General features: G+C 42.7%; 5 protein-coding genes and 4 long non-coding RNA genes across 16 annotated transcripts in view; 4 read left to right on the forward strand and 5 right to left on the reverse strand.

Moving 5' to 3' along the window:
- Window positions 1-17,625: 17,625 nt before the first annotated feature.
- On the reverse strand, window positions 17,626-21,032 carry LOC147653096 (uncharacterized). 2 transcript variants are annotated; one of them, XR_015286697.1, is made up of 3 exons: window positions 20,954-21,032; window positions 20,489-20,783; window positions 17,626-20,365 (listed from the first exon to the last, which is right to left on the reverse strand). It is a non-coding gene; the product is annotated as an uncharacterized LOC147653096 (long non-coding RNA). The 2 variants fall into 2 exon arrangements; XR_015286696.1 differs by having other exon boundaries at window positions 20,918-20,986.
- On the forward strand, window positions 21,003-74,639 carry EMCN (endomucin). The gene is made up of 12 exons (XM_023924647.2): window positions 21,003-21,648; window positions 37,350-37,409; window positions 39,699-39,797; window positions 40,194-40,301; window positions 47,220-47,342; window positions 53,230-53,262; window positions 55,965-56,036; window positions 57,571-57,666; window positions 59,287-59,311; window positions 60,310-60,371; window positions 71,595-71,657; window positions 72,912-74,639. Exons 1-11 carry the CDS (start codon window positions 21,588-21,590, stop codon window positions 71,651-71,653), a joined length of 798 nt encoding a protein of 265 aa, XP_023780415.1. The 5' UTR covers window positions 21,003-21,587; the 3' UTR covers window positions 71,654-71,657; window positions 72,912-74,639.
- A 3,350-nt stretch (window positions 74,640-77,989) lies between these two features.
- LOC111927731 (uncharacterized) lies at window positions 77,990-79,427 on the reverse strand. The gene is made up of 4 exons (XR_015286695.1): window positions 79,241-79,427; window positions 79,044-79,152; window positions 78,856-78,930; window positions 77,990-78,726 (listed from the first exon to the last, which is right to left on the reverse strand). It is a non-coding gene; the product is annotated as an uncharacterized LOC111927731 (long non-coding RNA).
- Window positions 79,428-83,506: 4,079 nt separating this feature from the next.
- LOC111927729 (uncharacterized) lies at window positions 83,507-93,995 on the reverse strand. Of its 4 annotated transcripts, none has more exons than XM_086888392.1 (12): window positions 93,308-93,995; window positions 92,939-93,090; window positions 92,324-92,465; window positions 91,510-91,580; window positions 90,572-90,666; window positions 89,974-90,138; window positions 89,504-89,573; window positions 88,906-89,009; window positions 88,432-88,486; window positions 85,686-85,830; window positions 84,117-84,171; window positions 83,507-83,800 (listed from the first exon to the last, which is right to left on the reverse strand). In XM_086888392.1, the coding sequence occupies exons 2-10, from the start codon at window positions 92,945-92,947 to the stop codon at window positions 85,801-85,803; spliced, it is 741 nt and encodes a 246-aa protein (XP_086744518.1). In that variant the 5' UTR covers window positions 92,948-93,090; window positions 93,308-93,995; the 3' UTR covers window positions 83,507-83,800; window positions 84,117-84,171; window positions 85,686-85,800. The 4 variants fall into 4 exon arrangements, with proteins under 4 accessions (XP_086744518.1, XP_086744516.1, XP_086744517.1 ...); XM_086888390.1 differs by having other exon boundaries at window positions 87,730-88,486; window positions 93,308-93,975; XM_086888391.1 differs by having other exon boundaries at window positions 91,510-91,586; window positions 93,308-93,975.
- Window positions 93,996-97,502: 3,507 nt separating this feature from the next.
- Window positions 97,503-117,593, forward strand: LOC111927728 (uncharacterized). 2 transcript variants are annotated; one of them, XR_015286698.1, is made up of 8 exons: window positions 97,503-97,699; window positions 105,768-105,900; window positions 108,835-108,904; window positions 109,163-109,285; window positions 109,921-109,979; window positions 112,006-112,068; window positions 114,448-114,652; window positions 116,479-117,593. It is a non-coding gene; the product is annotated as an uncharacterized LOC111927728 (long non-coding RNA). The 2 variants fall into 2 exon arrangements; XR_002863723.2 differs by lacking the exons at window positions 108,835-108,904; window positions 109,163-109,285; window positions 109,921-109,979; ... (1 more) ...; window positions 114,448-114,652; window positions 116,479-117,593 and adding an exon at window positions 107,743-108,506.
- LOC111929420 (uncharacterized) lies at window positions 107,240-115,767 on the reverse strand. Of its 2 annotated transcripts, none has more exons than XM_086888398.1 (5): window positions 111,555-112,255; window positions 110,948-111,089; window positions 110,746-110,791; window positions 109,116-109,202; window positions 107,240-108,050 (listed from the first exon to the last, which is right to left on the reverse strand). In XM_086888398.1, exons 1-5 carry the CDS (start codon window positions 111,597-111,599, stop codon window positions 107,957-107,959), a joined length of 414 nt encoding a protein of 137 aa, XP_086744524.1. In that variant the 5' UTR covers window positions 111,600-112,255; the 3' UTR covers window positions 107,240-107,956. The 2 variants fall into 2 exon arrangements, with proteins under 2 accessions (XP_086744524.1, XP_086744523.1); XM_086888397.1 differs by lacking the exon at window positions 111,555-112,255 and adding an exon at window positions 115,566-115,767 and having other exon boundaries at window positions 107,957-108,050.
- A 7,909-nt stretch (window positions 117,594-125,502) lies between the features above and the next one.
- Window positions 125,503-126,129, reverse strand: LOC147653097 (uncharacterized). Its single transcript, XR_015286699.1, has 2 exons — window positions 126,055-126,129; window positions 125,503-125,907 (listed from the first exon to the last, which is right to left on the reverse strand). It is a non-coding gene; the product is annotated as an uncharacterized LOC147653097 (long non-coding RNA).
- Window positions 125,899-128,436, forward strand: H2AZ1 (H2A.Z variant histone 1). Its single transcript, XM_086888395.1, has 5 exons — window positions 125,899-126,377; window positions 126,731-126,808; window positions 127,203-127,316; window positions 127,768-127,897; window positions 128,039-128,436. The coding sequence occupies exons 1-5, from the start codon at window positions 126,036-126,038 to the stop codon at window positions 128,098-128,100; spliced, it is 726 nt and encodes a 241-aa protein (XP_086744521.1). The 5' UTR covers window positions 125,899-126,035; the 3' UTR covers window positions 128,101-128,436.
- Window positions 128,437-129,566: 1,130 nt separating this feature from the next.
- Window positions 129,567-141,123, forward strand: part of DNAJB14 (DnaJ heat shock protein family (Hsp40) member B14) — a 27,503-nt gene continuing 15,946 nt past the window's right edge. The window contains exons 1-2 of one of the 2 annotated variants that reach the window (XM_086888393.1): window positions 129,567-129,927; window positions 135,604-135,778. In XM_086888393.1, coding sequence (XP_086744519.1) covers window positions 129,795-129,927; window positions 135,604-135,778 — 308 coding nt within the window. In that variant the 5' untranslated portion in view covers window positions 129,567-129,794. Of the gene's footprint in view, window positions 129,928-131,648; window positions 131,780-135,603; window positions 135,779-141,123 lie in introns of those variants that run through there. The other variant, XM_086888394.1, reaches the window with a different exon arrangement.

A 141,123-nucleotide genomic window follows, 5' to 3' on the forward strand; every position in this document is an offset into this window, starting at 1 on the left:
TCAAATGTAATTCTGGAAGTTCTTTGACAACTGAGGAAAGATATTCAAAACCTTAGCAAATCTTTAATTCTTACTGGGACATAACTGTGATGGCACTGTTGTGGTCTCATTCCAAATGGAGCATTATAACTAATTACAAAGTAATGAAGGTTGTAACATTTACTATTATTAGACTATATTTTTATTATTATTATGAGATTATGAACTTCCTTTTTGCCTTGCATTTGTGCCCTGTTGATGTGGTTGTTCTTCTGTACAACTGCTGTTTAAATCATAAAATATACAGGATAAAGTCTTGTTTGGATCCAAGTGTGGCATGCAGAGCAATCTAGCCGTGGTGCCTTTAATTAGACTACAGCTATTTTGCATATCAAATATACCTGTTTGAATTTCAGCAGGAGGTGATGTAATTTAGGTACAAAGACTGTAGACTGTGGAGGCCTTTGTGTGTAAAGACACTGCTTAAATGTAAACCACTGTGCTTTGCTACCAAGTGCACGAGGTTTGATCAGCGAAGGGGGCTGGGGGGCACCAGCAGCTCTCAGTGGAGATGGAGCCACTTGGATCCTCAGTGAGGGGCAAGCATCTCCTCTCCTTTCCTCCCCAGGACTTTGCTCAGGGCGCTGGGCTCAGGATCCTCAGATCTGTGAGCAGTCTGGCAGAAGGACCTAAGGGACAATCAAGTGATTTTTTGAAATTAATTTTCTACCTCTGTTCCTCTCTTTACTTTGCATGCAGATTTGCTGTAATAGAAAGAAAACTGGCTTTCTAGCACAATTCCCAGTCCATCCTCAGACATGTCACTTAGTGACATGTCTGAGGATGCACAAAGCCCCAGCTGCTGCAGCTCTATGGCAAACACTTGCTGTTTACTTAAGTATTAGCCATAAGAAGTTTTATTTCTCATTTGCTATTTCCTTGCCAGGATTTCAAGTGCAAGGACAAAAGATCTGGGGACTACACTGTTTTTAAACCTGCAAAAATTCAGAGGAGGAAAACATACCCACAATTCCAGGTGCACACTTCAGTAGAGCAACATTAAAGGCAAAGGTTTTTCTTTCTCACTTGCTTTTCAATTTCTTTAATTTTTCCAAATAGTTTAATTAGTTCAGGTGATTTAATTAGCAATTACGCTGCTTGGGTTTACTCTGGAAAGGTTGGACTGAGTCAAGTCTTGCCCTTCCTTTTGCCTCAAACTAACAATATAAGAATGGTTAAGCAACAGGGAACTAAGAGCAGTAGGTTCACAGAGAACGAAGCCTGGAATCAGAATTTGGTCACCAGAGCTGCTGGCTTTGGCTCCCTTCGCATTGCAAGGCAGAAGGCAACTTACAGTTTAAAAAAAACAAAGAGGATTTTCAGGTATAGGCAAGGAACGCTTGGCAGGTTTATTTTAGTTTGTTGTTTTTTTTTAATGTTACATTCACTTCAGAAGGCTTCATCGTGGGGCTTAGTGCCCAGCGCCGGCTGCCCACCGGGTCGAGCAGAAGCAGCCCGGCTGGAATCCTGGCTGGAATCCTGGCTGGAATCCTGGCTGGAATCCTGGCTGGAACCCTGGCTGAATGAATGCTGGTGCCACCTGGTGAGGGCCGGGGAAGCGGCAGGGCCCTCGCAGCCCTCAGCCGCAGCCGTCGTGTGTCACCCCCGGGCGGGCACTGCCCCTTCCCCCCTGCCCTGGCAGCCACAGCGGGAGCGGCCCCAGACCTCCCGGCATGGCTGGACAGGCGGCGAGGCCTGGCCACTTGTGGCTGTTCATAGCTCCCACCGCCGTCAAGGAGAGCTTCAGCACTCTCGGTGTTTGTTAACAAGCGCCATGCTCGACAGTGTGGGCATTTGGTGGTTTTGTTTCCCGAGGAGAGGCTGAAGGCACTGGCCGATGGAATCGGGGCTCCCCCGAGCCCTCTTCACCCGCAGTGCCTGGGGTAAAGTCACCCGGCAGCGAGAGCACAGGCCTCAGAGACGTGAAGCCCTGAAGAATTAAATGAAATTGTGGAGAGAGGAGGGAGATCCCCAAGTCGTGGCTCTGGTAAAGGAAATTGACACTGCTGCCCTGTGCTTTGCCTGGCCAGGGCGTGTGTTTGGGCTGAGGGGAGGTGCCCAGGCAGAAGGCAGTGCTGGTGCAGGGATATGTGTTGGGAGCACGTGGGAATAGGGAAAACGAGGGAATTTTAAGAGCAGGGAAAACTCTTAAATAAGAGAGAGGAGCTGCTCAAGCTCCTGGAAGACTGGGCTTCACTAACACATCTCACAGTGTGGTGTGTTGGCTTCGCAGACCTACACTGTCCTCCCCTCTTGCCTAAATCGAGCGTGGCTAAATTCCTGCAGTTGCAAACATGTGGTTATTACTTAAGCTCCTTTTCCTCTTGACCTCTGTTTATCTCTTCTCTGAAAGTTTACTGGTATAGCCACACATTACAGATTTTTGTTTGTTTGTTCTTAGGAATTATCTTTATCATCCAGGCAAATTGGGATGTACCAGGAAGGCAGGGAGCGGCATTGCTTTTATTTTGCTGGCAGCTGTCATGATGGGTGGTGACAGCAGAGTTTCCATCCACTGTGTGGACAGGTTAGTTATTTGAATGTGACATGACCTTCAGATTCAGTAATCATGGGCTGCTGCTTTTATCAGATCCACCAAGGAAAAGGATTACTTCCTTCAAAACCAAATCAGAATTCATGACTTTTCCCAAGGAAATGTCATGCTTTTGGGGTATAATAGGGAGGGTGGGTTTTTTTTTGGTTTTTTGTTGGTTTTTGTTTGTTTGTTTGTTTTTTGTTTTGTTTTGTTGGGTTTTTTTTTTTGGTGACCAAAATCCTTCTCTTGTATGTATGAAGGAAGCAGAGTAAAATATGACCTTGACATTTCTTAATGATGCTCTGCACATGTGATGCTGTGCAAGACAGTGGTTCCTGGAATCTTGGAGCTTTAGATAATATAGGCATGGGCTTATACCTAATTTTATTTTTAATCCATTGCGCAGTATTAAACAAGGAAAATATTTATTCCACATAATAACCAAAGACCCTGTTATTCAGGGATTATTACAGTTCATTCATATGCATAGAAAATATTGCAATAGTTGCTGTTCAGTGTTTTTTGGAACAATTGTCTGATGTCTGTTTAGGTTGTTTGCCTAAGCCATCTCTCTTCTGTATTGAACATTGTGGTATAAGATTTGTTAAAAAATAAGAGCTTAGCCAGTTTGTCTGAACACTGAAGTCCCTTGCACATTGGGTTCAAACTGTGGCAGGGTTTTCTTTAGGGAGGATATGTTAACTGCTGCCAAATATTATATTTACATCAGGAAGTGAGATTTCCGCCACTGGAAACATGCACTGCCAAGTACAGCATTCCTAAATAAATATGGAAGCACAAATCATTGTTTGTGGTCCACCTATTCATCCATCTGAACCTCTGTACCCTGATGTCCAAAAGCAAAAGGGAGTTTCAAAAGTACACAAGATCACTTTTCTCCTCATTTGACTTAGGGCCTCACCAGATTTCTTGTCAGAAATCAGTCAGTGAAGATGCTACCCCTCCGTGGCAGGAACCCTTTCCAGAAACTTCACTTCTTATGTGGAAGTGGGATGCAGTTTAGCACCAGTCTCAGGGTGACTGACCTGAATGAGAGGCAATTTTCACTTTATCCTAACTAATTCCACCAATCTGAGGCAGGCCAGGGCTGGTCAGCTGAAAATTCTCACTGCTGTAGTTTTTTGGTCTGAATTTTTATGGAAGTGATCTGTGACTTTTACACACATCTGTGTGTGTATGCAGTGTAAAAACCTCATTAATGTAAGAATATTAATTTGATATAACCTGAAACATGGAGTGCTTAACTGACTTAGCACTCATCTCAGTTTTCACCCTGGGAGAAACTCCCACTAGCTTTGCTTCAGGAAAGAATGGGAAAGAAAAAAAAGAAAAAGGCTGTGAAAGGTAACACACCTCAAGTTAAACAAACAACAGCTTCACTGACCCCATGTCCAACCTGAGTCTACCTATTATAGATTTACTCTGACAGTCATCCATCTGCCTCTATTGCCATAAACACTTCCATTTAAATATGGAAGGAGCTTAGCATAAAGAAGCCTATTTATTATATGCAGAGTAATGATTACACCCATGTGGGTGCTGTGAGATTCATTTGCTTTTTCAATTCAGATGGACTGGTTAGGATGAACCAGGAGGCTGTATCTGCCAAGGAGTCATATGTTAAAATCTGTTGAAAAGAAAGAGGCTTTTTAATATCCAGATGATTTCTCCTTGCTGTTCTGGCCCATGAGGTCAGTGGGCATTAGGCATGGTGCAGGGTAATATCAGACTCACTCCTGCTACTACCAGCCAGCTCTGAAAGAAGGAAGCTGTGTTACTGCCAGATTTGCTTGCTTTTCCCACTGTGATATGCGCCCAGAACAGCTCAACTGCTCTAAAAGGTCTGGGACATTATTTCAGTTTCTATCAGTCTCTCACAATTGCTAGCTAACGTCATTTGTTTGTTTGAGGAGATAGAGCATTGTGGCTGCTAAGTTGTTTATATCCTATTCGGGGATGTTGCAGAATATCTTTAAACAAAAAGTGTTGACGCTTTGTTTTTAAATTCTTCAGGCAAATTAGTCTGTTGTATGTTTAAACCTTGCACTCACCAATGCTGCTCTTGCATCCATGTACTCATATGTTTCTGTAAAAAGTGGTTTTCATTCTGTGCTTATTTTAACATGTTTAAATAGCAGTGTTTCTATTGTATATTTATTGTACCTAAATACATATATACATAAATATGTAACTCTATTAAGGCCTTTCTCCTTTGGGGGCAGTTACAGTCTGCTTTTCAGTAGACACATAATACATTTTAATGGTCCAATTAACCAGCTTTAGCAGTCCTGGAACTCCACAATGCAGTTTTTCCACACTTTCTGTGCAAAGGTTTGTGAGGGTAGCTATTGCTGTATTGTGTGACTTGTTAAGTGTAGTTGAATGTGGTGGGAGCCAGGGAGGCTGCATTTTCATCACTACATTTAATAGTGTCTGCTTTTTTTTTTTATTTTTCCTTGGTGCAACTCAGATATATGCAGTCCCTTCTACTATACATCATATGCCACTGTAGTCTGGGCTTTGGCTAAACATGCTAAATCTCCAGTCTGTGCTTAATGACAGGATGAAGAATGGTGTTTTTCTGTCTCTCCTAGGAGGAAAGCATATCAAAGTACTACTCGTGGTGGCAGTATGCTTACTACAGACACTATCTTAGAAATGACTTGAGATAATTATTAACTGTGATTTATATTTGTATGACTGGAAAGAAGGAAAATCAATTAATGCTGGCCATTACATAGCCCTGAGCTAGTAATATATAGGCAACAGATCCTATCTGTTCTTTGGGGATTGCCAATTGTCTGGTTTAGACAATACTAATACTATTAGTATTTGGAACACAATTCTGTTAAGAAAATTCCTTCAGGACAGCTTGGCACCTCTGACTTTGGAATTGGAAGGGTTGCAACAGGAAAAGTGAATGAAAAAGAATGAAGCTTAACCAGCATTTTAACTAAAAAAAAAAAAAAAAACAAACATTTGAAACTGAAAATAAATTACAATATTTTGTATTTAAACATTAGTTTAATTTAAAATAAATTACTATCCTCTCTACATGTGTTACAACATCCTGAACCACTTGCAATGGCAGAAGACAGCTAGATTTGAACATGAGTGAGAACTGGAGTGTGCCTCATGACTTGCACCAGTAGGGATAGACAGTGTTGCTACTGGTTCATTGAACAAGTTTTCAGAGGCTGGTTGTGTCAGTCTGAAATAAGGGCAGAGCAAGGCATTCCTTCCCAGAGGTAAGGAGCAGCAAACACATGAAGTTATGCAGTGCAGTTTACTCCATGTGCCCCCTCCAACAGCTCCAATAGTGCTGTCTTAAACCCTGCTGCTCTGCTGGATCTTTGATGGGCAGCAACTCAGTTGTGAATCTTAGCAGTGGCTCCAATGTCCTGTGGCTGTTGTGTAAAATCCAAGGGTAAATGGTTCTTCCTTCTGTCCTACCCTCCTGTTCAGGCTAGGGCTATAGCAGCTCTTTAACTTTCACAGCCATTAAAACACCCTCTCATGTATAGCTAATTCAGTATCCAGGATATTCATTTGGAGGAAAATATAAGGAAATAATGCTTGGCAGATTTGTGATCTGAAATCCAGAGAATTACAGAGTACCAGAGACACCACTCATGTATCCTGGCTTAGCAGTTCCCATCTTACAGCATCATTCCTGAGACCTCTGTTTGCAGAACATTATGCCAAATATTTTTTTTCTCATTCACACTTTGGTTGCTCTGTCTAAAGAACCTTGAACAGGCACAGAGAGAAAAATCATTTTATCAGTTTTGTTTTGAAAGCTTTGGAAGGAAAAGCAGAGCGAATTCCTGAGAGCCTGCAGGAATTCAAGGCTAAAGAACAGAGGAGCTGTGGAGGAAACCTCAGAGTTACGAACCTGTGTCTGATTCAGCTTGCAGGGATCTCAATGGAAATGATTTTAATGATTTTGCTGGGAACTGAGCCAAGTACTTTTACAAGATAGGGTGGCATTATGCCACTGCAAACTGGGCGATAGGACTCTGAAACTGAATATACAGAGTTTTGATATAGGGAAAAGACTGGACAAGACCAGGTGATAAAATCCTGTTGAAGAGAGGGAAAATAAAGCAGTTGTATCATTCTTGCAATGCAGATAGAGAATGTAGGAACCTAATGGCAGCTCTAGCTTCCATTAAAAACCATAGCTGTTTTGCCATGGCTCATAATAGGGCAGGTGTTACAGCCATTAGAGATCAGATTTTGCCCTTTTCCACACTACTGAGAAAACTCCAGTTGACTTTCTAGAGTGGGGAATTAAGCCTCTCAGTTTGTAGCATGTAAATTATGCTTACTCTATTTGTTTTGTGCAAAAGTTGCTACAAGAAAAGAGTCAAGATATATGAGGAATGACAAGTTGAAACATCAATTCACTGGAACTGTGGAGCTGCTTTTGGCATTTTTATGTTAAAACTTCCTTTTGAAATAGTCCCACTGCTATTACATGGGTTGTTTGAAGATAAAAAGACGACTAAGGGTGGACTTTTCAACAGGGATTTCCTTCTCAAGTCAATTGGATTTTCACACTGGCAGGTCAGGGAAATGCTTTATAGAGAGAACATAACCTAAATCAAAGCCCACTTACAACCCCTAGTCCAGTTAAGTCCTTGTCCAATGTCAATGCCTAATGAAAAAAAAATAAAGTTACTATTTCTATAAATTTTCTATGGTTGACTGCAGTGATTCATCTAATTACTGCTATTAGTCTGACCAGTAATAAAAACACACTGCTAGTTAAAGCTTAGTGTACAAGAAGCTTGATAAAAGTTATTCCAGCCACCTTGAAAGGCACTTGTTATTCTTTGTTGAAGTTATCCTCTAAGTAATCAAGGAATTCCAAAAATGCAGGTCAAAACACACTTTAATTCCCTGCACACAGCTGGACTACCCAGCAGCCATTCAGATGGGACATGAGGATCCTGGTGTGTTTCATGGTCATGAAATAGGCAAACATAACCTTGTCGGGTTTTTTGGGGTGTTTTTTAACAAGCATTGGGGTACAGTTGGAGAAATCATTTTATTGCAGAACCTTTCCAGGACACTTTGGAACACCTTTTACTTTATACCCCTGCAGACATAAGCTCATCTAAACCATTTGAGATCCCCTGGAGTAAACTATTTATATTTATTTTCAGTATGAAGAAAAAAATCAAGACTTGAGAGCTAATACTTGTACATAGTAACACCCTACCAGGTATCTCTGATCTCACTGAAATAGCCAGGTCTCTGTGGGAGGGTTTTTCTGTGTTCATGTGAATTAGTGCAGCAAGGAGATACCTTGGAGAAATCCTGTATGACAGCTGAGGGAAGAAAACACCTTCACATTTATTTAAAATTTATGTTTCCTTATTTACAACTTGGTTTTGTGGGAGATAGTCTGAGCTGGTAATCAATCCCCTTGCAGAATGGAGAGGTCTGTCAGGCCTCAAAAGCAAGACAAGGCTGTTGGCAACAGGCATGCTTGCCTGCTGCAGAGTTCACTGAAGGGGACTGCAGAGCACCTCTGGAAGTGAGAGTTGCTTCTCAGAGAGCCCAGTGGTTCATCTGGAGGCACTGGGGGTGTTCGTGGGACAGTGCTGGTGCTGCCACAGCTCTCCCATGGAAGGCGAGTGAGGAGCTGGTGAGTCTCTCTTGCACTGGGCATTACTTATTGTAGCATCACACTTATTACTGTGCAGACTTGTCCAGTAAAACAGTAGCTGAGGATGGAAGGAAGGAAGTCAGTGAATCACCAGGAATCTGTGCACAGCCCTTCCTGCTTTCTTTTGAGAGATTTTGGAAAGCTTTTGACTAATGATAGAGCTGAAAATGCATAAGGCCCTGTTAATTACGGTGGGGCTACGCTTTAAGCAATTCATAGGTGGGATATTTTCATAATTGTAATAATGTTTGCCCTTATAGCTTCCTTTGCTGCAATATTGAACCACACTTCAATCACAACCAAATCAGACAGATTAGGAAAGAACAAATCCTATTCTGCATTTTGGGTACTGCAGATATCTACTGCTAAATAGTTCTTACCAGTTTAGTAACTTCATTTTAGCAGCAAGAATGGTGAAAATAAAGCTAGGATTTGGCCATTCCTGAATTAATGATCTGAGTCTTGCACCCGTGGCAATGCTGCACGTGGAAGCCCTTGAAAATTGGTCTGCAAAGTTTCTTGACATTGTACTTGAGCACAAGTGTGCACTAAAATCCTTGAAGCAACAGTGCCTGGGTGAGCTCTTGAAAGTACAGCTTCAACAGGGCACTGCAATTGTTTTCTTACTGTTATCTCCCACTGCCAGAGAGTCATAGAATGGTTTGGGTTAGAAGTGATCTCAAAGATCATCCAGTTCCAGCACCCCATCCCCATGGGCAGGGACACCTTCCAATAGACCAGGTTGTTCAAAACTCCATCCAGTGTGGCCTTAAACTCCTTCCAGGGATGGGTCATCCACAACTTTTTTGGGCAATCTGTGTCTCACCACCCTCACAGTAAAGAATGTCTTCCCAGTATAAAATCTAAACCTACCCTCTTCACTTTAAAGCCATCCCACCTTCTCCTATCCAGCCATATTTAGTTTTTAATCCTGCTTTCTGCCCTTTTTCAGAGGGTAAGCAGTTCTAGAAGATAAACCTAAAATCATTCTACAAAGTTGGAGATCCTGTAAAAAGATCTCCTGCAAAAATGTTTTCTCCTTTTATCCAGGGAATATTTAAAGGTTTAAACTCATCAAATTCACATGACTTGCCTTTTAGATCTTTGTTTTCTCAGACCTGTCAGTAAAAATATTTGCCACCTTGCTCTACTCACTAATTAGGGTGGCTACAATTTTAAGAAAGCTTCTTCTTCATGCTATTTTTAGTGCCTCTTTGGATTAATTCCCTACTTGTATATGACCAGGCAACACTATAATCTTACAGTCTGCGTTGCAGTCCTGCAGAGGATGACTTTTGTGAATTCATCTTACACTAAATTCAATTAAGGAATTCAGAAAGATTTTTAATCTGTGTAAAATTATTCAAATGTACTCGCTAAAAAAATTCCAGACAGAAAACTTGTAGTATGTGCACTCTGAGGACGTCAGAGACAAAAGCTGTCCTGGTCTGTAAGGAATAAATTAAGACAAATCAGTGCAAGGTGTTCTGAGGATAACCAAAAGAATATAAAAGGGCTGTACTAATTAAAATAAAAATCAGTTTCTAAAAGGGGTTAGTAAAATGGTTACAGTTTTGTGTATAGACGAGGCATGACAAAATAAGAGTATAATTACATTTTTATTTGAAAAGTGGACTTTCTAGGAATAGAACAACACATTTGGTTTTGATTTGTGCTTCTGCTTTGGCTTTGGCTTCTTATTAAGTTTAACTTTGGTTTTGATTTCAAGCATACTTTGTTTTTTGTATTCTGGAGGGTCTTGACAAGGAATGCAGAACCTCTTTAAAAGTAGCCAATCAAAATAGCTTATTTTTGGGTTTTTCTTCCAATTCTTTGTACAGCATCCTGTTACCAGTTGCATAGCAGAGGCAAATCCACTTCTCCAGCAGAAAAAGGCAAGTCATTTCAGCTGATGGAGTGTAGGAAGTCCCTGGGACCTCAGGGGTCCCTTGTCTTGCAGAAGGTGGGAATGGTACCACTGCAAAGGCTGAAAGCTACGTGAGAGCCTGTGTAGCCCTGCTGGAGCCCTGGCAGACAGATAAGCCATGAGTGCCTTTTGTACAGATAATGAGAGGAAAGGAAGGAAGCAACTGGGGCAAATGCAGCAAGACCTGAGACCACTTCACAAGAAGCCAGAAGGAGGAAAGGAAGCGAGGCTGCAGCGCCAAAGTTGTTCTGGTGCTCATTGTTCCTGCCATCATTCCTCTCATCCACCTACAGAGTATTATGGCAGTGGTGACATTCGGGGTTGTATCTAAAGTGGAAGTAGAAAATTAGAGCCCTTCTGATTTTGTATCTGACCTGAAAGTAAAACTCTAATAGTAACTGAAAATCTTGGTGCTCTTACTTTAGAAGCTGAAATTAGGTTCCTAAACCTGGCATTTAGGTGCTTAAATGAGCAACTTTCTCAGAACCTGCTTGGCAATTACCAGTAGCAAAGATCAAGCTACTAATCCTGGTGGCTAAGAAGGATTTAGGAGCCTAACATTAGACACTCATTTTTGGAGCATGCTGACACTGAGTTTTAGCTCATTCCTGATTTATGTATTTTTATTTCTGTGAAGTTTTTTATTCCAAATACAAGAAACTTCCCTTAATGTCTTGTATTAATAGATAGTGTTGGCAATACCTTTGCCCAAACCCATCCCAAAGACCATTGCTGAATATTACAGGAGTTCAGATTTACTGACTAAAGTCTGCCAGCAGTTCTCCCTGTTTTACAGGCCAAGGAATTGCATTTGGCAAAAAGTGAAAGCTGCATTAAACTGAAGGAGGATGTTAGCAGTAAAGTAGCCCCAGCTCTTCCACATCTGATACAATTCCCCATAGTAACTTAGGTAGGAGCATCAGCCAGCTGCAGAAGTGTGAGTTCTATCTTAATTTTTCTCTCCTGGCCAATTATATATCATATTTTCATGATCTCCAAGAGGATAATTTGGCTAGAAAGACCTTAGTTGTGTTGGTCTGCCACGCAGTCCTATGGCCAGAACCCACTCCAGCTGAGTATGAACTGTATATACTGTTGTATAAACATGGAAAAATATTGCTTATTTTCAATGTAGGTAAAAAGGGGAGAAGAATTTATGGAGGTGCAACAGAGGGGAAAAAACCCAACAGAAGTAATATTTGTTTCAGGGAAATGGAAAGCATGTCAAAACTGTTGAAAACCGTGAAACAAAATGTTAGAAGTCTTGCAAAAGTCAAAGCAAGAAGAAAGAGGTGTTTGGCCAAACTTTTAGCTCTATATTGTTATGGGAGGCATAGAAACCAGGAGAACTGGCCACCTTAGAGTGCTTTCTTTATTACCATAACATGTCTGTATGCAAGGGGGTCTATTTGGTAACAGCTGGACACTCAGATATCTGCAGGTCACATGTGGTTATGAGAGGGAGCTGATTCCTGCACAAGGAGCAGCTGAGCTGCAAAGGGCAATATCAGATGCTTTATTGATGTATAGATCATATCTACCTCACCTTTCAAAGTGAATGGGATGTTTGCTTCTTGTTCCATGCCCTGATACTTAGAATTGCATGTGCTTGCTTGTTTTCATGCCCAGTGAATGTCACAGGCTAATGGTTCATCAAGTTCACAGCTAACTCAGTCCTAGATCTGATGTGATAGAAAATTCCTGTTGTTATAGAAAAGTCCTGTTGTTGTTGGTATTGTTTCTAACTAGCAGGTTCCGTTCTGTCACATAAACTGGGCTAATGCCCAATGGAAATAAAGATTATCCCTATTCCATATAGTCCCCACCCTGAGTGAGGCCAACATAGTAATGTATAAGGGAAAGCAATGTGAGACCAGAGTAGGATTCCGGAGATTTGCAGAAAATAGAAATATAGGACTGCTATTTGCATGCCACTATTCCTTCTCCAGGGTCTGTTTCTATGAACACTTGAATGTACAACTTCCAGTATTAAGATGTCCAGCTGAATTTAATAGGAATAATGATTACACACTCAAAATATGGATTTGTTAACCTGTCATTAAAGTGAATATTGAATAGGTATGAGCAGAATTTTCCAAAGTAATCAGACCTATTGCTGCTCACTGAAATTGTTGAAAGGTTGGTTCCAGATTTTTTTCATTGACTTCAGTGGGGGTACAGTTAGACTAGTCTGGAAGGATCTGATGAATCTTCCCAGTAACTTTATGTAGGGAGCAGATCTGGCCTGGCTCGAGGGCAGATTTAGTCTGGCTGGACACCTGGAAACATTATTTTGAGTTAAATTCCTCAGCAAATACTATTATTTACTCCCCAAAACATGCCTTGAAAGCATATATATCACCAGTTGTGAAGATGATCACATATTTAAACAATTCTTTATCAAACAGATCTTTTAACAAAATGTGTAAAAACTCACTAAATTTTAAGCTTGATAAATAGTATTCTATCAGCTCTACTGTTTGAAAACAGTGAGAAAATCCATTTCAGAAGAGGGAATAAAATAAAAATATGTCCTGAAAGAAGCATATTTCTAATGCAGTTCCCAGAGTTGTCGGTGACCATTAATCTAGCCTGGATGAAGACACCTCCCAGATATTGTTGATTTTGAAGAATTTTGTGGCTCTTCCTGTTGTTTTGCAGTGAGTGGCTCAGTGACTCACCCCAGGGCCTCCCAGCCAGGATCCCAGGGAAATGAAAGTACTTCTAACACCAATAGCTACCAAGAAACTGAAGTGCAGGAGCTCTCCTTTCCTCTTCCCCCTCCAAAAAACCCCACCAATCAAAAGAAAGGTATGATTGCTGTGAAGATGTACTTAATCAAAGTAGGGAAACCACAGAGGGGGCCTGGCTGTGGCTGCAGTGCTGTTGCTCCTCTTGTCCCTTGCTCATTGGTGTTCTGCTGGAGGAGCTCTGATGTCTAGATATTACTTCCATAACACATGTACTTTCCAATGCTCTTTTTGCTTTCAAGTACTGAGCTGATCCAGTCCTAGTTGCAAGCTGATCCAAGTATCAGGTTATGTAGTGATTTCCAGCAGCTATAAGCTAGGTTGAAACAGTCTCTTCTCATAAAGTTCCATCGTGCAGTGAGGATGACAGAAAATTGTAATACCAATTAAATGAAATAAAAATCTTAGATTTCCTCAAGGAGCACTGAACAAGTGCCAATACTTTACAGTTCTCCTACTGCAGCTGAAGGTACCCTGCAAAAATGAACTTTCTGTCAGTACAGTAATACTCTTGTAGAAGAGGAATTTTGTGCAGTTATTATATCCACTTCAGTAAATGTGACAATACAGGATGTCATGTCACAGGTCTGGGCTGTTTCTACCTATCTTTCACTAACACATGGATTTGACAGGCCACATTGAGGAATTGACACCTAGGGCAGCCAAAGGTAGACTTTTCACTTCATCTTGTTACTTTGATGGACAAACCCCTGGGATCCCCAGCTATGGTCTGCACATGCAGGCTGAAAATGGCTCTGCATATCTGTGGGTGATGACAGAAGTTAGATAAATCGTGGATTAATAAATGGATAAATTATACATTTCCCAAATTGAAATTCTACTTCAGGACTCTCAGAATAGCGAGGGCTCTACAGAAATACAAGTCAGATTTCTGCTTCAAGCCGTGGTGCTTTATCTCCGATAGACACTTTACCTGTTTTTATGTGTTCCCGTGTTCCCGGTGATGGCAATTGTCCATCTTCAGCCAAACCATTCAGACAGTAGAAAGTCAGATGAGAACAATATGCTGTCCTTTTGTTGAGTGCTTACTTCCTTCATTAACGTGATGAGGGTACTCAGCCTGAAATGATGGTTGTGTGAATAGCACTCTCACAGCCTTGACATTGTTCCTCCTTTCTTTGCCCATCCCTCAAGGAACAAAAATAACTGCTCTGCAGAAGTAATTGTTGTCCACCTGCTACTCCCAGCACTGAACAAAGATGAAAGCTAAGTATTAACTTCAGTGTCTAAAGTGCTGAACTTCTGAGTGTAACTTCTGTTGATTTACCAGAATTCACTGGGGCTTTGCATTCTAGATGAGCCATGGGATATTCTAATCCAGCTGTAAAGGAAAAAAGATGATCTTAACCTGCTGGAGCATAACACATAGGTTGTATGTGGTCCTGTTCTTCATGGAGAGATAAAGGAGAGAAGCAATTTCTAAAAGCTGTTCTTTGCCTAACCATCTTCTCATGGTACCCCAAACTAATTCGTATAGGTCTTGACAATAAATCAGCACTTTTTAAGTTGAGATAGGGTGTTGTTGCTGCAAAGACTCATGGTGTTAATGTCCCTGAGCATAGTTTTATAACTCAAAATATTTGACATTTTATAGCATAAAGTTCATTTTAAAAGGCAATTGGCCTAGTATGCAGTGGTTTATTAACAGCTTTTTGTTACTACAGGCAGTTTTCATTGCTACTGGACAGGCTGAAGTACAGTATGTGGAAACAGAATGCTGGTAGCTCATTTTATGCTGTTGTTTGATGTGGGGTTTTTTCCCTTAAAAAAGTTGTAGTCTTATCCCAGCTGTCTGGAGCAAAAGTTTAGATGCGTGTAAGCACAGATGAATGTCAGTCGTGCATTCCTGATGACAAAGCAGTATAAGAGATTGACAAAAGCATAGATATGTAAAATATTTTTTCTGTGTTTTCCAGCTCTTTGGGGATGATCTAAAAGACCTGCTTCTAGCAGGTGCCCAAGATGCTTTTATTTTCAGTTGGCTACTTACTGCCTAACTCTTACATGCTGTGGAGAGCATTTATTCCCATCTGGATTGCTGAATAAATTGGAAACTAGAAATGCAGAGAACAGGAAAGTGTTTGGTATCTGTGAAGGGGCAGATACGCAGTCTTCTAGGAAGCAGGAATGCTGGGGGTATATTTTGGCACCGGGATTTTACCTACTTTTCTTGGCAACGTTGTTTCCTTATCAGACCAGACATGCATTGTATTTTGCATGTGTCAAAAAGTGCTTGCCAGCAGGACTCATTCTGATAGCGACAACAGGAAGTCTGAAATACACCAAAGGAATGAAGGCTTGGGAAGCCAGACACAGAGGAGCAGCAGTAATAGCTGTTCTGGATAAGGAGGTTAAGCCACAAAGAGTTCAAGCCTATCAATGCTGGAAGTTGGATTGTGGGAGACTAGGTAGCTGCAAACTAATAAAAAAAAAAAAATGCATAAGGAAAAATGCCAAGCAGAGAAGAGCTGTCTTAAATTTGAGAGACTCTGATCAAAAAAACAGGATCTGATAGATATTGTCTTGGAGCGTAACTTAGTCTCAGATATATATGTGACTTCTGGCTTTTTGCTCTAAGTTCCAGAAGAAGCTGCTCATTATGAAACATCTCTTTACCTCACTTTTCTGACGGAATAAGATGCAGGAAATGAGCCTGCTGGCCCGGCTGTTCCTTCGTACTCTCTATCTGCCCAACATTAAATTCTGTGCAGCTGCCAAATCTCCTGTAACTCTCCTTTTTCCAGCCCCATGACCTGCAGCTCAGAAGCTCCCGGGGTCTTCAAAATAGCCCAAGTCCTCCAAATCTCATAGCATTTATGAACAGAAACAAAACTGAGCAATGAGGAATCTGGAGACGTTTTTATCAGTGGCTCCTTCAATGAGTGGATGAAAATTTAGGTTTATAATACATGCTGGGATACTAGCACAGTAATAGTGTTGGCTGGTAGGAAAGCCGTTAATGCTTGTCTTTAAGTAAAATAGGCTTTATAAAATCAGATATTTTGTAACATTCTAAGATGTTTCTGATGTTAGTGGCCTTAAAACAAAGCTGACATTGTTAGAAACTATAGCTTAGACAGACCAAGGCACAGAGTACCTCCTCATAAGACTGATGAGAAATCTGATACATTTTTCCATTGCTTGTGCAGAGGAAACCAAATGGAAAAGAGAAACCAGAGAAACTCAGCTCAGCAGCTTAATGTCTAACAACGTTTTGCACAGTAAAAATGACAAGTACAATTGGAACAGAAAACACATCCTGCTTTTCAGTTCTGGGGTCCACTGCAGTCTCATACCACTGCTCAATAAGAATGAGTTCACTTCAGTTTACCACAATAAAGATGAGCTATATCTCTGGATAGATAGCAGTTGGATTTATCCATCCTTTTGGAAAATTAAGGCATTGTTCAAACACATATTTGTGTTTTGTTTCTTCCGAGACAACCAACCGTATAATCATTCCGTGCGCTTCGAATAACATGAGAAACTGACTGACTCACAGTTTCCCATTTCATTAGCTCAGGACAGGATGCAGATCCTATAAACACATTCCGTGTGAGTCTTTACATGACATGAAGTTCCTTGCTCTAAGTTTGCAAACCCACTGTTTTTTATATCCCTAGAACAACGGTTTATGGTCTCTCTCTTCCAGCTCTTCTGACTGCCCGTATCTAAGCATGAAATATGACTTAGGACTGCAGTATTTTTCCCTTCATAACTTTCTTCTTTCAGTTACTGTAGTTCTGCTTAAGCTTCTCTCTGACTAACAAAATCAAAATATCTGCCCATCAGTAGCTCACTAATAGTGAAAGAATGGACCTAGGATGCTGCCCTTGGAAGCACCTTGGCTGTTAAGCTGCACATTGCAACTCCATTTCTACAAACAAAGGCCCGATTTATACCTATTGCAAGTGAATAACCTTTGATCTAGATCCTTCAAACAGGTTTTGAGTCCCTGTGGTGTATCAGTAGGGTTCCAGGTATGTAAGAGTGGGAAAGACATGTAGTAGGAAAGAGCAGGAAGAACATGCTCTGTGGTAACAGATATTGTTACAGTCTGTTGGTAGAGCAAATAAACAATCCTCTGATAGCCAGAGATGCAGTAATTCTATTGCCTTGGAAAAATATTTTGTAAAAAAACCTCCATGGACTAAATGTGTTCTGGTCTTTAGTTGCCTTCATAAAGGTACTTTTAGAGATTTAGTGGAATTTTTCACATTAGCAGCTGTCTCTAAAACAAGTCACTGAGATTGAAGTAGTTCCATCCTATGAAGAAAAGGTGGCTATCTTGGGTTTTTGAGCACTTAAATACATTCATGAGCCTGGTCTTTCATATTTTTAATATTATTTTGTGCAGAAGAATTTGGATACTGACATTTCTAGTCCATGAAATATTCCAGTGTTTCAATAAAAAAATTCAGAACAAAATATCTACATTTTAATATGCCCAGCATGAATTTTTAGAGAAACTTCTACACATAGCCATTAAAATATCTTGGTTTTCTACTGCTAGATTCAAGTTCTTTGAAGCTCTAATTTATATAAAAATTTTAATATATGTAATAGGCTAAAACCCAAATACTTTTAAAAACAATTTTTAAAAGGACAGAAGGCATAACTAAAACCAAAATATTCCTGCACTGTTACAACTGCATTTTTCAATGCAAATTTACCCTGTTTATGGACGTAAGTATAATGAAATATACAGATAAGTCATAGGTAATTTCTGGTGCAATATTGCTTTAGGTGTGTTTGCTAAAACACAGATGGAGCAAAACAATAGAGTTTCAGTTTAGTTTGCTCTTTTTTATCATTTTGCTATAAGAATTAAAATAAACATCAATGGAAAGGATAGCAAGCATCAGTGGGAAAGGCTGAAAAATTTAGTCAGTGTGTTTGTTTCTTCACTTTAGTAAAGTACCAAAGACTGTATTTTTTGTACCTTTTTATTTTTGCTTTTGTAAAGACTTTGACAAATTGACTCTTCACACCCACACTGGAAATTGTCAGCAGCCCACAGCAAGGTAGCCCTTTGCTGTCCATGTTATTACCTGTTTTATGTGGTGCTTCAAGGATATTGAACAATATGTAAAATTTTTACATTCTCTAAATCTGAAGGGGACTGTTTGAACCTCATAGGAAAACTGTGCGTGAAAAGGCAATGTTATGCTCCAAGCAATGTGAACTAAGAAAGAATATATATATACAGCCAGAGACCAATAAAGCTGTAACTACAAATCCACTGTGGCTGTAAGTGGTTTCCCTTTAATAATGAAATACCACACAGGCAAAAATGAATATATAACTCATGCTACCCCAACCCTTATTGGACTACAAAATAATGGTATTTTAAAACAGAGAGTCCTTTCATTCTCTAGAGTGCTCTTTGGTCATGTTTCAAGTCTTCTTCTGCAACTAGGAGGGCTAAAATCTTACTTGAAAAGATGTGAAAACTGAGTCACGCAGTCACTTGTTCTGGGGCTTGAAGTGAAACTCCAGATATCCCAACACTGGGAATAACACCACAGTTGGCAGGAGTACTGATGACCAAATTTCTCAGTAAAACAAAGCACACGTTGGCACTGAAGCTAAGTTTCTCAGTTTGAGGAAAGAAAGAAAAACATTTATTCAATAAAGCAAAACTTATTTGCTGGTAAGAAGGAAAAAACAAGAATTCTTTTCAGTGAACACATAGAAGAATAATCATTTGCTGCAAAGATCTCTAAAAGCTTTTGAAACCTTAAATTATTTCTTGTTAAAGAAAAAAACCCCTATTTCCATTGACAAGAGTTGTGAGAATCTCTTCTGCAGCTCAGATAATCCAAGCCAGAAGCTACAACTCAGCTTTAGCCAGATTTTTTCTTTCAGTGAGATATTTGAGCTGTCCCTCTTCTGTTCCTATTGTTTCTTACATACATGCTGCTGGTGCTGCCCAAGTTTGATCTAGCAGCAGTTAGCTGCTTTTAAAATTGACGTGAGTATCTGAGAGGGATGTTGTTCTCTTGATGTTTCAGGGAGCAGAAAGTTGCATTAGGGCTCTGTGACATAGAACCTGAGTTGGATGACGTAGTGTGAGGCAAAGACACTTGGTTCTTTCTCTTTATTTCCCTCCCAGCCCCTTGTGAGGGGCTGGGGAGGCTTTTCCACACTTGTAGCTACAATATGGGTGACTATTGCAGGACTGCAACACTTTGTGCCCTTTCTGCCTTCAGTGAGTTGCGGGGAACCACCACACTTACCATCTTCAGCTGCAGCAAACTACTTGGAGTGCTGCTGTTCAGATGAGCAGCAAACCATTACTCATTTGGGCATTCAGATAGTTTCTCTGGGTCTCAAAACCCAAGGAAAGGATTCTTGCCTCATACCTTCATGCCTCTTAGGTCTTGAAGAGATTTCATTTCACTCAATAAAATAATATCCCTCTCCATATCTTTCTTCAGCATTAACATTTCAGGTGCTGGCAATAAAAGGTTAGAGTCCCTCTTATTGCATTAGGAGCAGTAGTAACCTGGGATGAACTCACTGTCACAATAAAGATTTGTCATCTTTATTGAAGGCTTTCTGCTCCAGTAGTTATTGCTTTCCTAGCCCATTCTAACTTTAGGTCCTACGTCAGCAGAAAATGAGCATAAATACAGAGCACTGGAGCAACTCCCTGCCATATGCTCCGATGAACTTGGCAAAAGTGTCATTGTGTGGCCCACCTCTTTCTGAGTCAGGTTTTTATTTCTGTGGATCCTTTTCAATAATGCTGGAAACACAGTCTAGCTATGGAGGACTTACATGTTTGTGTATCTCATGGATGCAAATACCTATGTTTGTCCAAATGAAGTGCGAGAAATTCATTCTCTGCCATCAGATTTCTCTTGGGCTTCTGTCACCTGCAGAGGACCTGTCACAGTCTTAAGATGTAGCAATGTAATTTCTTTAAACAAAAGTTGTGTCACTCTTCTTCCAATTAACAAGCAGCAGGACAAGAGGAAGTTGTCTCAACTTGTATCAGGGGAGGTTCAGGCTGGATATAAGATTTCGTCTTTCTACAACCTCTTTCTACAGAGAGGCTTGTCAAGCATTGGAACAGGCTGCCCAGGGAAGCCCAGGGATTCATCATCTCTGGAGATATTTAGAAGATATGTAGATGTGGCACTTTGGGACAGAGTTTGTGGTAGACTTGGCAGTGTTGGGTTAGCAGTTGGGTGCAATGATCTTAAAGGTCTTTTCCAACCTAAACAGTTCTGTGATTCCACACAATTCTGTGATTCCACACACAATGCCAAGCTACCAATTTCCTCATCCCGTGGATAAAACAACACTGTGGCCGGAAGCACTGTGGGTTAGCTCTAAGGAGTTCCTGCATGTGAAGCCATTCCAAAATTTCCCCTTATAGCTAGAACCTGTCATGGAGAAAAAAAATTGTTCATTACTGAAATAAGCAGAGTTGGCTATTTAATTAGTCAGGCTGTTTATGAGGTCAGTTTTTCCTGAGAGCTGACAAAGAGGGAGAAGAGCAAACATACTGCGCTTCATTCTCATTGTGGTTGAAGGTTTGTGATTAATTGCCATCAGCTGCCTTGAATCATTTCGGTGCAGAGCACAGAACTATTACAAGATCATGTTTTGATAGCCTTTAACTCTAGAGCTCTGCTTAGGTTTCTTCCACAGAAGCTGGAAAAATTGTTGTGAGAAGGGATACAAAATTTCTTGGTGTATCCTGGGGAGGAGAAGAGAGAGAGTCTCTGCTGGCTGATTAGATAGCTCAGGTGAGAGGCTTGCTTTGGGGTCTGTACTCCCATCCCATGGCACAGCAAGTTCCTAAAAAGAAGAATAAAAAAAACCTTTCTATTACTAATGGAGCAGATACAAACAAGGCTAGTTGCAACTTTTCAAATTAAAAATTTAAAAAAAAAAAACAAAGGCCCATTTTCATGTAAAGGAAAAACCCCCACCCCAACTCTAACTCTGCACAGCCCAGAGCCTCTCACTGCTGGAGACTTGTTGAAGCCACTTCCTCTCCCTATTCTGGTGGCCCTTGCATCCTGTTGGTTGAGGGTGGCAGCTCTCTCAGGGAGACTCCCTACCTTTAACATGAAACAGCTGTGATTTTCTCCAAGGCCACCTTACACAGCCCAGAAAAGAGCCAGACATGAGCTCTTGCTGTTTGTTTTGCTCCTCTGTTCCTGGCTGTGTTATCCCCAACTACTTGGGCTCACTCACTGCTCACAAACACGTGCTTTAAAAGTATCCCAAGCTCCAGTATGAAAGCTGGTGATGCATAGCATCTCCTAAGGAAAGATTTGCCTCTGTTCAAAAACCTTCCTGACCTCATGACTGAAGAAGAACAAAATAATGTGTTAACAAAAACATGGTTCACTGCCAAAGAAAAGGAGTTCCTGTAAGGACTGAAACAATAAATCTCCTCTGTACTGAACTCCCAGTGGGAGTATGTTGTGTTTCCTCCTGTTCTTTATCAAAGTCCCCAAAATAAGCAGGAATGGGCAGTGACCAAGCACAGTCACCACACACCTTTTTCCATGGAGTAATTAAGGCCTGCCTCAGAGTGAAAGAGCACTCCCTGCCCAGCTGCCTAAGGGAGAGCTGACAGAACTACCACCAAGCATGAAGCTCCTGGGGACTGCCTTCTTTTTCCTTGCTGTACTCTGTGTTTGCACTGTAGGAGGTAAGTTCTTTGGCTTTTTTGGATAGACTTGTCACATCTCTCGAGTGGTTTGTGAACAAAAGCTTAGCTGTCAGTCACTGGGTGCTTTTTTTTTCCATTTCTACTACAGTGATTGAAAGACTGTGTGTTGGAGGAGAAGGTACTAACTGGCAGTTGAGTTATATATGTTCTGTGAAAAACTTTCCTGCCATTGTATTTTTGTGACAGCTTTCTTTCTAGGTGTCGTGAAGTTCCTAAATCTGAGAGGAGTCAAAAGCAGAGGTGTATTTACAAAAGTTATCAATTCTGTTTTTCTTCTACATGTTAAAGCATTTTTTGCAAAGATGGCTTTAAGGGGGGAATTTAAATGTCTGGAAGATTCTGCAATTTTTTTCTCTTGCATATTAGATCCATCCTGACAGATTTCCCTGGCACTATGCCAGCAATAAGTTTGGCCAAGAATGTCTCCCAAAAATTATCTTAATTTTGGCCCCAAAGATATAGGGGCTTACAACATTTCTATCAAGTGTCAGCTAATGAGGGGTGCAAGCCTAGGGGTCATATTGGTTACTGGGTGCAATATCTTTTAGGTATGGTTTTTAAATGCACAGATTTAATACAACTTTTGGTTTATAGGTGGTCACTGAACTGATGTTTTTGTTATTCTTCATCTTGAGGGATCATGCTTTTAAAAATGGAGTTAACTACTAAAATCTGAAAGGGTGAAAGGAACTGCAACAAGGGCCAGAGTCTATCATCACCTTTGTCAAAAAATACGTTTGCAGTAAAATCTGCCTTTTATCTGTACCTTCATTTCCTGTCTCTCTGGGATAAAACTTCCACAAATGCCTATAGATTGCCTGAAAAGGATCTATTAGCCAGAACTTAAAAACTTGATAATACTAGATTAACTGATCTAAATGAAGTTAATCAACTTTTGCTCATGTTATGTGTTGAAATGTAGTCTTTTGTGGTGTATCTTTTGCTATTGCTTGGGCTCATTGTTAGGAAAACAGATCAATAAAGGAGATTAAAAATAAGCCTGTGCCACAGAAAGAACTGCTTTTAAAATTATGTTAAGTAAGTACAATCCCCAAAAGTCTGTGTTGAAATACTATTTATTCTCTGTCTGCTACTCCTAGTAAAAATAGTCTTCCTGTCATTGTCAAAGCTTTAATTTCACAATTTCTAAAAAGCGAAGTGAAGTTGCATCAAAAAGAGCATATTTAACACAACAGTCCATAAAGCTTACCAGAAAGCAACATGCAAAGGTGGGAGGAATCCTGCTAATTTTGTACAATCCTTTCTTTAAAAAGGTTTTTACCTCCTCTGCATGATATGAACGTGGCAGAACTGATGACAGTGAATAAGCAGATTTTATATATGGTACATTTGTTTTGAACAATTTTAGTTCTGTAAAAACAGAAAAAAAAAGTATTTTTTAACACCTAATTGCAAGGTAGATGTGGTAGTGAAATTCTGTTGGTAAATTCACATTATAAAATTAAGAACATTTATGAGAAAATTTTGTGTATGTCTTTAACTTGTGAAAGTAAAGTTACATGCTCTGGTCAAGCTTGCTTCAGGCAGCCCCATGCATCAACCTGTTAAGACAGAAGTAGTTTTATTGTCTGTTGTGCAAAGATGGACCAAAGTATTTGGATTTCCACTTTTTGTGATTTCTAAAGTTCTCTGGTCATCTGGGCTGCAACAGCAGAATATTGTAATTTGAAGCTGGGAAGTGATGGTGGGGAGACTCACACCAGTCTCTCTTGTGCTCAGTCTCCCTTTTTTGAGCATTGGAGACAGCAACAAGGCTTTTCTCCTGCTGTTTTTAGTACTTTAAAATTATGACCAGTAATTTTTAGAGAAGGTCAAATCACACCCTGGTGTTTTAATACTCCCCCAGGTTTTGGAGAAGTTTGCCTTCAAAGCTCACAAAGACAAACGTGTGGGCTTCCAACTTTTTCATGTGCTATGTACCAGGTGCTTGTCTGTGTATCTTTTGTATATCATACAGAAGTGGTCTAGAACATTTCCACTGTGGTTAGTAAAGAACACACCTCATCTCCTGTGGGGCTTCCAAATTTCGTGCTTTGTCTTCAGCTATATGCTCATACTGCTTTTCTATGCAATTTTCTAACTTATCTTGAGATCTTTCATCCTCAAAAGCCCCTAATGTTTTGGTGGCATCTTCCCTCTGTCAGCACATCACTAGAGGCTCACCTATGTATAAATGTGGAGCCTGATAGCCCCCTGATGACTTGTTCCTCCTGCCTAGACTTTTCTCATCCCTCTGGGGATAATGAAATGATGTGCTTAGAACAGGAGTTCCTTCATGCTTATCTCAAGGTGTTCAGTTCTCCTAGCATATTGCCCTTTATTCTTGTTCCAAAATGTAGCTCAAATAAAAATGCTTTCTAGGTTGGTTCATAGTATTTTCAGCTTTAAACAGGCAGCACTGGAATGTGTCAAAAAATACAATGTCAAATTATAGTAATCAAATACGAATGCTCTTGAGTCTGCCTCAGGATGTAATTACTTTAAAAATGTGTAAAGGTGAACTTTTTTTCTCCTAAAAGATGAGAGGAGAAGCCTTGGCATGTGCTTATAATGTTAAGTGATTAGATGTTGCATCTTCTCGTGCCTTGGTCTAGGAATACAGCGTGGCTGTGGCTGCACAGCAAACATCCTCCACAAAGTGCTGGTAGCACAGCACCACATCCTTCTCACACAGGCTCCAGGCTGGTTTCTTGCAGAAATGATGGCAGAGGACAGTGGGCTCTGCTCCTGAGCATCTGAGCTGGAATGAATCACTTTGCATTGGACACGTCCAGGCGTGGGATATTAACGCCAGATTGCTGACCCCTGTTGACAGCCAGAAGTAGCTTTATCCAAGTGCTCTGTCAAGGTTGATGGCACTACAAAGAAACAAGGGTGTTTTTCTTTTTTGAAAGGTAGGAGCAAATCTTTGCATTGAGACTTTGGTCCAGATGCCCCTGAAGTAATTTGAAGCTGTTCATTTCACTGTGCATCGGCCCTAAAATATGGCCCTAAAAATTCCCAGCCCCCTTCCTCATTAAGGGATGCTGTGTAGCTTCCCAAGCCTACAGCACAGCTGATTAATCCCAACTCCCAGGCTGATAGCTCAAGAAAAGTTCCACTAAGCCAGGGCTCCTGTAGTGATTGCACACATTTGCAGCTGTCTGAATGCTGCTCTTGTTGATGTAAATTAGAGGAGATGGATAGCCCTTTCCTTTTCCATCATCTGTGCTCTCTGTTCAAAGCGTTCAAGTACTTTAAAAATTAAGTTTTAAAATTAAATACTAACTAAACTGTTTTGAGCAGTGAAAGCTTTTGAGAATGGTCTCCCCTCAGTCTGGGTTATTATTCAAGTTTATTCTCTGGACAACCAGCAAGGCACAGACTGTCAAAGTTGAATCATTGTCTCATTTCTGAAAATTTGAGAAATGTGAATAGGCTTTAGATATGACTTTCTTATACCTTTAACTTGCTTGAGCCAAAACTCTGCATGTCTTGAGAATTTGCCTGTTGTGGAAAAAAATAATTGTATTTGCCACTTTCACTGTTTCTAGAGGTTTGCCTAGACTAGCTTTGTCAAAAATCAAATTATTGTGCTGGAGCTTATGATAGCCTTTAATGGAATATTGAACTTTTATTCCTTTGTTGATTTTTTCCTTTTTTTTTTTTCCTTTTTCCCTGCTGCCACATTCATTCATTAAATCCTTTGCATATTGGGGCAGTTTACTGCATTTGCTGAGGATAGAAGCAGATGGCTTGATACCTGCTTGGTTATGATTTACAGCCAAAATAAATGGAAACTGAATATGAAGGGCAAGTTGCCTACAGCATTCAGCTCCAAAACTGGGAATACATAATGCTGTGAAACATGCCCAAAAATTGGTTGTCTCTTCTGAGAATTTACAAGAATGTTTTCTCCTTTCTTTAGCTGACTCTTTGTATTCAATCCTAGAGTTCTTATTAATCTTTACTAGTTTATAAATTAGTAAAAAAGATCTGCTGAGGTTTGGTTTGGTTTTGTGGGGTTTTTTCCTAAATAGGAAAGTACCTCGAATTTGGACTCAGATTGTTTATACATTGTTTATACTGAAAAAGTACAAATTAAAAATAATCTTTAAGAAACTCTTAACCTTGGGATGGGAGTACTTTTAACTGGTACTATTTGATAGCCAGACTAAGTTCAACATGTAAAATCTCATGGAAAATTATCATTTTTATTTATGGCCCTTATGAAGGGGGAGAAAGGGTGGTGTTGTTTGTAATTTTTGCTGCAGCTGCTCAAGAATGTCTCCTTAATGGGATTATTTTGCAATTCTGTAAACAGAGAGACAAAGTTGGATTTGTGTGTAGCAAGTGTTATTTCCAAATACAAGTCAAGAATTAAAGACCTAGCTTCTTTAGAAGACAAACATCTACTTTTGGTTTCAACTTGCACTCTAAAAATGGGTTTCTCTATTAAAATAAGTTTCCCTTTAAAACAGAAGGGTCAAAACCCTGATTTGCACCATGTCCTGCCCTGCAAGTTGCTGTCATTGTTCCAGCTGTTGACATATCAGGTAGCAATACCTTGGCATTCCTCTTGTGAAGATGGATCCCTGGACGCCCTAACAGTGGCATGTGGTATCAACCAGACCTACCTGTGCTAGGAGAAGGGGTTTGACACAATTGAATATGATGTTATCTCCACACTGTGCCTTCTGGCCCTACCTCCCCATGCATGAAGACTGAGCTGATGCTCACTTGCTGATATGATGGCTTGAATAAAATTCAGCAAGTGTGGTCTGCTGGGGTCTTGCACGAAGGTGTAGGAAGCCCTCTGCTGCCACCCACACATGTACTAGAGGCTGGTCTGGAAGGGTACAAATTAATTTCAAAATACATTTTTATCAGCAGTCAGAGTAGCCAACAACACTTTTCAGGCTATACTAACTAGCTGATGCTCCAAAGGTGATGCTTCAAACTAGGAACAGGGCAAGGATTTTCTGACCTTTATGTGGAAAGTGGACTTGTCTTTGGTACAAGTGCAAATTCTATCCTCTTCATCAGTAGATCAGTAGAGTAGTTTAACAACAATTTTGAATCCCTGGGTTTTTTTCAGTGACAGGAATGTGCTTCTCAGTTTTAGCTGCATGTTGTAGATAGCAACACATCTTAGGTTTCTGAAACCACAAGGCAAGCGACACTTAATTTTGCATCACATTTATCTGCTGTAACCATTCTGCCTTGTCCTATCACTGACAAAATTATGTGTTTTGCTGGCATGAGAGCACTACACCAGCCTTGCTGTCTGAAGATTTCTACAAGATAAGCAATCATTCTAAAATGCACATTCAGTTTGTCTTAATGGTGTGATTTCTCAGTGTGGTAGTTGGTTTGAGGAGTGTCAGTGTAACTTTAGGGTTAAATCAATTAACATGATATTATTGAGATGTTTATACTTCCTGCAGATTTCTTCTTTCATAATCTTTAGCAGGAGATTAATGTTGGTTTTGGGCTTGAGAAATTCTGCTATTGAAGCAACAACTGATAAGAATGGCAAAAGCTTTGGATTTTAGTTGGTCTGAGAAAAACAGTGCCAGGAGATCTACTAACCTTCCTGGCCAATTTGCTTTATTTTCCTCTGTAAAATACTAACTTCTTGAGATTGCATATTAATTACTTTAAGTGATCAGAACCCCATATATTCCTTGATTTTTTAGTGCTCTTCCTACTTTTTCTCATGCTCAACATTGAGTCTAAGGTTTTATTTGAAATACAGTGTTGATAACCTTCTAAACATCATTATATGGGTGCTCTCTATCCCACTGTGAGGCTAGCCTGAAATCATCTTTCCTAGACAGAGGAATTACTCCATCTCAGCTTGGGTTATAGATCACAACAATATAGATGATGTAAATATAGGTGTTTGCAAACTTATTCAAAGGTTATAGAAGCAAAAATATCACCAAATATTTCTAGTCAAAATGGCAAAAATAGGTGATGATTATTCTGCAAAGAAATGTGAAATTTAAATCTTTTCCACCCAAATTCCTGGTATCGTGTCCAGTAGAGAGGTGCAGCTTTTGACATGATACATGGCTAATACTTCCATGGCCATTCAAAGTCCACAAAAGCAAAAAATTGGGGTTTTTCTTTACCCAGGAATTCTAGACACACTGAAACTCCTGACAACTTGTCAAACCTCCTCTACCCCTAACTCCCACAGATGTTCATAAAGTCAGAAATCTGAAGTGTTTGGGACCAGTGTGCAATTCCATTGTTGTTACTCATTCTTTCATGGGACTGTTAAAATCTCTTTCTGAAAACTACTGAATTCTTTGAATTATGGAGTTTTCTGGACATCCTGCAGAGTCCAGACGGAGTTTGGACATCCTCTGTTTTGACTCAGATCACGTAACCCTTGGAATTTGTAGCTACACCAAAGGCTGGCTGCCCAGAAAGGCTCTTCCAGCAAAGCAATTTTAGGTTCTCTTTAGGAAGGTTTTTTCTTACTTATCACTGGTTTCCAACATGCAACAACAACAAAAAAAAGAACTTACTCGAAATCTATGCCAAATAACCCCAGTCCCTGAGATGTGCAAGGAAAGGATACAGCACACATACTAGAGGCAAAAGAATCCTCCCAGTGCACAGCAGTTTTTTGGTTCTGTGCACATTTTATCCTGTCTAGTTCAAGTGGCTCCAGAGGGTTCCACTACTTCTGCAAGCCATTCCCTATGCTGATGGAGTCATGCAGCTGGCATGTCTTAATGCTCTTGAATTTAGGTGAACTAGTGAAAAATTCATCATACTGTCTTAGAGATGCTTTTTTGTAGTGCACTGTCTGCTTCTTCCCTAATTGTTTTCACCTTGCATTTCCAAGAGCTGGCAGAAACTGCTGTTTCCAGATGCAAAATGGGAAGTGGGGATTGATCATTCATGGGAGGAAAGAGAAGAGCAGCAGAGAGGTTTGTGTAGGAATGGAACAACTTATTCACAATTATAATTGTAATAGTTGTAATTGTCATGGGGAATACAATTGCTCTTATTGCCAATAAAAGTACAAGTGATGTCTATAGCTGTTCACCAGCATGATGGGATCAACTCCCAGTTCACCATGGCTTCCCAGTGCACTGACTGGGAGCTGGGATTTTGACAAGCCTGAGCATCCTGAATGTGGGTCACTCTGTTCCACTAGGAAGCTGTTTTTCAGAGTGGGAGCCAGCATGGCTAATGCAGCAGTTCCCACTGCTCTTTGATAGGATAAGTCCTCACTGTTGACACTCTGTTTCAAATGCTCTTTGTAGTAACAACTTTGTTTTTTAAATAGGAATGCTTTATTACATAAAGCTTGTGAGAAAAGACTTTCACTTTTGCATCAAATCCTAGCAGTTGTATCGGATTGGTAGGAATTCAGGATAACATGAGTATTCAATCAGTTTGGCAAGATAGAAACAACAAGGTCTTCATCAGCGTTATGTGGCAGTTGGAGAAATGAGGTATTTTCAAAGTCTACCCTTCATCATTGCATATAAAGTAATTCCAGTGAGACTGTAGTGCACTCAGGGCTTGCAAAGCCCATTTGGGCCCTTCCCTTTGGGATATTCTGTACCATTTAACCTTTGTTCTAGACAGTGTGGAAAAGATGAAGAGAGTCTCAATGGACCCTTGAGCATGGAATTACATTAATTATAGAAGCAATTTACAGTGTTTCCACAGCATTTTCTGACAGGAACTGCTTTTTGATGTTCCAGAGGCTTTCAGAACTTTGTCAGGAACAGAGTGGCATGGGCGGGTGTGGCTAAAATGGGTGGCTAGGCTGATCCCGGATGTTCTAAAAATAAAAACATCATAGCAGACGCTGCAGTGACCCTTTCCTGAATTATAAAATTAGTCATGCTGCTGGAGATGCACTTGGGTCACAAACACAGCACAGAGCTATATGACTTTCCTAACTTCTGCAGCACATTGAAAAGGAGGGCTACTGACTGACCCTGGCTCAGCTTCCGCTCTGGATGTTTTGTATCTGCCCTACCCAAACGTGCTCTTTGATGGGAAACAAAAATAGGCCTGCAAGTAGCATGTTAAGGAAAAAGCATTGTAAGCATTACAGTTTTCTCTCTGCCTTCTGGGTGGGGGTGGCATGCACCAACACTCTTATTCCTTTGTGTTGCAAGGAAACAGGCTCTCTTTTATTTCTTTTTCTTCTGCTGCTCAGCAATGCACAATATGTATAAAGCTTTCTATATGAAATTGCACCCACTTAAGGACATTTTTCAAATTTATTTAGCTTGACTAACACAAGGGTGAGGGGGGTGGCAGTTCATTTTCTGTACTATAATATAGTCCTCAGAAACTCCTTCCTTTTATTTTACACATGGACAAACAAACATATCACAATCAAAGGGTGGCAATCTGGTGGTTTAAATAGCTTTAAAGGGTTTAATTAAAACCTATTAAATACTTTTAACAGGTTTAAATGAAGAGGAGTGTGGAGCTTAGAGCCTTCATTCAAGGCAGGCTGGAGTGCCGATGAGCATGCTGAGCACATTTATTGTTCTGTGGAGTGCAAACAATGTACTCATCCCTCTGTAGTACAGAGTAATAGAGATATCCACCAAGCTTCACATGACCAGAAGGCGCACTGAGAAAGCTTGTGATTAAAAGCCTTTGATAGGGAGTTTGCATTTCTTCTAAGGCAATAAAAAACCCCTTAAAACTGGCTATTTAGGTTCCCAGATTTCTACATCCACACATGCAGAGAGGCAAATCATGCTGCGCTTGGGTTGCTTCAAATGCTCAGTAACACGGGGCACTCATCCAACATTTCTCGTTAATGTTTTGAGGAGGGGAGCCCCTGACAACCTATAGCCATGTTGGCTGAGGCTGTTCCTTGGGAGCTGCCTTGTCAATATTTCTCTGTGCAGCATGTCCCTAAGCAGGAGCAGTTTGCTGGGCGCTGTGGGAAGGTTTTGTGGGAGCCTTTTGCCTGGGGACTGGTAATTCCCAGCAGCTCTCTGCTAGTGTTAAGTGTTGTCCCATAGCGTTTAATGTTAGCCCCATGCCTGGGTGAGCAGGAGGAGCTCTGGGGCAGTGCTGGCACCAAAGCTGCATTTCCTGCTTTCTCTCTGTTCCCTGCAGGAAAAATTGTGGCAGCTACCTCCCTTTCCTTCCTCCCCTCAGCTCTTGCTGCTGGCTGCCTCCAGCCCACCCAGTTTACGTTTCCTCTGCAGAAACCAAATCCCACATTGCCCCAATTGCTGCTGCTCGTTCCCATGCCATGCTGAAGGAGCCCTGTCCCTGTCTCCTTTTCCAGCTACAAGACTTTACATTTATGCTCCCCCTTCCCTAATGTCCATCTCTTTCACATGTTTTCAGGTGCTTTTTCCTTTTGCAGGGAGAGTGTTATGTGTTTCTGGCCCAGGAGCTTCTCCCTGCCTTTGTGTCTTCCCCTATTCTCATGCCTGTAAGTTTTCCCCACTCTTCTGCAGCAGGCTGTCTCTGCTGTGGGACACCAGCCTGCAAACCAGGACCAGCAGCTACAGAGAAGTAGAAAGTTGACCTGAAATGTGAGACCTGCACATGTAGGATTTGTATAGTATGTTTTTGGTTTGTTGCTGAAGAGAGACGTGACTGAAAGGAAGGTAACAGCTTGGCAAACCGGAGGTGGTTTCCCACCTCCCTAGGCAGCGGGAATCACAGGCTTCCAGCTGGTTGGCATCAGGTAGCAAAGGATGTGGCCTTTCTCCCTGCCTTATGGTTTTAATATTGCCTGTAGTATCTAAATGCACCTCACAGGTGTTCACCTTAAGCATGGCCAGTGTAACTTTGTCCAGGGTCCACCTTGTCCTTCCACCTGCCAATGTAAGAATTTCACAGCGGAGAAAATCCTGAGGTGGAAAATGGCTTATGTTGCAGGAGGCTGTATTAAGAGCTTTTGCAGCAGTGCAAAACTATTGTGAGACCAGGCTGGAAAAACACTTTGCAATTCTGACTTCTGATGATAGTGAAGTGGCTGTGACCCAGCATGGGGCTGTTACCAGGGACACAGCTTTCCTTTCACCAGGGACTGTGACAGCGCGAGTGTTGCTTGCAGGTCCTGTTACAGGCACATCTGAATGCGTGTGAAAGGCATATCACGCTTTGAGTGTTGCTTTGCATACTAAAGAAGTATGAAAACACGAAGGTTGTGGAGATTTTTTGAGTTTGCTTCAAATTCATGAAGTTTGCAAATGGCTTTGTTTAATTTAATATTGTTCACTAAATGCTTATCAGCTGTGTCAGCTGTTATCAGCTTCGGCCAGTCACAGGATTACATCAGAACCTTGGTTCCCATTTAAAATCTAGTTTATGTGACTATAGAAAGAAAATCTTAAGTATGAGTCCTGAAGGATTAAATGCTAGAAACTATTAAGTACTAAAAACAGTATTATTTCTATAAGATTAGTTCTTTCACAAAAAAAAAAAAATCTAGGGAGGGTTTATTCCTTTTTTTTCTAAATATTTATTTCTGGAGTGTTTCATTAATAGATTTTTTTAATTTTTGATCTTCAAATAGCAAGAAAGGATGATTTCAAACAACACTGTTAAAATTGCACTTAAACCTCTTCTAAAAGTACGTCTGTATTTTTGTTGTTTGGATAACATATGAGCCTTTACACAAAATGCACTACAGAAGAAAAAATAAATTTATCTCAAGGTTTAGGGTAAATGGTCATGCACTGGAAAGAAAGACAAATGAGCAGTGAAAACAGAAATAGGAGAAGTGCAAGGACTGTACTGGGCCTGGGGAAAGATCATATAAGAGAATGTAGAGATGAAGCAGCATTAAATGAAAGAGAAAATGTAACAGATGACAGAGCTCCAGGTAAGAGTAAACAAGTTGTATACATTGTCAGGCAGCAGCTATTTCTTGGGAACTCTGAGTTCCCAGATCAGTACCAGATTTGCTTACAAGGACAGCTATCCATTTCTCAAAAAAGGACAGTTTTATTTTTTTTTTTACAAACTATACAGTCTTTATATGGGTATTGCTGTACAGTGGTTACAGGAGGCTCTTTCATGGTCACGAGGGCTGGCAGAATTATCATGGGCTAGAAAGAGATAACTATTTATTCCTGATGCTGTGGAGAAACAGAAATCAAAAAAATAACTTTGACTTGTCCATCACTTGTCTGCAGTCGCAAAGGTCTAGGGTCACACAAAAACCTATAATTTAACATCCTGAAAGAGAGTAGGTTTAGATTAGATATTAGGAAGAAACTTTTTACTAGAATTTGAATAGAATTAGTTAGGGTGGTGAGGTACTGGAACAGGTTGCCCAGGAAAGCTGTGGCTGCTTTTGCCCTGGAAGTGTTCAAGACCAGACTGGATGGGCTCTGAGCAAACTGGTTTAGTGGAAGAGGTCCCTGCCAACAGCAGAGAGGCTGGACCTAGATTATATTTAGGATCCCTTTCAACCCAAAACATTCTGTGATTCAATGATAATATATAGTAGACAAACATAAACACCTGTAGATTCTGCTTTATAACCTTGAAATAAGGAATTTTCATGTGCAGGTTTCCTCAGGACACCTCTTGGGTAACTGTTCCCAGGTACAGCCTATAGAGCACTGGTCAGGTTTTGAGTGGGAATATATTACATCCTCATCAGCTTCTGGCTGTTATGCCAACAATTTGACACAGGCACTGAAATACCTGCAGAGTTTATAGTCCAAATTTCTCTTGTCCATTCCTCTCATTCAAACTTCAGTGGACAAAAGTTTATTCCTTTGTCCTGGCTGCAGCTCCTCACTTACTGGCTGCTGCTGTTGTGCCTTCCATTAATCCTTCCCTCTCTAGGCTGAACAAATGCAATTTTTGCAGTCCTTCCTGAGAGGTCATTTTTCTCTAGACTCCTGATGATTTTTATGGTTCTCTGCTAACTGCCCACCTCCAGGAATCCACATCCTTCTTAGAATACTTCTGAAGAGGAACCAAGTACTTTATCTGAATTAAAGGATTTTAGCCATATGATTTTGTCTATGTAGTACAATGTCAAGTGAAATGCCAAAGAGGCCATTCCACATGTTATCTGTAGCAATAATGACTTTTCCATAAAAATAATTTCTTTTCAAAGTTAGATACTGATGCCGAACCAGACAATGCTTAAATTCAGTAATTCATCTAATGAATATAATCCATATATACTTTGAACAATCTATTAATTTTTTTTAAATGTTTTGCTTCAGCATTCAGTTTTGTATTATCTGTTTCATGTGGTGTTTGAAACTTTATGGTTTGTAACCTGTGGTATCCTGTAAGGTATAAACAGAAGTACTGCTATAATAACATGCAATTGTTCCTTTTTTTATTGCTGTCCTGATTATAGCAATAACAGGCACCTAATTAACATGAGGTCAGAATCTGTTTATCTTTCCAGTGTAAAGGTAAAAATAGAGAGAGAGAGAGAAAAGGTTATGAGAACTCCAAGCTCAGATCTTAGAGACTGAAGCCTACATCAAAAGCTGCAGTTTGAGGACAGCTGTGGCCATCGGTCAGTCCTGTCTAAATTCAAGGACTCCTTCTGAATTTAAAAGAAAGTTCAGTGTTTCAGTTCATCCATTTTGAAATCTGAAGACTAATGTGCTTTCATTTTAGAACAAATATACCATTTAAATCCAACTTAGAAAAGACAATAAATGGAAATTCTGTGAACCTGAGGTAAAAAAAAGCCACAACAGCGACTCTCTTTTCAGTTTGGTCTTGTGGCTATGTGGCCATTGTTCTTGGATCTCTCAGTGCCTTCATATTTTTCCCTGTGACGCTGCTTTACTGTCTCTAGATCTTTCTGTCCATCTCTTCCCCCTCTCTTGTTACATTTCTCCCAGTCTGGATTTCCTCTTGCCTTACTATCTGCTTTAAAACATGTTTTGGTTTTTTGTTGGGGTTTTTTTTTTTTGATCTTACCACCACCAGCATTCCCCCTTTACTCAGTGCAGTGTTGTGTTGAGAGGCTTTTAGTTTCACGTGTTCTCCAGACACAAGGGTGCTGCATCCTGGGTCTCTTATGCTCTTTTAGCTGGGTTTATTGCCAGCAAACACAGTGAATGGCAGTGATTTCTGTGTGAGAACAATTGCTGAGTGGATTTTGGTACTCCTACATCAGAGTACATCCATGTGCTCTCATATCAAAGAGATCACTGCATTCAAATTTGCTAAAAAACAGGCAATTGTAACTTACTTGTCCATCATCTGGGGCTGCAGCCAACCTGACATGAGCAGATAAATAAAGGTTTCTGCCCCTCTCTTTGTCTATCAATAGTCTCTAACGGTGAAAATTATTTTTTTCTCTATCATTTTTTGATCTCTTGCTTTTATCCCTCATAGGATTCTCCTTAGTTACAATTTAACATTGCAAATAAGAGCATAATAAGCCACCACTATTATATCTTTTAATCAAACAGTTTTCCCCCCGCAATGCTGTCAAGTTTTAAACATTTTTGCATTATATTTTCCACTTATTTTTAAAGTATACTTAATTATTCACCATTTTAAGAAAACAATTAATTCATAAAACTCTATTGTACTCTGTTAATTGAATTTAGCTTAGTTTATCTCTAACCTGTGATAAAATCAACAAATAGTGAGTCATAATAAAAATATTCACACTTTTTATTTAGTTTTGAGGAAACCTTGGCCTATCAACATGGTTATTAAATGGAACACCTTTAAAGGATGAATAAGTATTGCAGTGAGTTTCCTACAAAGTCATGCTGAGTTAGAGGAAGAGTTTTGGGAGGAGTGAGTTTGGGAATGAGGTGATTGGCCAGCTAGTGCGCTTAGCTAGCGTTACAGACACGGCAGCTACTGAGATATGTTAAAACAAAACCATATGAAATGTAGGCACTGTTGAAAAAACATTCTGTTCTAGTGCTGTGGCCTTGTGGTGTGGGGGATTACAGGAGCTTTGTCAGCAGCACATAATGAGAATGAAGAGATGGGAAAATGCTCACTGTTTAGGGAAACAAGATTGCCTTTAGGTCTCTCCGGATAAAATTTGTTTTCTAAGTATTTCAAGAGTGGGCTATGAAGCATTACTCTGACTGTAATAGGTAACAAAATGGCAAGAAAACCTGTGTTTTAAATGCAGTGTACATGAGTCTGTGTGTGGTGTGACTGTGTCCATGTGTTCTGGGGAGTAGAGCTGGGGCAGCAGCAGGCCCAGGGGCGACTCATTTAATTTTATACAGGATATTCCCATGTCAAACTGGGCCAGCATGTGCTATGACAAGGCATTATGGAGGCAACAGCATACCTAGAAAAGATGCCCAAGAAAGTGGGGCTCACTGGGAAGAGACTGAGACCCCTTAGAGACATTCAGGTGCCAAGAGGGCTGATAGACTGCTTGGAGGGGAGTAGTAAGGGCTCACCTGGCTAGACCTTAATACATTTCTGCAGAGCCCTTGCAATTGTATTATGTATTATTTTTTTTCCAGGTTAGATCTGTGGCTCTTGCAGGCTTCGGGTGATGCTCATGAAATGTTAATCGGAGCGCAGTACACTGAGCAAAGGGAACAAAACTGACTGTTCTTCCCTGTAGCCAAAAAAAGAGAGAATGCCAGCTGATATTACCATGAATGGAGTCACACAAGAATACTGACATGCTGTCCTGACTCAGTTTAGCATGTCTGTATTACAGCATGCTAATGCAGCCTGACAGGATGTCACGCTTCAAACCTGACAGCACATGGGGATTAGCCTGTGCCATTTTGCTCTTCCATTCAGTTACAGAGTTGATCTGTTCCTCCACAAATGTACCCATATTTGTCTCACAGCAGCTTAAAATGCTTGAGAAATGCCTGTTTCTGACTCAGTGCAGCTTTTTCTCCCCCTTTAACATCCCCTAACTTCTTCTAGTAGAAAAATATGAACACCGCAGCAATCTTTTTTGAAGCCAGAACACTTTTTGAGTTACGATGTTATAACCTTGAAGAGCAGTAAGAAGAGACAGGAATGATTTTGCTTTTTGTTTGTTGAAGTTTCCTTTTTGGGTGATTTGTTTTGTAATATTGAAGAGCCATCTGCTAATGACCTTTTAGAACTGGCATCATTTGCAGCAGTAAAACCCGAATAGCTGGAGCACTGCATTGAGGGCAGTGGGGAAAGTCAGTCTTTCAGTGTGGTGCTTCTTGAGCCATGTTTCACTCTTCCTTTCACATTTAGGGATCAAGGTGATGCCCTTGAGGGTGAAAAGCCCTCCTGAAGTGCTTGTACTAGCTAAGGAGCTAGTACAACTTTGTTACTTCAAGGCAGGAGAAGGGCTGCTTACTCCAGTGGCCAGTTACTTTAGTTAATCCTCCACCCTGGAGACTCAGTGCAGCTATGGTTATATTCAAGGAGAGGAAGAGCTAGCAGAAACCACTTTAATTGTTTCCTTTTCCCCCTTCCCAACTAGTCTGGGAGACACCAGTGAGAAAAGAGCATGCAGTCCAAGATGGGAGGCAGCAGCAGATGCAGCTGTCAGGGCAAAATGAAGATATTTAGGCTGTAGCTTGAAAATGTTGGTAGCAGAGTTATATGATTTGGTTGTTTCTGCTAATAAGCTTCTGAACTTGATTTTTCAGGAGGGTCCATGCTGCTCTCTGCTAATATGACTATATAGTGCTAAATAGATCTGGATGGTGCAGAAGTGATGTGATTCTTTCTGTGTTTTCTTTCAGAAGATGGCAATGAAACAACTACTGCCAAGCCAGCCGCTTCTACGGCAACATTAAAAGCTGGTAAGTCTTCTAATTTGCTGTACCTGGTGTTCTGAAGATCCTGTTGTCTTTCTAGCTTTCATCTTTTCCAACTTCAGGGAGAAATCAGCTGAATTATTTCATACAGGGTGATCACAGAGAAATGTATTTACCCCAATCTCTTATGAAACTCTGTTGCAAAGAAAGGATTGAAGTATCTTAGTATGGAGACAGTTAATTTGAGCAGGCTACACATTTTTTTGGGGGGGGTGAAAAAGGTTCTCCAAGTTCCTATGCTCTCAAGGAGTAGTTCAAGTGAGATCAGAGATTAATAAATTGCCAAAGACTCCCAGTTCAAGAGGATTTAGCAGAGAAAAGATGTTAAAAGTCAGCAATTCTGGTCTACATCTTCGACTGTCACATTCAGTTCTCTTTATTGTGCAGCTTTGTTATGAAAATGTGTGAAAAATCAATATTGACCATATGTAAATCATGTGAACTACTTCAACAGTCTTAATATTGAAGACTGCTGCATATAATAAGTTATACATGAGAGAGAAGAAAACATGGGCACAGTATTCTATTTTTTGATAACTGGGGATACTAATGAGTCTGCTGTGGAGCTGAAAGCACTGACATTATGAAGTATACACTTGAAGTGCTAGTAATAGAGGTAGATGAGATGCAACCAGGTGAAATATGCATATATTATGTTTGTTACAGCAGAAGATTTTGACCTATTTAAATGGTGTTGCAGTTCTTCTGTGCAGTTCTCAAAAACCCTGATGTTTATGTCTGTTTGAAAGACACTTGATAAACACCCAACGCCTCACAGTGAATTCACTCTTTGAATGTTCCACTGAAATTTTTCTTGCAGCTTTTTGTCATGGAAGGGAAAGCAGTGTTGGTATTTATGCCACTGTGAGAAAAGCATTAGAAACCCAGTATGAGATTCAAGCAATTTGTGAGTGTAGAACAAGGAGGCCCATTCCTTGAGGCGTTGCTATTCTAGGTGAACAGCTAGAAAACTGAGAGCAGAGAAAGAAAGTACAAATTATATTTCAAAAGTTCCAGTGTGGATATTGCATTTAGAAGTACTTAAGTCATGTGAGAGAAAATTATATGGGATGTAATGATTTGTTCCTATTCTTTCACATATGCCATCCATTAAAAATGCTAGAAGAGGTAGTATGTAGGTAGAGGTAGTAGTTGTCAGGTATTTAGTTGAGCCTCTATAGCTGACAGTAGCACTTCCTGTTTGCATTAGATCATGGAATTGAAAGCTGGACTCTTAAATTGATCAGTTATGGGGGTTTTTAGTCCAGATTCCCTGGCTGTACTTTGGTAAGTCCATTCCTTGGAGCAAGTTCCAGGGGTACACGCAGCACGCCACCTATGCACAGCAAGACAAGGTTATTTAAACCTTGCTAGTGCCTTAGTGATGTTTGGACACCTTGGCTCCCATCTCTCCATACTGGCAATGACTGGGAAGGGATCCCTGCTGCCTGCAGGAGCCCTTTCCCCTCCCTCCTCTTAGCTTTCAAGTCTCACTCCTCTTGAGGACAGGACTAGGAGTCACCTTACAAAGGGCACTGAGTTCACCCCAAGGAATATAATTTACTAGAGAATACTGTTCATATCGCCCACAATGTCCTAAGCTTTACTGTACTCCAAAGAGGAGGGCCTGCTGGATGCTCCTTTTTCTCCAGAAATCTGGGTGCAGAGGAAGAAGGTCTGGGAAAGTTAGTCAATGAAAGAGACTCAAATGTGTCTCAAGGTAGTCAAGCACAGGGAAAAATTGTCCCAAGACTAGTTGAATCTGTTCCCCTTCAGCTCTTTGCCTGTGATCTATTAAGTTGTGTTCCCATGTATCACTCACAGTTCTTTATGGAGATTTTACATCTCTCCTCCTGCTAAACAGGTATGCAGCAAAGTGCTGCTCAGAGGGGTGATCCAGCAGCACAGTCAACCCATCCATCCACACCAGGCTCTGTTCCCTTCACTTATTCCCTTGGAAGTCAAACCAAGCACCTCTGTGTAACCCCCAAAGATCATGTGCCTCTCCTTTAGGGGCTGGCTGAGAGGTACAATTGCTGATAATTGTACCTTTCAGTAGGAAATTGCAGATTGTTCACAGGCCAGACCTCCCCTCTGAAACCAACCATATGTACTTCAAATCCTCTTTCAAAATGTGTGGATAATAAAACTCTGTGATGGCCAGCCTTTAAACAGAAATTCACTGCCTTGGAAAGAGAGCACAGCTAGAGAAATGTGATGTTTATTTAGGCATAATAAAATAAATCCATAATTATGTGAATGCCTTTCTTGCAGCAGTGGAATCTGTGAATACAACAACTTCGCAAACAATAACACTGTCAATGCCCACGCTGACAAATGCAGTCAAAGCTGCAGATGAAAACATCACAAGCAGTAAGTGAAAATCACAGAGTCAATCAGTGATGTTCTAGTGGTCATTAAGGAAATTAGGCACCAGTGCCTCTTGCTTTGGGAATTTGTTTTACAGAGAATGTATTTGATGAAACCTTACAGGTGTGTGCAGGAGCTTCCTTCTGGTGAGGCTTAAAAGAAGCTCCAAGGTACACTTTCCAACTGCACTGTCATGGGCTTGTCTGCAGTGGGATGACCCACCTATGGGACAGGGAGTGACTTTCCCTGCAGTCAATGGGGCCTTTGTCCCTGTTGATCTTGAATTTCAATTAAATATCCTCTTGGTAATTTAAAATTAGTCTGAAAGCAGGGCAGTAGGTGTATTTTATGTGTGTTTGCAAAACCAAGGAAATAAATGGAATGTCTTTCCTGTGTTAGGCCCCATGTCGTCTTCACCTAATGCTACATCACAAACAACACAAGGTACAACAAAAGAACCTCCAGCAGGGACTTCAGTAGCAAGTACAAGTCTCAGCACAACAAACAGTAAGTGACGATTTCATTGAGCCATTTCTGAGTCATTTCTATGCTACATTTCTGTAAAACTCCGCAAAACAGTAAAAGGAGGTCAAAAAGGGTAGCTTGGGAAAGCACAGCTATTCATCCTACCATAATATATATCTTTATTGAAGCTTGCCCTGGGATCCACAAAGAATATTATACCTTTAATTTATAATGGAGGTGATCTGAAGCCATTACACAGGATGTTCATCTCCCTGTAACTGGGAAAGATGCATTTGGAAGGGTTCTAATTTTTTCCTTTCTTCTTTGTTGTTTTTTTTTCCAGTAAGTATGAAGTAAAAAATATATTATTTTATGTGATCAGAATGGTGTCAGAACAACACCCCTTTGTTTCTTATTTTTATGTGTCTTACACTATTGGTATTATGTTTCATATTATTGCAAGTCATAGTACTGAAAGAGAGGTGGTACTAATTACTCTGCATCAGTCTAAGGAGATATTTTTATTTCCTATAAATCTTCAGAATAAAATGTGTGTTGGCCTGGAATATCAGATTGGATTTTAGAAAAAAACCCAAAAAAAACCCCACAAAAACAAACAAAAAACCCCAAACAAAGAAATAAAACCCACAAAACCCCCTAACAAAAACCCAACCAAACAAAAAATCAAACCCACATACCCAGCAAGAAGTTAGGTTAATTTTAAAAAGTATGATAACATCCCAAAGGAAGTCAGTAAACTTAAGATGAAATTCAGTCTCCTTTGTATATGATATGCACTGTAAATATTTGCTTCAGTCTTCTGATGAACCAGAGTTTTGGAACACTCATTTGTTTTATTTTTAATTGACTAAAAAATTAAAATAAATACTCCAGATATTTAGCTCAGCAGTCAGTGGTTCACCAATGCAATCAGAATTGATATTTACAGCATAATGAACTGTTACAAATTATTAGAATGTGACTTCTCTTCCCTTGTCTTATTTCTCTGAAAAGGTACTCTTGTGAAGTAGTCTGCATGCTTTTTTTGTGCAAATTTTCCTTTAAAGCCACTCCTTGTGGACCCAAGCCTGTGAAGCTTCCTGGAGAACTATTCCGCTTTCACTTCATGGTTTCATTTTCCACTGATGCAGCTTTCCCGCTGTGTGTTGTGTAAGGAGTGGCCTGATTGTCAGCCCAAAATCTCTGGGGTTTTGGCTTGGCTTTTAAATGCCACTGTCAATGAGTCACAGAACACACACAGCCTGGTCAATGCATGAGCTGCTCGAAGTGATACCAAAGGCCCAAAAAAATCCCTTTAAACTTGTAATTGTGGCACTGCAGGCCTGTCAGAAGCCCGCAGCATGGCATGTTGAATTACGGATGTAATTCCTGCTGCTTTCATTTTGGCAGAAGTTCCTGGCTTGTGGCTACTGGAGCAGCACAGCCACCTGGAACTAAACCTTGGTGACAGGTAGAGCTCCCGGCAGGGGAAGGAAAGCTAATGAGGAAAGGCGTGCCTGCCAGTGCAGCTTAGCTCCAGCCGCTGCTCTGAGCTCAAACACTGGTGCTGGAGGTGCAATGGGCCTGGGCAAGAAGCTTCCAGCAACGTGCTTCCTTTCCATTCCTCTTGCATTCTCTTCCCACCAGCTAGAGTTCAGCCCCTAGATGCTTGTGTTGTGATTTTCTTTTAAAATTCCTCATTTAAGCTGAGCTTTCCTCCCCTCACCCCCAAACTTGCGGTAAAAAAATGTTTGGTAAATTAACCTAAAAACAGGGCTTTCCTGCCTCTCAATCCCCTTCATAAGAAGGGAAAATGGGACAGCATGTCCAGGACATTGGGAATGCCCTAAATTATAGAAAAAAATTGTCTCTTTTTTGCAAAAGTGGTACTTGGAAAAATCTGCATGTGAAAACAAATTTTAGAGGGTTTTTTTAAGACAAAATTCTGGTCTACATTTCAAGAAAATCATAGCCTTGGCTAGAAAGCAGTGGGATGGGGCACAAGGTGTTTGTGCTGGGACAGGGCGTGGCACCGGGGCTCTGTGTGTGTGACCAGCCTTGCAGAAAAGCCTCAGACCCCTTGGCCATCATCCGGCTGCTGGCTACAGCCATCCATCCCTGCGTTTCCCCCCCAGCAGGGTGTCCCCAGCTTTATTCACTGCATCCTCCCAGCCCCTGCCGGCACCCCCGGCAGCAGCGCCGGGCTGCGAGAGAGAGCTGCACTCCCTGGAGCCAGCGCGGGCACAGCAGCACTCCTGCTCTCAGAATGGACAGGGGAGCAAAGCTGGCTGCTGTCTCTTTGTCTTTTTCACTAGCACTCGCTTCTCCCCATTACTGCACTGGCTGTGTGAAACTGAGGCAGGAATTGGCGGTGCCTTTGTGACACTTCAAAATTTGCTTTTGCTACGCCTGATTTTTAATAAAAAGCAGGCACCTCTGTCGTTTTGTAATGGAAGTCATCCCTTTCTTTGCTTCAATCCCTGCTAAAAGCTTCAGCAAATGACTGCATTCACCCAACTGATTTGACAGGGCTTCCTGTCTCTGCTGCAGTTTCTGTGGCTGCTGTCACCTTTTATTATAGATTCAGGAAAAGCCCCCAGTGCTCCATACACTGAAATCATGCAAACATCTTTGTCCTTTGGTTTTCTCCAAGACTTCAGTGTTCTTTCCCTCTGCAGGCCACAAGTACAATCTCTCCTGCTTGCCTTCCTGCCCTCTTTATTGTATTAGAAGCCAACATTAGAGTGGTCTCCTTAGTCTTCTTATTTATGATTATAAGGCGTCAAATCCAAGAGCTCACATTAATCAGTGACCTCACTTCTGCAGTTCAGGCCCTTAAAACAAGAATTTCTATAGTGTCACACCACAGAAAATTGCAGTTGCAATCAGGATTTCGTGTCCTGGGACAGCTGAAATTATCAAAGAGAATAAGAAATTAAATGCAACAAAAAATTCTGTTATTCCTCCCTTGGATATGGAGCAAGCATCTTATGTAAGATCAGTATTCAAGGTGTTATGTGACAAACAGGAGCGGATTTTTGACTGTTGTGTTTGAATTATCTCATACCGCTCTCCTGGATGCTGATACATTATGGTGCAGTCTTGTACTATATATTAAAAAGTGACAAAGGGAAACAGTTGAGGATTTTTTTTTTATTTTTTTTTTTAAATCAAACTACTGGTAATTCAAAAGTTTTACTTCAGGAACACTACCACAGAAGCATTCTTGTAACAGGTATTGCTCAATTTTCCTCAGTTTGTTAGCACATGCTATAGGTAAAAACTGGATATAGTTGGCTGCTGAGACATTTTATGCAGCGAGAAGTTTTAAAATAAGTATTTTAAAATACTTTGGGGTTTTGCTTACCAGAAAACATAAAAGCTGCAGAGAGCACATGCAATCAACTATGGATGTAAACATTAAAACTGAGACCTGTTTGGTTACTTCCCTAGCCAATTTTCATTCTTTTGAATGGGCAAAAATGTCATTGGGATTGCTAAAATTGGAATTTTCAAACCCTTTGTGCACTCATTAATGCAAATGGCTTTTCAGGCTAGTGATTATGGGGGCAAGGCCTGTATATGTGTTAATGCTAAAAATACAAGCTCAAGAGAAAAGCTTTAGTCTTCCGTTTTAAAAAGCTTTTGTGCTGGTATTTTAATGTGGTTTGGGTGAAGTTCATTTTGCCCCTTAAAAGTGTTTCCTCAATTGATTTATTGGTCAAGAAAGGTTTCAGCACACATAGAGATGTCTATATTCTTTGCAAAGCGGAGAGTATATGCAGGGTATTTTGGGTTACTTGAAGCATCTTACAATGTCAAAACTAATTAGGTAGAAGGTTACTGTAAAGAAAGTTTAAAGTACTGTCGGGAAATGCCAAAATGTATGTGGATTATATGTAGGTTAAGTAGAAAATCATGCTAAGATCGAGTGAGGATATATGTTGAATTTCAGCTGGTTAGAGAAAATGAAGGGTTTTAAAAGCATAGAGAGTAAGGAAATTCCTGAAGCTCAGACAGCAGCTTTGCAGGGCAGCTTCAAGTTCCCTGTTGTTGATTATCCCTTTGCCAAATGCGCGTTAACACACTGCCATTTATCTTATCAAAATATCAGCAGGGAGAGCTGCATCACCACCGGAGAGTTCTGCTGCTGCAGCAATCATCCCCATTTGGACAGCTATTTTACACTCCGTACTGCTTTACCCATTTTTATTCCTAATCAGCTGCTGACAACACACCCATGAGCCGACGATGCGAGCGCTTCTGCAGCAGCAAGAGCAGCAGCCGCCGCCTTTCTGCGTTGTGCTGCTTTCCTGCAAGGCCGGGCCTCCCTCTTCCCCCTGGCAGCAGGCAGGACTGTGCGCTGCAGCTGGCCGAGGCGAGGCGTGATGAATGACTGCAGCGATGTGTCAGCGGGGATGGCGGCACTGAGTCACCGCGCCCCCGCCCGGCCCCACCGCAGCGAGGGCTTGCGCTGCCTCCCGCCGCCGAGGCGCGATTAAAGCTCGCAGGGATACGAGTTGCGGGATTTACCCAAAAGGCGCGTCTCTAAGCAGGCGTTCCGTGCTGTTGAGTACGTGAGCAGTGGCCGGGTATGGATGCTTCTGTTCCCACAGGCTTTTGGTGCAGAAGCTGTCTCATCTGCTAAATGTGTTGGTGGTAAAGCCTGTGCTGTGCATTAGGCGTGAGGCTTGGATGCTGCTTAAAAGCTGCTTCAAAGCCACGAGTCAGCGGAGGATTGGGTTGCTAGGATTTAATCTTGCAGTGGAATTAGGGGAGCCTTATCCGCCAGGTCGCGTTTTCCGCCTTGGAGGTGGTGAAAACTGGCACACGGATTTTTGCCCTGTAGCACATCAACTTTACCCCTTGACACTGGGAGCACTGTTCTGCAGTCTGGCAAAATAAATGCAACAAGCTTTATGCCAAGCCCCAGGTAAAGGTGTAAATCATACCTGGTGCTAGCTGGGTCACTGGGAGAGTCTCACCCAGGCTGAATCTCAAAAAAAAAAAAAAAAAAAAATAAAATGGAAATGCCATCATCCCTCCCCTCCCGATCCCCTGCCAAGGTATATCCAGCGCACAGCCCGTGTTCCTGAGAACAATCTGTTCTCACAGCTCCCAAACACAAGCACCCAAGGCTGGGTTGCTGCCAGGACTGATAGGATACGTGGAAGGAGTGATCCCCATGGGAAAACAGCCCTCTGTGGGGTTACAGGGTAACTGGCTGCCTCCCTACTCCTCTCCCACACATCTGATTGTTTTGCAGTGTTCACAAAGGATGTTTGTGTTTGAGTGTCTCTGCACTGTTATTCTGACTTACTTTTCATTTTCCCATGCAATCCTTTAGTAACCTATGACAAGGGAGCCACAAGATGGTTGCTGTTACTGCTACTGTGCATCTTATAGGGAGAGGGAGGTTTGAGGTTCTTTTCCATTTTTAAAAGGTGATCTCAGATTAAAATTCAACATATAAAATTTGAGTCTGAAGCCACAACAATAAAAATTAAATGTGGAAAGTTTGCTTCTAAAGATTGATTCAAAGCTTCCATGAAGAGAATGTGAGAATTGTTAACATTCTCAGATCCTTGCACTATACCATAGTAAAAAATGAGGTAGAAGGGCTTTTTATACTCCTCCCTACTGCAGGTTAGTCTTGTATATTGAAGGGGTACAATGCTGAAGTTTCTGAAGGAAGCTGACATGAAATTCTGCTTCTCATCACTAGAATCCTAGTCAAAGTTTTAGGCATTTAAGTTGATTTGCATAATTTTCATGCCTCAAACTTAAAAGACACTGTCCCTGGCTGCCCAGCTTCTCGCAGTTTCCAAAATTATATGAACCCCCTGACTCCAGTGGCTTCAGCTCACTCTTTCTTAGCTTACTGATTTTTGAAGCTTGCCTTTCTGAGCTACTGCACTTAATGAACAAGAGGGGAAGGGAAAGGCCAAGTTAAAGGTGTGTAGTTGTAGAATAGGGAGCTTTGGATTCTTTGGGGGACCAAACTGGTAATCAATTTCTAGATGAAGTGTGTGTTGAAGCATTCCTCAAGATTTACATATTGTATGTGTGTGATGTTGCTCGCTGATTGAAACATGTATTCAAGTTGTTTTAGTTCCAGTGTTCAAAATTCATATGAAGAGGCACTGAAAACAGTTTACAGCTCGATTGCTGCTCTGATTTATATCAGACAGGAAGTTTGAGGTTACTCTTGGGCCACCTCTATGTTTTATTCAGTAGGCACTCTCTTGTCTGTAGTTCTTCTGATGTTTGATGTAGGAATTATGGGCGGTGCTGGAATATCTCTAAATTATTTCTGATCATTCAGTGACCTTCAGTTCCACGGGCTCAGGCCATGCCCTGCACCATTGTCTTGGCCTCACCTTAGGCTGCAAATCTTGTGACACAATGGCCTTGACCTCCTGTTGACTGAGAGGAGAAATAAGACAATTTATTTCTCATACATTAATATTCAGGGATATGCCATTTCCTAGGCCTTAACAGCACAGAATTAAATAATTAACTCTTTGTTTAATTGCAATCCTTAAACTTTATACAGTATCACATTATGTGACAGCTATAACTGAAGCTTGATTGATTGATTGATTGATTAATTGAAAATATAGAGGGCAGTAAGTTGAGCTTCTCTCTTCTGCTCATGTTGCTCTTGGTGCAACACTGTCTAACTATTCTAGGGCCCCAATTCAGAGCTCTGGGTTGTCTTCTGGCACACATAGGAGGCTGTTTGTCTTGCTACCATGTTTTGAAGGTGCCTCAGCTATGCCAGTAGTAACAATTCCATAGGGTTGGTTTGTTCCTTGAGAGGCAGCTACCAGAATATGTAATGCTTTCTTACCTTAAGTCTTTTTTGTGATGGTCAGAGCGTTTGTCTGAGGGATGGTCCAGGATCTAAGACAATGCTTCTGCAGGTGCCTCTTACCTGAACATCTCTCTAATTTCCAGCTACACAAGCAAGTGGAACACAGTCGGCAGAAAACAAAAATTCGGACGCTGCATCTACTACAGGACGGTCTTTTTTTTCTACAGTCTCTCCAGAAAGAAACACTTCTGCTTCTGGAACCTCAGGTAAGCCTTGAAAACATACACTTTCTTTCTCTATAGAAGCAATTAAAAGGATGCAAGCCTTCTGAGGATTTTGAGTCTTTTCTTCATTTGTTGTGCATTGTTCTGGGATGAGGACCACATCTCCTTATTCACGCAGGGTACACTGTGTCCATGTCATCTAGCCCTGAAGTTACGTTGAGTGATGGGTGAACTTCCAAACATTCAGTTGAGATACGTGGTGTCATTACAGGAGGATATAAATTGCAAGTGATAATAGTAATCTTCATATATGCTGTGTGAGGTTATTGTGTAGCATTGACTGTCAGAGGAGGTCATCAAGATAAATTCCCTGGCTGCAAGGCAGAGGAGACAAAGGAGAAAACAGCTATAATTTTTACAGTTATTAAAAAATCTGGAGAGAATTTAATGCACGTTACCAATTAAACGATGTTGTTCAAAGTACAACATGGTCGTGTGCACAGAGGCAAAACCATATTGATTCTTCCCAACTCCAGTCCAGTTTTATCGTTTTTCTGGGTGTGTTTTGGTGTATGCATTCACTGAGAAACACTGTGGTGAATGCAGATGCCAGGTCATATGAGTGATCATTTGTTATGCTTCTATCTGGCTTAACTTTCCTTGGTTTTGAAGAATCACTTATTCAGGTTTTCTTAAGGTCTCTTGGGCCTTCATCTCATTTAGTACTTACTCTTAGCTACATGTGTATAAATCCAACAAGGACACTGTCTTTGTTTGCATATCCCTATTATTAATAGTAATGTTTAATATCCCCCAAGGGATACAAGACGCTTTTTGCAACTCCTGGATTGTGTTTGTGGGAGATAAGCACATGTGTGTACTGTGATTTTTTTTCCTCATAAAGGATAGGATTGGATATAAAAGCGGAGCAATATCATATGCTCACTATGCACTGGAATGCTTAGAAGCATGCAAAAAGATTATAAGCATTTTAATGAAGTTAAAGTCAACTCAAGGCCACTGATTCAGAGAGGAGTCTTCGCAATTATTTCAATGAGCCCGTTCCCCATAATGTATATACTATGACCTGTGGTTACTTGACTTTCCTGTTAGGTTTCATGTCTTTTGGCAAATATAGGCATAGTACAGAAACCTCACCATTGCTGTACTGCAATAAAACAGTAAATTACAACATTTTTAATTAAAAGGTCCCTCACTCAGGTAAATTCTCCAGGTTAATATTAAACTGACTGTGCATCATGTGTATTGAATTACCTACTATGCTGTGTATGCAATTACATTTTACACTTAAAATTTGTCAAGAAAGTTTTAAAACCTTCCTGGGGTCTGTTTGCAAAAGTCATCATCTTACTCACCTTACTCTGCTGTAAAACCAATAAATCTCCTTGAGCTCAGAGACTGCCCAAGATGCCAGAACTATAATTGCCTGGCTGAGGCAGAAAGAAGCCATCTATCCAGAGGCAGTCTAGGTATCATTGGCACAGCCAGTGCTCCGAGTTCCCATAAAACAGCCATTTCAAAATCACTTCTGCTTGCACGAGGATTTCCACACTATCACCTTTCCTGTCTCCTCACAGCACCAGCTCCTTGCTTCTTTCTTGAAGCTTATATATGCAAGAAATCCCCTTACTCACCCTGATGTGGTAGGTAGCTTATCCCAAATGGTTAAGCCTTAGACCACCCTTGCTCCCTTATTCTCTGTATGTGTTAAAGGCTTAAAGTAAAAATGTCTTGGTTCCTTCAAAATAGATTTATTCTCCTCTGTGCAATTGCTCAGGCCCAGGGGAAGCCATATGCTGCACTCTAATAACTTTAAGGCAATGCAAGTGAAAAGCTGGTTGTTTCATCTTGTGCTGAGACTAGAGGAAATGCCACCTCTCTCACTGCCATTAGATTATTTATTTCTAGGTCTCCAGAATTTCACATTCAAGGGCTGGATGCCTTTTGTTCACCAGAGCAGGGACTGGTGTGTGCCAAGGCTGCAGCCCTTGGGGAATAGAATAGCTTGCAAGCTGGAGGTATCTGAGCCACGTCTTCTGCGTGGGAGCTCAGAGGAAGACAAATTAATGTGCAATGGATCCAAACCAGAACATTTCTATTTGGTATGCCCAACCAAAATAATCCAGCTGGCTAAATATGTTTAGTTTTGAGACCATTTTCCATTTTTAAAAAAAAATGCCATTTTGGTGAAAGTTTCCTTTCTTGATGCAGAAAAAGAAGAAAGCACATTTTGCAGAGAAATTTCCAATCAGCCATATCAAAAGATCAGGGTGTGGGAGGAGTGCTACAGAGAGCTGGAGAGCGACTGGGATGAGTGGGGGAGCCTGGGAAAGAACGTGTAGGAACATCAGAGAACAGTATTGCTGTATTAAAGGCGATTGAAAGCACCAGCCACAGAGGAGGTGCTGCGTAGTGCTCACCCAGGCTCGAGGAGGCAGTGAGGACTGTTATTAGCAAAGAGAGCAACCTGCATGCGTGCCATTGACACATGCACTTCTTTAACTTTGGTTGTCATGTGGAACGTACCTCCCACTCCTTCTCCACCTCCACAGAGGACTGCTTGCTAATATTTAATTTTCTCCTTTTGTTTAATTAATGAAAAATTGGAGATTAGAGTCTAAATACATCTGAGAAATTGCAAGTATTGTGGCTTTTTATTCTGTGATCTAAACAACGAAAAAATCCATAAAGCAGTATGAGCTTAAGTTCACCCAGCAGGGTGGTAAGATTAAATGATCTATTATAATAAACTGTCAGATGAATCAACCTGCTTCATCTATTGATATCTTTATTGCACTCCTCCAATTATAAATCCTACTCACTTGATTCACAGGAGGCATCTCCCTAAGAAAAAATTTTATGAGTAAGACTAGTAGGGTTTGACTCTTTCTGTACACAAACTGCAGGAACTCTGGATAGTGATATTAGATAAAAATTACCCACTGTATCTTCAGCTCCTTCACAAAGAGAGAGACACAAAAACAAAAGTTTCTGGGAGATGGAAAACATAGCAAAGCCTCAGTTAATACTGTTACAGATCTATGGTGTGGTCAAGGCAAGAAAGGCTTTTTCAAGTTTTTAATTTTGCCTTGATTTATATTGTGGTATATCCCCTCTGAGTAATCAGCCAAATGTATTCATTTGTTTTGCCAGTGAACACAGTTGGATGTGGCCGCACTCCAAAAAACAGAAGTAGCAAACTGCAGGGTATCCAGGCTGCTTAGGTAGCAGCTATTGGAGAACAGAGTGGGGAGAGTTTAGTTATTGGTCTCTTTCTCCATCTGTCGAGCTTCTCACCAGTGCTGAACTGACTCAGGCAGGTAATTTCAAATCAAACCATGGTCATGTGCCAAATTTTTTATCCTTGTCCTCCTTACTGCACAAGGAGGAACCCAGCACAGCCAGGGTTGCACACCTCACTTCTCATGATGAATCTGGAAATCTTCCCAGATTATTTATGCAGAGCATCTTGCTTGCAGCCCGAAAGGAGGTAGCAAGCTCTGTACAGGCAGCTACAGGAACTGTTTCCAAGTGAAATGCTGCTTTTCCTTCTGTCCTTCTCTTTCTGGAGAACAGCAGCATGTGAGCCCACACCAAAAAGAGCACTGGATGGTTATTTAGAAAGTGCAGACTGAAAACACCTACTGAATCACTCCAGTTGGCACAGCTTTGTTTGTGTGGCAGGACTGAGTGATCTCTGAACAGAGGGTGAACCAGTGCCTTGCTTGCATACTGGAGACAGGGAGAGAGAGGAAGGCATGAGATTTTTCCAATTCAATTTTTCGTGCTCTAGCAAAACCTGGGTGAGATACTTTCTGGAAAGAGATGCTGCTAGTTTTATTGAGTATAGGTGTGTGCAGTTGTTAAAAAATAACAGAGGCCCAGAAAGAGAGGGCAGTCGGATGCTCTCATGTTTCCTTCCTGGGATAATTTCTCCTGCCTGGGTTTATTGAAGAAGCAAGGTCTGGCCAGGACAGCTGCATGGCTTTTGGTTGTGCCAGTGGGTACTGAAGCACATGTCCCCCAGCCCTTCCTGGAGGAAGGAAGACATGAGGAGGCTTATGTCACCTGCACTTATGTCACCTGCATTCAGGTTTGAAATTCTGTTAAGTCTTTGAGATGAGCTTGGGTATCAGTTTTGGGCTTCATATGCTTTTTCTATTTATTTATTTGTTTTAATTTGTGCCAAGATGCTTCTCCTTGTTTGTAAGAGTGAATGTAAAGGAAAATGTTCTATTATGTTACAACGTTGGAGCTATTTCAAAGGAAAGTTCTGCAGACTTGAGAAACAAGGTTCCAAGTGACCTGTTTGTAAGACTTGACAAAGTCTTCTGCCTTCCTTCGAGAATATGAACACACAGGGGCTTACAGTTGCTAGTTGCCCACATGATGTGTGATTGCATGGTATTTTTATCATGGCATCCCACACCTTATAGACTGAAGGAAAGGCAGTATTCTGGTAATAAGCAATCATATCATATTTGGATATTCCCTTAATGCCAGGTGTGTGTCCTCCTGCATCCTGTACTGTGTGTTCCTTTCACAAGTGATTTATTAACTTCCTGAAGGCTTTTGCTTGGTTTTGTTGGTAATGTTGCCCAAACATGCTATAAATATTGCCTAATGATTCATCACAGAGATCTTCTTAGAGCACAGTGATATTGCTGTTTGCAGATGGATTGATGAGACGACAAAAAGCTTAGGAAAACAGTCTCCTCTGCATTCTAGGAAGCTAGGGTGAGGTAACTGTATACATTCAGGATACTTAGCATTGCAAATATTTAATATGTTCAAGAAAAGCTCTTACTGTTGACTTCTAAGTACTTAGCTTTTCAACCTAAACATACTTCCCATGATCGTTTGTGATTAAAATGCAGTTTAAGTTTTGTCACATGTACCATTAGCAGCAGCAGTTATTTGCACCCCAGCGGCTGAAGTGATCCATGGTTTTAATTGTGTGTAGAGAGAAGGAAAAACAAGAGCAGCATTCTGGTTTTCAAAGAGTATGTTCACAGCAATAAAACAATGTGTGTTACAGCCCTGCTGGTAGGGGCTGTCTTTGTGCAGAGCAGCAGTCCGCAGCACAGAAGGCGTAGTGAGGGTGTAAGAGTGGATTTGTGCTCCCTGGGGAAACTGGTTTAGAGGAGCACTGCAACCTGGGCAGTCAGAGGACAGGCTTAATGCCTGCCTGGAGTTACAGCTGCCTTCATGATGTTGCCTCTGTGATCCCCCACCCTGGCACAGCTGGGCCACAGAGGACACAGCCATTCTAATTTCCAAGCCTGCTGCAGTCTAGACAGGCAGGAACAGCAGCATGCTAACAAAAGAAAAATAATGTTGAGCACCAAAAACTTGTGAAGTAGCTGGGGGAAGCTGACAGTAGAGCCAGTAAGCATTGTGCTCAGTGCTCTGTAAGGTCAATTTCTTCCTCATTACCAGTGTCTCTTGCTTCTGCTGCTTGGCAGTCTGCTAGCCAAAAGCACCTAGATAATAAACAAAGATTTCTTTTTAAAGGGTTTTGTGACTCTTGAAGATGTGTCTCAATTAGTTTCTTTTATTAAAACACTTACTTGTCACTTAAATGTCAACTACTCACTCCCAGGCACTTTTTTGGTTTTGGAAGGAGGAGTTTTTAAGGAATGTATCAATTAACTCAGGATTTTCTTCTCTTGAGCAGAATAACAACCTAGCATAGGTTGGGCTTTGGATTCTGCTCCCATCTATAAGGGATGGCTGGAGACTTACAGCTCAGACTTTCTGGGCTTGGGAACAGTGTTAGCATGTCACTTCTGGGGCAGAATTTGTTGTGGGGTACTGAGCATGTTCCTAGAGTTGCCAGTTTGCATGATGGGTAGACTGGACATGTAAAACAGATACTAACAAGCCTATTTTTTCTGTTTTATTGCAGGCCTTCCCATGAGCTCTCCAACAAACTCAGCAAGTAAGAGCAATAGAAGAGGTTGCTCTATGCACACTGATGAAAAGGGCTGGTGTGGGGTGGAAGAAGGGACAGCTTGAGGAAGGGAAATATTCAGGAAGCAAGAAGGATCTAAGGGAATAATGTACCTGAAACAGAGTAGAGCAGAGGAAGAGTCACGTTCAGCTTGTAGCACTGAGTAATTTTGCTGTGATTTCAGCTGAATATCATGCTGGAATAGCAGATACTGGAAGGAAAACAGGGTGGGACCACAGAAAAAAAATCAGGCCTGGCATATTATGTGATGCAATGGGAAGCAGTTATAAATAGAGTGTTTACCAAGGAGCTTGCTCTTGTCAGTGGCTCTCATTCCTTGTCCTGTAGTGAGAAGCAGCAAGTCCCAGAGTAGGGCAAGTTTCCTGTGCTAATGAACCTGTATTGTCCTATTTTCCTTTCTTGGGGCTCATCAGGAAACAGCCTCTTCTGTACTGATCTCTGCAATTCTTGCTACTGCTGCCTGCAAAATCTTGGCCCTCCTGTTACCATGATGGATGTATTTCTCCAATTCATTTTATTCTGATCCCAGATTATTCCATAACTGGAAAATACCTTCCAGATCCAGACAAACTAGACAGGAGGGGCCGACTTGTGAGAAACTTTAATGAAAGAAGCAGGGAAATGAGCTTAGTTCCTTACCCTGTTTTATTCAGTCATGTTTCTTTTCAGCTGTCATATTTCTTCCTGATGGTCACAAGTAATTGAAATGCTAACCCATGGGTTTTTCTTTCCTTCATTACTCACATCTAGGTCAATTAACAGGTAACCAGGGGAAAAAAAAACAACAGAACAGTGGATTTCAGTCCTCAGTTTTTCTCCTGAGGAGAGGCACACATCTCCTGCACAAATGCAGGGATACACATTCCTGTTTTTCAGTGCAGTTTGTTTCTGTTGACATTTCCAGTCAGTATCCAGGGTAACTCATTGCCGTGATAATTGCCTGCTTGCCCTGTATATCATGTAGTATACCAGATAAGGTAACAAAAAGGCAGTAGTATTCCCTTGGGAAATCTGAAGCAATCACATGGAATTAAGAATGCACAGGAATTATTTTAGTCACTTGATGATGGCTCAGTTTCCAGCCTTACATTATCACCCCTCAGCAGACAGGCACCAAGGGAAAGAGAACTTCTGCTTTAAAGAAACAGTGATTTTTCAGAGATAAAGTCTTGGACAATCATTGTTTCCTGCACCATAGCATCAGAATGTCTCAGCTATGACTGTATTGTTTAGGCACCACACAAGCAGTTAGTAAGTGATTTTTCCCTAGGAGGCTTCTGTCTTTGTCCAGACAAAGGTAGAAGTGTGGGGAAGGGGTAAAGAAAACAAACACAAAACATTCTTTAATAGTGGGTATGAGTTTAAAATCAGTTTTGCAAGGAAGAGGAATTCCTACATGGTTGAGACAAACAAGCCTTATTTATTACTGTAACTCCATGGATTAGAGTTACAAGTACTGCCTATATAAAAGTTTCTGTAAAAATAGGGATTTTCTGTAAAAATGTCTTTCAGAGACTTAGTAGAACAAAACTGTATTCTAGACCTCAAAATGGCCATAGGCTATTTGTTTTCATGAATTTCATACCTTCCACTCTACAATTTGAGTCCTCTTCTGTTCTTTCAAAGAGGAACCGTGCAATCCTACAAGTGTGGATTGTGAGTAGGTACCTGACCAACAAAACCTCAGTGGCTGCCACCATGTTCTCATTATTTACATATGGAGCTATAACCTCTGCTAGGACTCTTTTTTAATAGATCACCTTCCCCAGATTCCTTTGTTTGAGAGCCACTTCTGATGTTTAGCCATGCAATAGAAATGCTTGACCTTGCATCACATCTGTCCAGCCAGTCGGCTCCTTCAGTGGCAGTGAGCACTTGTCTACTCAAGCCCCCATCCAATATGGAATGCAATCCCATGTGCTATATAATGTACCTAGGGATATGCCAACATTTGCATTTTCTGTTTTCTCTCTGGAAGTTTAGTGATTGTTTTTTTTATCGTCTGTATGTAGCAAGGTAATAAATATTTTGCATTGCTGATACCCGACTCAAATTCAGGTTAGCACCCAAAGGTAGAAACGCATTCTTATAAACCCAGCCCTAAAAAATGTCCCAGAGACTCACAACATTGCTCTCTCAAAATGTGGCAGAGAGCAGGCACATTCCTCTATAACAACACTCAAGAGACTTGCTGTCTACTAATATTGCACCTCTTCAGACTTCTTCATCTACTATTAGCACTTTTTTTTTTTTTTTTTTTAAATAGTGAAATATTTTGGTCTTTCTCCTCTTGGAGACAGGTCTAATTTTCACTCTCTTTCCTGCTTATTTACTTGTTAAAAGCTCTCTTGCCATTTTGAACAGTACCATAACATCTTAAAAGTGAAAAAGTTTGTAGCTCATAACCTGTAAGTGGACAAGCAGATGATCCTAGGGAAATCTGCACCCATACAAACTGCGTGTTTCTTTAGGCCATGCTAGATAAATTTTTCCATGCCTCTTGCCAAATTATATAAGTATTATTGAGGAGAAATATAAATGTGAAGAACCAAGTGAAACTCCAGAACTGGGGACACAGTAGTTGTTTTGGGAGGGTAATTTTTCAGAAGGAGTTGTTTTGGGAATTCTGGCAATACATGTTTACCAGAAAGGTGCTATTTCTTTTGCAGAGCCAACTTCTGAAAGTCCTAAAAGCAGTTCTGGAAACCAGACTCAGACAGAGAGTGATATCAACTATTCTAGTGAGTATTTTTACTTAATTGTCTGGCTTTTGAGTTTTCAGTTGATCAGTTTTGTTTTTGATGAGTGATTGGAGTAGCAGACAAATGAAACCGGCACTTTTATTTCGAGCCTTACCAGGCTTAGGCCCTGTTACAAACCATATTTAAATGCTGGTTATAAAACTCATCTCAAATAGAAACAGAGCTCAATAAGTTGACACCACTCTCACTGTAGAGCAGCACAATTATTCCCATGGGCTGATTCAAAGTGGTAAAATTGAATAGAAAACCAAAAATAAGAGAGTCATCCCCTGGGAGAGAAGACACAAGGGAACATACGAAAAAGTTGCTCATATCCCTGTTGTACATCTTATATGAATGTATTGTTTTGAATGTATGATATGAATGTATTATTCATATTGTCATGGGAGAGAAGGTCTAGGAGGCTGTCTTCTGCAAACTCTTTAAGCACTTGATATTTGTGTGATGCATGCTACTTAATCTTTCATTTTAATATTATGCATCTCTGGGGCAAGAATGTTGCTGCAGCTTTGCTCTTTCCTACCCAGAGTACTGACTAAGCAAAATATGTTTGATATTTTCCCACTGTAAACAGTCTCACTCTAGTTCCATAGATGCAAGGACGCATCTATATGAATATTAAATATTAATTGCATCAAGAGCCACTGAATTCAGCCTCCCCCTGACACAGGGCTTAGGCCAGCAGGTGGGAGAGTGCCTGCTGAATTTGAGTGTGGCCAGTTGCTGCCAGAGAAACGATAAAAAGGGAGAAGCTAAGCTTATATATTTCCCAGGGAAAGCTTCTCTTCATTACATAATTCTTTCCTTTTTTTGCTTCTTGGCTGGGAAACACCTGTCAGGAAACGGCAGATGGTGGGAAATAATAAAAGGAAAGAAATGTCCTCATTTTAAAAGGAGATCTTGCATTTTCTATCCCTGGTTGTAAGTGCTGTGGGGAATGTTACTGAATTATGTAATTCCTTGGTGTCTTTCTGGGTGCACAATGTTAAAAGCAAAATAATTGCTTCAGTTGCTGAGCTCCAGACAGGTCTTTTTTTTTCTTTTTTCTTTTTTTTTTTTCTGAAAAAAGAGGAAAAAATAAATTGCATGTTTAAGGAATTTATTTCTAGAACACAACTTTCTCACAAAACCTCTGGAGGCCGTCAACACTGGGGTTGAATGATAAGTGCTTTTATCAAAATTATGGTGGGCCCAGTGGAGCAGGTGCTGAAACCTTATTCTTTTACTGAATAATGGGTGAAACCAGTTCCACAGGGGAGCATGAGTGTCAGGGAATGAGTAAGGGTGGGAGAAGGAAGAAGCCTAAGTCTTCCCTCCACAAAGCATCCAAGCTCGAGGTTCAGTGGTTGCAGGAAGAATAACAGGAGCAGTAGGATACTGTCTCCAGAGAAATGGGTAATGTTTGGTGAAGTGGGCTGGAAGTGCCTCTCATCTTAGTGTGTGCAAGTACCTATACACAGAGGCAATGTAAGTCAGAGGCAGCAGCCAAAATTATGTTCTCCCTCTTTTGCAGATGTTATCTTGCCAGTTGTCATCACCCTGATAGTCATTACCCTCTCTGTCTTTTCACTGGTGGCTTTGTACAAAATGTGCCAGAAGAAAACTCCAGGTATTTGGTTTGCTTTCTCTTCAGGGGGGGAAAATCAATGTGCTTTTTATTATTATAAGATCTCTTTTGGATTACCTTAACCATCACTGTTTTGGTAGTCTGATGGGAAAGTTTTTTGTGTTTTGCCTAAAGTGGGTAACTAACACTTCATTTTCAAAATCAGTAGGAAGACCAGAGTGAGTAAAAATTATTTTTTGAGAATATATAATGCTGTAAAACTTTTTGTTCATGCTTTTGCAGCTACAAAGAGCTAACAAACACCTGTGCTAACACAATCGATCAGATAGAAATAGACAGTGAAAACTAAATTTGAAGATATTAAACAAAATCACTTTATTTATTTTATCTTTCTTCTAGATACAGGCAAAATAATATCAGTATTTTCTTTTGGGATATACCTGATACATACATGCAGACACACATGCACATGATGCACAAGTAAAATTTTCCAGTTACAATATATTGCACATGGAGGAAAATCCCTGGGCAAACAGTATTTTCAGAAACAGTCATTTTGATAGAGCAGCTAAAGTCAGTATCTGTTTCTCTGCTGTCCACTAAATACTTAAGATAAAGGGTTGTAATGAAGTCCATTTGACAAATGTTTCAGGTTTTCCCAAGTAGGCCAGGTAAGTGTAAATTTCCATTAAGTGAAAACCCAGATCTGAATCCAGACTGTGGTTTTTCTGTCCCTGTGAGCTGGCATGAGTTAGGAGACTTGTGCAGAACTGTGAAATCGCCAGGCCTTGGAAATACAAAATCACAACAGGGTGTTAAAGCTGTAAACCAAGACAAACAGTGTGTCACAACTAATTTAGCCAATGACATGGAAAAACAAACCCAGATAAGCAGAGGAAGATGTGATCCTTACTTAGGAAATTACCAAATATTCAGAGTCAAGAGATAAAGACACTAGGTGAAGAACATTTCCTTACCAGCCTCCCCTATGCACAAATATCATCAAGTACTGTATTAGCAAATTCATTTGGAAGATAGAGTATTGCATCTGTAGTGCTTCCTGTAGGATTTGCCCAGATCTATCCAGTGCACTTCCCCTGTGCTTGGTGCCATGGAGTTAACTCCATGTCTCTGATGTAACCCCCTGGCCCCTTCCATCTGCCCACACTTGCATATAAGCCTAAAACACATTCAGCATGTGATTCATTTTGGGGACAAACCTGTTCCTCATCAATGGGGATGACAAAATCCCCAGGGGGTACAGCCTCAGGAATGCCCTTGTTCCCTCAGTCCTCTTACCCTGTATCTTTTAGCTCACTTGCTGTTTACTCGAGAACCATCGCATGCTTGCATCCTCTGTGCCAGCTACCCAGGGATTTGGGAGCTGCAGGGAAAAATGTGCTTCTGTCGTGCTGTTGGACAAGTCAAATGTCATTCTCCCTGGTTTCCAGAAGTGTCAGTAAAAGCAGCATCGGTTCACTTCCATAGATGACCAGAAAAATAACAATTACTATTCAAGCTGGTTGATTGTGTTTATGAACTTAATGCAACACTGCAAAATTACAGCTGAGCTTTCTGCCAGCAACTGCAATAGCCATGTCTAAGTGTTTGGGGTTTGAATTCCAGCAATCAAAATGATATTAGTTTTTTTTCTTTTTCCAGAGAGACAAGAGAATGGCGCTGAACAGTAGGTTGAATCCTTCTCATGGCTTTGAAATCTATCACAGGGCACTTGTAAATGTAGCAGATTTTGCATAGGGTTTTCTTTGCTCCTTCTCAGTTTAAACACAGTAATCAGTTGCCACCCCAAGGAGAATTACCCTGTTGGAAGTGCTTCACTTGCAGTTATTGTAGACATGTATGCATGATAAGCAGCTGTTTCAGTATGGATAGAAATGTGGTGACTCTCAACTGTTTTGCAGTTGATCCTTTTGAACAGCTTATGTTGTGCCACAGAACTCATTGGCCCAGTCTCTTTTTCTTTTTTTTCTTTTTTTTCCCCACTTTTAGCCCCATTGATTCCTCTCCTCTACCCCTGCCTGTTTTCCCACTCCCCTTATTTTGTTCATGTTTTCTCTCTTTTTAACGTGTTTCCTTTTTATTCTGGATTATTTATATATATATTTCTCTTGTTCCCCATTATATCACGTTCCTCTGTCCCATCTTGTTTCCACTGCACCATTTGCACAGGCTCAGTTGAAATATTAGTGGCATAAGAAGTATAAGGAGAGGGAAACTGAGAAAGATCCATTGGAAGATACAAACTAAAGACCATTGAGCCTGGCAGTGGCTGCTTGAATGAACAAAAGCAACATTTAAGCTGCTGATTTACTTGGTAGCCCTGACTCCCTGGACATCTGAAGTGGTCCTTCTTCGCAATTCAACATGGCTAAAAGGCTTGCATTGACAAAAAAATATTGCTCCTTTTCCCCCAGATGTACCTCTTCTGTGAAGTCCTAGACTAAACCTAGAGTCATGAAACTTGATTTATTACATATTTTAAGATAAAGGTATTTTCAGAAATGTTGGTATATGGTATTTTCCACCACTCGACCCCATGCAAAGCCCATTTATAGCCTGCCAGTTTAGACTGGAGTAGATGCTGCCTCCTCAGGACCATATCTTAGTTTTGTTTGGATGACCAACATGTGTGCTAGCTGCTTAAATGTTTTCTAACTTCAACAGGGCCCAGTCAGATAAAGAAGGAGTCAAACTTCTTTCTGTGAAGACAGCTTCTTCTGAGACTGGTGAGTATTTTCTTTGTGTGTATGTCTGTTTCCCTGTCTGAGCTCAGGGAAGAGCAGTTTTTGGGATGTCATTTCCAACAGCAAACCCATCATCAGTTCCTGTCAAGTCAAAGTAACTGCAAACAATTCCTCTACAGAGCAAATCCCCAGACTGGGGTCCTGTAGAGCTGCAGTTCAGCTGTACTGTGTGTGCTGCCAGTATTTGGGAGTGAGAAAGGAAAATACTTTATTTAAATCATTGATGGTAAGTGATATAGCTAAGAATGTTCAGGCGTAACAGTGATTGTGGTATTTATCAGCTAGATCTCGCTGTACAAAGAAGTTTGAAGACTGGTAATATCAGAATCACAGAATGTTCTGAGTTGGAAGGGACCCTCAGGTGAACTTAAGTGTCAAAGATCAAACTGACAACCTTGGTGTTACTATTACCGTGCTCCAACCAACTGAGCTAATATCCCAGGGATCAAGAGGTTTGGGAGTCAGTGCTGTTTGTAATCAGGATTCTGTTGGAGCTGGTGTCAGCAGTGTTCAGTCAGCCCCGTACTCAGTTACCCTTTGCATTCAAAATCCTACACTCATTGCAAATCCCTCTGTCCTGTGCTTCAGGTTCTTTTATTCTTTTTTTTTTCTTTTATTCTTTTACTCTTCTATTACCACAAAATCTGTGGTAATAAAGTGTAAAGGAGCAAAGGTTACTGATAGCATGCACAAAAGAAAGAAAATTCACAAAGCAAAGAGATGGATGCAGTTATAGGTTCTGCAAAAAAAATGGACTGGCACAAAATAAGACTGAGGCAGAACAGAATTCTGACTAATCAATCAAAACCTCTAAATCTCTCATGGCAGAGCTTCACCCAGTGCTTTCTCAGTCATGTCCCACCTCATCTGCAAAAGTCCTCCCAGAAAGACAGTCTCTTACTTTCTACCTTTTAGGTGTAATACTCTTTTTTGTTTTTAAGCTTTTTGGCCATCTGTTTCTCCTACTGACATTTTTGAGGCTGACCAATAGCTGCTCTCTCCTTTTGTCCAAATCCTTGGGAAGTCCTCTGAAATGCAGCACTTGATCTGAACTATCCTCTGCTTGCTGGAGAGGCACAGTTTGGACTCTCGAGCCTTCTCTGCAACTCCCAGAAGCTTTTGTGCAATCCTAAAGATCCACAGGGCATCTCTGGCAGCTCTTGCAGCAAACCAGAGTCATGCAAAGTCCCTGTGGCCTCTTGACAAAGAGTTAGGGGCTAGAGGAGGACAGGAAGAGCCTGCTCCATCACAGGACATGTCATTCTGTCCCACTGATGCTGGGTAAAGGCTAACTACACTTTGGCACTTTAGAGGCTGCACTTCAAAGCTTCATGATTTGGTATATATATATATATATATATATATATATATATGTATGTATATATATATATAAATATATATAATTCTATTTTTTCTTAAGATTATGTCTTTGGGAACAGACTTTTGGCTTTGAGTATGGAGTAGTATGTAGGCTTTCTTAAAATTGTACCTTTCTTTTGAAAGCTGAATGAAATTTGAAACTAATTAATGGATGGTTTTTGATTGATTCTTCCCCCATCATGCCATTTCAAAGATAAAGTGATTTCACTGACTGTAGCAGAATTGGTTTTGGTTTACAGCAGGGTAAATGGGAAGAGACACTGGCTCACTTTTTTCTCTTTTTTTTTTTTTTTTTTCCACAAGATGAGCTTTGTTGCCTGTTAATCAGCTACTGGTTCACCAAATTTCTGAGCATCTTCCATCCAGAGGATGTTTGATGTTCTTTTTTACTGAACTATGATGTGTGCATGCTATAATTAGAAGGATTGAGTCATAACCACTTAGAGGACAAGATTCTTGCCCTCTTCTCATTAATACAATTCATATTTAAACTAGCTGCCATTTTCTCTTGACTTCTTACATCATTATATGTTTCAAAATTAAATATGCTTTCACAGAAATTGAAGTCCTGCTTTTGCCTAGGTTTTTAGAGTCACTTTAATTTTTAAATTAAAACACTCTGGCAGAGGGATCTGTTTCTTCCAGAGGTATTTGTCACTCATACAGGTATTTCAGATATGTTAGTATGCCTCCCCATTTGAATCAGATTTGCTTGCTTCATTAAAACTCAGGCAAAAAGGAAAATGTTTCTCATGGTACAGACAAAAGAGCTGTCTGACTCGTGGGCTTTCTCACAACTACTGACAACAATTGCCCTGCATAAAATTTCTTTACATGTGTTCTTCTTTTTCCTTGGTCCAGCTGCTTAGAAAGTGTGTGTTGTGGCTGTCTTTGTACATACCAACAAAACTAAAAAAAGTTGTGAGTAGAAAGACTAAAATTAGAAAGATCTAAAGAGCAGTCTTAACTTTACAGGCAGTCTTAACCCTACATCATCCTCTATCAAATGGCAGCTCCTCCCTAAGGTCAAGCATATCTACAATGAAGTTCTGCTTTGATATGTATTAAAGTTAAGCTTTATTAGAAACACACACTCTCCTTTTTTTTTTTTTTATTTTTGCTTTTTATTCCAAGCAGAAGACTTTGAGATTGTATAAGTTTGCAAAATATATACAGGACAAATAAGGACCTATAAACTGTTCAAGCAAGCAACCTAGGAAGACCCTGTGTCAGTATTATGCATAGGTCTTGATCAAAGTTTATGGTGAGTTTGATCTTGCCTTATTTTATCTGCCTAAAAAAACTCTGCCAGCTGCACATAGTTGAAAGGGATGTATGTGTCCAGAGGGCTGTTTATCCCGTCTGCTTTGGACATCTATCTTGGGCTGGAATGGGCTGACCTGTGGCAGTTCATTGACTCCTGAAGGATCCTATTTTAGGACTTCTAAAATTAGGTTGTGAATATGAAATGAAAGAAAAAGGAAAGACTTCTTTTTCAGAGGCACAGTTGAATTAAATTTAATCAAGAGTATTATTTCAAATACCTACAATTAATGTGAAAGAGTACAGGAAAAGAACAGTTTTCAATTAAGCCTGGATTAAAGTAATGTTTTTTAATGGGGTAGTATCATCAGGAACACTAGGTAAAATGGAGCTTTAATATTGTCATTTTTTATAACTCTTCTTAGAAGGATGGAATTGCTAATGGCTTTGAGCTCTACAGCACAACTGGTGTAGAATGGATGTAAAGTATAAAACCAGAGAAAACCAAACTAGACTCAGTAAATTTTTCATGCATGTTTGTCAGTGAACTGCAACTCCTGATGCAAGATAAGTACTTGTTCTTGCATCTTACTTGAAAACTCAGCTTGGATAAAAATCATCTCAAAACTATGTACAAATGCAGGACTTACAGCAGCCATTTCATGCTGATGGTACAGGCAAATTTAGGGCAGCTGTCCCTAGGGAGAATAAATGGTCTTTTACAATATAGTATTCTAGAAAATATACCTCCAAAAATATTTGACATTCAACATAGCCCACAGAACTGCACATTTAGCTTGTCAGTGATAGTTATATTTCCTGAGAATATAAGAGGAAGGGTTTTAATTGATGCCTAAGAGATCAATACCATCAACCATGAGGTTAAAGTATTGCCTGTCTTGAAAACAGACCTAAATTTTTCTGTAAGGTTTCTTGTGTATTATGCTGAAAAACAGCAAAGTTATTGATCACCTTTTTAGGACTCATGAAAAATGTTGAGGGATGAAGATTTCTTAGTAACAGAAAGGTTGGTGAATAAAAATTTGGGTAAAGCTACTCCATACAGGTGCATGATGTGTGATAGAAGCGTTGATACCCAAGTGATGACTTCAGAATTTTCTTTTATGGCCATTGCCTGGAATAACTATTCTAGAGCAGGTAAAATGTATGAAAGGCCTTTTTAGTGGAAGCACACCAGTTCAATATTCAGTGTAAAGTCTCATAGGGATGTGCAGGTGACATAATATTTCAGACATGCTAGGTATAATCCTGGCACCTAAGCATAAGCTGATTCAATAAAGCATGATTTATAACCAGACTGAGCTGTTTTGAGGTGAAAGGGTAGGATATGACTTACTTGGCTTGCAGAGATATTCTGTTCTGCTCTGAATTTGCTGAAAGGATGTTAAATGTATCAGAGCTGAGGTAGCTCAGATTTTGGTGAGGCACCTGAACTGGAAGGTGGCTGGAGAAGGATTTGTGACCCATGTCTGCATTAGGGCTTCCTTGGATACCCACTGTGGACAAAAAAAGAAAACTTAAGTGTTGCTACTGAACAGAGATGGGAAAATGTATCAGGCAAAGATGGATATTTGGGAGCCTGTTCTGCTTGAAACCCCTTTAACTTATTGCAATCACAGTGGAGAAAAAGATCAGAGGTGCTCTCTGATGGCAGTGCAGTGCAGAGACAGCATGAACTGAGGAAGCAGGAACACTTGTGTTCTCCATACGCTCCACATCTCTTCCCAAAGCTGCTGCTGTTCAGCAGTAATGATGGCCTTAGAGCTGTTACCTGCTGCTTCAGCTGAATGTACCTCAAGACAACCCACTGCTGTGCTAGGCCTTGGACGTGGAAAATCCTGCGGTGTTCTGAAAGTGTGATCAGATGACAATGTCTTCATCACTGCTTTCCATAACCCTCCAAATCCTGAGACTAATTGTTCTGCCTCGCTTATCAAACCATAGATGTGGTTTTGGTACAGTGGGACAAATCAGGAGCTGGTGCAGACCTTGTTTCCTGTTATGCCGAGTACACCTGAGCATGGGCCATGGCATTTAAGAAGGTAAGAAATCTTTGAGGTTTACCTCATTAGGGACCCAACCCAGGGAAATTTACCTCTGCGAGGGGGTATGACTCCACAGTGGGCCATGAGGTTTCTTAACATGCATTGGGACTTTGACCTTTTTATCGTTGTGTCTAGGATCTACGTGGATGTCTCTAGGAACAGGTGAAGAATCTGAGTCACTAGATGAGTCACTCTGTCAGTGGAAATTCCCTTCCCTCTTCCACTGACTTGCAAGATCAGCAGTGTAGGTCAGTGAAGAGCAGTCTGCTGGCACGCTGTGTGCTTTGGAGTGGTAACAGTAGGTGCTCCTGCTAATGTAGGCTATGATATTGATTATTTCTGTTTCCTAGTCTGAGATGTACTTTCAGGGTCTTATGTTTATACCCCTGCAGGTAGAACACCTAGAAGCTGCTTTATAGAAAAGGGTCTCCTTGCAACAGTGAAAGGTATCTGTCTCATTTAGGACTTTTGGATTTGGGTTCTTTTCCCCTTTGAACTGAAGATTGACGAGAGGGAGGCTATTTTTTCTTGTTCGGTCTCAGTTGTTTATTCTTTTCTTATCAGCATTACAAGGTACAAGGAGCTATGTGCACTATGATAGAAAGGGGTAAAATGGCTCACAAAGATCCTCTTCAAGGTCTTTTATATGTCCATTTACCCAATTAACAGATGCCAACTAAATTATTTTTCTTAGTGACCCAGTGACCTAACACCTGTGTGCTGCACTATGGTATTTTCTATCCAATCACTTACTACTACCCAAAAAACCCCTAGGAGAAGAACATGAAGAAGAAAGAAGAAGGACAAGAGACAACACCCTAAATCCTCCATCTTGTCTCCTGTTCTCTAAACTACTTTTTCACCCAGTGATTTAAGAAACTTTCTCATCTACACACACTTTTAGCTTTTTCTATCTAACTTTAACTTTTGTTTTCATGTATCACCATGAAAACATGCTCATGAATTTCATATTATATGAAATTCATTGTTTTTTTGAATCCTAGAACTAAGTATTAAAAACAAGGGCACACACTCTGTATCTCAGACTCCAACAGGTATCAAGTTCCTTCTTCCCTCTACTTTTCTTTCTCATTTGCTGATACTCTATTTTTTGGGTCTTGTATTGTATAATAGCTTCAAGTTGTGTTTCTTTCTTCACAAGAACTGTAGAATAAACTTTCTTAGCTTGTGGCTGGACTCTGTGTTTACTCACACCACAAAGTTCTGACTGCACACACTTCCAGCTGAAACTTTTGGACAAAACTGTTGTCAAAAACATAGTCAAACTATAGTCAAAATAGCATATGTTTCCTTCTGTGTTTCTAATTTGGTTTGTGAGCTGTGCATATCTATAAGGGTTTTTAAAGCAGTCTCTTACATTCAGCCTGCAGAGGGTCAGGTGATGTTTTCTCCTGGGAAGCACTTGCTGACTTTCCAGCCTTCAGTTTTCTGAGATGCTGCTCCTGAGGGAGCCACCTCGTGCCCTTTGCTGCCCATTCAGCAGCAATTGCCTCTCTGTTCTTCACCTGAACGCTTCCACACACCCTCTCTCTGCCTCGGTGGATTGTTCAGATCCTTCTGTCGTGCTGGCAGTGGTGAGGAGCAGTTTGCAAGAAAATGTGAACTGTGTGGCAGGGGAGCTGCAGCATGTTGGAGGTGCTGGACCCACTGGCCCACACCAAACCCAGCCACTGGTTCTCACTTAATGCTGTTCTCCAGCATCTTTCTTTTAGTTCAGTGTGGTAAAAATAGACATTTTGATTCCTGTGTCTGCAGAGGTAGTGTTATACTTTTATAAAAGATAGGCTTCTGCAATCAGATTTTATGAAAAGCTTGCTTTAATTCTTTGCTCCAAATCTGATTGCCACTTACAATCAATTTCTCAGCAGCAGATATTACAGAGAAATAACAGCACATCAAAATTCTTCCTACAGACAGTGTAATCTGAGATGCAGTACAACCTATTTTTTATGTGAAAGACTGTTTCTACATTCTTTTTCTTTTAGCTTTCCCAATAATGTCAGAGGGTTTTACCCAGGTCAAAGACTTTCTGTAGTCATAGTACTCAGTTTGTACTCTCTTTTATGTCATGATGTTCTGCAGTGTATGTGTATTCTGAATAATATATTCAGATTCTGAATCAAATGTGGAGGGGCAGGAGGAAAGGGAAAACTGCAGTGAGATTAATACAATATCCTTCCACAACGGTGAGACAAAGAAATGTTTGTTCCAGAGCTTCAAAACTGATCTTACTGCAATCTGTAATTTCAGCTGATTGTACCCATTACTTATTCACATAGATTGGCATCAGAATGCAACATTAATGGTTGGAAATGAGTGTATTTGTGAGTGAAAAATCAAAACAAATACTGCACAAGTGAAATTTTAATTAGGAAGAAAATGCTGCATTTTCACTGCAGCACTATTTCTTTTCTGATTATCTTTCAGCTTGGAAGATCCCTCCGTGGCTGTGTACAAAGTCTACTTTCCATGTACTTAAAACAAATATGTTGAAGGATGATGATTCATGAGTACATTTTTCTTTCTTGTACATCTTCCTTGTCTTTATCCTTTTGAATCATGACCGTGTTGTAGAGGAGGAAGTGTACAGGGCATATTGGATCAGGCCCAGTGCCTACACTGACAATTTCTTTGGGTGGATCAGCCACCAAGGCTGTGGCAGAAGTGTTCAAAGGGTGCCACGTGGAGGCTGTGTGTCTGAAAGACCAGTGCTGTATTGTACAAGTTGCTAGAGCAATATCTCCTTTAGTATTGAGGCTAAGGAACCATCAGCTGAGCCTGCTATACCTGCATCTCTGCAGCCTCAAATCCAGTCACAGAGGATTTGTTAGAGGGTAGATCACATGAGGTGAAAGGAAGTGTCACAAACAGGAAAGGAGTCCAATAACATATCCTACACCATAGTCTTCCAGTAACCTGTGCCTTGGATCAGGCTTTTTATCCTTGGTGTTTCATAGTTTTCAGTGGCTTTTAATTCCACAAATTTGTTTGCTGTGGTATCTGCAGCCCCCTGCAGCAATAAACCTGACAGTTTTACTACACATCAGTATATGACAGTAATAGAGACTTCACAATGCCTCTGTCTTTGTTTTTGCAATCAAATTTCAGACAACAATCAACAAACAGGTGCAACAGTGGAGGATGACAGGGAGAATAAAGGCAGGCTTTGCATGTCAGCTAAAACTTCCATGTCAGTGTCTGATTTCATTTCCCAAATATTCTGCCTAAGGCCTCTTTCTCAAACTGTGCATAATTTCTTTCAGTTTGTTAGAATTGCATGATATATATGAGGTTGGCTTCTCCCTGCCCTCTGCCAATCTGTCTGAGCCCACAACTCCTCCTCCATCAGGAGAGGTGTCATATGGCAGGACCACAGGTAAAGGGGTCATGTTACACCTGCAGCTGTGCAGTTGGTAGCATTTTAACTGCACCAAATACTTTCTCCCAGTTTCCTTCATCTCCCATTTTTCTGAGGCCACTCACTTATTTTTCAAGGTAGACAAATGTACAATGAATTTTCAGCCCATTATCAGAAAGTTATTGCCATAATAGACATCAAATTAGATCAACTAATACCTTAGGCAAGAAACTGAATACCTATGTAGTGAGAAGCTGATGGTTCAAGTTTCTCCTGACACCTTCCATCTCCTGGTGTGTAACACTAGAGTTTGTGTGTCATCCTTCTCTAAATGCATAATCCAGAGAAAATAAAATCCTTTTTTCACTGATGATGTTGTGCAGAAATTTCACTCTTGTTGGTGTATTTTGTGGAAATACCCTTTCTCTTTCAGTGATAGCCTCAGGTTGCACCAAGGGAGTTTGGATATTAGGGGGAAACTTCTTCACAAAAAGGGTTTTTAAGCATTGGAACAGCCTTTCTAGGGCAGCAGTTGAGTCATCATTTCTGAAAGTGATAAAAAAAATGTGTGGATGTGGCAGTTGAGGACATGATTTAGTGGTGAACATGGAGATGTTTCTGGGCTGACAGTTGGACTTAATGATCTTAAAGGTCTTTTCCAAATTCAACAATTCTGTGATCCTGTGACAGCCTTCAAAGGATCCAGGTAATGTATCTGGACTGGTTGAGCACCTCCACTGCACCTGTATTTTCTCAATCAGCAAAAAATTCAGTGTGAAATGATTTCTTCAATCTATTAAAATGCCATCTGTTCTAACAAACTACTAAACACAAGCATTTGTTTTTAATTTCCTTTATGGGAAGAAAGGCTTTGTCCATTTGTTTTGGTGGGTAATGGTCTGGGGACAACTTTGGGGTTTTTTCAATCTTGGAATTTATTTGTGTCAGTTAAGGCTCTTTTGAGATCAGTATAAATGTCTTCTTACTTGCAGCTAGCCCAAATATTCTTCTTGGTTTGCCCTTTGAGTTGCAGCTAGGTATTTAGCAGAATACCAAGCTGCTGAAACATTGAATTCCAAAATCAATCTGGACACCTCTCTGGGCAATCTCCAGGTGTACTGCAGCCCTGTATCCAGACCCATCCACTACCTTTTTATCTCTTGAACAGAGAGCACCTGTGACCACTTCTTCTCCAGTGTACAATCATTGTCTCTTCATCACTGAATTGTTGGCTGGCACTAATGATTATAGACCTTACGATACAAATATCTTCAGGCACATTTACAAGCGTGGAGTAGCCATGACTTGCTTTTGTTTCACAAGGCTTGTGTGCTCCTGCCCTCTTGGAAGTCCAGCAGCAAAGCATAGAACATGCCTGCCTGCATCCATCCCTCACCAGACACTGATACTGTAGGGGGACATTGCCCCAGGCAATAGCTGAGGGCAGTTCACTGTTCCAGGGATAAAGGGTACAGCACCAGGAAATCTGGATAGGGCGTGTGAGTGTCTGTGTGCCGTGGTCTCAGGGTCTGCAGAAAGGCAGAGCCACCCCTCTGGCCCAGCCACCACTGTCAGCAGGTACCTCTCAAGCACTCTGCCTTCTCAGCCAGTGCTGCTCCCCCATTCCATACTCTGATCCATGGTCTATTGGCATAAGTGGGATGTTACCCAGGGAATTACGTTGCTCTGGAGCCTGCCCTTAGAAATGTTATTTTCCTGGGGTGCTTCCATGTTAATCTGTCTACAGAACAACCAGCTGAGAGTGGAACTGATAACAAAGTACTGATATTTGCTATTGCTACTGGATATTATCTACTGCATGGCAATATATTTCACAATTAATTTCTCCTACACCTTTTTTAAACAGCTACCAATTTCTCTCTTCTGTCCCCTATTTGATCTTCTGTTTCTGTATATTAAACAAGGAAAGAAGAAACATGCAGAAGGAAAAAATAAAAATAAACTAAAAAATAAGGGAGAGTTCTTGAAAATCTCATTCCTTTGCTAGTATAAAGCTGTGCAATATTTCAACTGGTTCACTTTATTTTAGCTTTTCAGTACAAAAAATTTAACAAAAATGTTTCACCTACCAAAAATATGTCTTGTTAAGATGTTCCAGTTTTTCCGTAGCAGAAACTCATGCTTTCCTTTGCTCTACCTGAAATTTGACATGATAAGAGCTTCTGAAACTCTATCTTAGCAACACTTCAAAATTATTTTAATTTTTTTTTTTTTTTGAAAATTGAACACTTGGGAAGTGAACACAATTGCAGCACAATATTATTGAACGGTTTTCAGCAGATACCAAGGCTTCTACTCATCTCCAAAAAGCTGCACTGAATTAAAGTGTCTTTTTTTGCTGTGAAGAAAAGCTGTCTGAAAACTATTGATAAGTCTTTTCCATTCTCTTCAGGAGTGCAACTGTTTAATTTGGCTGCTAATTATTTAAATGCCTAATCAGTGAATTTTTTATAATCCTAATTTGTATTACAATTTGCAGCCCTAGGCCATTGATCATTTGTAGCTTTTTAATACATATTCACTTCTCCTGGAAAGTAATATATCACTTCCTTGCCTCTTATGTGGGCATGAGGAATTAAATTGTCTCCTGCAGGTGAGAAGAGAGGCAGGAGGAGATATTTGGATTTTCCTGTCCTTCTGCCTGTTTCCATGTGGCTCTGGCTTCTCCACGGAAGGGATATTAAGAACTGTGTGAAGTTCTTAAATGTTCATCCTTCTGCTTTGGAGGAAGTGAGCTGATGTCAGTGTTACTGGCAAAAATGAATTTTATAGTTCCATCTTCTTATTTTTATAATTCAATGTTCTTATCATAGCTATAAATTAATTAAGTCTTACTCTTCTTCAACCCCCTTGAGAACTGCCTTGGAAAGTACTTCATGGTAGTAACCCACCATTTATGAGCAAAGCACAGGGAAAATAATCTGTAAAATAGGATGACAGGTAAAAATCTATTGTGCAGACAGTTTTTGCTGTTAAGTAAATCTGACAAGGAGACTGGCTAGTTTGTACAGTGGCCAGTCATGTGCTCCTCCTGGACTCATTGATCCTTTTGTCTTTCCATGTATATCTGATGCAAATGTATTTTCTGTTTCTTAGGAGAGCACTCATCTCATGGAAAGAATAAAACTCGGCAACTTTTCACATCTCAGCAGTAAATATGTAAGTTTATAGCATTTGTTTTCCATTCTATAACATTAGTGTTTGCTAGTCCCTTTAATACCTTTTAGTCTCAGTATTGTGCCATGTAACTAAAAAAAAAAGAAGGGTTAAAAATGCATCCCAAAAAGAGGAATTACTTTAGTTGGCAGCAGCCTAAAGGAAAAATGGCTTAAACAAAGCTCAGCTGGAGCATGCCATGGTGCCCAGATTCACAGGCAAACTGGGGGGCTGAAGAATCTTCCAGCTCACAGAGACAGACCTTTATAGGCAAGAGCATGTGACTTCAACTGCACAGTATTTCCTGGATGTAAACCCCTGGGTGAATTTTCTTTATGTTTGTGTGAGAAATAATAGATTTTTAAGGGCAGATACCTATAACAAAAAAAAAAAGAAATTTGATATCCAGAAGTTCTTTATTACTTTTTTTTCCCACAAAAATCTGAATCTTTTTCACTTCATGCAAAAGCCAGCCCTTTAATTGAGGTGTTTTATTATGGCTTGAAATCCTCGGTGTTTAACATACATAGGAAATGCTGGATGGTATTTCTATGTGTGAGAGGGCAGAGACCATCAGAGAACCTCTGAAAGCCAGTTTTTTAGGTGCTGCACTTTCCTTCATGTATGAAGCTTTCTCAGGCACCACAATATCCACTTCCCACAGAGCTGCTTCTCTCATTTGTGGAGAACTGTGGAGAGCTGTGGTCCTTTGCTGAGGGTGGGAGATGGAAGCAGCTGTTGAAGGGACCTGTGTGACCAGGGTGGAGCAGGAGGCAGGGGACAAGGATGGCCTGAGGAACTGGATGCCGCAGAATGTGTGGAATGGACCTGACAGAGGCTCTGGCAAAGCCCAGACTCCCACTAGCACTGTCAAATGAAGCCCCTCTAGAATGGGTCCCATCACCCTCACTGAGAAATACCTGGTTGACCAGAAATGTGAAGAACGATCTTTGATGGCTTTGACCTATTCTCATTTCCCCCAGGTAGAGATCAAGCTTTCCAGATGCTAATATAAAGGACAAAATTACTTCCTTAGTTCTTTGAATTAGAGCAGCAGAATACAGTTTTGCCTACATTACTGAAAACCCAGAGATGGTTCATTTTGGATGGGTCCAGGACAAGGGCCTGGACAATTAATTTAATCCTTATTGTCTATCCCATACTGGATTAATTCTGTGTCTTCCATTTTAGCTTACTCTTATGTTCCTCAACACCCTTACCTGGAATAATAATCTGGAGATATTCCTGTCATTTCAGATGTGAAGCAGCCTGTTTTATCACAATATGCAGGAGCATCTCACCAAAGTTGTGTTTCAATGGGAAATGTGGAGAGGCTGAAGCTTTTTTACCATCAGGACACTTGTGTTAATGACCAGGTTTTGACTCCTAAATCTCAAGCATCTCCTTTCCCTTCTGGAATGACATGTAATTTTTTGATGGCTTAATAACTGGTATATCATGTATATTTATTATTTTCACATATAGTAAAAGCAGGGAAACAAGGTTGAAGACAATGTAAAAACAAGAAGGGTGAAGATAATGTAAAAATTTGGTGATGTTTCCATAGTAGCTACTAAAAAATGTTTTGTGCACACACAGGAAGGAATACGTCAGCATACTTTGTTGAACTTATGGTAGCTAGGGATATTTTAATTGTATGTTGCAGAATGGAAACAGGGCCTGAGCTTTGAAAAAGGACTGGGCAAACAGCCACTATGAAAATTAATTCAGTGATTTGCATGAGACTCCTCACTGTAGCACATGCTTTTCTTGTCATAAATGTTTACAGGGTGGGATGCCCGGCTGAGATGCTGAAGTGTGTGCTGCTTCTCTGTGAAGGGAGGAATATACCTTGCACTGAGGCCTCTTTGAAATTCTGTAAATTACTGAATACAGTCCTTTCAATGTAGCAGGCAATAGCTGGTTTTCACCTGTTCCTTGGATAATTGCACTATGTGTGCTACAAATATGACTTCCATATAGCCTGGGGCACGCAGTGGGAATCAGCTAGGTAAGCAATTTCACAGATGAACTTTCTTCCCTGTGTTCTGAGTAATGCATGGGATTCCTGAGGGTTATTGAATAACTCTGGAAGTTCAAAGAGTGTTTCAAGTGCTAATTACAGACACTCTTAATTTGTACAGAGCTGACAGTTCCAAAATATCAAGTAGTGCTTCTACCTGTATGTACCCTACCTTTCTAGAACTATAAATGTTTGAAAGTTATATTACTGTGAGCATCTTCTCAGTCTCAATCCACTGACTGTAGCATTCAAAGAATTACCTTTTTTTTAATTGGGAAATGGAAGGAAGACAGCTTGTGGTCTAACTCCAGGACCAAGATCCAGGACAGTCACCTGAGTTTTGATACCTATTGATATAATGCATTTGAGGAACTTTTCTCTCCCATTTCCTTCTCTGAAATATTAAAATTTGCCTAGCATTATAGTGAGAGATTGAGAAGATTTATTAATTCATGCCTATAGACAAATCTGAAAAGTGTTTATTTCCCTGTGCTTGGCTGTTGCTCTTACTTCCAATTTGGCGGGTCTGATAATCTTCTGTCCTGGTGGCACCATGAGAGACTTCTGGTGAAACTCAATAAAAGATGGGAAACAAGTGTCCATGCTGCAGCTGAACTTACATGGTTCATTCAGGTATTCCTGGATCACTTGTGTTCCTCAGGAGCAGAAAAGTCTTGGATGCCTACTTTGGAAAGGTCAGGCCATCTAATAGTTGTAGTTGGCATCTGCAACTGTTCTGGTTCCTGAATAATGAGGTTTCCTTCAAAAAAAAGCAGTCATTCTGGATTTTCATGTTGATTAAGGTATTTTGTAGTGTGTTGTATCATAGTGAAAGGAGAGTAGAGAGAAGCAGAGAAATATTTTGAGATATCTGTGTTTTTGTGCAAAATCTGTTCAGAAACTACCATATTGTGTCAAGAAAAATAAATTTACTGCCTATTAAAATTTATTATCTTTACTAAGTAGCTCTCCTTTTCTGTTTGCTGAAATGTCTGTTTCACAGAATGAGGTAGACCCTTTATGGCAAGCCTGGAGAGCAGACATTAAATATTCTGGGCATGGTGGTGGCAGGGGCTCTGTGAAACCTTGAAGAAGCCATGCTAGAGGTGGCAAGTGGAAACTCCTCCTCATCACAATCAGTGATGGGGAGAGGACAGGCCTCTCTGCAAATCCTGATACCAGAAAAGTGAAAAACAGCAAAACTGGGAAGGTGTTTGGGCTCTTCATGGTGAGGGGCATGGTAGACAACCAAGCACTCAACAGAAGGCTGGGAAACATCTCTCAAAGAGACTGACTTGTGCTGTGTATGAAGTAAAAAGGTGAGTTTAGTGGACAGCAGAAATAAGAGCCTGAGATCCTCTTAACCCCAGAAATGATAAAACTTTTGGTAAGAGGAGACACATGAACTTCCATTCTTGTTAAGAATCTCAAGGGAACTGATGTTTGTGTGAAGAAGACAGATTTGCTTGAAGGATATCTGTAAAGCCCAGAAAGTATTTGAAAGAATATTTGGGGTGCTTTTCTTCTGTAGAGTTGGAGGTGCTGGAATTGCCTTTAATGGGAGGTGATGAACTCTTTGCAGAGAGAACTCTGTATTTAAAGAAGTTACATGCAATGGCTTAGGTAGATGAAAAAGAAATGAAAAATCAATTCAGGTTGTCTGGCTCAACAGCTCTGCTGTAACATGTGTCTAAAAGAGCCACTAGAATTTTTCTAATCACTAGTATGTAAAAAAAACTCCAAAAGTTAAAGATGGTCCTCCAATATAATATAAAGTTTGTCCATAGGAAAATACTAGGAAAATGTATCTATATTTGTATAAGTCTTCTCACCAAAATTTGACTAAATCCTCTGAGGACAGTCCCATCTAAATTTAATGTTCTTCAGCTTCTGTGTCCTAATTTGTTAAAGAAGTGAATGACATCCACTTTACTGTGGAATGAACATGCCCACAGAAATGTAATTAAACTGGATCTGCTTACAAATTAGTTCAGCCCGTGAGTTACTTCTTAAACAAGTTTGTTGCTCAAGTATATGATTGTGATTAATATGTTACAATCCAAGATTACAGAACATATTTGGCTGGCAAAGATTTTGGGGTATCATTGATCACTGGCTCAAAGTGTGCAGAGCTCAGGTTTGCCAGGAGAAGGTGTTTTCAACATTTCTTATCACAGGCTTAGCTTGGGAAGGCGAGTCACTGTCTTCAAGCACAGAAAATTTCCCTCAGCTCTTCCCAGAATCTAACCCTGCTTAAAAGTGAAAAGATTTGCAATATTTTGGGAGTGACCAGTTGCAGCATGCTGGGATTTTGGACGCAGTCCCAAACAAGGCAAGGGGGCACTGAAGAAAAAGAGCCAACCAAACACAAAAAAAAAAAAAAAGGTGTGGCACAGTGTATTGACAATTGGCTTTCTACTCTCAGATGCTGTGTCAAGTAAGTTATTTGACTCACAGAAAGAAAAATGCTTTCATCATTATTTACAGGGAAAAGGTCTAGAAATGAGAAAAACAACATAGAAAAGTTGACAATAATTATTTCTAAAAGGTAGATGCTGAAAAGGTAGGCATTACATGCTTTTCAAGCACAAGCAGCTTATTAGCCTTCTAAGTACTTCTGTATTTATCCTTGCATGTTTGGATGAGGTTGCTCATGAATAGGCCAGTCTTTTGGGGTTTATTCTGCTTATTGGATCACAGGAAATATTCTGGCCCTTGACACTTCATTGTCTGTGGACAGAACTATTTTACAGGCACTGTTCAGAAAGCTGCTTAAATGAAAAATATTCCTCAGTCTGTTGTGGGAAAGTCCTGCCAGCAAGGCTGTTGCAAGGGAAAGCAGTAGCGGTGTCAGGATACTTCACCTTCCAAAACCCCCAAAGGCATCTGTGGTTTTGGAATGACTCTGCCCCACTGCAGAGGGGCAAATCATTTCACTGCATATCAGTGCACAGAAGACTTGGAGAAAGGCATAAAGCACATCAGTCTCTCTGGCTTGGGACAGGGAGGCCATTGGCAGCATCTGTGAGACTCCTTGGTTGTCAGCAGCCCAGAATTTGGCTTTTCTGCTGTGGCCTGTGATGACAGCACTGCCTTCACAGCCTTCCCTTCAATTTTTGGGCAGAGTGCTGGCTATTGATTTGCTGTTGGATCTCTGCAGCACTACTGGGAGCTCACTCACCAGAGCATTCCCCAGCGTGTGTGGTGTGCCCCGGCATGCTGGGCACCTCTAGCACACTGCCTACAGCAAAGCACTCTCCTCAGGAAGCTTTAAACATACATCTCAGGACCTCTCTGGCACCATTAATTATGGCTCCTCAATTTCTTCAAATTAGAACCCTATATCTAATAAAATAAAAGAGCTTAAAGATTACTCTATTGATTTCCAGTTGAGGCAGCTTTTCCGTTTATGGCCAAGGGCAATCTGTAAAACACAGACTTTAATTAACCCTGGTGAATGCAGCTGACATGAAACATCAATACCCTCAAAATTTTCAGCATAGACAGCTGAAGATCCACCTTGCACATTCACTGTGGAGAGCCACAGCAGAGGCACTTCCCAATCAGGCTGCACTGGGACAGGGACAGAAACCTCTCTGCTGCCACAGCCATCTTTATTGCTGGCAGTGCTGGCTGTGCCTGTTGGTGTCCCTCTGTCTTTGCTTCATCTTGAGGGTTGGACTAGACCTTAAAGGTCACTTCCAACCCAAATTATTCTGTGATCTTCTCCTCCCATGGCTTTGCAGGTAGGCAGGATGAAGACCCACAAGCAGGCTGCTGGTGGCCTACAGGGGACACCCAGCAGGTCCTGCTGGGTCCTGTGGACCCTGTGCCATGGTGGGCAGCTCTGGGGCTGTTCTTCAGGCATCCGTGGGTAACCCTTCATTCCTGGGCTATATCACTGTGGCCTCTGCGTTGTGCTGGGCCTGTTCCCTGGAGCAGTGTCCTGTAATTTCAGGGTGCTAAGCTGCAGAGTCATTTAACTGAGGTCAGAGCTTCTGGGGTGCCTCAGCAGGGCTGACCCATCAAGAGCTCTGTTACACATCAGGACCCTCACAGGTGGCAAAATTCCAAAGAGAGGAGCAGCAGTCAGGACCGCTGCCTGGCCAAGGGTAGAACACAAACCTGCCTGTGGGACGGTGCCTCAGTGCCTCGCATGGCAGGGCTTCTGTAGCAGCAATGCCAGCTTTTGGGGCCACATCACAGCACTCAAGGGAGCAGCAATAAACACTGCAGCTACAGAACTCAATACCACAAAAAACCCCACTAAATACAACTGGGAAGAAAGAAAGTGCTATGTGGGCAAGGAGCATTTTGTCAGTTTTCATCTCTGTTTTCCACAGAGCATTTATTTTCTCCAGATTTGGTGATTTCTGATAGAAAAGCCACTGTGTTACTGTGTTCTTTATTATTATTAACAACTTTCACCTTTCTCATTACATCAGTAGGACGCTTCCCTGGTCAGGGCTGCTGTTTTTCTAATGAATGTGGCTCATTTGTCTGTTTCCCTCCCTCCCTGCTCTGCTTTTTGTCTGCTTGCTCTTTGGGTAGTAATTTGATGTATTGAGCTCTCACCACCTCCGCTGCCCCTGGGGCTGAAGTTCTGACGATGCTAAACAGTTAAAATGCAATGCAATTACAGGCAGTACAGAACAGCAGAGAATAAGCCAGCAAAAATTCAGTCGTGCATAACGCTGTGGAGACTGTGTGGCTGTCAGTCTCCAACTCCAGGAGATAATTTGGGCTTTTTAAGAAGCAATAATTGAGCCTTTTGCATATGCTGTGGTTATGAACTAGTCAAAAGCCTGTTTGCTCTGCACCCTGGAGCACCAGATGGATTGGATAGTCCCTGCAGGTCTTTGGGGCCTGCCAGCTTTACACTTCAAGACTTTTCTAGCTCCTGTACTTGTAAGTTATTCTTTTGACAGCTCATACCTTGTCTGAATTTAGCTGGCAAAGTAAGGAAGGGTGAAGAAGAGCATACCAAACGAAATCCATATAGCTTGGGGGAGTTCAGAGGCAGAGATGAACTTTGCTGCTCACATCAACCTAAGAAAGAACCATATAAAGGAGAAAACCACATCAGACCTTTAACCTTCAGCGTAAGGTAAGTGCTGTGTGCTGCAGGTCAGGCTGTGGCCACAGGTGTCCCATGCCAGTCAGTCTGATCACACTCACTTCCAGTCCCATCTTCACAAATCCATGTGCACACTCCAAAGACTCAGTACTAGGAAGCTCAACAAAGAGCTGCTCCTAGGAAAAAAAAGTAATTGGAGGGAGACTTTTTTCCCCTGACATTTTTAGCAGCTGACCTCACTGAAGCACACACCTGATGGAAAGGGCAGAGAGGAAGTGATTGCAGGTACCTGCAGCTGCTCTGCTCACCATCAGGGCTTTGCATTGGACTTGCAGGTCAGATTCAAAGTTGAGCTATGGAAATTTCTAAATGCTCCCCCCTTGCAGTCAGAGCCCCTGCTGATGGAAGGGGGATCAAGAGGCAGGATGGGAGAGAAGCACCTTCTGGGTGCAAACCCCTCATCTGCCCAATGTTGGGCTTGCTTACCACACTCTCCCTTGGTCCCTCCCTCACATCCACAAATCTGTGAGCATTCTTTGCAGAGAGGAACAGAAAATACTTAATCCTACTGCACTACAGTTCAAGCTCTGCTAAATGCTCTTCATGAAAAGCCTGGCCTGCACCTCTGGGAGATGGAGATAAATGGAGCCAGGATGTGAATCAGACTGTGCTTTCATGTTGCCCAAGCCAGATGATTTAGGAGCCATGGCAAGCTGTCATGCACCTGTGCCAGACAGTGCACAGCTGAGGTGCTGGGAGACCACAGGGAAGCGGGCCCTGAGGCACTTGTGTTCCCCATCACCCCAGTAATTCCTTTCAGGTGCCACTACCAGGGAAATTTTGCCTCATGTATCGCCCTCCCTCTTTCTCAGGTAGGTTTCTTATTGTGGGGGCTGCTTTGCACGCTCCTAAATACTTCTCTTGGCAAAGGATGGAAGCTTTGGGGCATCTTCCATCCTCCAGAAACCTGGATATATTTGGGTCACCTTCAGTTGGCCAAGCTTGGCTGCCAGCTTAGGAACCAGAAGGCTGAGCACTGGAAGGAGGGGTTTGCTGGGAATCTGTGCAGTAGTTAAGTACATTTCAGTTCCTGGTCCTTGGCATGGGATGATGATGGGTCTCACTGAGGGGAGGAAATTGTTATTGTCCTGTAGCCATGCTCCTTCCCTTTTGAGATGTGCTGTTTTCATCTGCTCCCTCAGGCAGTCTGCTTTTGCCTTCTCTAAAAAAACACAGTGTTACAAGGGAGAAAACATCCTTCTCTCTCCAGGCTGTGCCTGCTGTTCTCACACAGCCATGAAGGTGTCTGCATGCTGAGAGGAGCCCTTTGTGATGGGCACCTGGCCCCCTCCAGGCAGCCAGCATCGAGCTCTGTACCTAAAAACATATAGTTCAAAACACCATTTTAAGCTCAGTGTTCAAGGCTGGTGCCCGACTCCCTGTTCCCAGTGCCCAGCCTCGAAACCTGTACAAGTTGCAATCTGGAGTGATGCTTCCTCCTTCAAACAGTTCTTCACAGCTCATGATTTTTAGGCTTCTTTTAAACAGCATTTTAGCAGTTCTTTGAAACTTTGCTGGCCTGAAGCAGTAGCATGCACAGGACCACGACACAGCGAAGGTGATGAAATTCTCATCCTTGAGTGGAGAAATGTTTGAATGAGAAGCACAAATGGGAGCTGGCCAGGTGGGGAGGGGCCAGCCTGCTGAGTCATGCAGTATCTTGGGAGCAAAGGTAAGGGGTGGTTTTTGATAAATGAAGGAGGCCAATATGCTGCATCTCTGCTTTCTGGGATTTCAAAGCTCTAAAGAAACAATTTTTCTGTGTCTACAGATCAATGATGGAATGAGCTGTTTGGGGATTGTCCCCTTAGCAGGGTGTGTACCATGTACTCCTTGAAGGAATTTGCACCTGTGCTATCTCTAGTCTGGAAAATACATCCTTGCCTCTCTCCACGTGACTTTGTTAAAATTGCCCTTTTCAACACAGTCAGGCCGGGTCAGCTGTGGTGGTGCACACACTCAGTTTTCTACCTCCATACAGGTGTTAAATTAAATCCAAAGTATGAGGAGGAATCTTGACACTGAAAATGTCAGTGGGGTTCCTGCATCCCTGGGGCAAGCAGGTGTGAATTTATGTACCTGTGCATGCTCTGGAAGAAGAAAACTAAAACATGTCATTGCTCTATTTTCCTGAACTGCACCAGGTGATCTGATAATATTACAGCTGTCTCAGAGGGACTGCTAGGCAGAGGTGTGGGTCTGAAGAGGAGAGAATGAGCTTCGTCTTCTTGCACTCGGAAAAAAGTTTGTCTGAAAAAACTGCAGTTTTCTGAGCCTTGCCATGGACTACAGAATGGAGGTGACTTCTAGATCCAGAAATGTTTGGTTTAAAAATATTCCAGACTTTTTTTATTTCCCTCCTCATTAAATGAGGACACCTAACGTGCTGGTTTATTGCGACAGTTTAAGGAACAGAACCATTAGGATTCAGTTGGCAGTGCAAAGACAATGCACTAACTTTAGCTGAGCTTCAGTCATTAGACACATACGGTTTTTATTTTCCATGGCTGTGTCTGACATATTAAATTAGTTATTTTGCTCCTGTGTGTTGGAAGCAGCAGGAATTAGTGTAGTGTATAAATAACATACCTAGTAGAGCAAAATAAGGAAAAGTTAATGACCACAAGTACTGGAGAAAGAATTTCAGGTACTCGAGATCATGTTCAGGGAAAAAGAAACCCTAACTATTATGGATCAAATAATCTCACAGCTTTCAGAGAACTCTTTCCAACAGAGCACATGAATACTTAGAGTCTGTGTTTTCTAAGAGAAAATGAGTGACATTATTCCCATGTTACCAAGGGGAAAAACAAGAGCAAAAGTGCTTCACATTGCCAAGGCATGGCATATGCCTGTGGTGGGGACAGGGACAGCAGCCATCCAACTCCTGTTTTGTTCTGCAGGTTTAATGTCCAGGAAAACACTTTTCAGGCCTGAAGTCCTGTGAGTGAAATAGAAACCAAGGAAAGTTGCAAGGGCCAGTCATCTTTTTAGAGACTAATAATGGGATAATGTTAACCGATCCAGTTTTATTTTTTTAATTTAAATTTAATTCAAATTTTTAATTGTTCATCCCTCCATGGTTTTGTGGCTTACCTGAAGCTATGTGACAGCAGGTGCCTTGCCAGAAATATTTAGCAGGCAAACTTGTTACATCAACCTCCAAAACTGCCTCTTGCCATCTCAGAGCATCAATGGCCCATCAACCACTCCTGTGCCATTTGCTTTCTTCTCCCGTATTAATCAAAACTGGTCTTGTTTTAGCTAAGCTGACTTGCAATTTCCAGCACACCATAGCAGATTGCTAGAGAAATACTGAAAACTTCTGGAGCAGATGTAAAACAAGCAAACAAATCAAAGCAGTGGTTTGGATCTGTTGGAAGAAGTAAAAGCACAGCTTCCCAAATATGCAACCTATGAAATACTGCAATAGAGAACTAAAGAATACCTCTTCTAATGATACCTGTTAAATGTTGCTTTACAAAAGGAAGCAGTGCTTTTTGTCTTGGACAACTTGCAGCAAACTTTTGTCTTTTAATTCAGAGGGACTAGAAATATCAGTGTAACAAAATCACCTTCCTTTTTTTTCCTTTCTCCTCAAGCAGCAAGAAATTTGGTGTTCTGATTGCAAATGCCCTTAGATGAACACTGGGTGCACCACATGTAGTGGTGAAGGTAGTGAAGTCCATGATGATTTATTTTTCCTTGGAGTTTCCATCGCCAGGAAGTGAAAACTCCACTGATGAAACAGAAGAAGGAGAAATGTATGATGAGCCCTTGTGCAGGGCTCCCATGCAGGGAAGGATATTTCAGCAGCCCTTGAGCTGTGAAGTACCATGGCCAGCTGGCAGATGGAGATGTTCACCAGCACAGAAATTAGAGCTTGGGAAGTGTAGGTCTTGCTTAGCCCTGCAGGTGATTAAAGACTTGTGCCCTCAGCACAATGCTTTCTCCCAAATGGACAGGTACCTACCATGGGCACTCACTGGTCACATCCCTGTGATGGATGGGGCCACTTACTGCCAGCCCACATCAGCACAATCATCCCCTCTGGAGAGAACTTGCTTTTGCAGTGGGAAAGGTAGATGGTGGTGATGATGATGATGATGATGATGTTCATGGCAGTTGCTTTCTTTACCTGACTACTACTTCTGTCTTCTGTTTTGTAGGCTAGGTGTTGAGCACAGCAGTCTACACATCTATATTCCTGTGGCTGCCCTTAAGCTTAAAGGCTTTTTAGAAGAGTAAAGGGCTTCAGAGAAGCTGGCAGTCATCAATAGAATGCTTTAACCACAACATTATGGAGCAGCTTGGACCATAAAAAAGCTGTTTGGATACCTACAAGTTATTCTCAAAGAAAACTGTTTTCTTTGCATCTGTACACAATCAGCTGTTCTTTCAATCTCCAGAGCACTGAAATCATGATATTTTCGCCTAAACATCCACCAGATTGTGACCTGAGAAGTACAAGGCCTTGCATCCCAAGCAGTGCCTGGTTCTTTTCCCTGTACAACACACACTGGCCACAAGAACTACAAAGCACATTTCCCCCAAATCAGTGACTGATGTCATGTCACTGTGTGATGAAAAGAACGAGCTTCTGACTGCTCAAACCAAGAGTCTTATTTCCACCTGTTAAACAACATCTCTGTCTATCAGCACAGTCCAACACAGAAGAGCAGACAGACTAGATTTAAATCAATCAAAACTTTATTTAAAACTGAACTCAGAAAAAATGAAACTATGTACAGGAAAAACTATCTATGTAAAGAAACAAGACTGTACACCGCCTAGTCTCCAAGATCCTCCTGAGTCTGTCCAGAGAAGCAGAGGCACTCAAAAATAAATTGGATGGTATAGCCCTGGATTGAGTTCTGCTCTGCAGATTGGGCACATCTGAGCAGTCTCCAGGGCTCTAGGGAGGCATGTGCTGCAGAACAAGTGGCCACATAAAGTTGACACGAGCTCTCGTCCACTCTGCACAATCTGGAAGAAAGAAAATAACAGCAACATGTATTGGGAGGAAAGAATTCGAGTTTGCTGCTCTGTTGGCACCAGGCAAATGAGACCTGAGAGCATCTGCAATCAATTAGAACAATGAGGGACCAAAGGATCTGCCAGTGCCGTCCTGGCAAGGGCTTCTCCCTCTACATTCACCACCAAGAAGGGACTTGTGGAGCTTCCCAGCAAGGGCTGTGCTTCCAGCCAGCTGCCCACATCAGCCGACTGACTTGTGCAACTCCCCTTTTGGCTTTTTCCTCCTCCCACAAAGCACAAAGGATGACAAGAGGTGGAGCCTTACCTCCGAGTAAAAGTCCATGCAAATTGGACACTTAATAACAATTCCTGGCTCTGCACTAGAGGGAACAGAAGCAGAAAGAACATGCAGCTGTTAATATCATCACACTTCAATGGTTCTTCATACATAAAATCTCACCTAATCATGACACTACACTGACTAGCCCTGGCACATATCCTTTGAAGAAGCCTGCTGTCTTTAAGTCTCTCTTTCCTGCATTTAATGAGGATTTGGGGTCTCCCTGCCTTGAGCAAAAGAGCATCCTGGTTTTCACTAAGAGAAAGGTGCAGTCAGTCACCCTGCTCTGGCATTTGAAGTGAGAGCAGTCTTTAGCACTGGCCAGTTGGTGTTTGGAAACTTGGACTTCCAGCGGCTCATCAGGAACAGCTTGGGAATTACAGCATCCAGCTGTCCTCTGGGAACTATTCAGCCCGGAATATTCATTCCAGGAGCCAGTTCTAATGCTACAGAGTAGCATGGCTCTGGCAAAATCCAGACCCAAGAAGGAGCCTTTGGTCAATGCTGAATGCTGCAGCACTGAGTTCTTTCAGAGCAGTTCCATTCTGGAACAGAGAACTGAAGGAACAAAGTATTCCTTTGCTGTATGAATCCCAAGTGGTGGGATTTGTTCACCTACAGACGGAACAACCAAAACTTAAACATGTACAATTTCATTGGCTAAAAGCATTATGGTTAAGAATAGTGAAAGCCCTTGAGGTGGCATATTTAAGACCTGACACCTAAAAGGTCCATACTCAATTTCTCTCCTACATTGCCTTTCCCAAAGGCTCAAAGAACACCAGATTTATTAAAACCTGTGCCTTTCCCTTTCACCCCAAAAAAACACTTTAGAAAACCTTCCATTTCATTCTCATGTTCTTTGTCCACCCTAGTGCCACAGACACCTGGTTTAATTTAATCGGCCTAATGCATTGCATCTTTCTAATTCTGCTGGAGCACTCCCACAGCAGGACTTTGCTGTTTCTCTGCAGAACGGGGATTTTACTGTGCAGGCACCCAGCTTGAACTGCAAGATCTCCATGCCAGAAGCAAAGAAATCAGGGCTTGTGACATCCAGCACTGGCCATAAAAGCAGGACCTCCACAGCTGCCTGTGTGCAAGTCTACCTTGGGAAGAAGGGCTCCAGCTCCAGGAGAAAGGGAACCAGCTGGCAGCATTCCAGCAGGCAAGTTCTGCTGGAACTTGCCCAGCTGCTGCCTGCTGGCCCCATGATGCCAAGCCTCATTGGTATCAAGGGAAGTATTTCCATATCTAACGTGGCTACTAGAACTTGTCAGAAAAAGCAAATGCAATCCTGAGCTATGGCCTGTGACCAATGCCCTTCCTTGCCATAGCCCCACTCTCATCTCTAAGGTTCTGTGGTGTCTGCCCTGGGCTGTCTTTTTCTCCCTAAATGCAACTGGCATCATTTGATCATCATGTAACACAGGAGAAGTATGGAAATAAGTAGAGTAGGGAAGGCTTCAAAGATAAACCAGATAACTTAGTCCTACAGAGACAAGAAAATAAAGCACAAAATTCCATGTTTGGTAGGGCATGAGCCATACGTACGCTGAACGTTCAGTATCCTCCGCTGATGCCTGTTCTGCAGGGGCTGCAACAGCCACAGGTGCATCATTCCCTCCTGATCCGTCACCAGAGCCATCCACCTGCTCCTGACTGTTCACTACCACGCTTCTCCCTTCTTGTCCATGCACTGTAATTGAATTTTCAGACGTTAGATCTGTTATTCCCTCTCTCCCTGGAGCTACCCTTCAAATGAGTTCTAGAAATAGTCAGTAATGGTTCCTATTTTAAATGGACTCTGTTCATCTGGGTTAAAAACAATCTGAAACAAACTACTTTCCCAAAGAGTAAGGCTGAACCTTTCCAGACATTGTGACTACTTGTGGATGCTAAATGCAAAAAGCAAGCAGGAACACCCAGTCTGTGTGAAACTAAGTCACACAAGCTTCTCCCTCTGGCCTGAGAAAACATAATGAAAAATCCAAACAAGTCCTTGGGAAAGGACAGCAATCTTTGCAGGTGTTGTTTAGAATCCTTGTTGTTTCCTCACCAGAAACAGTCAAGGGGTGCTGTTCCAATTAACCAGTGATAGTGATGTGTAAGTTTCATGACCAATGAGAGCTTTACCTCTCAGACCTTCTCAAACACATCTGTAAAAGAAGATCTGGAATAATAAATCTTGCTCTCTTGGACAAAGCAACTAAGAGAGTCATATCATACTTCTTGGTGCTCTTAATACAGTACGACAACTACTCTGCTACGGACCAACACAAAACCTTTGCTTTGTTCACTCTACACACAGCTAAAAAGGTAATTCTCAAGGACAGTCCCTGGAAACTACAAAATTACTTGGAGCAGTGTCCCCTTAAAAATTGTCATCATGTCCCTCCTGACTTAAGGTAATTTGAAAATGGACTTCTGTGGGATGCAAAATGTAGAACATGTAAAAGATCTCTTAAGGAAGGATGCTCTTCGTATTGATCTATTTCACCCTTGTATATTTTCAAGCCAAATCAAGCGGAAGGGAGATTTAATCCATGAAATAGACAGCAACTAACAAATAAGCTCTAAGTGATGCCCATGGGTTAGAAAAACAAATCCCTTGTTGGTAGAATTGCCTTGTTAAGCTTCACGCCATGGCAGGCTTCAAGGAGCTCAGACCCAGGGAAAGATTAACAAAGCTTCAGGAGAAGGATGCCCACTGAGAGTGGACACAAAGAATGCAGAACTGAGGGGCCAAAAGGACATCCAACACAAGTCCCAAGATTAGGAAGCAACTAAGAAACCCAACGCTCCTGAAATCACCTTTGACTGGTAAAAAGTAATTCCTGCAGGGGGAGATTGTGACCAGCCCAAAAGAAGAGAGAGACCTGAGCAATGGACGGATTGGACTAATTCTAGGGAGAAGTGAGACAATTGGTAACCAAAAGAAGGGAGAAAACTCATTAGGAAGATGACCGTGTCACTTGTAACCAATCAATACCAATTTCTTTGTTTGTTCAAATTTGTAAATAATGGAAGTTTTGATAGTGAGTGTGTCTGTGAGGTGAAATAGCACTGAGTACCCAGACTGGTGCAATACTGAAATAAACAATCAGTGTCTCTCCCAAGTGTAGAACTATTGACCTGTTGCACCCCAGTAACAAAATCCAGTTTTTGTGGGCAACATCTTGACCAAGTTCAAGAGAGATCAATTTTAAATGGCCTGGTCTGTAACAGCCAGAGGGTCAAGAAATGCTGTTTAACTCTCAGAAAAAGCAGGCATCAATGACTTCTGCAATTCCATTCTCCATGTGATACTAATCAATCACTAATCGATTAAAACTGTAGCAAGTATCACCAAATTCAAGTTCCTTCTGCTTAAGTATTCAGCCTCAACTGTTATGGAAGCGATTTTCCACTGTGTCTGATAGAGGCCACCACACACACATTGGATCCATTCTCTAAGACACTGGCTAGCAGCTTCAGCCTGTCCTCTGCCTTTTACTAAAAGCACTTTCAACCCCTGCTGCTTGAGGTGCTTGGAAAAGAAAAAAAATGATTACATTCTAGATAAAAGTCCATTACCAACTGTAAATCATCAACTCACCTTCAGGAAACTTCCAGTGATGCACATGAGAAGGGAAAGAAAAGAAAATACAGTTAGATTTGGTGAGCCCCCTGTGCTGCATGCAAACCTCAGCTCAGAAAGCAGTTCTAGCAGAGGAGTGAGGAAGGCTAGGCTATCACCCTCCAAGTTTGCTTAAGAACATTCAAAGCAGGAGCACAAACAGCTGCTGCCCTGGAAACAACCAAGTGGCTGCTGCTGATTCTGCTCACATTGATGCAACAGGGTACAAAGAGAGGCAGCTTAAGAACCACCTGAAAACCCTCCTCCCTCCTCCCCTCTTCCTGTGCCCTAATTCAATTTGGCCTGGAGCTGTTTCTTTCCCTTGTTCTCCCCAAAACTGGAAAATTCTGCTATTTGAACTCTAAACACTTCATGTTAGATGAAGGAGCTGCTGAAGAAAGGAAACCACAACAGGCATTGGCAATAAAGAACTCTATCAGTCAATGATAGAATTACAAGGAGCACATGGATCTGCCAGTGCCATCCTGGCAAGGGCTTCTCCCTCTATGGACACCACCAAGGAGGGACTTGCAGGAATGGGCAACTTGGAGCTTCCCAGGAAGGGCTGTGCTTCCAGCCAGCTGCCCGTAGCACCCATCTAAAACAACTGAGTTGTGCAGTGCCCCTCTTTTTCCTTCCCCTCCCACACATCAGAAATGACAACAACATGTGGGTCCTCACCTCTGCATTGTCATCCTCCCAATTTGGAGGACTAACGAGACCTCCTGGCGGTTCACTAGAGGGAGCAGAATCAGAAGAACATGCAGCCATCAATTTCACACAGCACACAGGCTTACCAAAATATATAATTGCAGAAATTGAAGTAACCCCTTATTCTAATTTAGCAACATCCCAGCCAAGAAACACAGTCAAGTGCACGAGCTTTTATGTTCTGCAAGCATTTCCGTGTATCACAATCCATAAGGTAAGAAATTTTACAATAATGACTTCCTGTCAGAGAGGAAATATTTCTCCTGGATTTTGCTGGTTTTAGGGGTTTTTCCCATTACTTCTCTTCCAGACAGGCCACTGTGATTCAAGTCAGAATTCTCCAAACTGAATCAAGTAGAACCCAAAAGATTGGCAAAATCCTGTGTCTACGCAGAAATTACATCAGAAATTACACTTTGGAGAGACCCTTTATCTCTCACATACAATTCAATATCTCTTGGTTCCTGTTGGAGGTTGCTCGCCAGTACTTGGTTTGAATTCTCTGCTGATCCAGAATCCAATGGGTACTGCTGGCTCCCCTCCCAGTCCTGCAATGGGGTAAAAAAGGAGACAGATTATGAACAGCTCAAAGCCACCCCATCCTGTTTCCCCATTTCAGTTCCCTAACTGGATTTGGGCTAGAAGATTTTCTTTCCCTCATTAGCGCTGAACACTTGGTGTTGGATGAGCAGCTGCTGAGAAACGGAAACCACAGCCACAGGAATTTGGGGCAAAATATTTGCTGCTCTAGTGGCACCAGGCAAACAGGACTTGGAGTATATGCAGTCTGACAGTCAGTGCTAGAACTATAAGGAACACATGGATCTGCCAGTGATCCTGGCAAGGGCTTCTCCCTCTATGGATACCGCCAAGGAGGGACTTGCAGGAATGAACAACTTGGAGCTTCCCAGTAAGGGCTGTGCTTCCAGCCAGCTGCCTGTGGCATCCCACCTAAGACAACTGAGTTGTGCAGTCCCCTCTGGCTCCTCCCCTCCCACAAAGCAGAAAGGACAAGAACATGTGATAAGAACATGATCCTCACATCTGTAATGTCATCCCGCCATGTCGGAGGACTCTCAAAACGATCTGGCCACTCGTCAGAGTTAATAGAACTGAAAGAACATGCAGTTGTTAATTTCACAGTGCACAGAGGGCTACCAAGACATAAAATTGAAGAAATTGAAATAACCCCTTATTCTAATTAAGCAGCATCCCATCCCAGAAATACAGTCAGTGCAAGAGCTTTAACGGACTGCAAGCATTTCAGTGTATCACAATCCATAATGTAAAGAAACATTCAATAATGACTTCCTGAATGGAGAAGAAAGGTTTCTCCTGGATTTTGCTGGCTTATAGGGGTTTTTTTTCATTAGTCCCCTTCCAGACAGGACACTATGGTTCAAATCAGATTCCTTCTCACAGAATCAAGCAGAATCCAACAGTTTGGCAAGAACCCGTGTCTACCCTATATCAGCAATGACACCTTGGGGAGACACATCATCTGTTACATACTCATCATTGTCTCTTGGCTCCTCTTCATTGTCACTGGGCCAAAGCTCAGCTGAATCCTCTGTCTCGCTGGAATCCAGGGGATACAGCTGACTCTGCTCCCTGTCCCGCTCCTCTGAGTCTTCATCCTCCCTACTCAGAGGACAAGCGGGATCTGCAGGCTGTGCACTAGAGAGAACAGATCCAGAAAGAACATGCAGCCATTTCAACATGGAGCCAATCATTTCCCTGGGCACCAAGGGTTACCAACAAATAAAATGCTGGTACTTAAAACATCCCCTATTCTGAATATGAAACATTCTCACCCGGAAACACAACCATTGCAAGAATTTTTATATACTGCAAGCATTTATGTGTGCCATTCTCTGACATTCAAATTTAGATGGACCGCTTCTAGGAAGCTAAGGCTTCACAAACAGAGAAGGAAGGTTTCTGCTGGATTTTGCTGAGTTTGTTTTAGTTCTCCTCCAGGCAGACCACTATATTCCAGGTCTGAATAGGGTCTGCACAGCATTCTGCAGAACGCTACAGCTTGGCAAAAACCTCTTTCTGCCACATATATGAAATCAGAGTTTTAATAGACACTTTCTCTCTCACATACCCATCATCTTCTCTTGCTTCCTCTTCATCATTCCTTGCCAGTGGCTCAGCTGAATTGTCTGAGGCCCTGGAAAGGTGTGGCTGCTGCTGGCTCTGCTGCAGGGGTGGAACAGGGTAGAAATGGACACACTTAGGAACCAGTGGAACTTTACACTTCCTGCTCCCCCATTTCAGTTCCCTAATTGGATTTGGGACAGAGCTGTTTCTTTCCCTCTTTCTCCCACAAACTGGCAAGTTCACCTGTGATAGCCTGAGCACTACTTTTTAGAGGAACAGCTACTGAAGAGAAAAAAACCCCTCTACCCAAACCTGCTCTTGTGTTTGGTGTAAGTGGAGCTGGGTCATGCAAAGGCTGTTGTGAAATTTGAGGCCTTTCCTTTGCATAGGTTCAGGAACCACCCTGTCAGGATATAACTCCCATGCAATGTTTGCTGCATGTGTCTGCTTTGCACAGCAGCAGAGGCATGCCAAATTTCAGCAGACACACTGCTCTCAGGGCTGCATCAAAGCATATTCTTTCAAAATAGTAGGGGAAAAAGAAAAAATCCCAAATGAGCCCCTTTTAAAGACTTAGAGGAATAAGAAACAGAATTAGAGTGTGCTCCTGTCAGCTGCACTTGCTTTTTACACCTCAGTGACAGGGGGACCTTAAACTGATGCTGCAGCTAAAACACTTCTTCAAATCAAAGACTTCATGTGCTCTCTTTTGAATCACTGAAGCAACAACCTATTTTAGCTTGTTCATCCACTCTCTGCAACTGATTCTCAGGCATGCAGATGTGTTTGAGAGTGTGTTTGGGGTTGACTAGGAACTGTGTCTAATGGGGTAAATCAGAGCCGTCTTTCAACCTTGGAGGCCAGGGGACTTAGTAAGATTCCAGAGGGCAAGAAAATTCATGTGGATGCAACATGGAGAGGAGTGTGCCAGTCACTACTTACCACAGGAGATTCTTCGTCATTGATGGTGATGACTTCAGGCTCCGGAGAATGGCCTGTGAGATCTAAGACTTCTTCACCTGTTGAAAAAGAGAAGGTTGGAACTGAGGTCAGAGATTGCAGAGGAATGAAATGGGCTGCCACTGTGGAACAGACTGTGCTTGGATTCACTGTGCCTAAGGTCTCTTTTTTTCAGGAATGTGTTCAACATTTCACTCAAGCTTTGCCCTCAATAATCCACAGGGAGCATTGCCAGCCCTGTCCTCTGAAGGGGCAAAGCAAGAGGAAGAGTAGCTGAGCTGCTCACAAGTTCTCTTGGATGACAACAGCTTACGGCAGGTTTACCCCAACAGATCATTCCTCTCACACAGGGGAATGTTTAGCACACAGGAGGAAAAAAAACCAAAACTAGAGGGGATGATAATTTTACAGTACCATGCTGTCCATGCTCCCCTGAAGAATGGGCCACAGCTAATGACTAACTTTTCTTCATCTTTCTCCAGCTTGGCAGATCCCTAACTCAGCCTGCCACCGACACTGTGGCAGCTGCAGTCACTGCCAGCTCCTCAGAGCACACATCCAGGTGTTTGAGCAGCACCTGGGGCCTTTGCTACACAGCTCATCTCCCACTAGAGGCCAATGTATAGAGTTCAGTAACAAACCAAAACAGCGGCCAGTGGGCTTGTTGTTTAGGGATGCCATACCAGGTGCTTCCTCCACCCCGAAGGTTCCCTTCCTCACCAGGACAGGGCCTAGGAACTGGCAAAAGCGCACGTTCAAATGAGCTCCACCCTCCAGAAGCAGGATCTGTTCTTACCAGGCTCTAGAGCAGGTGAACAACTTTCCTCACAGTCTGTTGGCTCTGTCTGCCAAGTTCCATCTGCTTTGGAGGGCAGCAGCCTGCTCTGTTTCCGAGGTGGACAGGAATCACACCCCTCTCCCGGGCGCTTTCGCTGACGCTGAGAGAGAACAAAGCCTTAGCATTTTCTGTGGCACTCATATTAACATGCCACTTGCTTTTTGCCACACCAATGACAGCACACAAGGATACAAAAACACTCCTGCAAAGGCTGCAATATGCATTCAAGGGTGCTATGGGCCATTCCCACCTAAGTGCATCTCCTCAGAAAAAAGACATCACCCCTGATCTCCAGCAAGCTGCCTCACCAAAAAAGAGCCTGTCCCAATGGCTTGAAAATTAGGAGACCAGTTCCCAATTCTAGCAGGCTACTACCCACAATGTAAGCATTTCTGTATTACTGCTAATACCCACAGAGATCCAAAACCTTCAATATCCCAGAACATAAAATTACTTGAAATTTTCAAAGGTTTCCATTCCTGTTCATTTGCTACAAACTCTTGAAATACTTCCTAGAAGTACCCCATAAAATGTTTCAAGATTCAGAACAGCACTGAGTAGCAACGTACTTACTGAGCTCATGGTGTTTTCTGATCTAATAGCACCGGCAAAGTAGGTGGGACAAACACCAGAAAAGGAATGTCAGGGATTTGATCAATCCCTTTTGCTCCTTTGGGCAGCCCACTGCAGATTTTTTGGAGTGACACAAAATTGTTGTTCCAAACCTATCAGAAAAGTACAGGGGAGATTATCTATTTGGAATGCAAATTTTCTTGAATACCCCCATGCCCCAAGACTCCCATTCCCAAGTCTTCAGGTCTTGTTCAAAGCTAGAGGGGAAGTCCGTGACTCTGGCACTTGAGCCCACCTGCAGCCCACGCTGCAGCCCAGACCAGCCCCTCAGCATGACAATCAGAATTGTCAAGCGTTGTCTGCACTCACCTGTACAGCCACTCCAGAGTTTGGCTCACAAATGTCAGCAGACGGCTCTCTCTTCCCACCCGGGATGGAGAAGACGGATGCTCTGTGTCTGCTGCACAGCAGAGAATCCGTCAACTGGCTCAACAGACTCAGTGTGAACAGAACCTTTGGAGCAGGAGTGCCCCTGGCAACCGGTGCCAACATTCCATGCCCAGCTAACGGGGCTGCGCTTTGCTCACCCATGAACTTCCAGAAGGCCATGGAGGCACCGCAGCCATGGCCTGGTTCTGCTGCCACCCGCTCCATCAGGGTGCTCAGGGCCCCGTCCTGCCTGGCCTGGAACCTTCCAGGGACAGGGCATCCACAGCTTCTCTGCACAGCCTGTTCCACTGACTCACCACCCTCCTGGCTCTTGCAAACATCTGCTCTCAACCTTCCCCTTCCACGTCTAAAACACTTCCCCCATGGCTCTCTGCCCCCTCTGGGCACTGGAAGGCCACAGTCAGGCCTCCCCGGCCCCTGCTCCTCTCCCGGCTGCACAGCCCCGGCTCTCCCAGCCTGGCTGCACAGCACAGCTGCCCCAGGCCTCCACACATCCCCAGGGCCGCCTCCAGCCCTGCTCCACAGGCACATCCCGCTCCTGCTGGGCCCAGCTGGACACAGCTCCGCACGCGCGGCCTCACGGGCACAGCTGCGCCTCCCGCCGCCTTCAGCCTCAGGCACCTGAGCACCACTGGAGCCTTCCTGTGCCCAAAGAACCCACACCAAAACACACCTGCCCAGAGAAAAGAGAAATTTAAACCCTTCCTTAACCCTCCTCCTCCAGCTTTATTGGTCTCTTGCTGCTTTAACTCTTATGGGACTGCTCTAACTTGAACCCAACTAAATAGCAATTAAAACAGAATCAAAGTTTGATGGAGTTTGTTGGTTTTTTTTTTTTTTAAATTGTTGAAAGGATCTAACCATTCAGATCCTTATTTCAAGTTTTGGAAGACTAGACATTTTCAGGTGTTCAGCTATTCCTTTGACAGCATTTCCCAACAGGCCTGAGGAGCTTTGCTCTGCTCCCAGGGACAGCACCTCCCTCCTGAGGCCCTGTTCTGCTATCCAAGGTGACAAAGCAAAAAAAGCAGAATTAATAATCAGTTTTCCTTCTAGCCACTCTGCCACAGGACCTGGGTTCAGAGGGATGGGCTGGGGCTCCTGAGAGCACCAGGGAACCCCTCTCAGCCCTGCCAGATGCAGGAATGCTCCTCAGCCCCTGGTCCCTTTGCTTGGGTGCCCTCTGGTGTGGGGAGAACAGTGGCAATTGATCCAGTGCTGAATAAGGATATTTTCATCTCATGCTTTACATGACAAAGATAATTTCTTACAATTTTTCAGTTATTACAATTTTTGCTTTTAGATATTTGGCAACATGTTGAGTGTTTAAGAGTGGGTGGGGATGACTTTCCCAGTATTTTGAGTCCTGTTTCTGGGAGATGATGCAAAGTCTTGCTCTGGTCATCACATTCACATCCTTAATTTCTCATATTCAGTGCTTTGAGGCTGGTATGAGGTACTGAATTATTTATATATTAAATACATATTTGGAATTGTTTTAGCATCTTAACATTTTAATATGAAGTGTTAAATCTCCTTTAGGATTTTTCTTATCTAATCCTCTGCCCTTTGTTCCTCACATTTTTGGAAAGCAAAAGTGGTTAAGATGAAGTCTGAAGGAGTCTGAAACATCCCATGTGCTAAAGCATGTGCCCACTCATGCTCCAGGTACAGCTCAGGTTGTCTAAGTGGACTCAGTACCGTGTGTATTTTGGGACAGGACTGGATGACTTTTAGCAGAAATGTGTCATCACAGGTAAGGGACAGGGGAACACTGAGGAAGAGGGGCAGATTTTAGTCAGTCAAACATCTGAAGGCTCTAGGGCTTGATCTCCCTCATCCCTGCTGGACAGTGGCATCAGGGACTGGGAGATCTTTACTTTAAGGCCCAACACATTTTAATTAAAGCTGCTCTTGAAAATATTCATCGCTCGGTAGTGAGAGGGAGAGAAATTTCTTGCCCTTTCACTGCACATCCCAGGGAAGCTGCAAAGGCCACATTCCTCTTTCATCTCCTCCTGTGTGGATCACCTTTGTAGCAGGGTGCAAGACCTTTGAAACACCCACTGCCTTTTCCATTTTGGGAAGGAAGAAGTTTGCATCTACTAACTTCCAAAAATAAAACCCAACAGCCTAAACTAAGCCCATATTGAGCTGGCTTGGTATATTAAACACCTGGAGATAGAGCATCTGTGTTTTTATATGATTAGCTATGGTTTATCAGGAATTTTTGGCAGGAGAAGACAGCTCAAGGAGCAAGAAACCCAGGGTTCACTGGATAGGGGTTGTCAGCTCTGTACTCTCCCAAATCAGGGATACCCTGAGGATCAGAGCAAGGGCCATGAAGTAGTGAAAGAAGGGTGAATGTAGTATAGGACGTTGTATACCAAAGCACTGCAATCACTCATGAAAAGAAAACCTACAATGACATGAGAAAACATGTGTTCCACCCAGTGCCGCCTCCCTCTCTTTCTGACTTTCTCTAACAACCAAAATTATTTTGATCTGAGGGCAGACAAACAACTGGATTGCACGAGGCAGCAAAGATCCAGTAACCAGCCCTGTCTTTCAGCCCCATGACCATGACCGTGGCTGCCCACAGGATCCTGCCCATGGGCAAGTTGGTTTCCCTACTGGGAAACCCAAGCCAAAAAGTGCTGCATCACCCTCATGGGCTGCCTGGGACACGTTATTGGTGGGAGGCAGCCAGACACCCAGCTTCCCACACAGCTTGGCTCAGGGACAGGTCTGCAATCCCTACAGCAATCCTGCAGACCAGTCCCTCTAAATCCACCATAGGGATGTGGGGAAATAGACAAGGATTACCAAAAGAAGCCCCAAAAAGATGATAGTCTTGGCAAATGATAATTTGTATCAGTCTCACTGAGGATTGCATTTCACTTCATGCGTCAAAATGTGCTTTTGCTTGACTCTAGCAATGGTTGTGATTTCAGAGTATGTTTCCTCAAAGACTGTTCAAAGTAATACCATTTTTTACCCTCCCTGATGGTAGGCAGTAGGGGGTGGCTTGTTCTGTGGAACAAATACGTCTCTGATTTCCTTCTCTCATTTTTTACTAATACTCCATAGAGGTTTGAAATTCCTCTACAGAGTCTACATGGTCTTGAAAGCTGAGCAAGATTTATAGCTTGCTCTGGATCTGAGACAACATCTATGAGTGTGCTTGCAGGGAAATGTGCATATAGGACTTTTCAGGCAGTAACCAGACAGGGAATCTTTTTCCATATATAGCTTATGTTGCTTGTTCATACCTCAGGCCTAACACTAGGAAAACTCATCTTCATAAATTGCTTTCTTATGAAGGCAGGTATCATACAGCATTTGATACAGTGTTAGGCAAAAATTATCTCTAAGAATGGGGTCACTATGGTAACCGCTTCTTATCTCAAAATCAAATAGCTGTTATGGCTGTAATTAAACAATATATGATTTCTACCAAGAATTATCCTGAATTATAACTCATTTTCTGTCACTAGCTGGAATTATTTTTATTGCCCCCAAAGGCATCAGCATTTCATCTAATTCAGGAGTACAGAACTTCACAGAGAGAGACTATACTCTGCTTTGAATCTACTGTTAGAAATCATGGTCAATGACTTCTTAAACCTCTTAAATATTTCAACAGACTCCACAAAACATCAGTAATAATTTCTGGGGAAGGCAGAAGATAAACAAGGTCTCCTGAAACTTGTGTTTTATTGCAGCTAGCCACATGTCCTGAGCCCAGTGGTGCACAAGAGGGCCAGGTTTGCTGCTGTACACAGGGAGTGGGCAGGCCACAAACTCAGATTTTCTTTTGGCTTAAGCAGAAACTTTATTTTAAAACAAACAAAAAAAGAGATTGAAAAAAAGAAGAAAACCTCTCAGCTCCTCTTCCTTGGGCACTTTTGCCTATGACTTCTGTTCTCAGGAGCAAGGTCATGCACATAAACCTTGGCAGACTACCAGGACACAGTAACATCATTCACAGGTCAATCACTGTGACTGCCCTTAAAACCATGACATAAGCAACAGGAGCACAGTGCTCCACCTAGGCCAAATCAAGCTAATGGCAAAACTGGTCTCCAAATCAAGGGGAACAAACCCACCTTACGATTAGGTGAGCTGCACCACCTGGCTGTGATGAGAGTTATCCACATGTGGCTTCAAGGAGGAGCAAAGCCACCAGTGCTAATATGAACCACTTCCAAGGGAGTAGAAGTAGGGTGGTTTTATTTTCTTCTTTTTAGCCTGAGGCTGTACTAGCTCAGAAGATTTTTAGAAGGATTTTTTGGTACTCACACCTAGGAGGTTTGTTTGTTTGTTTGTTTGTTTTAGTGGGGGGAGGACTGCAGATGGTTTGTTCTCTAGCTAACACATTATTGGGCAAATATACACCTATGTTCTATGTAAATATCAATAGAATTGTTTGCCTGAGTGTTCCTTTTTTTTATTTTTCTCTTTCCAAGAGGGAGGTAAAACAAACATTTATTTTTCAAAAAAACCTGTACATTTTTGAGGCACTTGTTTCTCCATACAGTTGTGAATCCCTGTGGACTCTTGAGTGTTTTCTCCTGGAAGTGAATTTACTGGCTGCAGTTATTCCAGCAGGAAACCATGGAAAACTTTTTGGTGCCTAAAATGAGCTTTCTCTTCCTGATCTGGAGAAGTAGCTTCTTGTGTTCCAGATGAGCAGTGATGCTAACTTAGTGAGCCATGGACTAATATTTTTTATTCTTTTGGAACTGTTCTGGCCATCCATGCACCCCAGTGGCTCTCAGTGGAAGAAGATTTATGAACCATCGAGTTACCTAAAGAGTTTTGGAAAAGGACCCTGTAAAAACCCAGAACCCAAATATGTTTGTGGAGCCAGAGCATTGTACCCAGGACACTGCAACTCTTCCTGCAGTGGCACAGCCTGAGTTTTGGGTCTTGCACTGGGATGCTCTCAGCACTGACTACAGACTCCTCATTACAAGTATAACACTGTGGACATGTGGATATAACAGGTAAATCTCATGAGTGGTGCATGGCTTCATGATGCATGGACTAATAAATAGCTTAAGCTGCTGAAGCACATTCCAACAAAGCACAGTTCAGAGGTGAGTTGGCTCTGGCATGCCGTGCAGGGGGCAGGAGAGGATGCTAGCAGTGGGAGGGCTCTGCAGGCTCCTGCTGGGCTGCTTCCCCAGGTGTGCAGGGACACTGAATGGGAGGGGCAGCATCAGAGAAATGCCCTTAGGCAGAGGGGCTTTCCTGACCCTGCACTCTGCCCTGTCGCTGTTTCAGGGACAGGACTAAGTGAAAGGCAGCTCTTTTGGCAGAGGAACTGAACCTTCTGGCCTTGAGGCTTTTCTGTGACTTTGCCCTGGGCATCCATTCCTTAGCTCTACTGCAGAGCATCAGTATTTTGACCTTTCCTCTGTTGGCTTTTTCCAGAGCCTCCCTGCTGGTTTCTCTGTTCTTCCTTGGCAGCTCAAGCTAATGTTTTTTCCCCCAAATCCTAGGCTGGTGGCTGGTTTATTTTTTTTTTCTCTCTTCAGTTTTTGAAATATCCAGTAATTCTCCATTTTTTTCCTGTGCTGCTGCAAAAATGTCACAGCTGAGCTGTGGTTCAAGCTACAGGAAAATATCCTGTGCCCACCCCCAGAGCAATCAGGTTTTGCACTCATGATGGGTTTAATGTCAAGCAGTGTCTTCAAGTGGGATGTCATTTGCAGGGGCTGGATCTTTGCACTGCCATGAATTGTTAGCCTCCTCTGCCACCCTCATCTTTTTAGTTTCATGAAGGCAGTTGCTTGCTGGCATAGCCCTACCCTTAAATTCAAGAAATGAACTTGTCTGTGTTGACACTCCAGACTACACTTTTAGTTTTCAAGAGAGGGTGTCTGCAGTGTGAAATCCTGCTCACCACCTATGGTTCATAGTCACCTATGTGCTTCATAGTCCCAGCCAGTGGGAACAACAACCCCTCCCTTTACGAGCTGGTCCATGAACAGTGGTGTTGAGAAGTGCTGTGAGCAGCAGGAAAAATGGTGTGTTAGTGCTGCACCCTTGAAACTGAACTTGAAACTGAAGAAAGGAGGCCTTTCTTTACCTGGCCCTCTTATTTTGAACAGACTTCCCCTTCCCAACTCTCCCAGCAGCACTTAGGGTCAGAAACAGAAGAGACCATCAGAAAGAATTTTGGGGGAGGGGACTCATCTGCAGCACTGCAATTTCGGAGGTCCTTGTGCTGAACTCTGAGGAGCCCTTGGCAATGATAATTACTCAAGATTGCAGAGGCTCTGCAATCAGAGCCATGCTAAGCTTGGAGGAGCCTGCTTCAGTTTGAAGTACATTAGCCTGCTCAGTACTGGAGAGCAGAAACCAGCATGATGCACCCTCATGCCGTGAAGTGAGAAACAAATCCTGCTGTTTGAGCTGGCTACCAGGATGGGGTGGCTCTTCAACTACCTTCTCACACTGAATTAATTTCCTCATCCTCTGGAGGGGGTAGGACAAGATGGTCCTTGCCCATGGGTATCAGAAAGAAGGGAGACTTGCTCACAAAACTTGTTGCCCTCATAGAGTCAGGTGTAAAGGTGGTCAGGAAAGGAGCAGCTGTCCTGGCAATGCTGCGACTGTCCTCGGTGGCAGTGGAGCCTTTCCTCCACCTCTCTGCCGAGCATTCATCCTTTGGATGATGAGAATACATTTTAGTCAGTATTTTCTAAATGTTGGAGCATCCACAAAAGGCTTTTCATTCTACAGTTTTCAGCCATCATATATATATATATATATATATATATATAGGAAGAAAAATTATCCTAAATCATATCTTTCAATGGCTACAGGAAACTACTTACTGGTCTGGTTCCTACCTCATGTAAGAAGGAAAATGTGTGCAAGTGGGTTTGCCCCTCATCATTGATAAGTTGAGTTCTGTTACAGTTCTTACTGCTGTTTTGTGACTAAGCTTTGGGAAAACAGCTTGGGAACTGTTGAACATGACAGGGACCCAAGGCCCTGACTCATTTGTTCATCCCACTTTATAAAATAATTTAATAGAAAATAATTTAAGTGTGGACTTAATTGTGCCGCTGAACTGGGACTTAAGAGTCAGGTCCCTGCTGGATTCAGTTCATCTTAAGCAGATATTTATTAGAGCTTGGGCAAAGCCACTGGTATTTTGCTAAAAGTGTTTCATAAAAATGCTGTTGGTGACCTTGGTCACCAAACAACAAATTGGTGTTGGTGAACTTGGACACCACCACACAGGCATTTTGGGAAACAAGTGAGTACCAACCGTTGTTGTGCTGGGTGAATCATATGGGAAAGGGGGAAATTTGGCTAATTTGGCTAATTTTGCTCTTCTTAAGGCAGTCAGCCATATTGATGTGAGTGGCAAATGGGAGAGCCAGGTGAAAGTCAGCTATGACAGAGTCCATGACAGCCTGCAATTCATTTTTGGAGGAAAACTGTCAGTAAAAAGGATCTGGTCATCATTAAGCTCCAGCAGAGTTTATTCTAATTTTGTCAAACTGACTCCTTGATTAAATGGTTGCTTTACAGGGAATTGGAGAAGTACTGGATGTGTGGTAGCAACAGGTAGAGGTTGTCATCCCGATTCTTCTATTTTCTCTGAACTCTGAGAAAATATTTTCCACTTCTGAGAGGCTCTTCTCCCAAAATCTACGAATCCCTCCCTGAGCAGACAAGATGAAAGGTGGGGAGGGAGGGAACACCCTTGTTTCTGTCAGAGCCACCTGCTGCTGTACCTCAGCTATAGATGATACTTTAGCTTTCATTTTCCAAACAGTGTCCAGACATTTGTCTTTTCTTAAGGGAAGACTTAATTCCTTTTGTGAACTCATTTTGGGTTATAATGTGACTATATTTCAATGCCTCTTATTAATCCCATATTTAAGGCAAGCATAGTAAAAATGTGAGAGAAAGACCTACAGTTTGGTTTTGTTTTGGTTTTTTGTTGTTGTTGTTTGGTTTTTTTTGTTCTTTGAAGGTCTTTTTTTTTCTCCCATGTCCAGGGTGTCCTCTGGGTTTCAACCCAGTAGCCCCTCCATCTTACAGTGCTCGTCTGAAAGAGCCACAGGACATGCACCAAGGCATTTGGTGGGGCAGAGAGAGATGAACTGGATTTTTGCATTGTACTACTTTTCTTCCCTGTACATGGCAGGGGATGAGGCCAGATACACCTTGGTGTTCGTTTCTAAGGCTGGGTTTGTGATGCAAAGTTGTGCTGGGGCTGACAGTGCACTGCCAGCTCTTGTGGGCTGCAGCATCCCCTGCACCACTCAGCGTCCTGCCAAGGTGTGTTCCCAGAGAGGCCTGAGGGCCCACCTTTAATTAACACCTTCCCATCCAGGCTTTCAATAACCTTTCATAGTTTCAGGGTGTTGTGACTTTCACCAAAATAAACAAAAACGGAATTTGCCAATGGACAGGGAATGTTGCTAGCTGCTGTCCCAGCAGCTCCCCACTGTGTGGCAGAGATGGTTTTGCAAAAGGCCCTAAATCCTTCTGAGCAGCTGCCAGGGAGCATCCCATGCAGAACATGAACCAAGTAGAAATGCAAAGCTCATCTTGCATCTGTCTTATCTTAAGAAATTCTTAGCGTGCTAAGGACACTTATATTACAGTATTTGTACCTTTTTAATTCATAAGTGAAAGCGATGTGGAGTATCATATGCGATAATGTCTGAGAGCTGAATGACAGAGCTGTCAGCTGCAGGACACTGAAATGACAGCCCTTTAAAGTGCTGTCAGGTCTTGTTGGACACTTTTATTATAATACTTATTTTAGCCTCAGGAAGACAAATCCATTGTGTCTTGCCTTTCTGGGGGTCTCCTTAAAGTACTGCTATATAGTGGTGGAATGTTTAACAAAGTGGCTTTCTTGAAGTTGACTGCACTGTAGGTAAGATCTCCTCCCTTCCCAGAGATGGGAACAACACCAATGCCCCAGCCAGAGGCTTTGAGCAGGTTTCCCAAGACACAGAGAACTTTTCCAGGCCTCGTGGCCCTTGCCTTGTCAGCATCTGATGGATGCAAAAAGTGCAAATGATCTGCTTAACCACACCGCCAATTCCTCTCCTATGGGAAGAGCCCAGCTCCTTCCCAGCTGGAGGAGGTTTGGTGCAGTGTGGCAGTGCCACAGCAGAGCTTCCCCTAAACCCACCCACAACCATTAAGTCTCCATTACAGGATGCTGAATTCACTCTGCAAATGAAAGATAATATCTCCTGAGGAAAATAAACTAAAAGCGGGGAAGGGGATTGGCAAAACAAAAACAACCCTTCCCACTGCAATAACACTTTCAATTAAGAACAAAACGGAGCAGGAAGCTTTGAAGCTTGACTTCGGGCAGAAAGAAAAGGCCCTCTCTGAGAGCCCCGGGTTTCTGTAGGCACAGCACAGCGGCTGCTGTCTTCTTTTAACGTCAGACCATTAATGCTGTTTTTTCGCCCCTGGTATCAACAGAGCTTGCCTGGTAGGTAGGTGGGGTATTGGGATTTATATTGTAGACAAATTCAGGAAAGCTTCAGTCCTTTTCTATTTTTTTTTTTTTTTATTTTTTTTTTCCTAACAAAGCTTTTGAAAGTCCACTGGGGACCCCTAATGTTCAGCTACTGCTGAAGCAAGCACTTCAAAGCCAGAGCTGCACAGCTTCTTTAGCCATCTATGGGTTTGATCATTTTGTGGGCTTTTATTATAGGCATTAACACTCCCCTCCCCTGCTAAAAGTCATCTTCTTGGGAAGCTCTGAGTGTTCCTCAAAATGTTTGGTAAAACAACATTTCAGTGGTCATAAAAACATGCCAGCCAAATAAAACTGGGATGGCCCTGAAGATGCTTTGGGAGGCAGAAACCTTTTTTCCACCTGCATAGCAGGTAGGATCCCTCCCGGCCCCGAGCTGTGGAAGCAGACACCCCTAACATGCCCAACAGAAAAGTCTTTTGAAGAAAAGTGGATAGCAGACGTGGTTAATGTAAAAGGGGTTGGGAGGAGTAATCCTGTGGGGATTTTAAGGATGGCAGGGACAGACTCTCTTAGCCCTCCATAAATTCCCACTGCCTAGTCCCTATTCCCACACATCTCCCTGTGGCTGCCTCATTTTTCCCCCAAAAAACCTCCACTGCCCACCTTCTAAGGCCCATACCAAGCTGGGCAGCCTCCATGACCAAAACCTACAGTCTTCCTGCCGCCTTCAGCCAGAGTAGATGGGAATTGCTGTTACAGAGTTTATCCTAGTTACCTAGGGCCTCTGCTGGTGGTGCTAAACAGGACACACAAATACCTCCACAACAGCCAGGTTTAGGATTTTTTCAGCCAAATTCCTGGGGTCAGCTTTTCTCTCTCTCTTATGACAGGAATGTCCTGTCTCTCCTAGGTTAGCAATTATATAATTCTAATTTTCCCCCTCAGCCAAAGGCAGCAGCATGGTCAGTACTGGGAGAGCCACACCAAATGCACTTGAAAGTCTGAGCAGAAAAATGTTAGAAATGCAACTGGAGTAAGTTACCTTCCTCTTTCATGTCTCCATCTCCAATCCCAAGTAAATCAGAAAAAATCGTGCTTTCTAAGTGCTTTCTAACATAATGAAAGTCAATTAGAGTGATGCAAACGGAGCTGATAACTGCAGGTTTTCATCACTGACTCCGTGCTAAATATCTGCACTGTGTGGTTTGCAAGGAAGTAAGGGTGCATAGAGAGGAAAGGATGAGGTTTTTAAAAGCACTTAAATTACCTCTAATTAGCAGCACAACTGTAGTCAAAACATAATGTGAGGATAATAAATTGATATTTGCATAATGGAAATACTACCAAACTGTACTTCAAATAAAATAAATTAGATTATAATTGGAGCTGTGTTTTGGGAAAGAAAATCCTTCTAATTGCCTGAGTACAGGCAGTGCCAAGGAGGGGAAAGCTAGCAGCTGTCAGGGAGGTCCAGACACTGCTGTGTGGGACAAGTGCCCCACAAGTGGGGGCCATTCCCTGAATGGGGAACAAGGTGTCCACATCTACCAGAAGCCAGAACAGCCATGGCAAGGCAGATCTGGGGAGAAAAAGAAAAAAAACAGGAGGAAGGTGAATGTGTGCACTCTCAGCCATCAACTGCAATACCTCGAACTGAAAGAACATCCAGGGCAAAATTGTATGAACAGCAATTGGGGCAGGAGACACTTGTGTTTCAAGAGGAGGTGGTGCAAGGGTAAAAATGCAAGCACTAATCCCGTAAATTGCAGGAAAATAGTGAACATCTTTTTCTGGTAAAATCTCATCATCACCCTGAGTTCCAATAGCTTCCTCCTGCTGCTTTGATAACTGACTTTATTAAACTAACAATTGTTTTCTTTCTGTTGAATCATGTGCAAAGTTGTATGCAAAGATTTCTTGTCCAGTTCTTACTACTCTTTTTTAGTAAAGAGGGACACTTGGATAGCAATGGAAGATAGGTCACTCACCCATTGTAAAAATATGTATACCAGTAAGGAAATTACAGCTGATATGTTATATTCCAAAACAGCTGTTTTTTTGAGAAAGCAAACAAAATTATTAAGCCCTGTTACTGAAGTGAAGGCAGCATGAACCTTGAGGCTGACTTGTTGCCTGGTGGCTGCAAGATCTTATGGTTGCTAGTGCCAATTTTGTTGTTGTGCAAGGGTTCAGGTGGGAAAATTGATCAGCATACAAAAACCTGCTCTCTCATTTCGGCTGGGGGACTGTAAAAGGTGATTCCTTAAGTCCTGTGTGTACTGGGTTTGTGTGGCCATATTTTGATAGCGAGGGGGGCTATGGGATGGTTGCTGTGAGAAGCTGCCAGAAGCTTCCCCCATGTGTGACAGAGCCAATGCCAGCTGGTTCCAAGGTAAACATGCTGCTGGCTAAGGCTGGCCTAGTCAGGAGTGAGAGTAATGCCTTCGTGATAACATATTTAAGAAGGGAAAAAAAGTTACTGCACAGATGTAATTGTGGCCAAAGCACATGGGGTACACCCCATGAAAAGCGACCAACATTGGAGCAGTTAGCGGAAAACTGTCTCCTCCGGGAGGGACCTCACACTGGAGCAGAAGGACTCTTCTCCCTGAGGTGGCAGCAGTGGCAGAAACAGCTGTGGTGGACTGACCATAACCCCCATTCCCCATCTCTCTGCACTGCTGGGAGAAGAGGAAGTAGAGCAACGGAAGGAGAGGGGGATGAGGAGAAAGTTGGCTTTAAAATTTATTTTCTTTTTAATTATTCTGCTCTGATTTTTTCAGTACTAAATTTAATTAATATCCCCAAGTTCAGTCTGTTTTGCCCATGATGGTATTTGATGAGTGACATCCTCCAGTCCTTAACTCATGAACCTTTTGCTGCATATTCTCTCCCCAGCCCAGTTGCAGAGGGGAGTGAGAGAACAGCCTTGATGGGTATCTGCCATCCAGCCAGGGGCAATCCAGCACAGTGTGAAATACAATGATCCTGCTCACCGGGCCTTCTGTGTATTTGCTCCTCACATACCCAGGTAAGTGTTACATATTTGCTCCTCACATACCCAGGTGAGCTTATGTCATATCTGGGCCGCTAATAGCATCATCCTGCACCCAGTGGCAATAGGAAAGGTGTGAAAGGTGCATGAGTTTGGCCATCACTGGTTGGCAGAAGTGTGCAACAGCATATGTCACTCTGCAACCGTGCTTGGATATGCCTCTGACACTGGCTACTGCACTTAGGGAGGATAGAGAAAACAAGGAGGATGATTTTGGGGGTAGAAGAGTGGCAGCACACACTGGTTCTGGGTTTCAGAGTGGTTTTGAGACAGCTCCTCATGTTACTTGCCAGGTGGATGCTGTTTTGTGGAGGCAAAGACAAGGTTTTCCTGCTCACAGGCACAGAAAGAAGGGTACCACAGGCCTGGAAAGGATGCCTAGTGCACTTCATTGGTGCATATTTCTATATAGGAGATGTAAAGCATAGGTCTGGTTTCTAAATCAAGGGCTACTGCTCATGCATATGAGAAATAAAGGGCAGGGTATGAGATGTGATGCAGTACAAGCCTCACGTCAAGGGAAATATTCCCCTGCCTTCAAAGGGTCCTGGCTCAGGGCCATGAAAGAGGCCATGGAAATAAGCTCCTTTTTGAGTTGGCAAATGGTGTCTTGCTTTTCTGCTTGAGGAGTAGGAAACAGGGAAACTCATCTGGAGTTCTGCTCTGCTGTGCAGTTTGTGGTACCAGATTTAACAAAGGGCTGTGTGGGAGGGAGAGAGAAAGGAGATGAGTGGGGGGAGCAGGCAGCTGCCCCACAACTGAGAGCGCTGCTGTGCAGCATGCTGACAGGGTCGAGCTGAGGGAGCCAGGCCAGAGGTCTCCTCTCTGTCCCTCCCCTGTTGGGAGCAGGATATAGAGCTGGCCCTGAGGAGCCCAGCCTGGGCACAGCCAGGAGGAAAAGAAGCAAAGCCCAGCCATCCCTTCCTTAATGTGTGGCCATCACACAACCTCCACCAGTCTCCACTGTGCAGGGGGCTGGCATGTTGTGCCAGCTGGGATACCCCCCAGTTGTTGCCAGGATCACCCTAGAAAGATACTGAGGCTGACATCCAAGAGGGGACAGGAAAATGGGAGCCTGGATAAAATCCTTCACACCTTTGCCTACGAATCATGGCACAATTGCAATTCTCAGAAACCAAAGCTTGAACCCCACCATGAGCTTGCCGTTCCATTTGTTCCCTCAGTGGCAGCCCCTTGTTCTCAGGCTCACCAGTGTGGCCTCAGGCATCCAGGGGAGTGCAGGACCTTGTGTCATGCAACAAGTGAGCTGAATAATCATGGTAGGAAGAAGGAAAACATTGCACACCAACAAAAGCCCTGGGAAATAATTTTATTGCTAGCAAAACTCTGCAGGTCTTTGTTTAGTGAGCACACGTCCCGTGAAATGCAATTGCTCACTGTGGTTTTAAACTGAGACCACCCTGAAAATGAAGGTAGTTTCCATTAAATTGAATTTCTTTTCCCCAGAACTGGCATGACAATGGTAATGTCGATAAGGAACACTAGCTGCTAAGTGAGAGCATAATTTGTATTTTCTATTAAATCACAGTAATTTCCAGTACAAATGGATCATGCATGCATGTCATGCTGATTTACAGCCTTAGTCGTGATCAGTTATCTCAATGCATAAGCAGAGCATGAAAGGTGGCACAAACATGCAAGCAACACTGCACCAAGCCAAAATGAATATTTGGATCTAACTTAGCATTAGCAGATGAGTTGGTACAACAGTGATGGGAGTTTTTTTCAAAAATATTCATATGCTCATCATCAGTATAACCTTGAAGGCTACTGATCTCCTCCATCTCACCTTTCCAGTGGTCTTCACAAGTGGCAAGCCGGGAAACAAATGGAGATGGAGCAGCAGCACATGACTGCTATAGATCTGACCATGAAGATGCATCACAAAGCAAATGTAATGTCTAGTGAATGACTCAAATTCCTGAAGACTAGGCAGTCAGCAAGGAGAAGGCGGGGTTGCTGAGTGCAGAAGAAGACAAGGTTGTACAAGCATCCGTGTTGTGGCAGTCATTCAGGGAAGGTTTCTGCTCTTGATGTTTTCCAAAAGTTGCTGAGCTTCTAAGAGCCCATGGGCTGCTGCCACACTGAGGAGTTTCTCCACTTCCCTGAAGGACATGAAACCTTCATCAAGAAAATCTAGGAGGAAATCCTAAATTCATTCCTAGCTAAATTTTAATTACACAGGCTTTTATAAGAGGACCACAGCTACTGAATATGAAAACATCTGTAAAGTTAACTCTCCTCTATTCAGAAAATGATCTGATTTTCCTTCTGCTTTTTCCTGTGGTTTGAGCACATATGTTCTGGGTTTGGTGTTTTATCTTAGTTGAAGGAGAAATGGTTTTGGATTTCTTGATATGCCACCCAATATGTGAGCCTGATCATGCAATATGCAGTGGAGACTGAAACAAAATGCACTAGCTTCAAATCACAAGGTTTGTCCGAACAACACTTTTTTAGTTTCATTTAGAGTACAACTGCTTGCTCCAGCCTCAGTTTTTATTTTCAGGCTTGAAGCAAATGAAAATAATTAAAATTGAATGATACACAAAATCAAAAAAGGGCTGGGTTTCACTGTGATGGGATCAGTTTCTTCAACTTCACTTAGCCCTAGGACAAGTTGCCACAGTGACTATACAAAGCACAAGGCAAGTTTTCTTTATCTGTGGGCCTTGCTGGGAACATTGGTGTGAAATGTGCATGTGCACGTCAGGGAGAAAAACTCGTGCCAGGCAGTTTCAACCCAGCTCCCAGGCAGTCAGCAGGAAGCTTCTCCATTGACATGGAAGGAGAGTGAAAAGGGAGAGTTTCTCCCTTATAAGAGAAAGACAGGTCTTTATAGCAAAAAATTCACATGTCACTTCAACAGCTCTTTCTATACCAATATAGGTCTTGTCCCTTGCTTTCACTGGGAAATCATCATGGAGAAACATATGCAATCAGACCACGGGCATTATAGGTACTGTGACACACTATTTTTAAAATGTCATTGGACTGTGTTTTCCCATTTCCCTGCTGCAGGCAGGGCTGCATTACTGACAATACAAAAAGGGGGCATTAGAAATGCTGGAGTGGCTTCATGCGTAGAGTACCTACAGCACCAGGTTTCCTCCTGTCCCCAAGAGGAGATGGGAGTGAAGCTGTAATGGGAAGGAAGAGGATTATCTCACCCTTCTTCAAGTGCCATGGTCATGTTTCTGAGTGTCCCCACTGCCAGGTTGAAGGAGGAGTGGGGATGGCCCTGCCCCGCAGCCTGCCTACAGCCAGGAAGAGATAAGCACGGAAAATGTAAGAGAAGTACAGGAGAAGAAAACCAAGAGTTTAAATGTTCTCAAGCAAGGTGAGAGTTGGTTTTGGCTGAGAGTCACTTTTCTTCCTAGCAGCTGGTACAGTGCTGTGCTTTGGATTCAGTATGAGAATAATGTTGGTAACACACTGATACTTTGGCTGTTGCTGAGCAGTGCTTACCCTAAATCCAGGATTTTTCTGTTTCCCATGCTCTGGCAGCAAGCAGGTGCACAAGAAGCTGGGAGGGAGCAGGGCCAGGACAGCAGACCCAAACTTGCCAAAGGGATATTTCATCCCATGGAGCAGCTCATGGTCAGCGTATAAACTGGGGAGGTTGGTCAGGAGCTGCTGACTGCTCGTCAGGGACAGGCTGGGCATTGGTCAGAGTGCGGTGAGCAATTGTACTGGGCTCACTTCTGTTTCTTGGGGTTAATTCCTTTCTTTTATTACTACTGTTATTGTTATATTTTACTTTATTTCAATTATCACACTGCTCTTATCTCAATCTATGAGTTTTACCTTTTCCCAGCTCTCCTCCCCATCCAAGAGGAGGGGGAGAGAAGGGGAGAAACCAGTGAGCAGCTGCATGGTGCTTAGTTGGTAGCTGAAACTAAACCAGAACAGAGCAAATAAGGGAAAAGTTATGTATAATTCACTTTTTGAAATGTGACTACTTTGAAATTTCAGGCCCTGATTTGGGAAACATCCTTATTCAGAAAAGCATGAAGGCTTGAGCATTTCTCTAGGTATGGATATCTTTTATGATTCCTCCTTGAATTACATCTCCTGCTGTCACAGGCATAGTTCTTTCAACCCTATAAGTCCAGCAGCTTGATGCTGTTCTATGCCTTGAGCAGGCAAAGACACCATCCAATATGTCTACTCCTATCCTCTTGCTTTTTGGGTAGCACAGTAAATTTCCCTGTCTTTAGTTTTTCCCATTTCTTACCAAGAATGGCAGGATTCCAGGGGATTCAGCCCAGGCTCCCACCATTGGTGTGACTACTATGGGTACCACAGCAAATGCACACATAGGCATGGCTGTGTCACTCATGTGGTAGAAGCCTCTTGGGAGGGTGTGCTGAGAGCAGGAAAATAATACACTGCTGTAAATTGATTTCCCATTCCCTCAGCATCTCCTGGCTCACTCCCCTCCTGTACCTGTGCATGCTTCCTGCAGCTCAAACCTCCCCATAAAACCATACAGCAGCACCAGCATCCCTCTGCACTCTTGCTGTCAAGATATTTCCTTTCTTTCCACTGATTAAAAAAAAAGCATAGCAGGTAGGGAAAGTGGATCAAAGCATAATGAAACCCACAGTGAGAAGTCAGGAGCTCCTGCTGTCCCTGCTGCCACCTATGAACCTATTCCCAACAGCACAGGACAGCTCAGTGTAGGTTTCCCCAAAAAGCACTGCCAGCTTTTTCCTTATCCCATACCACAAGTACCCTTTCCCCAGAAGGAGCGAATTGCCCATGGCAGGAATTGCTTGGGGGATTTCTGTGCCTCACCTGAACCAGTGCATGGCCATGTCCTCATTTTTTTCCACTCCAGCTCCTGGGTGTGAGACAAGGTAGCAAAGTCACAGACAGGTTATGAAATACAGTCCAAAAAATCCAGCAGTGTGTTGGAACCACAAAGCCACGTTTGTGGTTCTGGCTATAAGCATGCATACTCTGGCAAGAAGTTAGCCACATACTGGAGAAACATTACCTTGTAAATACCTCTGTCCCAGGATGTGCTGGGCATTGGGGTACCCCAGGCAAGCATACACACGAGCCACATGGAAATGGAAATCCTCGTAGCACAGGGGGATGTAGAGCAGGAGGAGGCCAGCAGTGATTACAGCTGCCAGCTGTAAAAGAGAGGAACAGTCACGATGCAAGGGAGAAAATAAGCTGAGTGCTACAGCAAATATTTCATCTGAACTCTGAAGTCTCCCAAAACTATTCCCCACAGAGAAATGGGAGGAAAGGCCCACACAACCACAGAAAATCAAAGTCACCTTTGATAGAGAGCTGGCTCCAGAACTTCCACTGAAGCTGGCAGAAAAGGCCCTGCTGAATTCAGAGAGCAGTATATGAGCTCCTGAGTTATTTTCCCCTCTAAGCTCTGCTATAGGCAAAGGAAATTACAATCATTTGATTTTCTAGTGGTCCTCTTGAAGAAAAGGGGAAAAAAATAAAACCCTAAGGTGCCATCAGGCTTTTAGAAACAATTAATCAAAGACAATTGCCAGAAGGAGTGTCATTCTCCAGGCACCTGGGGACTTGTGGCCCACCACTGCCCACATAATTGTCGTACACAAGTGAACACTCACAGAATCACAAAATGGGCCAAACTGGAAGGGACCACAGAGTGTCATCTTGTCCAGCCTCCATGCTCATGCAGGGTCATCCTAGAGCACATTGCACAGGATTGCATCCAGACAGTTCTTGGATATTCCCAGTGACGGAGGCTCCACAGTAATCTGTTCCAGTGTTTGGTCACCTGCACAGTAAAGTTCTTCCTCATATTCAGGTGGAACTTTCTGTGTGTCAGTTTCTGCCCACTGCCTTTTGGCCAATTGCTTGGCACCAGTGAGATGTGCCTGGCTCCTTCTTCTTGACATCCTTCCTTCAGATACTTATAAATTGTCTCTTCTTGAGACTGAATGGGTCCAGCTCCCTCAACCTGACCTCATTGCCTTGCACTGGACCTGCTCCAGGAGCTCCATGTCTCTCTCCCTTTGAACATCCACAGCTCGTAAACCCTTTCATTCTGTGTTACAGTGAGGACACGCCTACACCTGACAGGAGAATAACCTTGAGTCTGAAACTCTTCTTGCATCCAAGGTATAAATCAGTGAAAAGTCTGATGAACTGCACCAGCAGAGAAAAAAAATTAGAGACCAGAATAAGACTGTTTGCTTTTTTGGATGCCAAATTGGATTTTCTTTGTTCAGTGAGCTAGCTATTAGCTTCCAGTGAGAGGAGCTGGCAACTTATGCATCCACATCTTGGCAGAGACAGATGTTCCTGGCTGGGGGAAGAAGAACATACTTAGGAAAAGGCTGTAGGAGGCCCACGTGGAGCCTCTTGCCTGCACAGGTTTCCAGAAGCCCTTTGCCTCCCTGAAGGGGAATGCAACATGTCTCACTAGTGGTGTCAGCCCTGCAGAAGGTAAAACCCTTCCCTGCTACAGGGGAAGATTGACCAGGTACAGTCCTAAGTGGACCACATGGCTTTTTGGAAACATCAAGGAGGTGAGTGCTGATCAGTCTCTCCCTGCCACACTGTGCTGAAAGAAACCATGTAGATGGTGTGGGATCTGCAGGAGACCATTAATACCTCATCCTTCAGCTCTGTAGCTTTGGTGAAATAGTGATGGACTCTTGGAGCTGATGTTCATGGGGACATGCTGAAGTGTCTGCGGGTGCTCTGCATGCCACCCTCCCTCCCTTCTGCACATGGAAGCAGAGCAGACTTTTTAATAGCCAAGACAGAAGCAAGCCCCAAGGTCTGTCCAGCTGCCCACAACTGTTGCAGAACAAGCTCACTTTTTCATCTGGACATAATTTCTTGCTTCAGCTACTTGTGCATAGTGCTACAGCACATATGTGCATTCGTCACCATGTCATGCTCAGAATGAGCCAAGGGGACAAGAAGCAGCTGCAAAGGATAACAAGATATAAGAGCTTTAATAGTCAGGGGCTATTCTGGCCACTCAGGATGGTTTGATTCAACTGATACAGACAGGTACAAAAACTAACTCTCCTTCACGCTTTAGGGGGGCAGGGGGAGGGGGTGTAGTGTTCAAGATATCTGCTGACCACTGCAAAGAAAATGATGCATTTAGATCCTGATCTACTGCTCACTTTCCTTTAGAGCTTGAGCACAGAGGTGATGTAGGTCTGCAATTCCTTGCTGTTTCATGGGGGCTCCTGCATTCCCACACATCACGATCAGCTGCAGGAATTGCTGGAGGCACAGATTGCCAAGAGCTTGTTAGCTCCTAATTGAGACCCAGGTCCTGGTTTGGGCCCATCTCTAATTGGGATTAGTGAATGCTGAGGATTAAATGAGCCTAGTTATTTTATTAGGCTAAATAGATAAAATAGGTGAGCAATAATGACATGCAAATGCCTCAACATTTGATTTTCTGACTGATAAGTTTAGGGATGTAGGAAACTTGGACACACACACACACACACTCCCCCATTCAGCTTGTGTGGTGCTGTTTTGAAAGTGCTGATGGGTATGTCAATCCTTGTAAATCAATGGCAAGCCCAAGAAGAAATGCAAGTCATAGATCAAACTGATTATTGTTGAATGCTTTTGGTCTTATTTAAGAGGAGGAAATTACACTCCTGGTAAAAAAATGCTTCTTGCTGGAGATGTGGCTGATGTTAAAGGTCCAGCTCAGGCAAAGCTGAGTACAGATCTATGGTGAAGGGTAGGACAGTGCTTCTGAAGCAGTGCAAAAGCTGATGAGTAAGAGTCTGGTTTCACACAGTGGCTGTGGGCTGTTACTGTGCTATTTTGTCACTGTTGCAGTGGCTGGAACACGTCAGGGAATGTTTCATGTGACTGCAGGAGACGGAGCGCACCATACCGCAAGAGGCAATGGCAGTGCTTCTATAGGTGCAGATCTGTGACCTGCAAGATGCTCACAGCTGTGGTGTTCTCCTTTGTCCTCCATGATAAGTTGCCTGAAGCCTCAGAAAAGGAGTAGGAAATGTAGCATTTTGGAGGAGCTGTTTCTATTGCGAGTCTGGTACATCCAATACATGTAACAGCAAACGAATGACCAAGTAGGTGAAAGAGGAAAGGATATGGTCAGAAGCAAGGTCACAGGGGAAACCTCTGTGACCATGCACCAGTGCCATGGGGGTACATCCTGGCATATATGCTCTCTGTGGGACACCACCTTTCCACAACGATGTCAGTAATGATCAGCCATGCCCTGCTGGCTCCACCCTCACTACTGCAGAGATGCTGTGCCTGGCTCCTCTCTGGATGTTCCCCTTTTGTCCCAAGCTGTTTTTTGAGGGGAGGCTTTCAGCTTTTTGCAGTTGTGTAGCACTGACCTGTATGGCAAGTTCACATTTCACAGGAAGTTCCTTTAGAAATTGATAACTGAGCATCCCTAATCTGATTTGCTTGTTTGTCTGTTTAGGGGAATTTGTGTTTGTGTGGTTTTGTGTTTTTTTTCTATTTTCTCTTCCTAAACAGGAAGAAAAAAGGAGACCTATGCATGAAAAAAGGCAGGTGGAGTGCACTGATCCCAGCTCCAGAAGATGGTACCACAAACAGCTGTTGCTTGGCTGCCCACCACTACCTAAAAAGGCATCTACAAGCATGCAGCTAGTCCTATACCAGCAGAGACATTAGAAAAAATACTCCTTTGTCATGTCACAGTGGTTACATCTGAGCTCAGGTAAATATTGTGCTATTTAAACTGTCTCCAAGACCAAGAGAGGAGGGAAGTGCAGCTTCCCTCCTCTTCTAGAAATAGAATATTTCTATTCTATTTCTAATGCTGGTGCACAGAGGGTCACTTTGAAGCAAGGTCTGTCTGGAGAAGGGATGAAGGAAGGAGATGGAAGTCCCTTGGGCTTCTTCCTTCTGCAGGTCCTTTCCCTCACAGCCAGCACCAGGAACTAAAGGCACCGACAGACCCTGAGACCAAGAGCTCCTCAGGGACCCCAGCTGGGCAACAAGTATTAGTCTACCTCAAATGCAGGAAGGAACATGGGGAGCCTGTTGCATTGCCCCATGCAGAGATGTGAAGCAGATCACTGCCCTGAAACAACCTTTGTAGTCCTGGGTGGCAGCTCTCAGTCGCTCATCACACCCTTTTCTGTGGCAACCCATCAGAAAGCACTTTGCACGTTTCAAGCCCTGCATCCTTGGGGCTGCTCTAAAGCGTGGGGAAGCCCGGTGCTGTTGTTGGGGCTCTGCTGAGGAACCAGGCAGTGAGGGAGACAAATCAGGCTGTGCACATGTATTTATGCAATCTGGTTCTTATACAGCACCCTCAGCTTCTTGGCTGCACCATCACCTACATGCCAAAGCCAGGTGAACAGGATCAAAATGATGACCAAGAGGAATGCCTAAAAATACCACTCATAATCACTGCATTTGAAGATGCCACATTACTATATGTTAGCAAAAGCCTTTGCTCCCCACGCTGAAGGGCATTGCAAGCCTCGCAATTTTTAGAGGCTATTGTGTGCAAGCAGCTCCTGTGGCTTTGACCCGCTCTGGCACCTGTGGCTTTCAGAGGCAGGGTGTGACTGACATAACACCTGCTGCCAGCACTCCCACCCTGAGCCCATTCCCACACTCACCTCCCAGCTGCTCCATGCCAAGCTGGTGGGGTGGGGGTTCCCACTCCCCGGAGAAGGATTCGCTCCACAGGTGTCAGCTCTACCCCTTCCCTGCTGTCGCCACCGCGCTGCAGGCTTCGCGTCCCCCATCTCTCCCTCTGGCAGCAAGTCTGAGCACCTCGTCTTAAGCTGCTCCCTCCCTCTCAGCAAGCACCCACCACCACCCTGCCATAACTCTTGCCCATCACTATCCCTTAGTTTTGCTCCTGATTTATGGCAGCAGCAGCCCAGCTGCTTCACTAAGATAAGAGGGATGGATACACATCCCCTTGAAGAGTCACAGAAAAGATGGTCCTGACGAAAGCCTTTCAAACCACCAATGTTTAACTCTCCCTGTGCTGAATATTTCTCTTCTTTCAGACTGCTCCCAGGTGCTGCAAGGTCTCACCACGGTTGTATTTGACAAACTTGTTTACATTTTTTCTGCTTTTTATATGTGTGGGTCTGGGATAAATGCAAGACCATACAGGCCCAGGTGAGAAAATTAGAAAAGATGCAATGATGTAAAATTGAAATTTATCAGGACATACAACCCCCCACAAAATTTGACAGGATGGGAGGGTTTTTTTAAGCTAGAAAAGAGCTCACTTGTTAAAGTCAATCATTTTAGAGCTGCATAATTATGCCTCTATTCATCTGCTGTAACTTCACCTAGTGAATTTCACATGCTAAATTTCGTTTTGCATTCACATCGAAGAAAAAAAAATCCCTTCTTAACACAAGATCCTTAATGTACGCTATCTTTCCTGCTCTGAAGTCCTAGCAGAGGATCTTAACCAGATGGCAGCCAGGCAAGGTCCATCTCGTGTGAAATGCTGACCTTGCCTTGTCTCCTGACAGCATAAAATAAATATTTTTCTTTCCAATTTTACAGCAAGATAAGTGCTGTGCTTTGGTTCTAATGGCAACCCCACCCCCAGAGAACAAGGATACCTCTTCGGTGATGATGACTCAGCCTAAAAAGCCTTAATGAAGAGAAAACCCTACATAGTTTCATATTTTATTTCTTATGTTATGCTGCCACCATTGGGACAATATCATTTGGTCAGTCACAGCTCCTTTACAGTTGAAGAGATTTGTCTTTATAGCCCCGGTCAAAGCGTGACTCATTTTCACAGTATATCAAATTTAATTGGGCAGTTACAGTCATACTGCAAGATCAGATGCTTCCAAGTGCAAACCTCTGCATTAAGGAGACCTGGAAATTTCCAAAATAAGTCCAGCACAAAAGGCCCTTCACTGCAGCAAACAGTAAAGAAGAGATGAAAGAAGGTGAGGAGTCTACTTACCTACTTGCCTTTTTTTTTCCCCCTTCTTTAGGCACAATTACTAAAATTTAAAGATAAATGAAAAAACAAAAACAAAACCAACCTCTCTGAGAGTCACTGTTCTTGGGAATGAGATGCCCTTAGCTATAATTCAAATTTTTGGCAGAAGTGAATTCCTGAGTTCATCTCAGTGTTGTTTGTAAAGATATGTCTGTAGCAATTACCCCCCTGGACCTTTGACCTTTGACTTATGACCCCTCACCTTTGATCATTTACCCCTGACCCCTGGCTCTGGACCCTGTCCCTGGACCCTAACCTGGTCCCTAACTACTCTGCCCTGTCTGTACCCAGCCCTACTGCTGGGTCCTGTAACCCCAAACTCCTGGTGTGTAACCCTCAGCCCCAACCCCTGCCCATCACCCTGCAGCCTGCACGTGTCACCAATACCTTTTTGGTGTGCTCTTGTCCTCCTGGGAGGGCTCTGGTGTTGGCCTGCTGTTAGGATTGCTGCCTGCTGCTGCTGCCACAAGGGATGAAATGGCATCCTTAGGAGCACTGCGACTTTCTACTGCTGGTTTTTATTTTAAACCAGAGAGAAAAATTACAATCCCATTTAAACAGAAGAGCAGAGGAAACCAAGTCTCTGCAAACCTAGAAAGGTTTGAAATACACCCAAAAAAATGTGATTAAAACCAAAAAGTTAAATGTTGGTGCCAAAAAATTGATATGTTTCATTTAATGGTGAAGGTAGGTAGGAAGGAAGGTGCATAGGGAGTTGGGGGACAGGGAGAGAATGACAGGGGGTAGGTAGAAATGAATCACCCTTCCAGGGGTCCTGATGACATCTCATTTCTCCCCTCCATCTGGTCTTCTTGGTGGTGGGGGCCCCCCACCGCCAGGGCCATGCCAGAAAGTATAGTCTCCAGTGAAATTTGTGCTGACACCCCGACTCGCTCTGTGAAACTGGTAATTTCTCACTATAAAACAGGCCCTGGAGCCTGCAGTTCTTTGTTGCAGATGACTAAAAGTGAGAACATGTTATTATTAATTATGTACTATTCAGTGAGGGCTAGGCTGTCTGTGTTACAAGCCAGGTATGGTGCAGCATCTCATTCCAGCTTTGAACTTCTCTACAAAACCAAATTTTACACCATTTACACCAGGAAGAAATTACAGCTGTAGTAGCTGCCTTCCACCACCTGAGAAGAGTTGGAACCCTTCTACTTGCAATGATTTTGGCAAGGAAAGGGCAAGCCCCTCAGTGAATATTCTCTCCAGACTACTAAAGGGCGGGGGGCATTTCTTTTTTCCTTTCATTTTCACAGAATGAGTTGTGTAGGACCATTTCCCGCTCCTGCAAGGGAGCATTTTGTTTGAAAACCCTGAAAAAGACATCTTCAGGAAAATACCGTTTCCTTCCCATTTCTTTTTCATGTTTTCCAGGTTGCTTTCTTACACAGAGAAACTGGTATAATGAATTTTCTATAGCTGGTAAAAAGCCTATTTGATTTCAATGTCCTCGGGACAAAGGTATCACAAGACAAATTAGATTCACTTGAGAGCTCCCCAGTTTGAACATAATTGGAGTAGGTGCTTGCAAATGACTTCGTAGACAACATAAAATATCATGTAAATATAGCTTTAATTACTAAATTGAACAGAGATAATATATGAGGAAGGGGGAGGACCAAAGCAAACAGCAAAAAGAGAGTGTTGAGGGACAAGTTTCTGTGTAAGACAATGGGAAGAATGAGGTTAAGGAGTTCTAGCTGTCACCATTTCTGACAGACTCTCATTTCACCTTGCCTAAGTAGCTGTAGTGTCCTTTCAGAGCTGGCTAAACAAGAACAAGGTCAAAATCTATCCAGGCTAGTCATTTTGACACTATTAATAGTAAACACAAGGGTGTACCATGAACAACAGTGCAGATATAGGGGTAGGTCAAGTATTTTCTGAAATCAGTGTGCAAGTGTTATATGCAGAACTATTAGAGAGATTTGTATTTTGTTACTAGTATAGAAATTTATCAGAAGATAAACCCTCCTGCTTTCCAGCTGATCCTCAGAGGTGCTGGGTGCAGCTAGGTTTAATTATTTTATTATTATCAGTTCAGCACTCTAAGTTCAGTTGCATTCAGTATGATCCCAGAGGCACCAGTACAGTGGGTGTCATTCACAATCAGAGGTTCACAAATAGTGCAGCTCACCAATGAGACACTGTCTGGTTGGCTTCAGAGAACTTGCATGAATGTAGACTCACAAACGGTGCAGCTTATTGGAACAACAGATTGTAGATTCTTACAGATCAGCAGTAATTGATTCACTAGATATGCAGAATATAAATATATATTACTATGTATAAATATTTCCAGGTATGTTCTAGAGGTGCAAATCTAACCAAAGAGGCATTCCAACTTTGGGGAGAGGGTAAGCCCTTTGGCTTGTCTGTGAGGCAGTCATATTCTCAACCTCTGCCACAGAGGATTTCAAATACCAAATCACATTTTTTGGAGAAATGGAGGTGAGAATGTAGTCAAATATTCTGTTAGCTGCTATCACAAAGGGGAGGGGCAGACACTTTATAATGAGGAATAAATGAGGAATGTTGAGAGTTACAAAAAGAGAGATGTTTTGGGCAAGAACAGGACTGTGACACCTGATTGGTACTCCCTCTTCTAGCTGGACTGCAGTGATAAGAATCACCTACAACCTATAGATATGATAACCTATCACCCCATCAGCAGGACATCATGCCCATGGTAATCCCTTCACCATGTATCTCCCACCATATCTCATTCCTACAATGTGTGAAGCTGTTTAGAGATAACAGATTGATAGCTATTATCTGTTAAACTGAACAATTGAATCCATTCATCACTACAAACAATACAACAGTGCAGCCAGAGAGGGTGGGATTTTTCTGAGCCCAAATACAGCAGCCAGCAGGGAGACCCAGCTGAGCAGAACCCTGTTATTTAATAGAGATCCTAGAAAAGGGCACAAGGGAAGCCCTCTGCAAGGGGAAGAACTCTCGGGGCAAATACAAGTCATACTGGAATTCATCTACCGCAAAAACTAGAGCCTAAATAATTTAAGTGGTGTCTAAAAAAAACCCCTAACGAGCTATATTACTCACCTAAGGCGAGTTAGTTCAGAGTTTGGCATACTAAAACCTCTGGCTAAAAACTGGGTACTAAAAACTGAACTGCTTAGGTGTCACCTAAAAAAAATTAATTTCTCAAATGCCTGGCTTTTGAAGTTCCACAGATATCCAGATTTGTATTTTGGGAATACCATGGCAGAGCTGAGTGCCTTGACATGTATCTTCCACTTAAACTTATGGAGAGTCACGTTCAGCTCCACGACACAGAGACCAGTCCGCCGGGGGTTGTGTGGCAAAATAAAAATAGGGATGGGTATGACTGGGTTGCCCAAAAATAAAGGACTTTAATAATGCATAAAATAACAAAGGAGCATAAGCTGTGCACAATATAGGGACAACCTCAGAAGATGCAGAGGCAGGGCAAACATTAACAATATATAAGGGATGATCTGAGGGTAGGGGTCCAGTCATAAAAGAGAATTAGGAACATAACCATAAATGTAAAATGTAACAATCAATCACTAACCATAACTAGAAACACAACCTTATATGAAATAACTCTGTTAACATAAGAACTTCCATGGTGCAACAGCACTTAACTCTTACTTGCCCTAACTAACAAGGTTTTTCCCATGGCCTTAAGTCCATGGTTGGCTCAGGTTGGCTGACTCCCATAATGCAGGATACAGAAACTCCAAAGTTCTGAAGGCTGTGGTAGAAAGAGCTTTCTGGGAATGCTTCATCAGTCTACTAAAGATGATCTCCACCACTTCTACAGAAACTAAGTAGCTGCAAAAAACGCATTCAAGAAAGTCCAAACAATATAAAGTTCATAGCTCAGTACTTACTGAGGCGTGAAAAGTAATACTTGCTTTAGAGAATTTGTTTGTATTTTTGAGACATTTGGAAATAAGTGCTTTTTCGTAGAGAAATAATACCAAGTAGTAGGCAGAGCAGAAAAGAAAGCAATACTACACCCCAGTTCTCCTAAGGCTCTGAGGACATAGCCGGGCAGTTGAAGGTCCCTCAGTACAACTCTGTCTCCAAGGCAGAGGTAGCCTTTACCCAGCAGCTCACACTGCAAGGCTGACAGCCTCTCAGCAAGGACCTGCCCCAAGCTGGTTCAGGCAGGGCACCAGCAAAGCCATCCAGCTTCCCAGGACAGGAGGGAAGTACCGCGGTCCAGGACAAGGCAGCAGCGGCCTGAATGCTGGGTGACATGTGATGGATTGCAGCAAAAGCAGCTCAGGCACAGCCTACCCAGCACAGACAGTGCTGCAGTGCCCACACAGTGCCACACAACATCTTTAATGACAAGCACCAAAAAACTTCACAGTAAAAGGCAGGGGCTCAAGGGCTGGGTAAATGATGCAAAGCCCTTCACCACTGTGGCCTCCAAAGGTAAGACACTTGGGGACAGGCTTTCAGTACAAGTTTACAAATATCATTAGGAAGATGGAGGTGGTAAGTGCTCCCTTTGGCTCCTTTTGTGCATGTGGGATTGAGGACTATAGGTAGGGATTTTAACCTACCAAACATCTGCTGGGAACTGAATACAGCAGAAGAGAGGCAGTCCAGGTAGTTCTTAGAGGGTGTGGATGACAACTTTTTGTCACAGGTGGTGAGTGAGCCTACTAGGGGAGGGACTACGTTAGACCTGTTTTTTGCAAATAGAGATGGGCTGGTGGAAGATGTGATGGCTGGAGGCAGCTTGGGACATAGTGATCATGAAACTATAGAGCTCTTAATATTTGGTGAAATCAGGAGGAACACCAATAAGACTTTTACGTTAGACTTTCAGAGGGCAGGCTTTGGCCTATTTAGGAGACTTATTCAGAGGGCTCCTTGGGAAGCAGCTCTTAAAAACAAAGGAGTTCAGGAAAGGTCGGCATGCTTCAAAACAGAGATCTTGAGGGCACAGGAACAAACTGTCCCTCTGTGCCGAAAGACAGCTCAGTGAGGTAAATGTCCAGCCTGGGTGGGCAATGAGGCTGTGAAGGAGCTTAAGAATAAAAAGAGGATATATCATCTTTGGAAGGAGGGTCAGATTTCTCAGGAAGTATTTAAGGGGATTGCTAGGGTATGTAGGAAAAAAATTAGGGAGACCAAAGCTCAGTCTTTTGGCACTTCTCTTAAGAATAATAAAATTTCTTTTAATAAATATATTAATGGTAAAAGGAAGGGTAAGACCAGCCTTTGTTCTCTATTGGATGCGGGAGGAAACTTAGTAACTGCAGATAAGGAGAAGGAGGAGGTGCTTAACACCTTCTTTGCCTCAGTATTTGGTGGGAAGACAGCTCAGGACAGCTGTCCTCCTGGGCTGATAGATAGTGTTAGGGAGCAGAATGGTGCCCTGATACCCTAGAGGAGACAGTCAGAGAACTGCTGAGCCTCCTGGATGTTCATAAATCTGTGGGACCAGATGGGATCCACCCCAGGGGGATGAGGGAGCTGGCAGATGAGCTTGTGAAGCCACTCCCCATCACCAACAGTCCTGGCTCACTGGTGAGGTTCCAGATGACTGGAAGCTGGCCAATGTGACACCCATTCACAAAAAGGGTGGCAAGGAGGATCCTGGTAATCATAGGCCAGCCAGCCTGAGCTCAGTACCCGTAAGGTAATGGAGCAGTTTGTACCGAGTGTCATCACACAGCACTTAGAGCATGGCCAGGGTACCAGACCCAGCCAGCGTGGGTTTAGGAGGGACAGGTTGTGTTTGACCAACCTGATCTCCTTTTATGACCAGATGACCTGCCAGATGGATGAGGGAAAGGCTGTGGATGTGTCTATTTGGACTTCAGCAAGGCTTTGACTCTGTCTCCCACAGCACACTCCTGGAGAAGCTGCAGCCCACGGCTTGGACAGGAGCACTCTGTGCTGGGTTAGGAACTGGCTGGATGGCCCAGAGAGTGGTGGTGAATGGTGCTGCATCCAGCTGGGGGCCAGACACCAGTGGTGTCCCCCAGGGGTCTCTGCTGGGGCCAGCTCTGCTCAGTATTTTTATTGATGACATGGATGAGGGTATTGAGTCTTTCATTAGTAAATTTGAGGATGACACTAAGCTGGGAGCGTGTGTCGATCTGTTGGAAGGTAGAAGGGCTCTGCAGAGAGACCTGGAACTGTTGGATGGATGGGCAGAGTCCAATAAGATGATGTTTAATTAGTCCAAGTGCTGAGCCCTGCATTTTGGCCACAATAACTCCCTGCAATGTTACGGGCTGGGGATGGTGTGGCTGGACAGTGCCCAGGCAGAAAGGGACCTGGGGGTGCTGGTGACAGCAGCTGGACATGAGCCAGCAGTGTGCCCTGGTGGCCAAGAAGGCCAGTGGCTCCTGGCCTGTGACAGGAATGGTGTGGCCAGCAGGAGCAGGGAGGTCATTCTCCCCCTGTACTGGGCACTGGTGAGGCCACACCTGGAGTGCTGTGTCCAGTTCTGGCCCCTCAGTTTGGGAAGGACATTGAGACACTCGAGTGCATCCAGAGGAGGCAACGAGGCCGGTGAGGGGCTGGGAACACAAACCCTGTGAGGAACGGCTGAGGGAGCTGGGGTTGTTTAACCTGGAGAAAAGGAGACTCAGGGGTGACCTCATCACTTTCTACAACTCCCTGAAAGGTGTTTGTGGTCAGGTGGGGGTCAGTCTCTTTCACCAGGCAGCATCTGGCAGAATGAGAGGGAACAGTCTTAAGCTGCACCAAGGGAAATATAGGTTGGATATTAGGAGAAAGTTTTTATAGAAAGGGTGATAAAGTATTGGAATGGTTTGCCCAGTGAGGTGGTGGAGTCACCATCCCTGGATGTGTTTAAGAAAAGACTGGATGTGGCACTCGGTACCATGGTTTATTTGAGGTGTTAGGGCTGGATTGGATGCAATAATCTTGAAGGTCTCCTCCAACCTAGTCATTCTGTGATTCTGTGAGGTTATTTATGCTCACAACTGGGGTCTGAAGTTGCTTTGGGATTGTTCCTGTGTACTTAAGTTTGTTTCAATTTCTCTCTTTAAATAGCAGAGTTCAGGTTGTGCTTATGAGAGTGTCTTGTTAGCTGGCATAAGCTGATCTGAGGCTGGTTTCATGTACTCTACCTGACACATCCCTAACATGATTTGTATGGTAAATACACATCCTTGCTTTAGCTTAACCTTTGGTGTTAGGCTGCCTTGCCTGGTAATTCCAGCTGTAAGGAGCTCCAAGCAGCTGAAAGCATGCAGCCAAAGTGAGCTGTGTGGAAAGTTTCCACAGACAGGGAATGTCTGTGGCAGGGATTGTCTCCATCTGATAGGAGGTCTTTTTGTTCCTCTTCCTAGCACTTCTGTGGACATAAACCAAAGAGATTTTTTTTTTTACTACATCTTGAATGGTGTCCCACAGTGGTATCATGGCTTGCAACTTGGTTCTCTTTTCATGCAAGGTAAAGGGCACTTGCATCCTTGATTTTGAACAGAAATTGTTTTTAAACACCACATTGAACAAAATCTTGAGTTCTGCAGGCTTTTGTAAAATCTTGAGGTTTGTTTTCAAACTAAAAAAAAAAAAACCAAAATTTTTCAAACCCTCTTATCTTTTTTTCTTGCTGAAGGAGAGTATGAACAACTGATGCTTCAAACAGACAGAAGCACCAGATAGTTACATAAAAACAGATCTGTGCCGGATCCATGCATGTAGGAGTGTCTGCTCTCAATGCAGTCCTGCCTAACTCTTCACATCTGTGAATGTGCCTGCAAGTAGGTCTCCCCACCCTGAGGCGATAGCAGCTGGGACTAGATGCCCGAACTGAAAACAGGGTGTTGAAGGCACTGATGATGTGGCCTTAGGCTGTGTGGAGATTGAAGCAAAGGGTTCTTTGTAGCCAAGGGACCAAGTATTTGCAGTCAGACGTTGGAGAAAAAGAGCCACAAAGTACTAAATCTTTACTAGTTAAGTGAACAGCTGGAAAGACCTTTAAGTGAAGCTGTAGGGATCAGGACATATCCTCCTGTCTTAGAGTACTTCGATTGTTGTAGACTTAAATAAAGGGGAAAAGTTATTTCGAGGAGAGAACTTTAAGCATCCAGGTCTACCTCCCATTAAATGTTTGGCTCCAAGAGTATTCATTGTGCTCAGGACCCTTCAATAACAAGGTAGAGGAAATACAAGCTACACCTACCACAGTGGTGGTTTGTGATCAGATTGGTAAAGTGCATGACAGATCCAGCTCCTCTTCCCTCTAAAGAGCTATTCAGCCATCTAAAGGCCAAGGTTTCTCCCTGAGCCCATTGCCTGCTCACAGATGAACAGTAAATCTCTCAGATAAAACAGACTTACAATGTTCTGGAAGAGCACAGTGAATTGTTACTTTTTTGAAGTTGAAAGAATAGGATTAACCGAGAACACCCTCAGCTGAGCTCTGAGGTTAAATGGCAATGTACTGAAAATGGCACTCTGAAAAAACAAGGGGGTTAAGGCTTCATTTTAGGGAAACACAGGCAGGGATTCAAAGTGCCTAAGGTGAGGACATTTGCACTGCATTAATTGTTACACTTGGAACAGAATCAATGATAAACTGCTTTTAACTATAGTTTGTGAAACACCCGGCGACACAAAGGGGTCTGAGGGTGAGTGGCCCTAAGCATTGGTGCATCCCCTGCTTAGGACAGAGGTAAAAAAAACAAAAATAAAATCAGTATACGTGCGTAGTTGTTGGCACTTCCCCACCCCCGGAATCTTGAGGAGTTGATGCGAGCTTTATTCGACGCCCCTGAGCAGCCTCGTGTCCTCGCCAACGCAGTGTAATAGCCCCTCATCCCACGCCCGGGACATAATCTCCTTCAGGCTGCTCCTGAGGCGCTTTACACACAAAGCCAATTAACTCCATTGTGCAAAGAAGGATTCGCCGGCAGTGCGCCGGCTCTGGAGCGATCTGAGCGCACAGGCGAGGCTCGGTGCCGGAGCGGGACCTGGCGATACAGAACCCCGGGAAAATGAGTGGAGGGACTCTGGGCAGGGTCTCTCCCGCCCGTGACCCCCTGCAGCCCCATCCCCAGCACAGGCTGCGAGGCGAAGGAACCCCCAAGCCGCGGGCCACATGACCGAGATTCTCCCACCTTCACCCCCTTCCTGTCTCTTTAAGTGGGGGCGGGGCCTCTCCCGCTCCCCACGTCGAGCGGCCGGCCCCGCCGCGCCTCGCCATTGGTTGTCGCTGGGGCAGAGCGGCCGCCCCGCCCGTCGCCATTGGCTGGCGGCGAGGCCGGGGTTCCCGGATGCGGCCGCGCGGTGCGGTTATAAAGGGCCGGGGGAAGGCGGGAGTGGGCGCAGTTTGAATCGCGGCGGGTCGGGACTGGTCGGTGCTGTCGACCGGGCTCGGTGCGTGCGGGACGCTCTTCGCTTCAGCCTTCCCCTGCGTGACACTGCGCTCCGGTTCGCTATGGTGAGGAACCACGGGGACTGCTCGGGGGGCGGGCTGCGGTAGCTGGGGCCGGGGCGGCTCCGTGCAGCCGATGGTGTGGGGGGAACGCGTGCGGGCTTAGTTGGGGGAGGGCGGAGGCGATTGGGGGTGCGGAGAGGGGGGATGGGGTTGGTCGCACGGGCAGCGGCGCCCCGGGGACGGGGAGCGGTGGCCGCGCATGCGCGTTTTGAGCGGCCTGTGCCGCGCGGTGCGGCGGGCGCTGCGCACGCGCCTCGCAGCCGCGCGTGCCGCTCTGCGCGGGGGGGGAGGGGACGGGGGTGGAACGCATGCGCGATGGGGGACTTCAATTCCTGCTCTTTTCCCGGCGTTTCCAGGCTGGTGGGAAAGCTGGGAAGGACTCCGGGAAGACCAAGACCAAAGCAGTGTCCCGTTCCCAAAGGGCTGGATTGCAGGTGAGTAGGGGCTGGGATATGGGTTTGTGAAAGTCAAGCTAGCCTTCTATCTGTTGATTTGTTTGTACAGGGTGAAAGCTTCACGCTCTGCTGTCTGGCTGCTGTCTGGAATGATGTAAGGATCATAAACCAGACGTTAGCACATCCAACTGGTTTTAGGCCTTTATCTAAATCTGTGCAGGGAGGAAAGTAATTCCCTTTTGGCCCTTGCTACTGCTTGTACTGAAAATCGTGAAAGTTGCTGATGTGAGTGTGGCATGCAGTGTATTATATGGATTCTCAAGTTCTGGGATGCAGCCCTTGCTTATGCCACTGGGATTCCGCTGCCCAGGATGTGGTTTTGCATAGAGGCTTTCTAGTTTCATAGCCTGTTCATGCTTCTGTTATTTTCCAGTTCCCTGTTGGCCGCATCCATAGGCACCTGAAGTCTAGGACAACCAGCCATGGGCGTGTAGGAGCCACAGCTGCTGTGTACAGTGCTGCAATCCTGGAGTACCTGACAGCTGAGGTAAAATGCCTGCAAGAGTGCAAGCAAGTTGGTGAACCCCCAAAAGGCATAATGACCAGTGCCTACTCTATTTGAACAGTTTGTACTTGGTTGTTAACTCTTTGTGTGCTTTGAGACACTTTTAAGTGCATACTTCAGCAGAAGACTGAAATATTAAGTTCTCTGTGTTTCATGCAAATCCTGCAGTGTGACTTACAGGAAAAATGCAGTGTGTGAAGTAACTTCATAAATGGGCCATTACAGCATGTCATATTTACTGTAGAACAGTTACTCTGTCATTGGGAAAACTAAATGCAGAGCTCCAAAGGAGGACTCCCTTTAAAAGAGACATTGTTTGCCCTCTTGGTGTCACTGACAAGTGACACTGTGTTTGGAATAGAGAATTAAACAGCTAAGACTGTGCTATTGGTCTCATTGGTTATGTAACCATTGAAAAATGGTCTTGTTTCAGGTCCTTGAGCTGGCAGGAAATGCATCCAAAGACTTGAAGGTGAAACGTATCACTCCTCGTCATCTGCAGCTTGCCATTAGAGGAGATGAAGAGTTGGATTCTCTGATTAAGGCAACAATTGCTGGTGGTGGTATGTCAATTGCTTGTTCTCTTGGGGTACTTGGGTGGCATGAACTGTCACAGACTTAGTCTTGTCATTTTACCTAAAGTATGAAATTCAGGAAAATCGTTGAAGAGAAATAACATGGTCTTAACTGTTGTTCTTTCTTAGGTGTAATACCACATATCCACAAGTCCCTCATTGGCAAGAAAGGACAACAGAAGACTGTCTAAAGGATACCAGAATTCCTTGTTATCTCAGGACTCAAAGTACTTAATTGTCCGGTGTTGGTGATTCCAGTGGACTGTATCTGTGAAACACAATTTTGCCTTTTTTTAACTTTTGAGAAGCTAAAGCTCCCTTGAGCTTTCTAACAAACCAAATTTCTGCATTGGAGTCTTAACCATATTTAAGTGTTACCATGGCTTCAAAGAAGCTATTGTGTTTGTAGTGGGTTGTAATTGAGCTGACTGTTTCTGGATTGGTTTAAGTAAAGGAAATGTTTGGTTTTGTACAGACTTTTCATCTATTAGAGTGGAAATACTCAATAAATGTTATGTCAAGACTGATTTGTCTCTTTTTCCATTAGCTGGAAAACGTTTCCACTGTGCAGCTCTTAGGGTTGTTCAAGGGCCTGTAACTGACTACCCTTCCTGAAACACAGGAAATCTTGAAATACAGCCTGAGAATACTGCAGTTACTAAATACCATGTAGTGAAAGGGGCCCAGGGCTTTGTCCTGTAAAGTTACATTCTTCCTAACTGAACCTGCTGTGTCATGTGCTGGGCTGATGAAAGGCTGATGTTACTTTAAGCCCAGTTTTACTCGCTGTCAACCATAGAGGGAAAGGGTCTGTCTTGAAGGAGGGTATATGATAAGATGAAGGGGTGTTGAAATTCCATGCTTCACATAATTTTGTGCTAGAGCCTGGCCCCCTGTTATGTTTCAGCTTGCAAAAGCTTTGGACAAACATCCATGAAAGCAGGGTCTTGTACTGCAGCAGCCTTTAAATTCTGCCATGCAGTAGAACCCTCAGCAGCAGTGGATTAGAGGGAGGTCTGGGCACACCTTCAGCTGTCCCCCACTGAGCCGGTTCATTCCCTACAGAAAAGCCCTGCCTGTTGTGATAGGAATGGTTACTGTGTGAGGCTGGGGGGAACAAGCAAGCTCCCTGTCTTCCAGAACTGCAGTCAGCAGTGAAGCACTGCAAATAGAGATTCTGCTTCTGAGAACAGGCTCTTGTGTTTCCCTAAACTCTTGCAGGCAATAATCTCTGCTGCAGCACTGTAGCTGGAAGGCGGTGACCTAGATCGGAGACGCGGGTGAGACCTGTGCTGACTGCACTCCTCTGGCGCTGCGGTGCTTCCCTGGAATAGTACCCGAATGCTTCCTTCGCAGCAGAGCAGTCCTTGCCGGGCTGTAATTGGTGTCACTAATTACAATAAGCCGTTACGAGGTGCTAATGAGTACCTTAAGGTATAGTCAGGCATTGACAGTGGTACCGCGCGGGCTCCTCTCACTTCCGTGCGGGGCCGCAGTGCTGCGGCAGCGCGCATGGTACATTTCCATGGCAGCCGGCTCCTCTCGGGGCCGGGAGTGTGCGGGCAGCCGCGCTCCCGGCCGGGACGGTTCCCAGTGCCCCGGCCCTTCCAGCCGCTCCAGGCCGGGCGGCGGCGGGGCCCTGGGCGGGCGGGGCGGCGCATGCGCGGCGGGGCCCGGAAGGGGCGGCCGGGCTGGCGCCGGTGCGAGCGCCGCGCTGGGGCTGCGGCAGCGCCGGGGCAGCGGCGGGATGAGCCCTGCGGAGTGAGCGCAGCCCCGCCTGACGCCCCGCGCCGCTCTCGGCGCCTCCGCCCCGCCCGCCTCCGCTCTGGCTTCGGGCCCCTTCTCTCTGCGCTGCGGCGGGCGGAGGCGGCGGAAGGAGAAGCCCATGGAGGGGAACCGGGACGAGGCCGAGAAGTGCATCGGGATCGCGCGGGAGGCGCTGGAGGCCGGGAACCGCGACCGCGCCCTCCGCTTCCTGGGCAAGGCGCAGAAGCTCTACCCGACCGACACGGCCCGAGGTGAAGCCCGGCCCCCTCCCCGCTCCCGCTGCCCTCGGCCCGGCTCCTCGGGACGGGTCCGGAGCGACCGCGGGGCCCGCAGGAGGGCGGGCGCAGGGGGGGCCTCCCCCGGGGGGCCCTGCAGGATGAGGCGAGCGGGAGCCGGCCCCAGAGGCAGCCCGGGGGCTGTGGCGGGGCACGCGGCTCGGCTGGGAAAGGAGGCCGGAGTGTGTGCCCGGGAGCAGCGCTCAGGGCAGGTGCCTTGCCCCCGCCAGTGCATGACTCTGGCGTCAGGCGCTGCGGAGGAGTGGGTTTACCTCCCCCGGTGCCAGCGGGGATGTCCCAGGGCCGGCCCAGCTCCTCGCCTGCATTCCCCCTCCTCCCTACAGCCATCAGTAAAAGCGCAGCCGTACAGACGAGGCTTAGCCCCGATTAACATTAGGACATCGCAGGCCCCAGGCCGAGACAGGCTGGGTTGGCTTCTTTTCTGTCACTGTGAATCACCCCTCTCTAACAGCTAGCAATGAGAGCTGCAGCTGCAGAGTGGACCGTGTCTTCGTTCTCTGATATACTTGTGGTTTGGGTTTTCTTGGGTTTGGTTCCCTTTTGGTTGTACAGCAGCCACATAGGAATTGCACACGGGTTTACCTTTCCTAGAGAAAATGGAATATGTGGCTCCCCGCCAAGACTTAATTAGCTCTTCTGACTGTTCTGTGCTAAAAACTTGAAAAATATTTAGCAGCCTTTTAGCAAAAGGTGTTTAAAAATAATTGTTTAAAAGGAACAGTAGTAAGGTTTCAGTGTATGTAGAACTGTTACATGTCTTGGAGCCTTTCTGTCACACAGTGCCAGAAGTCAGCTTAAAACACCTTTGGACACAGCAGGGACTTGTTGCGTCCCTCTGGTTCTCACTTACGTGGTCTCTGCTGTGGATGGAGTAGGAGCAGTTTCAGTGCCCTGTACCACTTAAAGGCCTCAGCACTTGCCATTTCTGCAGTGTAAGTTTGAGGCAAAATCTTGACTGGAAGTTGCTGTGAGGAGATGCAATGAACATTTTTGGCCATCTTTATCTCCTGACTTTTTATACGCAAACAATAAATGAAGATTGCACTGGCGCTTTTTTAAAATTAGTTTTTTATTTTTCAAGTGTTTTGTTTTTTTCTCTTCCAAGACCATGGATGTTGCCATATTCCCCTAAAATTCTGTGGCTTGAGAATATGACATGCATGAAAATACTTTGAGCTTTTTGGAATCTGTGTTGGTCAGGAGGCAGAGGATTTCCATTCAGGTTTTTCCACCAAGGAGAGCAAATAGCTTAGTACGCTTCACTCCACTTGTTATCATCTTCTATCTCAAAGACAAGAGTTAGAATAGCTTTCAGGAAAAAAAAAAACCACTTCATCTGACTTGTTTTGAGCATTGGGGTTTGTGGGTTTTTTTTTTCAAAGTAGGACTGCCAGTACATAACCACCCTTATAAAGTATTCAGTGCAAGAAATAGATGGCTAATTAGGCTATTGTCTGTAGGACACTTGTTTTATTCACTGTGGAAATTAGCAAAGTCAATCGCAAATGAGGCACAGACTTGGGGGGGAAAAGAAGATGGCCTTGTGGTAGTGGGCTGTAATCTGGAGAATTGTCTTTTAAACTAAAAGCTTCACAGAATTTCTCTGTGATATTAAATAAGTCAGTTCACTCAGTTTCCATTAGTGACCAGCTAATTGTTTGTGCTTCGTTTTTCAGGTATTCAGCTTGAAAGAAGGGCCTGATTTGTGGAACTGGTGGGCAGTTAAAGCTCCATCTGAAGCTAAAGAGAATTGCAGATGCCCTAATACCACTGAAAAAGTTCAGGCCCTAGGCCTGATTTGAACTAGGTACTTAGAAATTAGGGGACTCTGTAAACTTGTAATATCTCTGTGCTTCAGTTTTCTAGATGTGGAGGTTGTTAAATCTTTTAAACTCATCTCATTTCCTCCCCAAATAACACAAACTCATTAAATTTATTTTGGTTTTAAAGTTTGAGGCACTTAAATAGCCCTCATAAAAGTGCAGTAAGATGCAAGGACACAGGCTGTCTTTTTTTCAGGAAAGGTTCTAGAAGGGGTGCAGTAAATCACAACTGGCATTTTACACTAAGAACAAATTAAACTGTTCTCATTGGCATCTTTTAGTGGGGGGTCCACTTGAAGAAAAAAATCCAACCCGTGATTCTTAATTTAGGTAATCAAAAATGTGTCACAGCACATACCAGAGAGAAAGAAGCAGTCAAGGTTTTGTGAGCCCATTTAGTTCTGACACAAATTCTGATTTTACAGTCATAAAGTGTTTGGTTTATATGGTGCTAGGATAATGTGGTGCAGCCCCAGTTGTCACTCTGCTCACTTATTTTTCTCTGGAGTGTGGGTTAGAAGGTAGTTGAACTAATTTCTCACTGAAGTTGCAGATTCTTTATACGTTATACCTTTAGGATCGTTTTGAGAACAATTGCCCACCATTTCACAAATGAAGTTCTATCAGTCATAAAAGCAATGAGAATGGTAATACTGAATGTTTTACTGGTGGGAGCTTCTTCCTCCTGATATTATAGTGGATTACAAAAGGAGAGAGAATAGGTTTTAACGATTGTCTCTAAAACAATACTATGTGTGATCTGCTTTTGGCAACATTTACATTTAAAGGGCATTCAGCACTAGTTCAGTCATCAGTGAAGTTTAGTTTTGCTAAACAAAGCTTCTGCCTGAAATACGCTGACTGCAGCAGTGCTATTTTAAGGCTTTAGTGTGAAATGTAAGGTCAGTGCTTATTTAATGATACTGAGCTAATGACTTCATAGTAGCAGTGTCCATGTTGACGTCATTCTTTGCTAGAAAATTGTTTTACGCTTCAGCCATTCAAAAAATAGTTTGATTTTGATTTTTGCTAATGATTCATCTTGCAACTGAACAGAACCCAATCACTCATCTGGAAAAGATTTTTAAGAGTGTGTTTAAAGATAACAAAGGACAGAATGTCCCTTTCAAACTTAGGTGCCTTTCAAACATTAGCTGCCATTTTTAGGAAGAAAACAATATTAAAAAAACCTTTATTTTTCAGTGCTTCTTAAGATTTTCTTGCCCCATTTCCGATGCTGCCTCTAAAAACAAATTTTCTTGGAACATGTCTGCTTAAGTTTTAGGCTGTTGCATTAGGACAAATTCTGAATTTAACAGAATTCTTTCATTAGTGAAAGTGGGGGGGTGGGAGGGGGCGGAGGGGTCATGTTCAATGCATAATGGAATCAAATGTAGTCCAAAGATCTTTCATTCAACAGCAGGTAATAGTACACACAAGAGATGCTTCAGACACATTCAGAGATAAGAATCGTTGTCTTACCTGTTAACAAAATAAGTCTTTGGTTCCCTGTATGCCCTATTTTTATGTACTAGATGTACACTGAAAGTTTTCTTTAATGCTCTGTTAGTGCTGCAATTCTAACAGCTGGTTTTACCACCAGCAAGAGTCAGTGTTTTTTCTGAATATCTGAACTGTATCTTTTATTTAAAGGAAACAATGGCCCCATACCCTTTGTGTGGTTTTCTTTTTCACTGTAGGACAATAGCATGTTTGTTTGTATGTGCTGTGTCCTGCTGTTTTAAGAAGTTCACTTTGATATATTTGAATTTTACTTTTTTTAAGCATCCTGCATTGTATTTTCAGCAGTGCAACACCGTTATGAGGTCTGAGAAGGGGATTAGAAAATAGTAGTGTTTAAGGTATACTGCAGCCAAACCTAGTCATTAAGAGACTTGGAGCCACACTTGCTTTGAAGAAACACTGGATGTTGAAAATGCAAACCATCACCCATGCCTGCGTTTCTGCCATTTCTGCTCCCATAGGTTCTGCATAAATGTTGGTGCAGGGATGAGAAATTTCTAGAGCAATACCAATATAAAAGGAGGAAATGCAAAACTTTGAGTAAGCATTCTTTCAAGAAGGTCACATCTTCAATAGGATTCTGTGTCATGCCACTGTTAAATGTCATACTCACTGGATAGAAAAATAATCAGGTTTTTGTTTTGTTTTCTGATAGCACTTCGGAGCACATTTGGACTGAAATGCTTCATTCTGAGGGCACTGTCTGTTCAAAGCTCTGTTCCTGATTAGTTCTTAGCCTGCAGACCTGGTCACCTCATTGGAGTTGTTATTACATCATTTACCTCAGAATTTCGTATGCCACAACAGAGGATATTAGAATAAAGTATTGCAAATACTGAGTATGTCCTTCAGTTATAATCCATAAAGCAACTGTAGCTCTCCTGTTCCCAAGCTCCAGATTTTAATTGTAATGAAAGCATCCCCCTCTGTTACAACTAGAAATCTAAAGCTTAGTTAATTCCTTATATCTGCTGTAAAGATCCTGATCTGATCAATCAATGAGCCTTGCTGAGGCACGTGGAGGGCAGGACTAGCTCTGAAGTCAGCTGACTTTCTTGTTCAGACTGAGTGTAGCTATTCATTTATAAGTGAATGTAAAAGTAAACACTGGGGAGCTTTTAAGAAGTGGTGGCTCTCCTTTTCAACAAAGCTTCACTTTCTTCCTGTGATATACAGGCTATGATGTGTAGGAGCCATATTTCCTGCTGCTCTAAGAAAGACCATGCTAGCCAGAGGAGAATTTTTTTTTTTTTTCATTTAGGAGAAAAGTCTTAGGGATTCTTCCCACTGGCTTTCTAGAAGAAAGTGCTGTGCTTTCACAGTGCTTGGAACATTTTTCCTTACCAGTTTTTATTAGTGCATCTTTAATGGAGATAGTAACTCATTTTCTTTATGAAACAAATTTAGCCTATGTAGTTTGCCATGTTGCTCTGAAGGAATCTGTTTTCAGGAAAGGTGGACTATTTAATAATCCTTGATCTATATTATACTTTGTGTGCAGTTCCTTATGTTAGAATGGTATTGTTTCTGATTCATTGCTAAGACAGATACTCCCAAAATACAGGCTTATGTACAGAAAGAAAAAACAGACTTTGTGTATAATGTTTATTAAAGCTGCTAAATTTGAGATCTGCCAGAACATGTAATGAAAGAGGATTTTAAGAACTAGCAGAAGCCAACCGGTTTTCAAGATTCAGGTCTTGAGTTGAGTGTACTTGGTTGGTCCTGAGTGTTTTCTGTGGCATTGTAACAGTGGTTTGAATTTCAGCTGATATTGCCTGGAAGGTATAGAGCATCAGTTTGTGGCCACTAATGACTCAGGTTACAGGTAGATGTGTACTGTAGGAACTGAAATGTGCTGTAGATGGGCTTGATATCTGTGAGGAATAATTTGCAGTTTCTATAGAATGTTAGTTCCTCTTCAGTTTATAGTTGCTTATTTGGGTGTTCAGATGTTTTTCACCCCAAGGCACAAGTTTAGTGCCTCTAAAAAGCACTTAGAAATGAAGCAGCTGGATAAATTCTCTCCAGTGTTACGTTACCTTGGCAGAGATGGATGGGAGGAGTCCAGTCACTAATTTTGAAACACCTTTCCATAGTTTTTCCAGAAAAAGGAATTGTTATACTGACTGCAGAAACATTTGTGGCACAAAAGGGTGATTAATAAGGAAGGAGGATGTAGCAGCTAGTCTTGGAATCTAGTGCTCTCATCTAAGATGCTTGAGAGCCCTGGCTTAATCACTAATACCTGTAATGATACCATGATATACTGTTGTTTTTATAGTTTTGTTGGAAGCTATTATGAAGAATGGAAGTACTGCTGGGGGAGGTGCTTACTGCCGAAAATCAACCAGTAGCAGTGATCAAAGTAAGCCAAATAGCACGAAGGAGGGCAATGCATCTGCTGCAGGTGAAAGTGGAAAAGGCTACAACAAAGAACAAATGGAAGGAGTATTAAGGTATGGCTTAAATATGTCACTGCTTTTCATTCTGTGTATTATGTACTTGTCCTTTCAACTCTTACCATTTAAAGGAGCCACAGAAAGTTTGTATTTTACTCAGAGGGGTTACTTGCACTGAACTTGGAGTAGAAGGAAGAGGAGAGTTTTGCTGGTTTTAAACACTGAATGAGACACTGTTGCTTTCTGCAAGAAAGATGCTACTCCTTTCTTCAAACTATCAAGGCTACTTTATAGAAGAATAATACTCCAAATAATTATTGAGTAGATCTCATGATAAATAGGAAAAGTGGTGAAAATTCTGTTGTGCAACTTGCAGGACAGTGTTTCTATTCAATATTTTTATTCTAAAGATACATGCTCACTCCTAAAGTTTATTTTCAAGCTAATCTTGCTGTACAGGCTGGTCTTAGACAAGTGTTAAAATTATTTTGGTTTGGATATAAAGGCACCTGAGCAACTTAATCTGGAGCACATAGTCTGAGTTGCAGTATAAACTCTGCTTAGTGCAGCTTGATAGTATTAAGATGAGGTGACATCAGGAAAGGATGTGTGAAAAGAAACAAAGGTCAATAAAAATGTCCTTTTGAGGCATTGAAGTAACTCAAGTCATGTTATTACTGCACACTTGCTGGATGTAGGAACAAGAAAAATACTGTTTGATATGTGCCCAGGTTTCTGCTAAAGAACTATGGATATAGTGAAGAAATTGCACACCTCAAACCCTGATATTTTCAGATAAGCCTAGCCCAAATATTTTCAAGGGAGCTTTAAGGGAAATCAAGAGTTCCCTATCTCCTAGTTTGTGTATATTGGATGAACTGTTGTGCGTAACAGAAATTTGTGGGGGATTTTTTTTTGTGTGCATCTGTGAAATGTATGTTACTGCTGATACTATCTTGGGATCTTCCTAAAGTTCAATAATCTGTTCAGCTGTGCTAACAGTGAGGAAAGAAGTTGAAGTTGTATCAACAAAGTTTGGTTGATACAGAAGCCCTGCATTCAGGCAGGTAGAAACCAGCAGCTCTCACATGATTATTCTCTTGGTGTCATTTACTAGAGCTTTTCATTTACCATCTTCTCCACTTAATTAATGTTATTGTCCTTTGTGATACATCTAAAGTAAAACCTGGACAAGCCTGTACGTTTTTTGCTATCTTATATCAACTGTTAAAATGAATGTAGAATGTGTCTGTGTACACATGTGTGTGAGACAAAATATCCAGAAAAAAGTCCTCTGTAAATGCGGCTTTGGTCAAAATAAGATATGTAACATACTCCTAGAAAGCTGCTGCAAGGGGAGCTGTATTGGTGCCAGCAGTCACTCACCTGTGATGTGCCATTCTGAGCTGCAGTCTGCTTTGACATCAGGATCCCTGCACGATCTGTTTGTTTATTTGTTTGTTTGTTTTAGCAAAAGGTATGTTGCCTACTTTGTTTTGAGTTCAGTGGTGCTGTAGAGCTAGCTTTTTCTCTGGTAGGCTTTTGTGGTATTGAGTATTGCTTTCTTGAAGGGATTTGTTAGATACTATATAAACTTAATCCAGTTTGTTCAGATCAGGACCAGTGTTAGGGGTATTCAAGAACTGCATATTGAGAATAATTTGACGGAATATAGCTTCAAGACCATTGAATATGGAGTTTTAAAACCTACCAACATCTTTGCAAAATAGGCAAATGTAATACCTTACAGAACAACCCACGTTAGTTTGTTCTACATACCACTTAAAATCATGTGTTAAAATAGTATCTTCACCTTCACTTGGGAAACGCTGATGTCCTTTAATATAGAAGTTCATAAACCTTTAGAGTGAGATGGAATTTTTCTTTAGATGAGCAGTGATCAACAGAGCAAGTTTTCAGTTCATGTTGGAAGTTTTGAAATGTTTGTCACGGTATTAGTTAGTAACATAAACAAACCACTTAAAAAATTTGTGGTTAAGAATTAAAAAACGTGTTTGCCTTGCCAAGGAGAAGAGAATTAAATACAAACAATGGGCTGAAAGTAAATGTAAAAATATAACACATTCAGTGATGGTAATTGAGAGAAAGTTCATGTTTAAACCACAATGAGAGTGAGCTTTCTAGTTGGAAACATGACAGGCAGCATATGATATTGCTTCAGTCAGGCCCAGATTTTTCCAATTAAATGAAACATGCCCCTTTGGGGAGGGTATTCTTTAGAGAATAGAGTTTGTCACCACCATATGCTTCTGCCATACCGCAGTGGAATGGTTTTCAGATGTTTGAATTGGTTAAAGAAATAGAGTGTGAGAAGAGGTGGCTTTAAACAGTGTTTCATGCCCAGTTTTTGTCTTTTTTTTTCCTGTAAGGGAAGAAGGTTATAGAAAGCAAGGTAGCAAAATCTCCAAACTTCAATAAATTCTGACACATAGCATGAATTTGACATTGGACAAACAAAGTTGGTTTGCATGTGCATGATTCAAAAGGTTATTATCATCTACTATTCTTCCTTTAGGAGTTTTTGGTTCAGTAACTGAATGTAGACATAGGGAAAGTGCTTCTGATTTCAACTACGCTTCCATGCCATTTCCAATGCTTTTGTTGTAAGCCTTAGTGAGCTGTCAGACAGGGGAACTGACTGTGAGCTCCCTGGCTTGGATCATTGATTAAAGTTCCTGGAGTTGTATAGCTATCATGAATTTGCTTGTGACAGAAGATTTAAGAAGCATAGTGAAGGCATGCTTGGAGCAATGTAACTCATTTAACTGCATTAATTTTCATCAGGGTTACTCTAGTAATGTGAGTAGGTATGAGTACAAACAAGCACCTCTGTGCTGGCTTCATTTTTTCCACATACACAGGGGACACTGATCACTAGCAAGTTACCATAACAGTTCTGTGGAGTATTACATGAGCTTGCAAGTTGCTCAGCAGGGAGAAGCGTAAGATGTAACATATTTCCTCTGATTGCATAAGTGCTGGGTAATGCTGCTCTTTGCGGGAGCCGTGCTCGCTATTTCAGTGTAACAGTTTGAGGCTTGAGAGATACCACAGCACTTCCTTGCTTTTACATGGAAATGCTTTGAAAATCCCATCTGTAGGACATGCATCTTTTTCTTAATGATTCTTACCTTGTCACTGAGAACTGGATCAAGTTGCCTCAACACCCTTAGGTGACCTGCATGTGGGAGATATTGACAGGAGACTAGCAGAAATATGCTAGGACCCACAGTAGACTTAATGTCATTTTAAAGCAAGTGCCCTGGGAGTCTCTAGGCAACTGAAAGCTACCCAAGCAATGGCAGTTTTGAGACAAATGTGTGAGAATCATGTGCACAAAAGAAAAAAAAAATAATAAGAAGCATGAAGCTTTTTCATGTTGTATGTTTTATACAGGCTCTGTTTAAATGATCCTAAAATTCACAAGGTGTTTGACCTCTTTGGTCTCTTATTTTTTAGTCAATAAACCATAGCATGTATTCCATATTGCCTTTTTGACATCTGAAAGAAAACTGCTGTGACTAGTAGTATGCTAAATTTGCAGTGTTGTCTTGTGAAAACTGTGGTGGAATACTGCTTTTCCTGCCTTGCCAGTGCCTGCTTCTTGGAAGAAAGTACAATAATCAAATTTTGTATTTGGATTGTTGAGATAGAACCAAAACAAATGAATAGATGCATGAGTTCTATAGAAACCTTTCAAGGCAGGATTAAATGTCATCAAGTAGTGGTCAGGGCTTATCAATAACTTGATTGGAATTCATGTAGTCAACAAAAAATTGCCTCTACATATTTCATGGATCAAACTAGGAGTATAAATTACGTGACTGACTTCTTCCAGGCATTCTGCTGACACTTTTGCAAATCCAGCAAAAAGAGAAATATTGGTTCTTTTCCAGCATGGTGTTGAGAAGATAATTAACTGAAAGTGGATTAATAACAGCAATCAATATATGCTAAAAAAAGCCAAACCACCAAAGCAAAGAATCGGGGCATGCCTTTAATTAGGCTGTAGAGCTGCCACGAAGTGTTGAAATATCCAGTTTAATGGTTGGGAAATTAAGGTGGAAATCATAATCATAGAGCGTTTCACATGAAAGTGGCAGAGAAGACATGATGGACTTTGTCAGTAAGGTTGTAACTATAATAAAAGGTTAAATAAAATCTGGAGAAAAGTATGCTGATGTAAACACAGCCTTGAATATTACATATAATACACACAGCAGAAACCATCTGCTCAGTTACATCCAAGAGCAAGGTAGTAAGACAAACACCCTAATGTGTTGTTGAATCTATCAGTGCAACAGAGATCTGAGACTTCTGCTGCATTTGTTTCAGAAACTAGGGATATGCAAGTACCAGCTCGAGTTCCTTGACAATGCTGTGACCTTCTCTGCTCAATCTAGAGTACTTCTTTCAGGCCATGTTTATGTTACCCAAACTGTGACTGGCACATTCCCAGCTCAGCTGCGAGATACCATTTGCATCAGACTCTCTGGCATAATCAGAAATTTGACCTGCATAGATTTTGGTATGCATTTTACTGTGTTTTTCTGCTCAACTCTAGGATCAGAAGAGAGTATAGCTTCCTGTTGCTGGGTTTTTTGTCACTAACTTTTCTGCTCACTGCTGCTCAGTTTAGATTTCCATTGGGAGAAATAATTATGGCTCCCTCGACATACTTCTGATTGGAGTATTTGTCTTTTCGGCTGTTCCTGTGAGGCTGTGAGGGAAGGCCCTTTGAAATACCTCATCATACTCCAAATTTCATGATTGTGCATTGCCGCAGGTATTCGATACAGTAAGGCAAGCATCTCTGATAGGTTTTGTTAATCTGATAAAAGCGCTGACCTAATCTGAATTGTAGATTTGAAAAGTGATCTGACAAGCACAGCAGTAGGATCACATAATTTCGTAGTCACAGGAGAACCAGTGGTGGTAGCCCTACGGCTTCTGCAGGTGAGAAGTTTCAGGACCTGAAGGGCTTCCTCTGCTGTCAGCCATCAGAGCATGGAGAGGAGCCCAGCATCCAGCAGAGTTGTTGGTGCTGCAGTGTGAAGCTGACTGACCAGTTCTACTGGAGCTGCCTTGTCAGCTGCAAGCTGGGGTAGTGGAGCTTTGCAAGTTACAATGAGATACCTCTGTCAACAGATTGGGGATGAAGGAAGGCCATCACTTGCTCTCATGCTGTTTGAGAAGTCTATTCTGTAAAAGTCAGCTGTTATTTCAGGAACAGCCAGCAAATCTGTTAATCAGAAGGACAAGTGCCAAGGTGGTGGTAAGGGACTAACAATTCAACAAGGAGAGAAATTACCTAAACAACAGAAATAATTTGATAGTAATTCAGATACAGAAGTGATCCAACTAGAAATGAAAAGTAAAAG

Source organism: Cyanistes caeruleus, chromosome 5 (genome assembly GCF_971803275.1).
Source record: "Cyanistes caeruleus chromosome 5, bCyaCae1.hap1.1, whole genome shotgun sequence".
NCBI classification, from domain to species: domain Eukaryota; kingdom Metazoa; phylum Chordata; class Aves; order Passeriformes; family Paridae; genus Cyanistes; species Cyanistes caeruleus.

Bases quoted from the DNA above. Each gene is read 5' to 3' on its own strand.
- EMCN (XM_023924647.2), top strand. From the start codon at position 21,588: ATGAAGCTCCTGGGGACTGCCTTCTTTTTCCTTGCTGTACTCTGTGTT. The intron at 59,312-60,309 runs GTAGGTTGAATC...TAACTTCAACAG, and splicing joins CAAGAGAATGGCGCTGAACA to GGCCCAGTCAGATAAAGAAG. The intron at 60,372-71,594 runs GTGAGTATTTTC...TCTGTTTCTTAG, and splicing joins GACAGCTTCTTCTGAGACTG to GAGAGCACTCATCTCATGGA.
- LOC111927729 (XM_086888389.1), bottom strand. The intron at 90,667-91,509 runs GTAAGTAGTGAC...CCACCCCTGCAG, and splicing joins ATGACGAAGAATCTCCTGTG to CAGAGCCAGCAGCAGCCACA. The intron at 88,487-88,905 runs GTATGTGAGAGA...TGCTCCCTCTAG, and splicing joins GAACCAAGAGATATTGAATT to TGAACCGCCAGGAGGTCTCG.
- LOC111929420 (XM_086888397.1), bottom strand. From the start codon at position 115,694: ATGGGGGACGCGAAGCCTGCAGCGCGGTGGCGACAGCAGGGAAGGGGT. The intron at 110,792-110,947 runs GTAATGTTTCTC...TCTCACACCCAG, and splicing joins GGGACAGAGGTATTTACAAG to GAGCTGGAGTGGAAAAAAAT. The intron at 109,203-110,745 runs GTGAGGCACAGA...TCCTGGCTGTAG, and splicing joins ATGGCCATGCACTGGTTCAG to GCAGGCTGCGGGGCAGGGCC.
- H2AZ1 (XM_086888395.1), top strand. From the start codon at position 126,036: ATGACCGAGATTCTCCCACCTTCACCCCCTTCCTGTCTCTTTAAGTGG. The intron at 126,378-126,730 runs GTGAGGAACCAC...CGGCGTTTCCAG, and splicing joins CTGCGCTCCGGTTCGCTATG to GCTGGTGGGAAAGCTGGGAA. The intron at 127,898-128,038 runs GTATGTCAATTG...GTTCTTTCTTAG, and splicing joins GGCAACAATTGCTGGTGGTG to GTGTAATACCACATATCCAC.